Source organism: Melopsittacus undulatus, chromosome 11 (genome assembly GCF_012275295.1).
Source record: "Melopsittacus undulatus isolate bMelUnd1 chromosome 11, bMelUnd1.mat.Z, whole genome shotgun sequence".
Lineage (NCBI taxonomy): Eukaryota > Metazoa > Chordata > Aves > Psittaciformes > Psittaculidae > Melopsittacus > Melopsittacus undulatus.
Window position 1 is genome coordinate 13,541,097 of NC_047537.1, and position 141,860 is coordinate 13,682,956.

The 141,860-nt window shown below is 48.6% G+C and overlaps 5 protein-coding genes across 6 annotated transcripts; 3 read left to right on the plus strand and 2 right to left on the minus strand.

The window, feature by feature from the left end:
• The first annotated feature begins 291 nt into the window (after window positions 1-291).
• MYOCD (myocardin) lies at window positions 292-33,700 on the plus strand. The gene is made up of 11 exons (XM_034067568.1): window positions 292-433; window positions 9,486-9,551; window positions 13,748-13,803; window positions 17,809-17,884; window positions 20,089-20,250; window positions 23,702-23,868; window positions 25,205-25,461; window positions 26,128-26,281; window positions 27,438-28,382; window positions 30,721-30,778; window positions 31,405-33,700. Exons 1-11 carry the CDS (start codon window positions 379-381, stop codon window positions 31,971-31,973), a joined length of 2,565 nt encoding a protein of 854 aa, XP_033923459.1. The 5' UTR covers window positions 292-378; the 3' UTR covers window positions 31,974-33,700.
• Window positions 33,701-40,203: 6,503 nt separating this feature from the next.
• MAP2K4 (mitogen-activated protein kinase kinase 4) lies at window positions 40,204-112,830 on the minus strand. Of its 2 annotated transcripts, none has more exons than XM_034067889.1 (11): window positions 112,633-112,830; window positions 89,784-89,886; window positions 72,269-72,443; window positions 61,799-61,918; window positions 55,164-55,283; window positions 53,920-53,971; window positions 53,503-53,630; window positions 45,944-46,021; window positions 44,782-44,930; window positions 42,033-42,078; window positions 40,204-41,161 (listed from the first exon to the last, which is right to left on the minus strand). In XM_034067889.1, the coding sequence occupies exons 1-11, from the start codon at window positions 112,730-112,732 to the stop codon at window positions 41,048-41,050; spliced, it is 1,185 nt and encodes a 394-aa protein (XP_033923780.1). In that variant the 5' UTR covers window positions 112,733-112,830; the 3' UTR covers window positions 40,204-41,047. The 2 variants fall into 2 exon arrangements, with proteins under 2 accessions (XP_033923780.1, XP_030898074.1); XM_031042214.2 differs by lacking the exon at window positions 112,633-112,830 and adding an exon at window positions 111,769-111,856.
• Window positions 112,831-119,577: 6,747 nt separating this feature from the next.
• On the plus strand, window positions 119,578-125,093 carry TMEM220 (transmembrane protein 220). Its single transcript, XM_005141410.3, has 6 exons — window positions 119,578-119,794; window positions 119,901-119,930; window positions 120,855-120,915; window positions 122,714-122,837; window positions 123,613-123,672; window positions 124,456-125,093. Exons 1-6 carry the CDS (start codon window positions 119,717-119,719, stop codon window positions 124,586-124,588), a joined length of 486 nt encoding a protein of 161 aa, XP_005141467.3. The 5' UTR covers window positions 119,578-119,716; the 3' UTR covers window positions 124,589-125,093.
• Window positions 125,094-125,136: 43 nt separating this feature from the next.
• Window positions 125,137-127,787, minus strand: ADPRM (ADP-ribose/CDP-alcohol diphosphatase, manganese dependent). Its single transcript, XM_005141431.4, has 3 exons — window positions 127,199-127,787; window positions 126,511-126,627; window positions 125,137-126,263 (listed from the first exon to the last, which is right to left on the minus strand). Exons 1-3 carry the CDS (start codon window positions 127,752-127,754, stop codon window positions 125,977-125,979), a joined length of 960 nt encoding a protein of 319 aa, XP_005141488.2. The 5' UTR covers window positions 127,755-127,787; the 3' UTR covers window positions 125,137-125,976.
• A 13-nt stretch (window positions 127,788-127,800) lies between these two features.
• SCO1 (synthesis of cytochrome C oxidase 1) lies at window positions 127,801-135,688 on the plus strand. The gene is made up of 6 exons (XM_013130754.3): window positions 127,801-127,968; window positions 128,070-128,160; window positions 129,296-129,493; window positions 130,309-130,401; window positions 130,515-130,630; window positions 134,750-135,688. The coding sequence occupies exons 1-6, from the start codon at window positions 127,813-127,815 to the stop codon at window positions 134,876-134,878; spliced, it is 783 nt and encodes a 260-aa protein (XP_012986208.3). The 5' UTR covers window positions 127,801-127,812; the 3' UTR covers window positions 134,879-135,688.
• Window positions 135,689-141,860: the final 6,172 nt, after the last annotated feature.

Sequence of the window (141,860 nt, forward strand, 5' to 3'; positions counted from 1 at the left end):
TTAGGATCAGATATCCAACTCCTGTCTTTGCTGAGACCCTTCCCGATAGTCGCTGCTCCCGCTAGACGATGACATCAGCCAGGACACCCGGCTGCTGGTAGTAAACTCCGGGTGGGAGGAGGTTGCCGCCAGCTCCACGTTCATTAGTTCAACACAGCACAGGGGGAGCAGTTGGTGTCTGTGGAGGGTCAGTGCTTGGATGGGACCAAATCTTGCAAAGCCACTTGCTGCTTCTTGCCATCCTGCTGTAAAAGCACCCCGAGAGGTCAGGAGAGCTGGATGAATCCTGAGCACCAGCCGTGGTCTGGTCGGCTTTTCCCTGTTGGAGGAAGTTAATGGTTTAAGTGAGGGGCATCTGGAGCTGGTCCCTGAATCACCATGACACTTCTGGGGTCTGAGCACTCCTTGCTGATTCGGAGCAAGTTCAGATCAGGTAGGGGAAACCTTGAGATTTCTCTTAAAACTTCTCTCTCCTCAAGCCCTGCCCACAAGCTGGTTTGTGTTGAATGTTTTGGAAGCAGCATGTGAGTAAAGTACTGAAGGGTTTGTAGAGCTGTCATGGCTTTGCTCTTACAGAGACGATTCCACAAGTGGAGAAATGCATCTTCCTTCCTCTCTGTTGTCTTTTCATTGCTTTCTTTTTTCTTGTTTTCCTCCTGTTTTTTTTCATTTACTTCGGTTTTTGTTTGTGGTTTATTCTGATAAAACTGCGTCTCCTGGGTCTGCTGCCCTGGCCCTGCTGCGAAAGGATTAGGGCAGGAAGCCAAAAGGGCATCTGGGACAAACAAGGCACCTAACGCCGTCTGTATACTCCAGGTGCTGATGTGGGTCTGTCTGTGAGAGCCGCAGTGGGGACGGGCCCGGCAGCCCCTCTGCCATGCAGGCAGCTGCCTTCGGGCCATTAAGTTGTGACTAATTGGAGAAAAATGAATTTGAAGAAATGCGTCATTTTTAGAAGTAAAAATAACAAATGGAACATGAAAAGTATTTAAAGTGACATCATCAGAGAAATAAAACCAGAGCCACTCAATTGATTGCCACTCTCAGAGGCTTTGCAAGCAAAACATGCCTCCGTCTCCTAAGTTAGGGGAAGCACCAGTACGGGGCTTCTCAGAGGACGCTCCGCGTGAGTGAAGGTGAGTGAAGGTGAACTATGGGACGGTCACTCCTAAACCAGACCCTCTGCTGGATATTCATGCCTTTATTCACTGGCTTTATTTATAGTAAGTATGCTGGGTTTGTGAGTGGGTATCTTGGAATTGTAATGACCATAACATCCTGTAATATTAATGATCATGTCAAAGATATGTTCTCGAGGGGCTTTCTCTGAACTTCCCAGAGGTGAATATAACCTGTGAGGATGTTCAGACAACCCAGCTGCGTGTGCTGTACAGGATGCTGTAAAACTGGACAGGGCAGTCACGCTGGCATGTCACCCACACTGTGTATGTGTTTTTGCCTCCTTGTGCAGTTGTAGATAATGCAATGAGAGATTTATGATACTGATGGTAGACATGAGTGGTGTTATCGGGATCTCTTAGATAGCTGGGTGGTCAACTTAAACTTTGTTTTCTCAGCAAATACAAAGTTGGCAGTTGGTTGAAAACCCAAGAGTGTGTGTGCAAACACAAGTGTCCTAGTCTGGCTGAATTATACAGAACTTGGGTCCAGGGCTTTGGTGTGGTTTCCATATCGCTCTGATCTTACATTTCATTAGATTAAGTCATTCCTTAGATTTTGTTGGTATATTATGGTACATTGCTGTTCATTTGAAAAAGAATCTCAGTCTGTTAACTATTCCTCCAGCAATTCCAAAGCAACACTGCCACCTTTCTGACGAGAGGAGCGTGGGCTCTGTTACATGTCCCCGCATTCTTTTCCAATGAACCAGAATTGGTTTTAGGACTCGTTTCTGGTTTATTTGTAAACTAGCTTTATGTTGGAACCAACAATGGGATCTCTAAACATGTTTTTCGAATGATTCTCCAGTGAAAGTAAACTTTGTGGGTCTTTACGTCCATAAATTCTCGTGCCTTTCAGCATTTCTAGGGCAGTCAATTTGCAGGGCATTCTTTAGTTCATGACTTACTCCCACAACTGCCATCCCTCACTATTGCCTGGTGGCTTCCCATTCTGCAAGATTCCTCTGCCTATTTGTTTTGTTTGAGTGGGATTTGCCAAAATCCCAAGTGTGGATTTGGGATTCCCCATGTTGCCTCACTGCTGCTGGGACTGATGCAGGTAGCATGGGATGTGGCTACAACACAACCCTGGTCACTTCAGACTGTGAGACATGGAGGGACAGCAGGATACAGAGGAGTACAAATAGATCAATAATGCTGCTTTCATAATGCTGCTGGGGTTTTAGTAACATGAAGAATAGAGGAGAAAAGCTAATGTCTAATGGGAAGTGGTCGAATTTCTTACATGTAGGGTCTCTATGGGACAGGGTTTACTCTGGTGTCCCTGCTCCTTGTGCAGACTTCAGTAGCTGTAAAGCCCTGAAATTATGGCAAGAGGTGCAGTGCTCTGATTTACTGCCCTCCATTCCCTTGGAGGAGAGATGAACCCCTCAAACAACCCATCGCTCTGCACCACAACCCCTGCACGGCTCAGGGGCTGTGATACACTACAGGACAGCAGCACAGGGAGCTGTGTAGCTTGCATACCGCATGCAAAGGAGAAGCCAGGAGGGATCAGACCCAGCAATGCCAAGCCCCAAGGATGCCTCATGATGTGCTGCTGTTTTAGAAAGGGTCTTGTGCCGGCAGGTGTGAGGCTTCGCTTGCTCCCAGGTTTGGGAAGGATTAGCTGTGCTCCATGACTCATGATGAGCCTGGATCCCTTTTGAAGGATTCCAGGCAAAGTTAATGAGGGATGAAGTAAATCTTAGTAACTAAACTTTTTCTGTCTCTCCATGGCCTGCATACACTGAGCAGCTGAAAGACCTATGTGTGTATTAGAGGCTTCTAGAGATCTATGACTTGCTTGTTGTTTCTCCATCCCAGAATCTCTTTAATCTCTGTGGTACACACAGGCAGAAAGGGGAGCAAGGATGTGGCAACTAGAAGATGGTGGCACATAGATGCCCCTCCAAGAGTGGCATAAGTGTCAGCTTTCCTGTCTCTTGCTTCCATCTGGAAGAATCTACAAGAAAGAGCTTGTCCAAGAATGGCTCATCTGGTGGAGGCAGCAGCTCTTTCACACAGTGCCCAGCAATGCTGCCTGGAATCCCACAGCGTTTTCTCGTGCTCTTCCCTCTCCAGTGGTCCACAGTGAAGGACCAGCATAGCCATGCAGTGTGGACACACAGTAGCTACCCCAATGCAGGGCATCAGGAACCACTCCAGAGGAGATAGATCAAATCACCACCACGCTGCAGGCCTTCGGGTTACCCCTCCCCTTACTTGAGGATTTGTGTACACATTTGTTTTATCTCTTTTTCCAAAGACAAATGCACTGATCTGAGGTCATCCTGACAAATTTTGCAGGAATGAAGATCCTTCAAGCCTGCCATGCTGCCCCATGTGCTCCAGTTGTCAATGGGATTGCACTAAATCAACTAGGACATCTACGGGCTGTTCCAGAAACATATTTAACTCTTCCCAAAGACAATAATTTATGTGCTCTCCTGCTTTGAATACAAACCAATTGTACTCCAGCAGCAAAGTGTTGTCATCGGGCAGAGCAAACAAAGCTGGCAAATGCAGACTTAACCTTAACTCTGACCTTTTCTGTCCAGAGATATGGAATGAGAGTTTACAAGGCCAACATCTGCATAACATCAGTGGTAGTTCAGATAATTGGTAAGAAGTGAAATTTTAACACCCTAAATATGGCTCTGCATGGCTTGGCATGGGGTAATACCCAGGCCTAATTGTGGACACATGGTGTGAATTGCAGAGAAGACTTGCCTGGCTCTAAGGAGGAGAGGGCTCATGCTTGCACACAAGGCTTGAATGAAGCTGAGTGAGGTGGGAGAGGATTTTATTCTGTCTGCCTTTGGTGGAGAGGATGATTTGGACCAAAATCAGCAGGTTAATAAAGGCAGAAGAAAGTAGGGCTTGGTGGGGTGTTAGGGCAGGCAGTTTGACAGAAGCTTTATTCTCATTCTCCTGATGTTCAAAGATGAAGAGTGTGCGTGTGTTTCCTCTCAGACCATGAACTTCTGCAGCTCACAACCACCTCTCTGTGACCAGTGACACTGTTTCATGGTTTCATGAAGTTGTAGAACACGGACTTGATGTAGATCAGTTTGTGCTTGGGTTTGGTTTTCTGGCAACTTGTACCTTGGTGGCTTCATCTTATACCTTGGAGGTTCAGCTGACAGCCATACACTTCTCTCTTGGTCAGGCACATGTTATAGCACAGACTGACATGTACCTCACTGTGCCTGAGCAGAAAGCTGTATGGGCTGCTCACAGGGATGCTGAAGGCATGACCCCAAGGAGGGCTGACGACAGCCTGTTCTCAGGACCATTGTGAGGTTGGGGTTGCACATTATGATGAACACAGAGGTGATTTCTCTTTAGTGGTGACATGTGCTCATTTGCTAGTCAGGTGTGGACCTCTATGTCTCTTTCTATGACAGACCAATTGCATCCACCTCAGTGACAACACATTCATCCAAGTAAAGCCTCTATGTTAGGAGCTTGATGTCAGCCTATTGCTTAGGACTGAGCACTCCTGCTCCAGGCTGCCCTGCCCATGTGGACATCCTGCTTTGAATACAAGGTCCTGCTCCTGATGCAGTTGCAAGAAACAGCCACAGCCTGAAAAAGGCCACAAGCAACATGCCTGCACCAAGCCAGCCCTGCTCCTGTCCTGCTGGGGTCTTGGGACAGTCAAGGGGTCCCACTTGCATCTCCCTCTGGGCAGCCTCTCTCCTCCTGACATGCTCAAACAAGAAAGCTTCAGGCATCATCTATAAAGACATCCTCAAAGCCAGCAGCAGCCCTGCCTTCCAAGGTAGGATGGGTGCAAAACAGGCCATTTCCTGCAGCCACTTAATGAACAGGGGAGAGCCACCAGGTTCCTCTGGCTCACACCATGGCCATGGACAAACACGTGTTTCACATTTGCTCAGCTGCTGTTTGACGGGCAACAAAGCTGCTGCTGTTCAAAACAGGAGTCTGTCCTTCCCATCACCCCATTCCCAATTTGCTGCCAGCTGCTCTTTGGCCCCATCTTGTGCAGCACTGAGCTGCTCATCAAAGTCCAGCAGGAAAGAGCTGCTGAAGTGCCTGCAGAGAGGACAGTGATTTGCTGCTCTTTGTCAAACTGCTGATTGCCATCAAGTTCTTAGGTCATCCTGGTGCAATGTGGTGCTTCTGCTCATCCCCTCCACTACACAGCTCAGGAGCAGCAGAAGATGCAGGGATGAGCATGCAACTGCCTGACCATCATTTCTGGGAGCAGCAGTGACTTGTTTGCACAGCAGTGGCACTGGAGTGAATGTGGTTCCAAGTCAGAGCAAAAGTGCTGGAAGGGAGGAAACCAGCAGTTAATGGGATTTCACCTGAAACCACCTAGGAGATCTGGGAAGAGCTGAAGCAGTGGGGACTCTGCCTCAGTCACTGGCAGAGGGTCTGTACTAGATGGGGACAGATGCTGGGTTGGAAGTAAAGCAGCAGTACTATGGCTGCAGCTCCTCCTGGGTGGCTTGCCTCATGGAGCTGAGTGCTGAGAAAGCCCCTTGCAGCCTCAGTGTTCCAGAAAAGATGCTCTGCTTGCTACACAAGCATTGGTGGGAAGGCACAACTCTGAGAATCTCCTTCTCAGACACAAACCATCACCAGCACAGGGTCATGTCAGCCATGGCTTTGCCCTAGTCCTTAACCCTATGAGGAGAGCAGCTCCCACTAGAGCTGATTCCCCAAAGAGAGGATGGTGCTATGAGTGCTCTGGCAATGCCCCAGCATGGGGGGGCAATCTGATGGTGCAGGTGAGAACAGTCCCATCCTGACAGTGTGCTGAGCATGGGACTAAAAGTGCCCTGCAGATTGAAATAGAAGGCCAGGTCTACCCATTCCTGGGGTGGAGGGAGGATTGGAACATGTCTTTTCTAGTGTATCATCAGGCTAGGCAAGGCGCAAGCTGTCTCTTAGAATCACAGAATCAGCTAGGTTGGAAAAGACCTTTAAGGTCATCAGGATGACCTTCCTAAAGCTCTGGAGTGAACTCCTGGGGAGGAGGATTCAAGTCATGGGCAGTGCTCAGAGCTTGGGCCACTAGAGTGACTGACGACAGGATGTCTTCTCTGCACTGATAACAGCCCCACTGAACAGGCTGTTTCTGAAAGCCTGATCACTAAAAACGGTGCAACACAGAAAGGAGGGGTATTTCTGACAGAAAAATCACTGCGATAGCTGTGACATGCCTCACATCGCCTAGGGAGGGATTTCTCACCATGGGGTACTAGAGGAAGAAGGAGGTTGCTGAAAGCAAGGCTGTCTCTGAGCTGACGGTGCCAGTGTGACCAGTGTGCATGACTGGTCCCCTGCGGGTACTTCTCCCCATCCAAGCTGGTGCAGGCAAGCAACAAGGATGCTGGGGGTGTGGGTCCAACATTGTCTCATCAGTGTTCCAGCCATCACTCTTTGGAACATAAATGTTCCTCTGAAGTGTCAGCAAAGCAGTTTCCTTTAAAAATAAGAATAGTCAAAAAAACTTTTGACACCATCCTCAGAGTGAGTCCCAGCAGCACTCAGAGCTCCGACACGTAGCAAAGGAAGGGGACAGGAGCACAGCTGGGGTCAGACACAGCTTCAACAGATTTCAAGTCCTGTTTGAAAACAAGCTACATGGTGGTTGTTTGGATGGTACCAGGGGCTCCTCCAGCCCTGTTCTGAAGCATTGTTGGCTGTAAGGGAAAGGTGCAAGCCTTGAGCTGGCATCCACCAAAGGCAAGCTGCAGCATGGACTCAGAGGCTGCAAAGAGTAGTGGCTACTTTACCTCTTCCTACAGGGATGCTCGGTGTTAGTCTGGCACTGTGCACAGCTATGTTTCTTCAGATGGTTTGGAAGTTCATAGAGATGGTATGAGGGACTCAAGGCATGCATCCCACCACATAAGAAGGACCAGATATGGATGAGTATGCAATGGTTGCAATAACTGTTTCAACCAGCAAGCTTGGGCTGCTCCTGTCCTAACATTCTCTGTCAGCACGGCCTGTCCATAGCCACTCACCCATGGAAGAGCTTAGCTCTCACAGCCAGAACAGCTTGTGTCATTGCTGGATCACAGCCTTTCTGCCTGTCAGCATGAAGCACAATTCTGAAACCTTTTCTCTCTGCAAAAAAAAAAGATTATTAAACAACATCAGATCCCCTCTGTGAGGGTCTCTCTACAGTGCTCAGTGCAGGAGCCAAAGCCTGTTAGCCAGGTTCTCCTGGATTGTGCACTGGTTGCTGGAAGGCAGTAGCATTGGAAAACCTGGACTCCTGAGAGGTGCTCCTGGATCCAAGCAAAGGAAGAGCCATGGCACTGAAACCTACACATGCTTTCAGCACTTCTTGTATCAAGGCAGATGCTGACTCTTACAGCCACCACAACTGGACATCATCATTCTGACCTATGCTTCAAGGGAATGTATAACCTCCTTTCTCTCTGAAAGAGGCCTGGCTGACAGCTCACTGCATGCACACAGACTTTACCAGGTACTGAAGGTGTTTCCCTCACAGCAAGAATCTATCCTTGGTGTCCTAAGAAGTGCTGGAATTTGGCAGATCATGGTCCCATGTGAGGCCTTTACCAAACATTTGATCTGAATGTCAGCCATGGTTTGTGCAAAGGACATGGAAAGTCACAGGAAATGGCATCTAGTTGGACCTTGTGCTTTGGGAACTCATCTGGAAGGGATTATTCTTCAGTTCCATTCACATCCTGAGGAAGCTGCACTGTAGACACGGGCTGTGGCAGAGCTCAGCAGTTTGCTCTTGAGGACTAAAAAGGCCACTCTTTCTCTCTTCCACTTCCAATAGCATCTCTCTACAGTCAGCTAAGGGGATGCAGCCTGGGGCTGTGCTGGGGGGCAGGGAATATTTAGGCACTTATATTGTGACCACTGACCAAGACATGTCCTTGTGGCAAGCTGTACTGAGCTTCCAGCAGGAAAATACAGAAGTGAGCTCTGTGTTTCACCTTGTGATACAAGTGCCTGTCTTCCTGAAGACAAATGTGCAAAAACAAAGGTCCAGAATATGATCTTAAGTCAAAGTACAGGGTTACCTGAGTGATGGGATGCGCTGACTTGTCCTGGACCAAGCAGAAGTGGGTAGCCTTGCATCAGGCAGGCTGCAGGTGTATGATGGGCTATCATTGCATGCTGTGCATGTTGTGAGGTGCTTCTTTATCAGATGCCTCATCAGTGCTCTGTACCTGACGCCATGCTGCTAAGCCACACAGTGATCCTGAGCAGTGGTTCATTCCCATCTGTCAGTGCACTGTTTCCAAAACCAAGATATACTGGAGACTGCAAGTCTTTGGGGCAGTGGGTTCATACACAGATGGTACTAAACTCTTCTCACCACATCATCTACATCCCCCCTCAGAACAGTAAGGCTGTCTGCATCCAGTGCTGAGCCTTGCAGGGCTGGAATAACACTGCCAGGCCCTCAGGAGAGTGATAGAGATGGACAACTCCACTCAACCCACAGTGCTGGCAGGAGGGGGAACCTCCCAGCCTCAGAGCTCAGAACTGAGCAGCTATCTGAGCTGAAGCCATGGCCACCTGAGGCTGCCATCACCCGTCACTGGTGCCAGGCAGGGATCAGCCTGCCCCAGGCACTAGGGAATTGCCTGGACCAGAAGCAGCCCTGCACAGCTCATCTGTCTGCAGCAGTGAGGACAAGGGTGGATCAGCCTACACAGCTCCTCCTTGGCTTGGAGCACTCTGCTGCACCAAGGCTGGTCCAGCAGCAGCAGAGCTCAGTGCCAGACCTCTGTGCCACACACAGACCCATGGCACATTGTCATAGAATCACAGAACCCCAGACTGGTTTGGGTTGGAAGGGACCTTAAAGCTCCTCCAGCTCCAACCCCTGCCACGGGCAGGGACCCCTTCCACTGGAGCAGCTTGCTCCAAGCCCCTGTGTCCAACCTGGCCTTGAACACTGCCAGCACCTCAGGGGAGGGACTATTCATTAGGGACTGTAGTGATAGGACAAGGGGTAACGGGTTGAAACTTAAACAGCAGAGGTTTAGACTGGATATAAGGAAGAAATTCTTTACTATTAGGTTGGTGAGGTACTGGAATGGGTTGCCCAGGGAGGTAGTGAATGCTCCATCCCTGGCAGTGTTCAAGACCGGGTTGGATGAAGCCTTGGGTGATATGGTTTAGTGTGAGGTGCCCCTGCCCATGGCAGGAGGGTTGGAACTAGATGATCTTGAGGTCCTTTCCAATCCTAACTATTCTATGATTCTATGATCCTCACAGGGAAGAGCTGAAATCCTGCCTCTTTTCCTGACACCATCTCTCTTACAGTTTTGCAGCTACGGCTTCAGCAGAGAAGGACCCGTGAGCAGCTGGCAGACCAAGGCATCATGCCACGTGAGTACCTGTTTGTGCCTTGTCACCCACTCCTGTGTTCATCCTGGGCACTGCTGGAGCATGCTATGAAACCAGCTGCCTGCTCAGACCCACTCCGCTCTGAGCAGGTTATTACCAGGGGAACTTTGCTTCCTGCCCCATAGAAATATCAGAGTTTCTGTTGCTGTACAACAGTGCCCAGCATTTGCCACGTAGATTATAATGCCACTGCTCAAACTGAAGTCAGGAGAGATGCTTAGCTTACAGCACCCAAAGATTCAGGTGCATAGCTCCCTGTCCCTGAGGTGACCATAGCAGACACTAGCATGCCCAGCTCCAAGCCGAAGACTCACAAAGCTCTTCATGTAGGCAAAAGCAGAGAATCTCACGTCCTCCTGTAAATGCCAAGACCCTCTGTGGCTGGACCAGACCCACAGAACAAGGAAGAGGTAGAGAGAGCCCATTCCAAGAGGCTGTGGAAGAAGGAAGTGGTGGGTAACTGCCTTGGCCCCAGTGCACTTCTATGAGTGAGACATATCTAGACCTGCACCTGTGCCCAGCCAGGACCCCACAGGACAGAATTGTCAGTGTATACTTGTGGCCAGTGAAACCACACCTGGCCTGCTTGCTGCAGACAAATGATGTCCATGCTTTCCCCTCTCTGACCACATTCATCCTTTCTAAGCCGACATTCAAGCCTGAAGAGCAAGCTCCAGCATTATCATGTGCTCATTCAGCATCAGAAAGCTAGTTGCTAGGTCCCAAAAAGTAAGTGATGAACATGATCCCCTTCTGCACCTGCAGGTACATTAGGAAACCTGTAGCACTACCAGAGAAATGCTGTTGGCAGCTCAGATGGGTGGATAACATCATCCTGACATAGCTCAGGCTCCATGTGCATGAATCTGTGATACCTAGGACCCAGGCAGAGACTTACTCTGTCTCACCAAAGGCCCCTTGTGCTCACTGCTAAGAGCACAACTTTCCAAAGCCTGTGTCACTTCTGTGTCTTCCGGCTGATCTTGAAGATTGTGATGCAGCTCTTGTCTAAACAGAACAACTCACTAGGAGCATAGCTCTAGCACTGCTTGCTGCACTCTGCGCAGCCCTCAGCCCTTCCCATGCAGCTGCCTTCCTAAAGGATTGTGTCAAGGTAGCCAGCAACAGACACGTCAGTACAGTGTTGCCAGCAAACATTAAGAAAACTTGAGCAGGATGACAAAAGTCACAACTGTCAAAATGATCATTGCAGTTTTCAGATGGATAAATGTGTGTTCTTCCTATTTACCTTCTGTTTATTCCTTTAGGCATTCAGATTTTCTGCTGCCTGCCACCAAAAGGCAAGCATTAGGGTTATGGTTAGGCAAGCATTTTAACTACAGGACTCCAGGAGTGACATTTGTTATAGCATTGCAAGCACTGGAAATAGAGTCAGTGGCCAAACTACATCTAACATCTCCTGAACTGAGAAGCCCACTCTAAAAATGGGAATACTCAGATAAGGTGCAGGACACCCCTGTGCATACGTATGGAGCAGTGGTGCCAACTGAGAGGTCTGAATACCTGACACTGCTCTGCACACTGAGTGCATGGGGCTGACACCTAACTCTGAAAACTTTACACACTGCAGACCACACATTAAACCAGATTTATCTGATGGCAACTGAAGGGTATTTTCCTGTTACTTATGACTTCTTTGCACTCCCAGCTTCTACTCTGACATTTTGCAGTCTGGGTTCTGTCCAAGAAGGCCATTTTGGGAAGCTTGAGCACAGTTTACTCCCTGAAAGTAATAGAAGAAAAGACACTTTTGCCATTAGAAAAACAAACACGTAAAATTTAACTGCTGCATTTGACCTCCGGAGGGAGCATCAGGCGTCAGCATTTAATACATGGGAGACCCAGCCAGACTCCCCATGGCTTGGGCACGTGCAGTAATTCCTTATGGAAAACAAGTCTTTAAGGATGTGGACCTGCTTGAGTGAGTCCAGAGGAGGCCACAGAGATGCTGCGAGGGCTGGAGCAGCTCTGCTCTGGAGCCAGGCTGAGAGAGCTGGGCTGGGGCAGCCTGGACAAGACAAGGCTCCTGAAGGGGAGACCTGAGAGCAGCTCCAGTGCCTAAAGGGGCTGCAGGAAAGCTGGAGAGGGGCTTGGGACAAGGGCCTGTAGGGACAGGCCAAGGGGAATGGCTTGAACCTGCCAGAACAGGGGAGACTGAGATGAGCTCTTAGGCAGAAGCTCTTCCCTGTGAGGGTGCTGAGGCGCTGGCACAGGGTGCCCAGAGAAGCTGTGGCTGCCCCATCCCTGGCAGTGTTCAAGGCCAGCTTGGACACAGGGGCTTGGAGCAAGCTGCTCCAGTGGAAGGTGTCCCTGCCCGTGGCTGGGGTTGGAGCTGGAGGAGCTTCAGGCTCACTCAGTAGGATGTTTCCAGTTCATGCATCAACACATGGTTTTATTGTCTTGGTGAAGCTGGTACAGGCCCAGCTAAAGCGTTTTAAACCAAGAACATGTCAGGACATTTGCAGAAACACAGGTTGTGGGGCTCAGCATGGGTGACCCCTCTCTAGACCTGCACAGAGACCTGCACAGACACCTGCCCAGGCCCCAGCCAGACCCTGGTCACCTACCCTGAAGAAGGGGAGGCAGCTTGCAGCATCAAGGATAGGCTCCCAGTAGAGTGTTACCTCCAGACCCTCAGCCATTTCAAGCTGACATGTCATCCCATGACAAGTTGTCTGAATAACAAATGCTAGCAATGTCTCTGTTTGTTTTGCAGACTAATACAAGCTGCAGCATCCACATAATTCCTCCAAAAATCTTGGTAAATTACTAAATTCTGCAACATGTTCCTCTTGAAGAGCATGGCGTTTGGTTGATGGCCATAGCACACTCCCTATGTCAGTACTTCACAGTGAGCGGGGCTGGAAAAGTCATCTCTCTTGCTAACTTCATGTTCTTGTGTGCATCATTTTAGTTTGCTTCTGATTAAACCTCACAAGTCCTCATGGCTGCTCACTGGAGCATGGCACAGTAACGCTTGTCTGTATGTCTGCTTTCCCATGTTAGGAGCAGGAATGGGCTCACACAGTGGTTTACTGTGATTTACTGGGGTTTATAGGGGCTATGGTGGGGATTGCCTAACAAAAGCCAACAGAGAGGGGCTCTAAACATTTCCCATCTGCCCCAAGTCTTCTCTTCATCCTCCTCTAGACTGATGGAGGATAAAATGTCCTATGTGGAAATAGTTTCTCTCCTTACCCGATCTCATTCAGAAGATCAAAAGGAAATTCCTATTGACAGAGTTGTAGCAGGCTGGTTTTGTGGGTCAGGACACCTTCCCCTTCCCTTTCCTAATGGGAACAGTTAATTTTCCCTCTTATACAGCCAGAATAGAATTTTTGCAGGATCTCAGAAATATTAACCCCTTCACCATGCAGATTCTACTCTTATTTCTAGTGACCCAGAGTAAACAAGGAAACATTCAAGGTTCTCCATGACTCCAATATAGACTCCTCCATGGGGCTGGTGTTCACTGGTCCTAGAGCCAGGGATCGCTGGCTGTTTTTTGGGACCCCATGTGGGTTAATCACCCTTGGTGTCAGAAGATGCTGAGGGCATGGTCTGTAGCCTGGTAGCTGACTGGGCAGCTGCCTGCTTAGGGAGGCCCCAAGTCACGCAGATGCTTCTGGGCAGAGGACAGGACCAACATCCCGTGAGAGATGGAGAGGAGGTCAGTGATGAAGGAGGGATAGGGGACCTTACACTGAAATCCCCTCACTGGAGCATGGTAGAGGCCAGGCAGGCTTCAAGTCTCCATCACCTGCAGGTTTTTCTTGCAGATGAGGTCCCCTCTCAGGTTGTAGCTCTTCCCACATCTGTCTTCTGGGGCTCTGGTGCCTTCCAAGACCTGCAGAAAGCACTCCAAGGAAAAGCCACATCTGCTTTCTGATGTGTCCCACAGAGCACTATGTTCCAAAGCCTGCACCCCTTCCCTGCCCATCTGCCTCCAGTGCTCCCCATGCTCTCCATCCATGGACTGGCTGAGAGCAAGGGATTTCCCAGAGCTTTCCTGAGTTATTTTTAGTCGGTGCAATAAAGGGAACGGCTAGTTTGTGTTGCTATTTATATAGCACTCATTAAAATGCTGTTGCTGAATACCCTGGTAGCTGCTTGCTTCCACTCCTGTGCTGACTGCTCCTCTCTCTTTCCTGTTGCAGCACTGAAAAGCCCATCCTCATTCCATGAACAGCGAAAAAGTCTGGAGCGAGCCAAGGTAACTCCTGCAGCCACCCCAGTGAGGGGACACGTGGGCTTGCTTTGCATGACTTGTGGGATTTGACAGCTCTTTCCACCATTGCCCCCTGCTCTGGCATCCTTTATTCAAACCCTGTGGCCACAGGTGAGGGTCACAGCATCTGCCCTGCTTCCAGACGTGGTGGGGCCAGGCCAGGATTCACAAATGCTCTGGAGCATCTGTGCCCTGAGCTATGGGGTTTTACAACATCACTTGGGGTTCACAAGAGACTGTGGCCAGGGAACAGTTCACATGGTATCAGCAGTCCTTCCAGTGAACATCCAAGCAGCTGAAGTCTCCGGACCAGGTCCACAGCCCACTCCTCACTGCACTGACTGGTGTCCACTCCTCGGCAGGGTTAGAGCAGGGCCAGCAGCAAAAAGGGCTGAAGGAGCCTAAGTATTTAGCAAGCGTGCAGGAGGACTGCAGATGCCCTTTGTCACCTGGAGTAAGTCCCCAGGGAACTCACATTTGTCATCAGGCAGGAGCCTGTCTCTCAGCTCTACAGTGTAGCGTGGCTATTACAACACACAACATCCAAGGGCTAAGTGGGCTAGGCTCCCTCTGGCCCTGTTATCTAGCTGCACTCAGGCTTCCCTAAATATTGCTGAAGGCAGATAAGTAGGCATTTCCAGAACACATTGGAACCCTGCAATGAGACCACTGTGTGGGAAATCAGGCCAGTTTTCCAAGCACCCACCATCCAGCCTTGACCGAGCTGGAGTGATGTCCATGGAAAAGGGAACACTCAGTCATGCAGGTTTTGCTTGAACACAAAGAATTTGTTCCATTAATCTGTGTATAAGAAAGGACTTTTGCAAGGAAGAATGATTGTGAAACATGGAGGAGTGATCATCTGAACTTAAACACACTCCAAATCGCTTGCCCTGAGTCTCCTGTGGTAATAAACGGCCAGCATAAGAAACACAGCATGACTCTGAAAAATTGGTGTGCTTACAGAATTTCAAGCAATCCAAAGTATCCCTGAAGTGTCACATATTTTACAGCTCAAGTATACATCTGTGTCTCTTTGTCTTTCTCTCCAAAAGCTTTCACTGGCTACTTGCCTAGGGAAAGGGAAGGATGCTCTAGTCTATCCCAAACTGTGTTTTTAGACCATGCTAATGAAAACATTAATGAGCACAGCCCATAACAAACATACTCCTTTGCAAGGATGCCCTGCTTTGAGCTGTGACAGGGAAGAAGTAGCAGCTGTTTCCAGATAGTTACTCAATGGCATTTGTTGTTTAGCTGACACTCCTCCAAACTGATGTTCTGCAAACAGAAAGCAGATAACAAGAACTGCTTTCATGTGTTTTGAAAGCTCTTCTGTTTCAACTGACACTAAAATAGACCCCAAACACATCTGAAGTCTTTCTCCACCATTTGCACCCCAGTGACACAAACGCAGCTTATAAAGAGCAAAGGTCAAGAGGAACTGAAACCTGAGCAGAAAGTCAGGGTAACGCAGTGTGAATGCTGGGTTTGACAAGGACAATGCCACAGCTGTAGGGCAGCAATTCAAGCTTAGTCCAAGACAGGACCTGACCTGAGGATTAGCTAGAATGCATTGGGTGAATTTAACTGCACTCAGGTGCAGACACCATCTTGCTCTGTCCTTCATAGGAACCAGCAAACACACATGGTCCAAGCAAGGGACTGCATTGGTGAAAATAAGCCAGGGAAAACCTGGAGGGGGAAGGGTAAGGAATGGTAAAGACTTCAGTAAATAAAATGTCTATTATTTGTTTAAACATGTCACTGGCAATGTTAGAGGCTGGCATCAGGCCAGTGCACAGCCTTTGAAGTCAATGTCTCATAAGAGCTTGCTGGGTTGGAGGACAAGGAGCAGGCTGACTTCCCTGAGGCTCAGCAGGGCTTGAGTGCTTCCTTCCAGCACCTAACAAGCATGGCAGGGAGGAAAAGCTTTCGTTCCTCTGCCCCAGAACAGTCAGCCCCGGCTGGGCCATCCCTGACCACCAACAGCCAGCCCACCCATAGCAGCTGCCCCTTGCTCTCTAACCTGTGCTCTTAGGAAGTGACCCCAGTTCCCTGCCCATGTGCTGTTGAAACTGAAGCCCATGTCTCACTCTTCTCTATGCATGCACATGCACAGCTGCTTAGCTTGTAGCACTTTTAAAAAGTATTTTGCACCCAATTTCTCTGTAGCCATCTCACCTCTGGGCTGACCAACCTCCCCTCCCTTCAGCCTCTCCCCACTGACCCCATTTCTGGCTCTAGAATGATTCCTATAGCTGTTATCCAGACCTTTCACATGGACCGTTTCAAATGCAGCGCACAGAACAGGAGGTTGTTATTCCTAGGGCGCATCTGAAAGCCTCTGTTGTGTCTCCTGGAAAGCTGCCTGTTGGTCAACATGGTTCTGCTGCTGATCACAAGATTCTCCAGAGCCATTTATATTTTGTCTCTATTTCTGGAATAACTCATTTCTGCTCAAAGCCACTGTCCAGTGCCCACTACAAAAGCATCTCTGGTGGATAAAGTCTTCATCCATCCCAGTGCAGAATCAGCTGTGACCTGAATGCAATCCTTTTCCACATGTCCTTGCAATTGTATCAGAACTACTTCAGATCATTTCTTCAATTACTCCAAATCATGTTGCTTTGTAATCTGCTAGCTTTGAATGATTCAGAGCTAAAGAGTATATCTTCTATCCTCCAACATAGTAATGAATGTATTGGCTAGTAGAAAAAATTGCTGTGTAATGTGATTTGATCTGTTCTTCTGTTTAGACTGTGAGCCACTCTTAATTCCTCTGGTGACCCACAGCTACACTCCTTTCTTATGTTAGTCTTATCCAGACCAAATTTCTCTAGCTTGCCTGTGAGAAAGCCATGTGAGATAATGTCAAAACTTGCTTCAAGTCAAGCTACATGACATTCATTTTTTATTCCTGTAACAGAAATCTGTCAGCTCTCCATAGAATGAGATAAGGTTGGTATGATGTGGCTTGTTCTTGATGAATCCATCCTGGCTCTTACCCACCTCTTATCTGTCTTCAAAATCTGCTTATAGAGGCTGTTTGTTGCTTGGTCCAATATCTTGCTGACTGGTTTATAATTTCATTGTTTCTTCTCTCCATTTCATTTAAAGCAAGAAATTATGCTCTCCCTTGCCCAGTTTCCTGGAGACCCACAGATATTACTCTTGCGTGTCTCAAACTGGGAATATTTAACTCATCTGAGTATTCTCCAACCTGTTCTCCAACTTGATAACTGGGCTTTCTTCTCTTTTGTTGCTGAAGGTTCTTGGCTTAGTCATCTGATCGATAAATAGCCATTTATCTTCTTAGGGAGGATGGTTTAAAAATGCATTAAAGCCTGTAGTCATCCCAGCAGCATGCATAAGTATTTCTCCTGTTTATGGAACACAGGCAGCACTTTCCATTGCCTTGTCATGCCTGCAGAAGTCCTTATGAAATCTTTTTCTCATGATCCTGTACATTTTGTACTGCGGGTTTTCCAGTCTTGCTCCAGCTGCTTGTACTATTCTTTCATACTGATCCTGAAGATTTTAACCTCTTTGAACTACAGATATTTTTCAGTCCTCTTTCATCCTGTACCTTAATTAGCTGCAGGAAGACCAAGCCTCGTGGCTGACCTGGGTAAAGAACCTGGGAATCTTCATGGCCTGCTCAGCCCCAGAGTGCCAGGCTTGCCACAGAAACCATTGGTAACCATATACCCTGGAGCTGCCTTGGTGCAGCTCTCAAAGGCCACATGGCATGCTAAGCTAGGAGAAGATCCACCACTCCCTGTTGAATAGATCTCTTCCTTCCCATAGGCTCTTGTAATACTTCCAGGCATGAGAAACCCAAGGGAAATTGGAAAAGAGACATCTTAGGAGTGGGTATAGTGAACATTGTAATAAATCCAAAAGAACCATGGGGTGGCACAGGGGCACATGCTCTCTGTACCTTGCTGCTGCTCTACCCAGGTAACTCTCTGCATTTGTGTCCTGCAGACTGAAGATTATCTCAAGCACAAGATCAGAAGCAGGCCTGAGAGATCAGACCTGGTCAATATGCACATTTTACAAGGTAAGACTGCCTGAGCTTCTTGTAAGTACTCCTTGTGTCTCCCTCCTTGTGACTCATGCCTTTCCTGCCCCACTTGGCTTCCCTTCAGGACTCTCATTGGGAATAACATTATCCCAGCTGCTCATGAGGGCCAGACTCAAATGGGACACATGTTGTATGGAATTCAGTCCTGGTCTTCAGGAGGCAGGACACATATTTATTTCCTGATGATATTAACCCAAAGGTTATCTAGCCATTCTCCCATCTCCAGCAGGGACCAGTGTAAGATACTGTAGAGAAGAGCTGTAAGAGAGGACTCAGACAGAGGTGCCAATGTGTGATCCTCATGAAAAGCATACCCAAGGCACTAGTTGTCCAAGGCACTGAAATCCCTGTGGCTGGTGGCCGCAGTACCTCCCAAAGCTGGACGTCTTTTGTTTTTCCATAATTCTGGATTTTTTACATGCCAGCTCATGCCAAGCACAGCTGTATGAAAAGGGTGAGCCCTGCTATCAGTCCATGAGCCACAGCACCTCCCCCTTCTCCCATTCTGGTGTCCCTTCCCAGCCAGAGAGCTGGCACGGCTCTGCTGCATCTCATCACAGACAGCGGAACACTGTAGTGTCCCCTGTTATCTCCAGAGATACCGAGCTCCTTAGAGCCAGGGAGGATGTGCAGCCTCTCTCCTGTAGTCCCGTCAGATGCCTGGAAGAAGCAGATCACTCTCTGGCAACTGTAATTGCTGGCCTCTGCTCTCAGCATGGATGAAGTCCATATTTCTTTTTCCTCTGCCACACAAGAGGGCCGAGGCAGGGACCTATTCCAGATCACTGCCACTGCCTTGCTTTTCCCTTGGATGTCCATCCCTAGAATGAGCTAGTGCCATTGCTTGTTTATCAATCAGGTGGAAAGTGTCTTTCCCTTAGGTTAAACCATAGAAGCACTACAGGAGTTAGGGGACTGTAAACCAGATGTGGGGGCAGCTGCAGTCACCAGGCATGGGCAAGGCCAGGCAGACACAGCCAGAGGAGAGCTGGAGCAGATACTACCTGGCTTTGTATTGTGCAAGCTGGCTGTCCTGCCCCCCACACACCTCTGCATACAGGACATGTACCCTGGCATATCATGGACTCACGTGTCTACTTGGTTCGTAACAGGACCTAGACATGATTGAAAGTGGCCAACTGAGACTTCACATCATCTAAATGCTTTACAGGAACACCTTCTGTTTTTGTTCACCCCAAGTGTGTTGTTTACTGCCCTGTATAGTCTGAGGCCAGAAGTTACCTTGGATCAGCTCTCCTGGCCGCCTGCAGAGAACTGTTCCATGTTCTCAAGCCCTGTAACTTCTGTTGCCTACAGTCTCTCTTCTAGAAGAGTCTCCGGTCTTTGAAGATAGTACAACCTAGATACAGCCCTTCTTACTTTAGACCCCCCCAAGGGTATAGACATGGTCTATTTTAGAATCCCACTCCCTCACTCCTTATGCCTGTGCCACCAGAGGAGCCAGCTGACCTCTGTTCAGGAAATGTTCGTTTAACTGGCTACTTTTATGTCACCACTCAATAACTGTAGACTTCTCTCAGCTTGGTTTGGTAGGGCTGTAGCTTCCAGATCTAGCTGCCTTTGTTATGCTCATCTGCAGCTTGTTTTTTCTCTGAAGTCCTGGAGCATTGTTGTTACATTGCCTCCAAAAGTCTACTCCCAAAACCTCAGCCTTTTTTCTTCCAGCCCAAGACATTTACTCCATCTGTCAAACACTGTCAATGGTTCATTTCTGCAGCTGTTCCCCAGAAGCAGGGATCCATCTGCATTAGCCAACAAGGGCAAATGGGCTCCTAGCAGGCAGGAGCTGGAGTCAGCTTTGGCCCCTACATTAGTGGGAGTTTGTTAATGAAGTTTCTATTGCAGATCATTCCTGATCCTTGGGGAGGATGCCCCAGCTGCAGGATGGGTTTGCAAGCTTAGGCTAGTAGACAAAGGCTTTTGCCTGGGAGTGAGAAGTTGGACCTCAGGCCCAGAGGAGGACCTATGTCTCAAATCCCATCAGTCCCATGCAATCTAGCATCCTGCCTCCCAGCCTCACAGCAGCTCCTTCTGTGCACTGAGCCACCTGGCTGCAGCCCACATTTGGGCTGTGCTGAAGGGAAAGCAACATTCTCACTATGCAGTGTGCTTAGAGATGCCCCAGGTCCCAAACTGATGCCTTCCATTTGGCCTTTTAGACTCAGCTGCAGAGGGGTCCATTCAGTCTACTCAAATGAAGCTGAAAAGAGCCCGACTGGCAGATGATCTCAATGAAAAGATTGCTCTCAGGCCGGGTCCTTTGGAGCTGGTGGAGAAGAATATTATTCCTGTCGACTCCGCTGTGAAAGAGGCCATAAAAGGTAGTGGAAGTGAACGTGCATGTTGTGTTGTGTGCATAGCACGGGGCTGGCAAGGTTATGAGGATGTACTGCAGCGGCTGCAGGAAGTGACTGACCTGGACTTAAAAGCTGCATTTATTGCTTAAATTTAACTATTTTCACAGTAAGCAGCCCAGTCTGGCACAGCCTGGGCTATTTTATCCAGATCTAGGAAAAGAGAGCTCTCACCGTAGAACAATAACTACTGCAAAATGCCCATCTCCTCAGGACCTCTCTTTTTCAGCTGTTTCTCTAGCCAAGGCTTTTGGCACATACATGATACTGCAGGAGACAAAACATTCTTGACTCCCTCTTGAGAGAGAGGACCTGGGTGCACACATGTTGTGAGGTCAGTTTGGGTTTACCCATTTGTGCCCTGTCAAGCTTTTCCATTGCAGCAGGTGGGGGTGAAGTATTCCAGTTCAGTTCTCTCTTATTTCCACTGATGTCAGTGGGATGCATGGCCCCACAGAGTAGGATGCTGCATCTCTGGGGTGAGGAAGCATCCCTGGGGTTCTAGGCTGCTGGGGCACACAAGGAGCAGCCTACACCCCACTGTAGGGTTTACTCCTACCTACCAGTGCCCAGCACTTGATTTACGCCTAAGCTGGGTTTTGTCTATCACCTACCCCCAACCAAAGCACAGAAGCAAAATTCTTCACTTTCATTGCCCCTGTGCTGCTGCAGGGAGGCTGGTGTGGGAGCTGACACAAAGCAAAAGGTGACTCAGGTTTCACCAGGGCCAGTGCCAGGACATGAAGATCCAAAGACAAAGAAAGGCTCAGGAAAGCCAGTGGGGTCCTGCAATACCAGGACAGCAGCCTGTGTCTGAGCACCTGAGAGATGCTGTGTCCCATGGTAGCCGCTTGTTCTATTGCTCCTGGTTCCTCAATTCATGGGATTATTTCCATTGGCAAAATCCCATGTTAGGTGCCAGTTCTGGGGCTCACAGCAATCTGGAGACAGTGGCAGGGCTCTGGGACAGGAGTGGGGTTTGAACAACAGGAGTGATGCCGAGAATGGGAATTGAAACAGGAAGGACTCTGACTTTCATTTCACCTCATAAACCAGCATAAGTGATGCAAGATATTTGAGGCTCCAATACTGCTCTCTCCTGCCCCACAGTTGCTCTTGCTGTTGGTTTTCCTGCTGTGAATTTTCTACTGTGGCACTTGAGCTGCTCCTTTTCCAGCATCTCACAGCTCTCACCTTTGGAGGTGAAATGTTCCAGGACTCTGCTTGAAGAGGAATTTTTAAGGAGAGTTCAGTTAAAATCTCCCCATCCACTTACTGAAGGGAAGAACAGTGGAAAAGAAAAAATCCATCCATTACCCCCCCCTTTATAAACATTTGAGACAGTTTGAGCCCGACTTTATTCACTGCAGCAGAGGCTTGGAGGCTGGGTAAGTGAGCTGGGAACAGTGTTTCTCTCCAGCTGCCTTGTCAGGAGCTTGTGGTAAAGAGAGATTTACAGGACAAAACTGATAAAAACAAAAAGTCTGGCTTGAAAAAAATGGATCCATTTGAGCTTTCTCCCTTGCACAATACCCTTCTATCACATGGCTGAGGAAAAACTGTCCCCTGTGAGTGAGTTTTATCCCATTTAGGGTGAATCATGCAGTACATTAGGGTCAACCGTTAAGTTACTTGGTAATGTTGGGTGCCATGAGAAGAAGGAGGTGCAAGTGCACCAAGAACACAATCCCAGTCCTCAGGTTTCTGCAGAACAGAGCCCCAGGCTGAAGGATCTTCAAGCTGCTTTTTGGGGTCAGAGGCACCTTGTGGTGCTCACAGTTAAGGGCAGAACACAGAGCAGGGATGAGCACTGGCACTTGTGAACGTTTTGTTTTTGCAATACCAGAAAGATGACAGGGTTTAAAATCATTTTACTTTAACCTTGGAATCTCAACTGTTTATACAGTGGAAAGTTCAGCTGACGTGTTCCTCTAATCACCTCCGGCAGGGTGAGCAGCAAGTGCCAGACCCCAACCGAAAGCCCTAACGTCCCAGTGACAGGAGGCCGCCAGTGCCCTACATAGCTGAGCAGTGATACAAGGACCTTTTTTTACCAGGTCCTTGTCATCACTTTGTCCAATTCGCTTGAGAGGACAATACCCAGTGCATTAGAAACAGCCCCGAGCAAACACCATTCTGCCTGAGATTACAGCAGAGACATGGGATCCTGAAACAATACGGGCTGGGTGAGAGCAGGACAGATAAGGGCAGCATTCCCCACCCGGCACAGGCCCGTGGTATCAAGCAGCAGGATGCAGCACATTCCTGTCATGCTCCAGGCTGCTGCTGTGTCCCAAAGGTCCCTTGGGCTTTCAGCTTTGGCACCACCACTTCCCAACGCGTGCTTATTAAATGCCAGCGCAGCAGGAGTCCTGCACATCCACAGTCCTCGCGTGTTGTCATTTTTCCCAGAGCAAGGATGCCCATGCTTGCCTGCAATTTTTCTCTCTATTTATGGAGTAACTCATTTCTGCTCAAAGCCTCTGTCCAGTGCCCACTACAAAAGCATCTCTGGTGGCTAACGCCTTCATCCACCCCAGTGCTTCATCAGCTGTGGCTGCCTGCTCCTGAGGGAAGACACAGTTTGGATGCTGGAGAGGGGGCATACAAGGAGCCCTGTGTGCTGGCGAGCAGGGAAGAGAGGCTCTCCATGGGACACGTTGATCTCCTATCCTCACCCCATACAGCGGCAGGGCAGCGGCTCGGGGCAGGGAGCCAGGGCTCCCTGCGTCCTCACCCTCTCTGGCACCAGGAGCCGGAGCAGGCAGTGATAACGCTATCTGTGTGATAGGGCAGGGGTCAGGCCCGGCGGGTGCGTGCTGCTGAGCAGGTGCAGGTGGGAGCTTGTCCCCAGGCCCTTCCCACTTCCCCCTTTGTCACCTCGCTATCTGCGGGCCGAGCTGCCTGACAAACGCCAGATGCGAGCATGAGGAGGAGATTGCGGCCGCGGCCCCGCTGCTCCTTCCTCTGCCCCCACCTGCAGCCCTCCGGTGCTCACAAGACCTGCACTTCTTCAGAGCTTCATTTATCAGCAAAAGCCGGGGGTCAAGAGCTCCTGCCCATCTGAGCAGCAGAGAGCACGGCTGTGGAGGAGAAGCCATGTCGGGGGCTCTCAGTCTGAAGCATTCGTGCGGGTGAAGCCCGCGGACAGAGCCATCTCCCCACCTCAGCCCTGTCAAACCCCTGCCCCTTGGGCCAGGCTCTGACACCTCCATCCCCCTCCCTGTGGTCCATGGCACGGCCCAGCAGCTGATGCCACCCCCTCTCACACCCACCTTGGCCACAGGGGCTCACGCAGCAGCTGCCCCTGCGCAAGGCCGCGGCCCCAGAGCACCACCGCCGTCCTGCGCTCTGACTGAGGTGGGTGCATGCCCCTCGCTCAACGCAGGGCCCTGAGATCGCCGCTTCTTCCCGGCAGGCACCCAGGTCAGCTTCCCCAAGGCCGCGGACGCCTTCGCCTTCGAGGAGGACAGCAGCAACGACGGGCTGTCCCCGGAGCAGGCGCGGAGCGAGGGCTCCCCGGGCCCCGCCGAGCCGCCGCCGGCCGCCAAGGGCCCAGAGCCCGCCGCGGGTCCCGCGCCTCAGGTGGGCAACGGGAGGGACGCGGTGCTGCAGCACCCCCTGCCGGGCAGCGCCGGTACTGCAGGGGGGGGCTGGTGGGACTGGGGAAGAGAGGGACTGGGGTGAGCTGGGGCAGACGGGAGGGACTGGGATGGACTGGGGAGGCTGGGAGGACCTGAAGTGGATGGGGGGGGCACACCTGAAGGACTGGAGCTGCTGAGAGGGGAACTGGGCTAATCTGGGTGACACTGAGGGGGTGCACTGTAGGTGGGGTGAGGATATGGGGCTGAGGTGATTAGGGTGGACTGGGATGGCCTGGGGGAGTGAGGATATTGGGCTGGGACAGGCATGTTGGGGTGGGATGGACTGGGGATAACTTGGGCTTTAGGAAATGGGGTCCCTGGCTCTGGCCGCACGCCCTGGCTCCCATCACACAGCAAACTTCTCCCTCGCAGGACCAGCCCTGCAGTGCCGATGGCCACGCACTGGACCCTGTGGCAGCGCAGGGCATCCAGTGTGACAGCCCCAAGCAGCCGGCAGGGCAGGAGAGCCCCACGCTCCCGGTGCCCTCCGCCGTGAAGGTAGGTCCTGAGCCTGCAGGCTGCTGGGGACAGGGATCAAACACAGGGAACCTGGCTGGGCTCAAGCCCATGTGCTGCACCCCACGTGTGTGGGAGCTCTGGTGGGTGGCCTAAAGGCTTGAGATAATGCTGGGGGACAAACCTGGTCCCAAACAGTAATGTTATTAATTTCATAACAGTACGAGGTGTAGCATCCTACCTTACTAGAGGTGAGTGCTCAGGTTCTGCACTGCAAATGTCCCCTGGGGCTAGGAGCAGAAGGAAATACAAGGCAACACTGAAACTCTTTCATAGAATCATGGAATCATAGAACAACTGGATTGGAAAAGCCTTTTAAGCTCATCCAGTCCAACCCTTACCCCAGCACTGTCAAGGCCACCCCTAACCCATGGCACTGAGGCCTCATCTCCACGCTGTGTGAGCACTTGCAGGGATGGTGCCTGCAGCCCTGCCCTGGGCAGCCTGTTCCAATGCCTGAGCACCCTCTGGGGCAGGAATTGTTCCTCAGCTCCATCTAAACCTGCACTGGTGCAGCTTGAGGCCGTTTCCTCTTGTCTTCCAGGCAAGGAGGGTCATTCTCCACCTCGTGTGCTCTCCCGCACAACTGAGGTGGGGCAGGGGCCTGAGGTAGTCCTCTACATGCAGGCTGAGCAGCTCTTGGAGCTGGGGGGGTCAGGGTGCTTGCAGGAGCTGCTCTTGCTCTGTCCCAGGCTTCTGAGTTCCCACAGGGGTGGCAGAGCTCTTCTCCTAGCTAATTCCTTTCTTTTTTGGACCAACAGTCCAAATCATCCAGTGACAGCAAGAACCGTCACAAAAAGCCCAAGGACACCAAGCCCAAGGTGAAGAAGCTGAAGTATCACCAGTACATCCCTCCAGACCAGAAGGCAGAGAAGTCCCCTCCACCCATGGATTCTGCATATGCCAGACTCCTCCAGCAGCAGCAGCTCTTTCTGCAGCTCCAGATCCTCAGCCAGCAGCAGCAGCAGCAGCAACAGCAGCACTTCAGCTACCCAGGGATGCACCAAGGCCAAGTAAAGTGAGTAGCAATATGCCAATAGCAGGGTTTAGTCCTACCTCTGTCCAAGTTGTTCCCTCTGTACCCATTTGTGCCAGTGCAAAGGGGATAGATGCATGCAAGTGAAACAGAATCATAGAATCCCAGACTGGTTTAGGTTGGAAGGGAGCTTAAAGCTCATCCAATTCCTGGGCAGGGACACCTTCCACCAGGTTGCTCCAAGCCCCTGTGTCCAGCCTGGCCTTTAACACTGCCAGGGATCAGGCAGTCACAGCTTCTCTGGGCACCCTGTGCCAGCACCTCAGCACCCTCACAGGGAAGAGTTTCTGCCGTAGATCTAACCTGAACTCCCCCTGTTTCAGTTTGAACCCATCACCCCTTGTCCTCTCGCTACAGTCCCTGATGAAGAGTCCCTCTCCAGCATCCTTGTAGCCCCTTCAGGTATTGCAAGCTTGGGAACATAAATGCTTGGAAACAGCACAGTCTCCTGCAAAGCCAGCATGACTTTTTGCACTGGCTTGGCCACCAGAAATCTCCTTACAGCCCAACCTGGTTCTCTTTGGGGTTGGCAGTCCGTTAGGTCTCATATGGGAGATGGCAGCCCCAAAAGAGCAAAGAGATGGTACACTGGGCACAGAGGCCCCAGGGGGATAGACAAGTTACCCCAAATCTCCTTTATTATTCCAGGCAATCAAATGAGCAAATGGTCAAAAGTTCAAATTCTTCATCAACGTCTGTCAACACCACCCCTCTTTCTCCTGTGAAAACCACCTTTTCAGGCCAGACTTGTGTCTCATCAATCAAGCCAGGCCCTCTGCCATCAAACTTGGATGATCTGAAAGTGAGTGCAAAGTTTGTCATCACAAGGAGCAGAATCTTATCCACTGTATGTGCTTTGCAATCCTCAAAGTGTGCACTGTAGTGCCCCAGGCTGATCAGCAAAGCAGAAGCACCACACTGTGGAGCAAACCCAGGAGTACATCACGTTGGGTCATGAATCTGTTACTGCGATTGCAACTGAAAACCTGGTTTACTGCTCTGCAGGGCCATGGGGGTGCCTTGCTCCAGGGAATGTATCAGCAAACCTTAGGTATAACTCAGGAGGGCTGTAGGCCAGGCCATCAGGTCAAGGACTGAAGGACAATGAAGTGCTGCTGCTCCTGCAGCTCACAGCTCCATGCCTTCAGTGGGTTTATGGTGGCCACCATGGGTGCTGCTGGCAGACCAGCCAGAAGCTAGGATGTCACCATGACCTCCTCTTAGTGACTCGGCTTCTCAGTGGTCACTGCAACCAGGCCAGCACAGCTCTCTGCACAAACAGGTATCTCCTGGAGTCTGCAGCTGTGAGCACTATGGGCACCTGAATCTCTCATGAAGGTGTAACAGGCAGGGCATGAATGAAAATCACTCATATCAACAATTCTTTTATACTTCTTTTATACTGTTATATTCAGCCATGGGCAAGGCCAAGTCCCTTTAGAACTAGAGACCTGGGGGAAATATTCATAATTAGAGGAAGAAATAAGGTGAGGTAGAAATAGCATCAGTTTGGCCATAGTGGTGCCCCAGCTCAGACGTCTGAACTGTGTGCAGATGCCTGAACATGGGGTATCTGACTCTGAGGTATGTAGTCACATTCCCTGAGCTAAAAGATCCCATCAGCTAGTTCCTTTAGTGTGAAAGTCCTCTGTTCATTTAGAAACCTGCTGCTGGGAAGAGAGTCTTGGGTTACCTCCATGGCTCAAGTACCTCTGCTGGTTCAAGGAGAGGAGCCTCAGTTTCTGAAGGAAGAAAGGTTTTCCTGTTAGGAGAGGTCAAGATCCTTCAGGCTGTGGGGTGGTCAGGGTTGTACAGGGTGATTCTAGTGACTGCAGGTGAGACAGTGAGCCCCTGGGGGTCAGAGCTGTAAAGCAGGAAGCTGGGAGCCCATGATCTGAGATTTGTTAGCAATGACTGTTAGAAATATTGGGGTTCTAAAAGGATCATCTTCCTCCCAGGTGTCAGAACTGAGGCAGCAGCTCCGAATACGAGGCCTGCCCGTGTCAGGTACCAAAACAGCGCTGATGGAACGGCTGCGGCCCTTCCAGGAGTGCGGCAGCACCACAGTGCCCAGCTTCAGCGAGATCACCACCGTCACCTTCCCAGTCACTCCAACCAGCACCCTGTCTAGTTACCAGTCGCAGTCCTCCACAAGCATGTTATCCAATGGCTTCTACCACTTTGGCAGCACCAGCTCCACACCACCCATCTCTCCAGCCTCCTCCGACCTCTCTGTGAGTGGCTCTTTGCCAGATACGTTCAACGATGGGCCCATGTCTTCTCCACAGTTTGGTCTCCAGCCATCTCCAGTTCATGGCAGTGCTGAAGAAAGCCTCATGAGCAGCATGAATGGAGGGAGCATCCAGCTGGAGCTGGAAGGGATCGACACAGAGAAAGACAAAATGCTGGTGGAGAAGCAGAAGGTCATCAATGAATTAACGTGGAAACTGCAGCAAGAGCAGAGGCAGGTGGAAGAGCTACGGATGCAGCTCCAGAAGCGAAAGAGAAATAATGACCTCGAGGAGAAGCAGCAGCCTGCTCATTTCTTTGGTGTCCCCATCAAGCAAGAAAACACAGTGTCCAGCTGTCCATTTGCATCCAAACAAACTGCCTTGAAAGGTCAAGCCAACAGCTCGGATAAGTTAAGTAACTGTGGGGTGCCACAGCTGCCTCACATTGTAAATAGCCACTGCTTGGAGCATGCAGGGCAAAGCACCATCACCTCCTCGACATTCCTGAGCCCACAGTGCTCCCCCCAGCACTCCCCACTTGGGGCTGCAAAGAGCCCCCAGCACATCAGCCTGCCGCCCTCTCCCAACAGCCATTATCTCCTCTCCGTGTCCCCCAGCTCAGAAGGACGCAGTGGGTCCCCACAGGCCAGCAGCTGCCTTCGCACAGCACCGGTAAGTGGATACATCCCATTGCAGCAGTGAACACACTGGGTTTTGTGGGCAGCCAGTCCAGCATGCCGGTTTGAGTCCTTCCTGAGGAGCCTGGGACAGCTGGCACCTGGGGTGGGCACCCACGGGGCTGTAGTGCTGCCTGGAAAGGCTGAGAGCATCCCACATTGACAACGGGGTGGAAGCTGATGGCACCACAGGGTCCTTTGCAGGGCACCTTCTGGGGAACCCTGCTGCCACCTGGGGGACCACAGCACAGCTCCCACACCCCATGGAGCCCTAGCACAGCTTCCCTCTTCCCCAGGGGACCCCAGCACAAATCACTCTGCCCCTGGGTGAGCACTGGCAAATCCTCTGCCCCGGAGCACTGGCACGGCTCCATGTGTCTTGGGGAGCTCTGGCACAGCTCCCTCTGCCCCTGGAGGAGTCCTGGCGCAGCTTCCTCTGCCCTGGGGGAGCATTGGCACAGCTGCTTCTGCCCTAAATGAGCCTAAGCCAGCTGCCTCTCCCCTCAGGAGGCCCTGGCACAGCTTGTGGTGCCCCTGGGAGAATCCTGGCACAGCTCCCCCCATCCCATGGAGCCCTGGCACAGCTCTGTCCACAGCAGGGAAGCACCAGCACAGATCCCTCAGCCCCTGGGAGAGTCCTGGCTATATTCCTACAGCCAGCTAAGCCCCCAGCATCTTCCCAAGCCATTGCAGCTCCTAGCAGGGAGCGAGGGATTTTGACCACTGAGTTGAAGGAACGCAGTTTCCCTGGTCATATGGGAAACTTCTTGGGAAGGTAAAGCAGGGTTTGCAATTGGAGTCTGCAGTGAGCTAGAGCATGTGCCTCCCCACCAGGCAACCAGCACAGCAGAGAGTTGTCCCTTCAGCAACCACCATTCCTCACTCAGCCCCAGACAGGGACCAAAGCTTAAAGTGGGCACACGCTGCCAACACATGAAAGCATCACAAGGTGTTGCTGATCCCAGCCCCAGTTCATCCCCATTTCTCTCTTCCCCTTGCACCAGGATGCTCTGCAGCATCATGCCTGTGCTCCAGCAGTGACCAGAGGTCAGGCTGGCCCCAGCTCTCAGAGCTAGTCTGATGGAGCTGTTTTATCTCCCTCCCTCCTGCCTGGAAGCCAAGCACTTTGAGCTGATTTGACCCACAAACTGTGTTTCCCTGGCACCAGAGCAGCCTCACCAGGGGTGAAGGAGAGCTGGGCCTCCCTTTGCACTGATTCCATTTCCCTGTATTTCCCCACGCAGATGCCTACGCAGGCAGGTCAAAAGTTTTCTATTCCATCCCCAACTTTTTGTAAGTCAAGCCCAGCCCTCTCAGAGGTAAAGCAGCCTCCACCCTATGAGGATGCAGTAAAGCAGGTAACTGCATGGTTTTTACTTTCTATAAGGCTAGGGCTATGAAGGGTGTTCTTTTGAGGCTGATGTAACTCATCCTCAGGAGGGATAGTCCATTATAGGGTCTCTGGGTAAAACAGGCTTGTTCCATAAGGAGCAGGCTTTTCTTGAAGACTTAGGTGCTGAATGACTGCCATAACGCAGTCAGACACCAGACTGGATGGGACAGCATCTTCTGTCCTGCTCCAGCTACCCTGGGGCCCTGACATTCCCCACAGACACCCAGGACTTCGCTGTACTTTTCTTTGGGTGCTCAGTGTGATGTGAAAAACAGACTCTTGAGCATTCCCAAATCATCAGGAAACCTCCCCTTCCCTCTTTAGCCCATTAGCAAAGTTCCTTGCTCCATGCCATCTGCCTCCCTTTGCCTCACCCTGGAGCACTGTTCCCATGGGGAGGACTGTCTCCATCACCCATGAGCCCCTTACTTCTTGTGACAACCTGTCTGCAGCCTCAGTGCTGGTTACGATGGTGCCTTCAGGACAGTGGAGCAGTGCTGTTGGCAGTGATTAACATGGGCTGGTGCTGGCAGGGAGGTGTGCACAAAGTCCTTCCAGTCTCCAGTCAGGAAGAGGAGGAGGATGATGCACTGCCCCCCAGGCTGCAGGGAGTGCAAGGAGGCACGTGCCAGTGCGAGGTGCTGGGTCCATAAAGCCCCTGTGTCCTGACAGCCCAGGGAAGAAGCAGTGCATGGTAGCTCCAAACTACCATGTAGTTCCCATGGTAGGGGGGAACCTGATGCTGTGCTCCCCAGATCTATTGTGCTTGTCCCATGTCCCTGCAGTACTCACCTGAACGCCGCTGCCAGCCCCTGTTGGTGTGGCACTTATCCTGCATGGGAGAAAGCTGCCTGTGGGATCTAGAGCCACCTTCCTGGCTTGTGGCTGGAGGGACTCTCCACCTAACGCCCTCCACTCTCCTCTTTGTTGTTTGCTGCAGCAGATGACACGAAGTCAGCAGATGGACGAGCTCCTGGATGTGCTGATTGAGAGCGGAGGTAGGCACTGCTTCCCTATTCCCCTTCAGGGCTTTCCCTCTGAGCCAGTGGCACCCCGTGGTGCTCAGTGCTTTCTGTGCACACCAGTGGAGCTGTCTGGGTTGAGTGCAGCTTTCATTTGCCCTCCCTGTGCCAGCAGCCACTGAGATTGAACACAAAAGCACATTGGCCTTCCTGGTGCCTGCTCCTGAGGACCTGGTGGGGTGGTTTAGGCTTGGTCACCATCTGTGCAGAGAGAAGGGACAGAAGGCAGCAGCCTGTGCACAGCACTGCCAGCACCCTCCCCATGCAGAGCCTCCTCCTGCCCTCCACCACTCCCAGTGCTACCAGTGCCATCTCCTGCATGGAGCACTGCCGGTGCCCTCCCCTGTGCAGAGTGGTTGCCTCTGCCCTTTGTCATACCCATGGGGACAGCTGCCAGTGCTCGTGCTCTAGGAATAGTGTCCAAAGCCAGGGGAGTTAAGGTCAGAAAGCAAGAACCTGTGAGGCTTCCCACAAGGAAGGTGGGTGAGCAGTGCCAAGGGGGCTGAGTGGGGAGCGGGTCTCCATAGGCTGAGGTGATGCCCTAGTGCCCAGCAGTGTTGGGTGTTGCCAGAGCACCTCAAACCCCTCACATCTGTTGACAGAAATGCCAGCCAATGCCAAGGAAGATCAGTCCTGCCTCCAGAAAGTACCTCAGATAACGGTGTCTACAGGGAACTCCAGCACTGCGCTCCCCAAGGCGTCTGCCCCGTTTGAGCAGGTCTCCTCAGCCCAGCTCCCCTTCGAGCACTGCCCAGGCAGCGGTGATGCTCACCTCGAGGTGCTGCTGAGCGCCCACAGCCCCCTGGGCAGGGTCAGTGAAATCGCCCTGCTGAAGATGGGGGGAGAGGAGTCCCACTTCGAAGGGATGATGGAGGGGTTCCCCGGCAAAGCCGCCGACGAACTGCTCCCCTCTCAGGAGATCTTACAGCCTCCCCTCTCGCCCATGGACACCCAGCTCTCCCCTTCCCCCGCCGATGGCACCGGTTTACAGATGAGCTTCACTGAGTCTCCATGGGAAACAATGGAGTGGCTGGACCTGACCCCCCCCAGCTCCGCCACCGGCTTTGGCTCGCTCACCCCTGTGGCTCCCAGCATCTTCAACATTGATTTCCTAGACGTTACCGATCTCAACCTAAACACCAGCATGGACCTGCACCTGCAGCAGTGGTGAGAGGGAGGGTGGTGGAGGCAGGATACAGCAGCCAGCACAGTGTTTCTATCATGCCAGAGAACGCACAGGATGCAGGTGCCACGTCCAGGGGAAACTGGAGTCATTTTCCCAGCATATAAACTGTTTGAATTTCCAGTTATGGCTAATCAACAGCACCGTTGCTCTGGTAGTTTGGTTTTCCTCCATTGACACATCCCCACAAAGGACAGCAGTGCCTTTAACAACACTTCTTTAGATTGAAAAGAACTTTGGTTCTCTTTCTTTTCTCTTTCCCCCCTCCCCAGTTTTAGCAGCCACTCTCGTGAGAACTGGAGCAGCTCATGACAAAACTGTGTGATGAGGAGACCTCACCTTGGTGGCAACAGGAAATCTTGGAGAGGATAGAGGATAGCCTGTTGCTGCCCTCTTCTCCTGCCCGCCCGGCCCTTTAGGTGATCCCGCTAATCTTGGCCATGCCCAGGCAGGGATGTGGGATCAGGGAGGCTCTGCCCAGCGAGGGTGACAAGCATACTTCTCCATACAGCCAGGCTCGCCAAGCTTCCTGCTTCCAGTGCTGTGTTACCCAGTCCCTGCACAGCACTGCTCTATGTGGATGAGAGGTGGAGACCCCCCCATATTTATGGTGGCACCTTGTCATGTCCTCATGGTGCCTGAGGGGCTGAAAGCCCAGGAACCATCCTGGCTGCAGTCTGAACTGGACCAGGCTGGAGACTGTGAGCTCTGGATGTTGGATGCAGCTGCTCAGGCTGCACATGCAGGTATCAAAGGGATGTGGTATCCCAGTGGAGCTGCTGCACCCCAGCTAGCATGGTACAGATGAAGAGATGTGTAATGTGTTTTGGTCCAAGGTAGGAGCAAGTCGTACAGAGAATATTAGCCAGGCTTTGGAGGGGCTATCCTTTGCACAGCCAGAAGTCAGGATGGATTTCCACCACCTTGCATGACCTGGGAGCAGGGAGAGCCAGAAATGGACACTCAGCAGCCAGCACATGGGGCAGGGTTGAGCACATCCTCACTGGGCTGTGCAAGCATCTGCTGTTGTTGCCTCCACTCCTCAGCCATCCATCCCCCCATTTTTCCCATCCCTCCTTGATCCCCATCAGTCATCCCCTGGTTCCCAAGTTTACTCCAGCATCACTGCTCACTCAGCCCAGAGCAAGGCCACCTGGAGAATGGCTGTGAATCACTGAGCCTGGAGGAGCTAGTTCTCCTGAAGCTGGCAGAGATGGATGCTCTCCTGCAGTGATGCCTCCCATTTGAAGTCACCAGCATTTCTCCTATGAGTCTCTGTGCAATATATTTCCTCAGGCTCTGGAGAGAAGGAGCCTTTGCTTCACTTCTTGGCTTCCACCAAAGAACTTGCTGCGGACTTGTCTGATGGACACGTCTACTTCTTTGCAATTCTGGTTTTGCCAAAGTAAATATTGTTGCTGACAAAGATTGTTAAACTATTTACAGACTGAGCATATTTAATATTTGTGTTACTGGAAAGACAGCACATCGGAGGTGCAGCAGCCGGGGGGGGAGAACCAGCCATGGTTCCCATGGGATGCTCCCCCCAGGGATGCTGGAGCTGTCGAGGAGGCTGTGCAGCCCCTGCTGTGCCTCCAGCTCGTGGCGTTGTTGCATGCTGTATAAAGCACGTGGCGGTAGCTCTCAAGTCGCTATTTAAAGCACCACTTTTCTATTGTACAAACGGTCACAGTGCACTGCTGGGGGAGAGGGTCACAGGGTGCATTTTTCTAAGGAATTCCTTTTTCTAAGTGAGAGATTTTCCCAAGCCAGTCCCTGCAGGATATCACCAGCACTTGAACCAGAGTAGTGTTAGCTGCTGCACTGCGGCACTGTACAGGCATGTCCAGGTAACTTCCTCCTCTCTGCAAACCTATTTCCTTATTTAAAGGGATGCTGTCAGCTTCAATCTTGTAAGCAAGCACATTTCCTTACCTATGTTACCAGCAACACCTTCATTATTAAAACCCTTTTGTCTTGACACTCTTGTTTGCTGTTTGATTTCACCATTTGGCATCAGCCCTGTTCCCAGGTCACCTCAGTCCTCGCAGGAGCAGATGTGTTTCTTTCACAGTACCAGTTTCTCCTGGTAGATTCCTGACCAAGCTGACTGGAGTCTCCCGTTTCTGAAGGCTTTGTCTTCTGATGGCTTTGGCTTCACTTTGTTCTGTAAACCTCAGGTCAGTGACCCCTTCAAAGGCAGCAGTGAGCACCCGGCCCAAACCCTTTGCAAGTTTCATTTACCCATTAATGTCATTTTTCATATTCTTTCTTCTGCCTAAATAAAGGGTTCCCTGGATGTTCACCCACTGTTGCTGGGGTGTCTATGGTGGGATGATCCTGAGACATTGCAGAAGTGAATCTGAGATGCAGTTGAAAAGATCTGTTAAACATGTTCATGTTTGAGTCAAACACATTCATGTGTTCATCATCTTTAAGTTTAGCAACTTTAAGATGTTCATGGGCTAGATCCTATAAACATCTTGAAGTCTCTAAACCACAGCCTGCAACCAAGTGTGCTGTGATAAATGGCATGCACTGAGCCAAGCTGTCAGCAAAACCTCCACCTTAAGAGTTCCAGAGGGCTGACTTTGGCCTGTTCAGGTTATTGGTTGGCAGAATTCCTTGGGAAACATTACTGAAGGACAAGGGGGTCCAGGAAGGCTGGATGCTCTACAAGAATGGAATACTTAAGGTGCAGGAGTGTGCAGTCCCTATGTCCAGGGAAGAGAGCAGCCTGGCTGAACTGGGAGATTGTGCTGGAACTCAGGTGAAAAGGGAATCTGTCACCTATGGAAGAAGGTACAGTCACCCCATGAGCAGTACAGGATGTTGTTAGGTGATACAGGGAGAAAGAAAGGCAAAGGCACAGCTGGAACTAAATCTGCTCACTGCCATAAAGGATAATAAAAGGGTTGGAAAGTGGCTGGATGGCCATGGCCAAAGGAGGCTGCTGATTGATGGAGCTGAACACGAGCAGCTTGTGCCCAGGCAGCCAGGAAGCCCCCAGCATCCTGGCCTGGATCAGCCCCAGTGCAGCAGCAGGGCCAGGGCAGGGAATGTGCCCCTGTGCTGGGCACTGGTGAGGCCACACCTCGAATCCTTTGTTCAGCTCTGGGCCCCTCACTACAAGCGAGACCTTGAGGGGCTGGAGCGGGGCCAGAGAAGAGCACTAGAGATGGAGCTTGTTTCAGAAATGTTGATGGACCAGAGCACTCACCTGTACCACCTGCCCATTGAACAAGCCTGCCTGTGTTGCTCCACCGGCAGAAGAGGAGATGGAAGGATGTGCTGCCACTGTCCTGCTGGAAAAGCAAAGGCAAGAATAGTCACAGCCTTCAAGTTCAGGAAAGCTGCTCATCAGGTGCTCAGGTTTGGAGCAGAGCATTTGGGGAGGCCAAGTCCTGACCAAGGACCTGCTGGGGGTAGAGAGAGGGATCTGGGGATCTCCTGAAGTCTCCTCCCAGGCCCTGAAGAGCTGGGAGGGATCCCACTCCCCTGCAGCAGTGGCCTGGGGGAGAGCCCAGGTTAGCTCCATCCCCATGGGAGCAGCCTCCTGTATGAGCACAGGCTATGGGGCAGGACAGGACGTGCTGTGCCTCCCCAGTGCCCAGGGGCACTCAGCCTTCTGTGTGGGGTGATTTTCCCACACCAGCTGTCCCAAAGGATTCAGTACTCTGGGGTTTTCCTACCCGTCGACACTGAGCTGGAGGATCCCAGTGATGTCCCACTCTCCCTGGGCCTTCCTGCCTGAATAATACAGGAAATATAAAGCCAAAAGATGTTCCAAGAGTCAAATGAACTTTTCCCATGCCTTTGGGAAGTGTTTAACGTGAGATGCCTGGCTCAGTGCACCATCCGGTGTTTGCTCCATGAGAGGCACTGAGACAGCAACAGCATCTTTCTATCATCTCCCAGCTCAATCCAGGCCGTGGTTGAGGCAGTTTCCCTCCCCAATGACACGGTGAAACATCGATTTCTCAGCCTTTCCGGGCTCAGTGGTGGAACCCTCTGCCCTGGGCTGTGTGCGTTGGCACAAAGGAGCCCGCATGTGCCCATCACTGACCCCTGGGACCTATCCAGGTCCCTCAGCTCATCCCTGCCCAGAGCCAACACAAGCCAACAGCGCGGGGCTGCCTCCAGAAGAGGGAGCTCGGGCTTCATCCTGCTCCCCGCGCACTCCATAGAACCCAAACCAAAAGAACAAGACCTTTAAGATCCAGTCCAGCCGTTCCCAGCACTGCCAAGGCCACCCCTAACCCAAGGCACTGAGGCCTCATCGCCGTTTTATCCATAATGGAAAAATTCCAGAGCTGCTTTCTCTTTTCTTACCCACCAGAGCAGCCGTTCCTTTCCCTGGACCCTGGGCATGACCCCAGCAGTGACCACGGTTGTGATTTATATCAGGAGGCAAAGGTATAACGGAGTGGTTTCCCTATGGCATTAACCCAGGCCCAAGAACTTCATTTATACTTAACCTGGCCACCAAAAAGAGACAAGAGGCTGCGATGAAGGCTGAGGGAAGCCAAGCAGAAGATGAGTGGAAATACAGAGCACAAACCCCGGATAGGAATAGGTATTGGTGCACATGTGCATTCGTACTGCTTGGTTCTAGGCAAGGATGTGTTTGAACGCATCCAAACCTCAAAGCTGGTCCTGGAAGAAGCCACAGTCGAGCCATATGGATCTGGTCATGGTGCCAGAGGAAGAGTCCCAGCCTCAGGGCAGGAGGAAGCCATCACCCATCACTGCAGCAAGGAAGATTGGAGTTGTCCAAGGCTCGAAGCAGCAGCAGTAGTGGCACCGTGCAACTGTGGGTCCTGTCTGAGAGTAGCAGCATCTGGGATGTGGGGTGCAGGGTTTCTGTACCTCCCTCAGCAGGGACACAATGGCAATGGGGTCCTTGGCCCGGGCAGTGGAGTCCGAGTGGGCATGGAAGAGCCTACAGGAGGCAAAACAGAGCATGAGCTCAACGAGGAGCAGCTAAGAGGACCTGAAGGAGCCACAAAACCGCCCCTTCTGCACGGCAGTCACAGGGGAGAAGGGACAAGAGGGATCCTCTCCCTCCTGCAGAGCATGGGAATACCCAGTGTGGGAATGGACTCACACAGCCACCAGCTTCTTTCAGCTCCTGCAGCTGTGACAGCTTCCTGGAGAACAGACCTCGGGATGCGAGGCAGGTGGCAGTGCAAGGGAACAGAATCCCAGGGCAGCTCCGGTGATGGGAGAAGGCTGCAAGGTGAGGAGCTGGATCCTCCACATCTGCCTGGCAGGGAAAGGCTCTCCCTGGTGTGTGGTCAGGTTCTGTCTTCCTCCAGGAGATCAGCAGATCCGGGATGCTGGATCCTGGCTGAGGGCTGGGCCCAAAACATCCGAAGTATTGAGCTGGTAACAAGAACCTCCCAAAAGAAGGCTTGGGGTGGTAGAGGCACTGACTGGATACACAGACAGGCTTGGACGTCTCACATGGTGCATCTCCACACAGCAAGACTTTCCTCAGCTCCATCATCTGCCTTCCACTGACAAAACTGCAAGAGACACCACAAGAGCCAACACCAGGTTACTCCAGCTGTTGGGATATAGCTGTGCTCCTGAGCTGTGGAATGAGCAATGGTCCCCCCACCGAGCTGGGCACTCCCGGTCCCATCAAGCCAGGGTGAGCACTACAGGCAGTCACGGCTGCCCCTGACACTGTCTTCTTTCCCAGTGGGGCTGTTGGGGTCCTGTTTTGCCCACTCAGCAGTCTCCAAGCCCTCTATGGCTTCCAGGCAGGAGCAACACTTACCCCAGCATCCTTGTAGCCCCCTTCAGACACTGGAAGCTGCTGAGGTCTCCATGCAGCTTCTCTTCTCCAGGCTGAACAGCCTCAATGTTCTCAGCCTGTCCAGAGTAGGCTGCAAGCTGTGAGCATTGCCCACCCCTTCCCTGCTGTGTGGGCACAGCTTCCTGTCCCCTCACTGGAACAAGGTGTCCTGAGCCACCAGAACCTCCCTGTGCACCAAACAGGGCTCACCTGAGGCACCCCAACAGCACAAAGGGCTCAGCTCTCTTACACAGAAACCAGGTCTCCCTCCACTTGAGGTTTGCTATTATCTGGCATAAGCACTTCCAAAGGCAGCTTTTCTCCTGCCTCCACCTGGAGGAAAACCCTGGAAGCTGGGAATTTCAACAGCTTTTAATGAACCTTCCCATTCGTGCCTGAAATGAACATAACAAGGTCACAGTCGCATCCCAGTTTTATTATGACCTGCAGGCAAAAGGATAGAACTATTACATAAACACTCTGATCCATGTATATATCTTAAATAGAGGAGGAAGTCAAACCAGGATCCAGGATAAAATACTCTGAAGCTCTCTGAAGCAGTTACATTCCTGAGCTCCATCTTTACAGACAATAAGGCAACATCCCCTGCACATCAGCTTTTGGATCATTTTTATACATTTTTCTATGGTACAACAGGAAAAAGAAAGAAGCAGAGTTCACAATGTACAGTTCTTGCACTATTTTCACAGCTTCTGAACACCATACACCTTCCCCCCTCTATTTTTTAATAAAGATACATTATCACAAATGATGCACCCTCAATAGTTGGTAACAACCTGCGTTGAATATGCTAAATCTGCCTGTGCTGCAGCACCTCAATCCTGGCTTCGGCACTAGCAGCTCAAAGCTTTGCATTTCCATCTCCCACCCACCAAAAGTAAACGGTCAGTGCTGCCATAAACAGCTCAGCGGCACTGGCACCAGAGGACAGACCCCAGGAGCAGAGCAAGGCAGCCCCTTGTGCTGGAGGGACACTGATCCTGGGGACGATCCGTCTCAGCTGACTGGAAGGTTTAGGGGATCTCTGCCACTGGGGAGATGTGAATCAGACCAACACTTGAGAGCAGGGGCAGCAGCACAGCTTCTGCATGCGCCTGTGTCCCCCCAGCCAGCACCCCATGGGACCCGGAGGGCCCGAGCTCCTGCCATGGGTGGCTGAAGGCTGCTGAGCTGGATCCCAGCTGTGAGGATTGGCCATGCCTGGGGAAAGCCCAGCTCTCTGAGGCTACAGGGCTGGGGCAGTGGAAATCAGCATTTTGGCTACACTCCTTGCTCTGCTGATCCTTCCAAGCAATCAACCAGAGCTGCTGGAATGATTGCTTCATTCACAAAGCTCTGCTTGTCTGTTTGGGAAGACTTTAGGTACTTGCCTCACTTGACAATCAGCTCCATAGGAACAAAATCCAGGAAGGGCTGCACCCCAAAGGATCCCATTGGCATCAAAGAAACCAGTTCCCACAGCCAAGCAGATGCTCAGTGCTGCCTTATGTGAGGACGTCACCTCTGCAGCAGGAGAAGCAGGTGTCCACACGAGCATGGCCTCAACTCTCTCCTTTCCCAGCCCAGCAGCTGGGGCAGAGACATGCTGGTCTCCAGTGCTCCTGCATCAGCCCAGTTTGCACTTGATAGCATTGGTTTTTGATGGGAATCCCTTCCTTGGCAATGCTGCCAGCACCGCTGTGCTCTCACTCCCACTGCATCTCCAGCCCTCTGCATCCTGGATCCAGCTCCGCTGCAGAGCTTTTGCATAGGTTGCTCTGAGATGGATGAAGTCCTACCTAAACTAGACAATTCAAAATGGGTATCAGAGGCCCTGCAGCCTCCATTTTATCCCTGGTAGGTGACTAAATGTCTGAAAACTACAATGATTTGGGGGAAAAAATAATGTTTCTAAGAAAAATGAATCTTTGAAAAATATGCCATGGGCTGGGAGACAGCAGCTTTGGCCTTGCTGGGTCAGCTAAAAGCCCCCAGGGTATTAGATGCTCCTTTATCCCTATCAGCACTCAAAAATGTCAGTGAGGTTCACTCTGGGATGCAGCAACAAGAGCTATGGAGGGTCACAAAGAGGTTAAATGTGTCCAGAGGCTGTGAACAGTCTCAGTAAGCTAAAGCAGAGCGTGACACTCAAGGCAGGGGGTGGGAACAGAATCCCATCCCCACCATCCTGCCTGCCACAGCAAGAAGGAAGCACTGAGGTTCGGTCTTGTGAGGGACACGGGGCTGGGAGGTGGCAGCCCAGTGAAAAGCGTAAGAAACAGCATCTAGAAATAAGAGACATTCACTTGAGGCTCCTCAGAGCAGCCGCAGCCTTTGCGATGGGCACTTGTTGCAGTCAAAGCAGAGCCAGGTGGTGGGGAGCGCTGCGCTGCCAGAAACCAGGTCACACGCAGGTTAAATTCAATCGAGTAGTTTAATAATTCTTCAGGTCAAAGGTCTTATCTTACCAGGTAACAATTTACAGGACACCTAGTTAAGAGTGAAGAGTGGCTGGCTTGGTAAAAGGAGAAAGAATACATGATGTCCCATCTCGGAATAGTTTAAAGTTAGCCTCTTTTCAATGCAACGTATTTTTGGTAAAGACATATTCACTATATTTAACATGATCTCTCTTGAACAGGAAGCTCAGCTGAGCACACTGTCCCCAGAAAGTACACTGCGACTGTAAAGCAACAGAATTTCATAGCAGTAAAATCTATTGCACTTTGTGAAGAGTAAAATCCTCCTTTGCCTTTCTAGCTCCAGAAGGCAAAAGCATCTCGTTGGTTAAGCAAGTTCTTCTCCCTCCAGGCAAAGTCTCTTTAATGTTCAGACAGACAACGCCTAACTTTTATTTGTTTGCTTTTTATTATTACTTGAAACAACAATTGGAAGAGTTTGAGAGAAAAAAATCTTTCCAGTAGCTGCTGAGAAGTCTCCAAGGTTTGAGTCTAGAAATGAATTTTAGGTGCTATCCAATCACGGTCAACAAATAAATGTACTTATCTCCACATTTCATGAATATGTCCACAAAAGAGCAAGATGAGGTCTCTCTTTGACCAACACTAACACTGTGTGATCAGGTATTACAGGGATGCACTTTATATGTGACAACAGTATACAGACAGGATGGAAATAACACCAATATTATTGCACATGGTGTCTGGGCGAGCATTAAAAACACTGCAATATGTGATGAAAACTCTTTACAGCTCGTTTTCTCTCAGCCCTTTTTCTAGAGTTTGATGTAGCAGCAATATCAATCCACGTACATTGGAGAGCTGGGAGTTGCTGGCATTTGATCCAGGATTTTACAAACATAGCATGCAACATCCACTGTGCGTTCCTCATACATCAGGATGAAGGGATGTTTCTGGAATCAGATGAAAACACAAGGTTATGTTTGCCCTTCAGACCCATCTCGCTACCCCAGGTAACAACTCAGCGTGCGGATTTGCCTGATGCAAGAGCACAGAGTTTGGTGGTGGCTGTAGGACAGCAGGACATAGCCTGGTCCACGGCTGTTAACAGGGAATCCCTATCTCTAATGGACAGGACTCCAGGAGTGTCAGAGACTGCTGAGCAGGAGGCAGGGAGGGTGCAGGATGAGCAGCACTTGGCTCCTTTGTAGCATGGATTTGTGCTGAAATACTTTCAAGAGAGGTTTCACCATCAGCCTTGTCAGCAATGGGGTGACAGGGAGACATGGCTTGTGGAGGTCAAACACGACCCAGACCTGGTTCTCCTGAACCCTGGAGCTCTGCTCTGCCCAGCAGGCTGTAATGGAGAAGTAATGCCACAGTGACTCTCTTGGTCAGGACACCACACAACCTGCTTTCATATCACACCCCCAACATCAGGGATCTGAGGCATGGTTCCACACATCCTATGGAGAACTACCAGCTCCTTGAAGGTGCAGGGTTGCCAAGTGTGACTTATCCAACCCAAAAGCACTACTGCATTCTCTCTTTTAGACCCCCCACCACAGACTGGCTCTGCTGGTGTCCCACTCCAGAGGATGCTCCTTCAGGTCTTATTTTGCCAGAGCACTCCCAGCCTGTGTGTTGGAGCCATTTACATGAAAGTGCTGCCAGCAATGAGACAGGGCTCCTCCTCCTCGCACTGTGGAGCTGAACACGCTGCCTTGGTGGGCCAGAACAACAAGGGGTGACCTTGGACATAAGACCCAGCCCCGCTGTGTGACCACCAGAGCTGAGACCTGAGCAGCCACACTTTGCACTCACCAGAAGCTCTTTATACTTTGGCCTTTTGGACTCGTCCTTTGTAAGGCTAAAGAAAACAGAAAGAGAATGAGGAGAAGGTGGGATTGGAGAAACTGTTAGAGACATCCAGTACCGATTTTCACAGGACACAATGTTGACCCCACTGCTGTCCTGGTGGGACTCACCACCCTTAGTATGCTGAAGAAACCATCCTTGTGCTGTGAGCAAGAGCCAGACACAGAGCCTGGACAGCTGCAAGCTCTGGAGCAGAAAGCTGAGTCGCTGTAAGCAGTTCCAGCACGAATGGGAGTTCAGGTAAGCATGTCATGAATTATCATTCATATTCTATATCATATCAGGAGCTTGGTACTTACAGCAATAGTCACTGTTAGTGTACCAAGGCAGTGACTATCTGGAAACTGAGCTGCTTTTGGTAAACTTTTATGTAAAAGCTAGTTACAAATGCCCACAGATTTTCATTTGCAATATCTCTAGAACATGGGGTTTTGGTGAAAGGAAGAATCTGACTGGAACTTCAAAGAGCCCTGCAAGATGATTTATGGTTGGACTTGATGAACTTGAAGGTCTTTTCCAACACAAATGATTCTATGACTGGGAGGAAAGGGAAAATGTTCCACCGAGGTGCTCGTTGCAGTATCAGGATCCAAAGCAATTGCACCAAAACCCATAGAGAAATCCCAGAAGCTTGTTAACATTCTGGAAAAACCCCTTTCCTCACAAAGCCCTCCCAGTGAGCAGGAGCAATGCTGCAGGACTCACTTCCAATGTTTTTCCTGACTCTTGAATGCACTAAAATAGATTCTTAGCTAATCTATTGGTAATGCCCAGGAGACTGATGCCATCACCTAAAGCACGGCCTTCTGGACGCTCACCTGCTTGCTTAGTGGCACCAACAGCACCGTCTACACTCAGCTAAAGATTATAAAGAGGAATATTTATTACAGTGTTGCTATCAAAACATCATAAATAATTTTCCAGGCCAAATTCAGTTGATTTACAAAAAAAAAAAAAAAGATTAAAAAAATCTGTCTCTCAGTAGCGATAAGACAAGGGGTGATGGGTTCAAACTGAAACAGGGGAAGTTCAGGGTAGATAAAAGGCAGAAATTCTCCCCTGTGAGGGTTCTGAGGCGCTGGCACGGCGCCCAGATAAGTGGTAAATGCCCCATCCCTGGCAGTGTTCCAGGACAGACTAGACAGAGCCTTTGGTGACATGGTCTAGTGTGAGGCTCCCCTGCTCATGGCAGGAGGTTGGAACTGGATGATTTTAAGGTCCTTTCCAACCCAAACCATTCTGTGATTCTGTGAAAACCCAGAATCAGACTGAAAACCACCCTGTGCTCTAAGCGCTGGGCTGCTGCAGAGCAGCAGGCCCTAGGAGGGGTAAATGGGCTGGAAACAGGAACTGACCCAGACTAATGGGCAGAAGATGCTGCTGTTTTGTAACGTCCCACAGGCTCCTCTGTTGGGTGACCCAGAGCCAAACTCACCAGGGCACACAGCTCCTGGCTTGGCAAACTCTGGAATGATCCAGTTTCCTTACCAAGATCTGTGAGGGAAATAAAGTATTGCTTGTTCTGTACCTGGGAAAGCAACTTTCTAACCAAGGGCTACACTGGTTTTGACTGAAAAAAATGGAAACTTCTTTTGAGCAGCAGACTATTTTGATGCTCTATTTTCTGCAGCCCAAAGGCAATAACTAGGCCTTCCCCTTACAGCCAGCTGGAAGGTTAATCCTGGCCTTCATAACAATTCATAACTCCGAAAGAGAGTAAAATTCAAACCCCAAAACCAACAGATTCCAACAGATGGAAAACCCTAGAACAAAACCTCCTGAAAGTTAAAATTGTCTAGAGCAGTGTCTTTCTGTCACAGAACTTTGAGATTGACACTCCTGTGCTGGGGACATCCATCACCTGGGTCTCTCCAGGACAGAAGGTCCCAGAAGACCAACACTGATGGATCTCCTGTGTGCTCTGGTATTAATTAAACTGTGTTGACCACCTTTCAAATTTGAATAGAAAAACACTTCATCAGAACATTCACAATCAGCCCTTAACCTAAATAGGACCACTGGCACATGGCAGGCAGATGGACTGCCCCAAGCCACTCCTGCCAAACACTGCCAAGTCCCCATCCAAGGCTGACCACGTTGCAGAGGCCCTGCCTACAGGAAACCATCTCTAGTGTTGATCTTGACATATGATTGACACAAGACATGAATCCAACAACCAAGCAGGACACTACAGGTCCTGACAGTCACTGTGCGGAGCAGAAATGGGAGGGAATGGCCCTGGCTTTACCAGGAAAAAGGCAGGCCAGAAAAAATCCCTTTGCCTAACCATGAAAAAAATACTGCCAAGAGTCTCCGGCTCCTGCTTGGAGAAGAAAGGGTGAACAGCAGGTCTGTCCTGAGACTGTTTCATACCAAGGAACAGGATGCACAGGCCAGGCCCTTACCTGTATGTAGGCATGAACCTTCTGCCCTGGGTCTTATTGTGCCTCTCCTGAGCACAGGCTCTTCAGAGGTTCACTCCTCATCCCTCCCCTGAAGCACAGTTTCCAAAGGCTTCCCCCATAGCCCTCACCCAGACAAGTCTCCCATCGCCTCCAAAAAAGTGAAATGTGAAAGGTCCTCACCATAATGTTGGTGCAGGAATGTGAGGCTAAGCTAAGAAGGGCTTGACTTGTGACCCTTGCCAAATACCTGCAGTGACAAAGCTCAAGTGCTTTCAGTAGGAGACACTTACCACAAGTTGACGAAATTGATGAAACTTGGGGAGAACTCCCTTTCCTCTGAGTTACTCAGCTGTGGTGGGTCTCCTTTTACTACTTGTGTCAACTGGTCAAACACACTGTTCCACTTGGGGTATGGGAATCGCCCGGTGGCCAGCTCATACTGCAGAGAGACAGCAACAGCACTAGGAGATTACACATGGTAAGTTCAATCAGGATAAGAAAATGTTTGCAAGAACTCTGAACCCCTCCAGAAGGAAGACTAAGATGAAGTTCTTCATCCCAGTCCCTGTACAAAGGTTTGCTGAGAGAATTTACTAGTTATCCAGTAGTAGTTTCTGCTGTCTACATTAGGAGCATCTCCAGATTTACCCCAGCTATGCCATGCTTTCATATTGACAATGCTTTCTCCTTCACTGACTATAGAACCACCAATGCTCTTATTAAGGTGTTCAAAAGTAGGAGAGTAAAATCCTCCAGTCCCTTTCCAAGCATCTCAACAACCACTACAGAAGATGGATAATGAGAATCACACAACCACAGAATACCTCACTTTGGAACAGATCCATAAGGATCATTGAGTCCAACCACCTGCTCCTTGTAAGACAATGAAAATGAGCATTTTAAAACAGCACTGGGGAAGACAGAAACACTTGGTTCATATGTAACTGCACCTGTTTTCTTTCTAGTTCACCATCTCGAGAAGGGAAGAGCTTTTCCATTTCTCAATGTGTGCACCCAGCAGTGCCAGAGAGGAATCAGCAGCAGAACCCAACATTAACTGAAGCCTTCTGCACAGCCGAAGTACACCAGATGCCAGGGCTGTGAGAGGCTTATTTACACAGGCTGGATGCTCTGTTCTGCACTACCACACTCACCATCCCTTCTCATCTGAGATTCTGAAAGCAAAATTCATTTATGATCCAACACCTCTTCCCTGCTTCCATCTCTTTCTCTGTAAAACACAGCTGCACCTAAGGGTATGCTCAGGGGTTCCGGAGAGCCATCTGCCTTGAAGGGATTGATATTCTGAGATAGGAGGTGCCCACTTCAATCACAGCAGCAGAGCTGGGCTTTGCTTCAAGCTTGTGTTTGACACACCACACTGCAAAGCACACCAAGGCTGCCCACCAGGAAAGCACCACATAGCAGAGGGCTCAAATCCCACTCACTTACCAAGGTAATCCCCAAGCTCCAGACATCTGAGCGGACGTCATAGCCTTGCCTGGATGCACTGGGATCTATCCTTTCAGGCTGAAATAGGAAGAAGGATCAGTCAAACACTAGGGAACAAGCAGGAAGGAATGAGAAACATCTGCATGGGCAGAGAAACATCTTAAGGACTCAAACACTGATTTTATGGAGATGCAATGTAAAAGGTGAGCTGAAAAAACAATTCATCACAGTCCAATCCTTTGTTTTTGGCTTGTTGTGCAAGCAGCTTGAATAATTATTGCAATTTATTCAGTTTTATTTAACTTTGGGGTCTCTTTAGCAAAAAGCCTTGCTTTCTGTGTTTTTACAGCAAAGTTGTCCCTAGGGAATCATCAGGACTGGAATAAACATCTTCTCATCCACCAGCCAGGGGAATTTGGGTTTAGCAGCATCTATCAGAATTCTTCTACCCAACTGTCTGCTGGCTGGTTAAGCTCAGGAGGTATTCAAAACAATGCACTGTAAGAGTGGCTCTTCTCTGAAAGGTTTTGGGCATCTCTTGAATGCAACTATGATGTTACAAGTTCTCCAGACATCCCAAGGTTTCCCATAGAAAATAACATCAAGCCAGACATGGGTGAGTTGCATCTAAGAGTGAATGATGCAGAGAGGTAAATCCACATAAACCACCTTCGTGATGTAAACCTGCACGTCATCTTTATGAGAAACATCAATTCTGCCTTCTTTGGTTGAAAATGTAATGGTTCAAATGTCAAAAGAAACAGGGTAAAGTGACAGACTGAGATGAGCTCTTAGGCAGAAGCTGTTCCCTGTGAGGGTGCTGAGGCGCTGGCACAGGGTGCCCAGAGAAGCTGTGGCTGCCCCATCCCTGGCAGTGCTCAAGGCCAGGTTGGACACAGGGGCTTGGAGCAAGCTGCTCCAGTGGAAGGTGTCCCTGCCTGTGGCAGGGGTTGGAGCTGGATAAGCTTTAAGGACCCTTCCAACACAAACCAGTCTGGAATTCTATGAAAATCATAGGATGTTGACTTTGCCAGTACTGGGACTCCCACACTGCAGATGCATAGGGATGTGCACAGGCTGCAGAAGGACTCGCTGTCCATGCAGCACAGTGAAAGGACTGCACACACAGCAGGTATTGTGGGCAAGGTGTGAAGTACCAAAGACTGTTAGTGATGAGGGAGGTGGCACTGGTGAGACAGAGCTTCTCCACTGAAGCCCCCACACAGGGCAGTGACCAAGCAATAGGCACCTTCCCCTCAACTGTGGTGGCTCAGCTAAAGGGAAAGCAGAATGAACCAAAATAAATCTCATCTAAACACAGAGCAGGAAGAATTCTAAGAATTTTCCATGTAGATGACACAGGAGCAAGTAACACCAGTGAAGGAAAAGTCACACTCCAGGGACCTGGAATGAAAGCTGCAGACAAAGCCCAACTCATGCCAGGCATCCTAATGCCAAGTGCAAAGATGAAAGGAAATAGCTGAGATGGAGACCCACCACTGGATGTGCTGACGGCACAAAGAGGCAGGGTATGAACATATGAGAGAAGGGTGGAGAATGCCATGGTGCTTCCATTTCAATGTCCACCTAAGCACCAGCACCTTGACTGTGTTGGCTAGCAGTTCAGACCCTGTATGGTTGATAGAGTCTGACTGCTCATCTCCCCAGGAGATGTTCACCACAAGCCCTATGGACATGATCAAGATCTCTGGAAGAGGCCGTCCTGCTGTGTGAGGTGACTTGTCCTTGTGAGGAATCACCATGCTGGCTCTTCACACAGCCCTCAGTGTCCAAGATGAGCCCTACAGCAAGTGCTGGAGCTCCAGATGGATGTGAGTATCTCCATCCACTCCTGGCCAGTTGTCACTAGTTCGTTCTACAGAAAGTTTCAGAGGCTCTCCCTTATGATGACAAGACAAGCTGGATGGAGCTTGGAGCAACTTGGTGTCCCTGCCCATGGCAGGGGGTTGGAACTGGATGAGGTTTAAGGGTCCTTCCAACCCAAACCAGTCTGGGACTTGATGACAGTGACCTCACGTGGTGATGCCAAACTCTTTGGCTGATGAAGAGGCGAGGCATCTACTTGCATGTGGATCTTGATTTTTATGTGCAGTGAAGCCCGATAAGCTTTCTGGATCTCCTTGTAGGCACATAGGAGCTCACAGAAGATGACCTCAGTGCTGCAAAAGCCTCTGTCTAAGAGTACAGATGTGAGTTACTCACAGAAGCAAGTGAAGCATCACAGTCACACTGTGCGGGGTAGTCTGTTCAAACGCAATTTCCAGTACTAGGTGCCAATGAAGAAGCCCATTCACACTTCATTTTCTCTGGGCCTGCACTGCAGCACAAATTGCTCCAGGGGTGGTGCAGCATCCTACCCCTGCTGCAGGAGGAGACACAGCTCCAGTGGCCAGCAGAGCAAAGGGCACACAGCATGATGGGTGGAAGAGCTGACAGGGAAGTGAAGAACACGAGTTCTTCAGTCTTTACTAACTAGGTGAACCTGCTGTTTCCCCCTCTACCACCTCTAGGAGATCAGTAGTAACATTGCCCCTGTGGGTACCGGTTTTACACCTACACAGGAGGTAAGAGTAGTATTGTCAATAAATACTTCAGCAAAACACTAATCTCTGCTTAAACTGTTGAATTCAGCCATTCCTTCCAAAATCCCCTCTGTTCTTTGCTTTCCTGTCCCTGCCCCTTGGCCAGGTCAGCCCTGAAGCCTGTGGCTGCACAGAGATTATCAGCAGAGATCATGTTTCTAGAGAATGGCCTTTCCTCCCCTCCTATTTCCTTTACGTATTTGCTTTGAGAGAATGTTTCATTTAAAAACTTCTCCAGCAGCATTTTTCCAGGTGGAGACGCTGGTTTCCATTCACTTGGGATTCCCACCCCCTCCCAGCTGGCTTTCCTACCAGCCTTTGAATTTCTCCATCTCAACAGCAGGAACATGGGTGGACAGGGGATAGTTGCTAGGCATGGAAAGATTGGCAGGAGCGTTAATGAAGGCAACAAGGTCCTGTTGGGCTTGGCACCGCATATTCCTCTTCATTAGGGTCTGTAGTGATAGAACAAGGGGGAATGAGTTCAAACTTAACAGGGAGATTTAGGTTGGATATAAGGAATAAATACTGTGAGAGTGGTGAGACTGGCATAGGCTTCCCAAGGAAGCTGTGAATGCCCCGTTCCTGGCAGTGTTCAAGGCCAGGCTGGATGGGGCTTGGAGCAACCTGGTCTAGTGGGGTGGAACTGGATGAGGTTTAAGGTACTTTTCAATCCGTTTGTTCCATGATTCTATGATTCCTGATAACCTTATTTGTCTTGCTCAAAAAGGTAATTGGGTGGCTGTAATAAGCTCGGATTAGTGAAGTGTGCTGTCTGGTCTGTAACTAAATCAAGCATCAATAATTTGTCCTAGTAAATGGATTAACTGATAAGAGTTCAGAGCTGTTTGGAGGGCTCTGTTGAGTGGGAAAGACAGGATTCATGATGGGACCTCAGAGGTGACATTCCTTGGGCTACAGCTAACAATATCCAACAAAATACAAAATTAGTTACTAAATTCTGGTAAATGGTAACAATTGGGTAACAAATAAGGCTTCCCAAAGAACTGGTGTGATGTGATTGCTTGATGAGCTGGGCTCTGCCTGGATGCTGACTCACTCAAGACAGAGAAAGCAACACTCTGGGATGACAGACAAGCTCTTGGAAAAAGACAGGAGAGCATGATATCCCAGAGGAGCATCATGTTAGGAACCACTGCTCTTATATAACTCCACAGGTGAGACGAGGACTGAAGTTTTCTCAATTTCATGCTCTATGTTTGTAGAAGGATGCTAGAAAAGTGAGCACAGCCATAAACTACAATCCAATCCTCCTTAAGGACATAAGCTGCTCAGCCCCTAATCTCCTCAGAGAAAAGCTTAAGAGGTGATGACATCAAGTCAGGAAGCACCTCCCGGGGAAAGAAACTTTGGAGTGAAGGACTCCTTGATCCTGCAAACGAAGTATAAACAAGAGCCCAGAGCCATCCATTCAAACAAGATTTACTAGTATTTAAAATATGGTATTAGGAGCATAATTAATGACCAGGACAACTCTACGGGCACTATGGTAGATTCTCTAGCACCTGAAGAGGCATCCTTAATGCAGGACTTCAGAGGTCTTCTCTATCTGGCATTGTTTTGGAAGGCCACCCCTGAGCTTGGCATGTCCCATCAATGCCACCTCCATTGATGCTTCCAAGGATTGTATGAAGAGGGCCAAGCTCTGGAGAGGCAGCAGCTCTTTAAGGTGTTGCTTGAGCCCAACTGAGTGACTGTCACAGAACCTCACCAAAGGCCTGCAGTTTTGGTGGAGATGCTCTAGAAGTCCTTCAAGTAGTTACAAAAGGCAATTGTAGGGAGCCCAGTTCTTCTTCCACAGCCTTAACACCTAAGCAAGATGCAAGCTTTCAAACCAAGACTCAATAGAGTCCAGCAGGAAGCAGTGCAAGGGGCGGACTTCTCAATCCCAAGCCAAAACACAACAACTTCAGCAGCACTGGCAGCTCCAAGGTTGATCTGATGCTTCCTGTCACAGCTCTGACAGCCCTCATTAAACCACACAGTGCTCGCTCAGCAGCTGGACATGGCTCCTGCTGCCTGGCCGACATCCTATGTTGTTGGTATCAACAGCTATTTGGGGACTCAGCTCCAGTGAACACAGCATGATCAGGTTCCTTCAGTGGGCAAATGCTCATGCTGTAAGAATTACTGCAAGTACCAAGGGCCAAGTGGGCCTTGCAGAGCAACATGGTCTCATCAGCAGGGAGCATCATGCAGCAGCCCTTCCCTGGCTGACCATACCTCATGCCCTTTGCCTATTTCACACTAAAAAAACACATTAAAAATACTGTTTTCCTTTTGAAGGGGGTATGACTGGCCTCACTCCTGCCCAGATATATTAAGGTTTAATCACAGCATCATGACAGCCATCAGCTTCTGCTGGCTTGAAGAAAGAGCTGGCAGAGGTACTCTGCATGCTGGGGACATCTCCCCATTTCCCAGGCTTCCCAGTCCTTTGAAAGGAGTCACCATGTCCAGAGTGCAGAAGGGAAGATGCCAGCCATGTCCCACACTGCCTGCCAGCTGCTGGCTTGTCCCACACACTGTGCACCACAACAAGGTTCTTCAAAACTAACTGAACCAAAGCACTATTGCTCACTACAAAATCCAACAGTCTGGAGTTGCTGATGGAGATGCACAAAGAGCAGAGTGCATGTGGATGGAGTGAGGAATCCCAAGGGGCCATCAGAAGCACTTCCCCACCCAAGCCCCAGGGGAAAAGAAGCAGTGCACATATTTACAGACATGCCAGGAACTGTCACATAGTAACTGAGCCCAACAGCCTAAGCAAATGAACCACAAAAGCTGAGGGTTCTAAGGAAAAGTGGGAATGTTAATTCCTAGAATTAGTCCACTGAACTTGGGAGAGGGAAAAGAGAGGGCAGCTTTTCAAGAGCCCTATCTACTGACTTGATACATGCTTCAAATCATAGGGAGAAGTCCACAGTCACCATGAGGGATACTATCTGAAGCATCCCTGTGGTCTGAGATGTAGATACCCAACCTCTGGTCAGAGTAGCTGAACTGCACTGGCACCCACTCCCTCCTGGCATCCCACTGCTGCCCTCAGCACCCCACATCCCATCAGCACAACAAAGTGTGCAGCTCTGACCAACCCTCTTCCTTGTGGGAGCTCTGCCCTCTCCAGCCTCACAAGGTCTATATTTAAACAAACTGCCCCATTTCACCATTTGCTGCAGGTCTAGAGCTTGCACAGACTTTGCTGTATCACAGCACCGGTCTCCAGTAACAGATTTCATCTGTCCTATCCTGTCCAGCTCATCCAGTAACTAGCTCTGCAAGAAGGACAGTGAAAAAAAAAGGTCAGATGCTCCTGAAAGGCAGACTGTGTGCTTGCATGGATCAGAAATCAGGGCAGACAGGTTTTGCCTTGGACACCCCAGTGAGATAAAAGCCCGTTACCTGGACCAGATGGGCACTGTACCTTAAAAGAGAGAAAGAGAGAGACTGTCTCTTTTTGTTTCCTTGGTGGCAAATAAGAGAATTCAGAAAACACTATTTTTCAGCATGTGGAGCTGTAAGACGAGAGTTAAATACAGCCACTGAAATTCAAATTACTTTGGCAGCAGCAGACACAGCTCCTCGCAAGAGGTCCCTTCAGCTCACATGAAACCAAGAGACGTGTTTTCAAAGCAGCCCAAAGCACAAAAGGGTTTAAAACTTTCAGAGAGCTCCAAAAATCACCCCCACAGCTTTCCCCCTGCAAAGGGAGGGAGGAAGGGAGGGAAGCAAACAGGCAGGACAGACTTGCAGGAGCCACTGCTCAGCCTGAGCCATTCCCACACAGCTGCTCTGCTGCTGCTGCTCTCCGGAATCACATTCTCCTGGAATTAAGTTCTGGCACACTTTGGTATTAAAGTGGTTTGCAAAACTCACTGTAATTCTGCTCTGCAGTAACTCCTGTGATATAATCCTACCGCAGCAAATAGATATCTTGCAGACCAAGAGCACCCCACACCCAGACAGCACTGGCCCCTCCATGTGCTGCTTGATTTTGGAGCATGAAGGCACATTGAAGCTCTGAGCTCCAGCAGCACACTGGCAGCAGTTCATTGGCAGCACCAGAAGAACCCAGCTAAGAAAAGGGCATTTGATCATTTTGCCACTGCCTGGGTGCCTTAACTGATGCTGCCAACAGCAGCGCTTAGTCCAGAGCTTCATCTGGGAACAGGGATGCTCATCCCACAGGAAACAGGCTTACACTTCAGGCAGACCACAGGCATGGCCATGCTGAGCCACGCCTGCAGAAGGAAGCTGCTGATTGCCAGGGCTGAACATGAGCAGCTTGTGCCCAGGCAGCTTAGAAGCCAACATTATCCTGGCCTGTATCAGCACCAGTGTGGCAGCAGGGCCAGGGCAGGGATTGTGCCCCTGTGCTGGGTACTGGTGAAGCCGCACCTTGAATCCTGTGTTCAGTTCTGAGCCCCTCGCTACAAGAAAGACCTTGAGGTGCTGGAGTGGGGCCAGAGAAGGGCAATGGAGCTGGTGCAGGGCCTGGAGCACAGGAGAGATGGGGAACTGCTGAGGGACTAGGGGGGATTTAGTCTGGAGAAGGCTCAGGGGGGACCTGATGGCTGCCTACAACTCCCTGACAGGAGGATGGAGCCAGGAGGGGCTGGGCTCTGCTGCCAAGGAACAAGGGATGGGACAAGAGGAATTGGCCTCAAGCTGCACCAGGGCAGGTTTAGATGGAGCTGAGGAACAATTCCTGCCCCAGAGGGTGCTCAGGCATTGGAACAGGCTGCCCAGGGCAGGGCTGCAGTCACCGGCCCTGCAAGGGTTCACACACCATGTAGATGAGGCCCTCAGTGCCATGGGTTAGTGGTGGCCTTGGCAGTGCTGAGGAACGGCTGTATTTGATAATCTTAAAGGCCTTTTCCAACCCAGCTGATTCTGTGATTCTAAGATCCTGCCCAACTCATCCTCACTCACCGCCATGTACGGCCGGCACCCTGCATCCCGCGTTTTGGCAATGGAGTCCACAAGCTGTCCACTAATGCCAAAGTCACAGAGTTTAATATTCCCATTTCTGTCCAGAAGAATATTGGAAGGTTTGATGTCTGCAAGAGAAAGCCATTTAAACCAGTAAGTCACAGCCAGAGGTTTCCATGTCACAATCAGCAGCTGCAGAGAATCGACCCCTTCAGCACTGCAGTCACCATCTCCCCTTGGTGGGATGTGCTGACCGGGAGCAAGAGGAGCTGGAACCAGTCCCAAAGATGCCACGTGGCCAGAGGTAGAGACCCAATCACCTTGACATCTCACTAATCCCACTCTGACTTGAAGCAAAGGCCACTTAAAAAGTCTTGCAATGATTCTTGTAGGCAAGAAGGAAAGACAGGAACTCACCTCTGTGAATGATTTTCAAGTTTTCTTTTAAGTGGTTTAGTGCTTTCACAGTCTAGGAGAGAAAACCAGATGAAAAATAAGCAAATGTCCTAAGATTCCTGTGATTATTCAACTTCTGGAGTCCCCAGAACAGGAGTAAAAGGCATTAAATATGTTGAGATATCAATGCTATAGTATGCCATGTAACACAAGCATTTTTCTCCCAACCTTTCCTGCAAATAAGTGATAGGAGGGAACACAACACCTATCACTTATAACCTGACAGACCACACTCTTCCAGAAGGGAGCAAGGGGTGAAGACAAGCCATTTCTGATGTAATTATCTGGAGTAATAACTTATTTCAAGCCCTGTGCTGTACTTTTTCAGTAGCTAAGAACCATTTCCATTCCACCTGCAGAGCAGCAACACTTGGGGGAGCAGCAGCAGCATTTCTGATTTAACCACCATCAGATGGAAGAGACACCCAGGGAGTCTGATTTCTCAGGACGGTTTAAAAATAAAATCCCCTGAAAGTTTATCATTTTGATTCATTTTGCTTCTGCTGAAAAGATCAAAATCTACGACCAAAGGAGTGCCTTGATGATGGCAAGAGGGTGTTTGTGTTGCGCTGCAAAGCTCTCTGAAGCTGTGCTATGCAAGTCCAACGTGGAGAAACTACACCCAAAGATTGGTCCCTTCTGTTTGCCCAAGCCCGTGGCCAAGTGTTTAGGTCATGAAAAGCTCTGGGGCAGCTGACGGGCTGTCACTTCCTACATCTTACTCCTCCAATGGGGTTTCTCCTCTAGCAGCAGAAGCTACTACAGCCCACAATAGTTTGCTGGGTTTCACTTGTCCTGGCTATAAATGCCCAATCCTTTGTTCCCTTTACAAACAAGGGAAGGAGAGACAGACCATCTATTTTAGACACCTTCCTTGAGATGAGACAACCTGCACCTAGCTCACACTGATGCCATCACCAATGCACCTGAAAGAGGGAGCTGGTGCCAATGTTCAAGAAGAGCAGGAAGCTGCTCCTGGGGTCTCTATGTACTGATTGCAGACCCCAGGATCTGCTTTTCTTGTCATGCAGTATGCTTTGGAAAAGTCAGAGTATCCTCCAGGATCACAAAGCCTGGTGCAATCCAACAGCAGCAGTCCTGCTGCACGCAGATCAACCAGCTTTCTCACATGTGAGTGAAAGAGATCTGAATCTTTCCCATCAGCTTCAACAACACACACAAAAAGGTTTAAACAAAATACTCACAGCTAAAGTGATTTTGCCTAGGATTTCTTCTGGAATAACATCATCTAATACACTATATACATATTTGTAAAACTTATCAAACGAGGTAGACATGAGCTCCATACAGATCCAACAGTCACCCTGGAAAGAGAAAAGAATCTTGTTACTGCCAAGATAAAAAGGAGAAATAAAAATCCAGAGAGCATGAATAGATCCCTTGAATGCCATAAAATACACTAACAACCACATGCATTTGATAAGAAGGATGGAATGGAAGACTCATCCCTATAAGCACCTCTCCCCTGCTCTACTCACCATCTACCTGACTACCTCAGACCTGGTAACACATTTTAGATGCCTGAACCTAGATGAATCCAAGTCTCACAAACTGTTTGGCTCTCCAGAAGGCTGCAGGCACAGTGAGAGACCAGCATGCACAGGAAGACTAAACCAAAAATATCCCTTCAGGGTATGAGTACCCTGCAGAGGACAGCAGACATCTCATGCAGCATTCAGAGATGCCATCTGAGCAAGAGAAAATGGAAAGAGACCCAAGTATGTGGTTGTGTTGATTTGCATCTTACAGTTAAACAATTTAAATGCAGAAAGTTGTAAAATGTACTAAGTATCTGTGTTAAACCAAGCTATGCTTACATAGCACAGTTCTCCCGGGATCTGTACATCAACCCACTCACAGTTTGGTGGCGATGAGAAATGGATTCCCACACTGTTAAAGAGCTTCATCTTTCATTTTAGCATGTATCTACCATATGGTGATGGACATCTTAGCCATGGACCGATCTTAGCTATTTCAGGGGGTTTTGAACATTTTAGCACCAGTTGAGGATGACAGAAGGCTTTTCATGAGTTATTTTTGCAGGCTCTCATGCACTTCAGGCAAGTCTTCACTGCTAGAAATACTAAAACACTAGATCTAGACCTACCTGGTCCCCACTAGAAACAACACACTCGCACCTATCTTCTACAGGCTGTATCACCATGAGTGGTAAAACTGCATTAGCTGTCAAAAGCTAAGAGCAGAAGAGTTGATTTGATTAGTCTGGTTGTCTCATCCTGGCTAACACCACATACAACACCCACATGAGGAGCAGCAGCTTGTGCATGTCATGGTGTGCTGGCTGCCGCATGGTTGAGAGCAGGGGATGCCTGTCTGGTTGTGACTAAGCTGCACCCTCCAGTGATATAACACCCAACAAGAAGAGAAGAAACTTCCCCAAGTAATTATCCTACAGAAGATAGATTTTCCCTGACCAGCCAAAACACAAACCAACCAAACTCTGTATTAATAGATGGAAACGAAGTTATGGGAAAAACCCTAGGGTATGGGCATGCTGGAGGTGTGGCAATGCCCTGTGCTGCCATCCTGCACACCTGAGTCACTTTCTGCTGGAAGCAGTTACCTGGCACTCATGAGAGTCAGGAGCAATTCTTAAGTTACATGTAGTTGATGGAAAACCTTGTAGAGGCACGGGTTTTAAGGCCAAAAAGGGCTTTTCTGCCACTCAGAGCGACCTCTTGTAAAACACAGGCCAAAGAACTGCACCTGTCCAGATGCCTCCGGTCCAAGTGCTTGGTTTAGTGGGGACTGAAGTGTCCAGCAAAGGTGTCAAGCTCTGCACATCCAGAGACAATGGTGCCAACCAGCTTGGTCTTGGTGTGCTCATACACATGCAAGGCTGGTTTCAGCAATACAGACAGCAAACTGCCACCAGCATCAGGGATGCTGCTGCTTCAGTGACAGCAAATCCATCCCCACCTCCTACAGGAGAGCTCTCTCTTCTGACAAGAGGGGATCTGTTCTCCTAGGAAGGGCTTGGCCACCCATGGGCTGGCTGGGGAAGACGACTGTTAGTTCAGAGCCCATTTTACATTTCTCATTTGGCACCAGGCTTTTTACATCAGCACAAGGTAGAGCAGGAGCTAATGCCCCCAGCCAAGGGAAGTGGCTGCTACAAGCCTGAGCCCAGGAAGTGCACATTCCACCCAAAACAAAGCAGAAGGGACTGACTGAAAAGGTGCAGTGCTGGACACAGCAGCAGACACCACAGTGAAGGAGGCAAGTACAGCACAGCAGGAAGAGGGCATGACCAGTGCTTCAGGGGACACAGAGAAAGGTGAGCTCAGGCTACTAGAGAACAAACAACTGGCTATGGATGAATCAATTCAGAGTGAAACTGCAGAAAAATAAATGAGGCAACATATGCAGAGAATTTCTCTTTCCAGCACTGGCAACAAAGGCAAAATACAGTTGAGGCAGTTCCATATCATCCAGAGTGACTCACAGGCAATGTAGATCCAGTGTAAGTCAAGTGTGTCTGGAACCACATCAGATCCCTACAAGCAATCTATGTCTTATACGCCATGTGTCTGCTACCAAAAACTCTACAATAAACTCTGATCCAAAGTTAATTTAAGCATAAAAACCTCTATATGATCAAAAGCAATGAAGGAAACACTTGGTTTACTTGGTCTCCTGAAGTATGTTCTATAGAAACCCTGGATTGGGGCATTTATTGACCTGGTAATACAAAAATCTACCTGATCAACATGAATTCATGTAATTGAAAAAAGATAAGAGACCTTTCCAATTCTGCAGCTTCAAGATTCAAACTTCTGCAAGTACTTAAACTCTTTCTGGGTTTGAAAGGACTTACCCATTGGCAAAGTGGATGAATATCACTGAGAACTGGACAGGGACAACAGTCACCCAGCCGCTTCCTGATCAAATACAAGAACATGCTCGTGTAAAAGAGGAAGTTCTGCTTCCATGGGAGTTGAGGACAAAACCATCCTAATGAAAGTCTCTCTTTAGGTCTGTTTGATCAGGTTGATTTCCAGTTATAAAATTACAAAAAAGCATCTTAATTTTCTCTTCCCATTAGAGCTATTCTTCCAAATAACGTATTTTAATCCTTATTGAGCTCCCAGGTGCTAATGCACCTGTAGGCATTCCAAAAACTGTCCAGGAACACCCTGCACATCTCATTCAAAACATCACTGCCCATCTCTAGGGTGTACTGAAAATGTGATTCACCAGCAACTTCTCAATGCAGAGTCCCAAGTTCCCATGTCACAGAGATGCCACCCAGCTGGAATGCAGCTTGGCCTGGGAGTCATGGTGGCGCCAACTTGAACATGACCCAGCAATGTGCTCTTGCTGTGAAGAAGGTGAACAGCATCCTGAGCTGCATTACGCAAAGCACTACCTGCAGGTTGATGGAGATGACCCTCGCCCTCTGCTCAGCACTGGTGAGGTCACACCTCCAGTGCTGGGCTTCCAATACGGGAGAGACATGGACATACTGAAGAGACTCTAGTAAAGGGCCACTAATATGACTGAGGGACTGGAGCATCTCTTCCATAAGGAAAGGCTGAGAGAGCTGGGACTGTCCAGCCAGGAAAAGGCTTAGGGGGATCTCATCAATGTGTATACATACCTGAGGGGAGGGTGCCAAGAACAAAGACAAGCTATTTTCAAGAGTCCCCAGTGACAGGACCAGAGGCAATGGGTACACACCAACATGCAGGAAATTTCCTCCAAACATCAAACAACACTTTTTCCCTGTGATGGTGACCAAGCACTGGAACTGTTTGCCATGGGAGTCTGTGGAGTCTCCATCCCTGGAGATATTCAAAACCTATTTGGACATCACGCTGGGCAAGCGGTCCACATGGCCGCAACTGAGTATGGGAGTTGGTCAAGGCAACCTCCACAGGTCCCTTCCAAAATCCACCATCAGTGATTCTGTAGTACCATCAACAGACCCAGAGAATCCCAGACTGGTTTGGGTTAGAAGAGACCTTAAAGCTCCTCTAGTTCCAGCCCCCTGCCACAGGCAGGGACACCTTCCACTAGAGCAGCTTGCTCCAAGCCCGTGTCCAACCTGGCCTTGAAATACCCACCCCAACTTTCAGGGATGGGGCAGACACAGCTTCTCTGGGCAATACTGAAGGTTTATCACATTAGCACACTGCAAGGAGTGGCCGACCTTTTTATGCAAGTTGCATCTACACTAGTGAGAGGGAATGAAGAGTGTCATCACCCTCACCCAGAATCATAGAATAGTTAGAGTTGTAAAGAACCTTAAGATCATCTAGTTCCAACCCCCTTACCATTCTTATGTAGCTCAGACGACACTTTTCCTCTGGACTGGGGAGTGATCACAGGGGCAGACACCTTGAGTAGTGCCAACACAGCCAAAGGTTTCCATAGAAATAGGCTGTTGTGCATCAATAGCAGAGAGCAACTACCTTGTATCAAATGACCACGGGTAAGTCCACAATGACACCACGGTGAGCACTGTGCTACTGACATATCCATACCAGCCCTTCTCTCCTACCAGCAGGAGCTTCCCACAGGCCACTTCTCCTGCCTTCCCAGCCACGTTTTGCAACTTGCAATGAATTTCTCATGGAATAATTTTATCAGCTATTGAGCTTGTTGGTTTAGCTTGGCTTGCTGCACTCACACTATGTAGGAGTTCCGGCTGCTATCCCAAGGCGGACAAGTCTTGTTTTCCTCCTCCTCTCTAGAAGAAAGAGTCCCAATCATTGCAGATACCCTACCAATCATCCTTTGCTCTCCCTCTCCTGTCAAATATTGCTTTGAAAGGTAACAAACAGACATGAGTAACGAGATCCTCTTCAACACAGTATCTCTGATAACTGACATGGAAAGCTCCATGTGCATCTGCAGGAGACAGGACTCTCACTGACACAGCATGGAGAAACCAACTGGCTCCATGGGGCCAGTGTGAACCTCATGAAGCTCAACCAAGGCCAAGTGCAAGGCCCTGCACCTGGACTGGGCACTCACCACTGTAAGGACTGGGGCATGAATGGATTGAGATTAGCCCTGAAAGAAAGACTTGGGGATGCTGGTGGATGAAACATTGGACGTGAGGTGGTAACATGCACTTACAGCCCAGAAATCCAGCCATGTCCTGGCCTCCATTAAGAGCAGCATGGCCAACAGGTTAAGGGAGGTAAATCTCCCCCTTTACTCTGCTCAGGTGAGACTCCTCCCTGCACTCCTGCATCCAGCTCTGGGGGCAACAAAAGTTGGATATGGACCTGTTGGAGTGGGTCCAGAGGAGGGACATAAAAATGATCCAAGGCTGGAGCACCTCTGCTATAAAGACAGGCTGAGAGATGTGGAGTCATTCAGCCTAGAGAAAAGAAGGCTCCAGGGAGACATTATTGCATTATAACTTAATTATAGCATTATAACTTAAAGGGGGCCTTAAAAGGGAGGGGGAGGGGGCCTATAAAAAAGGGGGGGAGAGACTTTTTACCAGAACCTGCAATGACAGGACAAGGAACAATAGCTTTAAACTGAAAGAGAGGAGATGTAGCTTGGACATAAAATAGGACATCTTTTAGAATGAGGGTGCTGAGGCACTGGCACAGGGCACCCACAGAAGCTCTGGCTGCCCCATCCCTGGCAGTGTTCAAGTCCAGGCTGAAGAAAGCCTGGAGCAACATGGTCTAGCGTGAAGCATTCCTGCCCACGGCAGGCGGTTATAACTAGATGATCTTAAGGTCCTTTCCAATGCAAACCATCCTGTAATTCTGTGATTGAAGAAGCAAATGTGTTAAGATGCTGCCTGCTGAGGGACAAGCAGGACCACAAGACCATCACTATCAGAAAATGCTTGCTGAACATGTAAGAATACAACTAAGGAGAAGTATCTGCGTAGTAGTTTTTGCCTATCCAAAGCCTTCTTCATACTCACAGAGGCTGCCACAATAACATGCCTGTTTGCAGTTACTTTCCTCACTGCAAGCTGAGATACTTGGCTGGCTTCAGAAGAAGACCTTGAACAGGTTTTTCCCAAGTGGTTTAGTATTCCCACTCTGCAAACTGCCAGCATTCTAGAGCTTAGCTCTGCGGCTCTGTAGCAACAGCTCACTCACTAGAATGGCTGCCTGCCTTTCAGAGCAGCCCATGGCAAGGAAATGCATTGAGAGTTCCTGAGCACAGACAGCACACCTTGTTCAGGAGACACTCAGCTGCATAAACTGAAGGCTATGGCAATGTATCACATGCACATCTGCAAGCAGATTCTGCAGGACGCTGCCAGAGACAGAAGACCCTGCTAGGAGTTTTGGGTCTGACCCAGCATGATTGTCCTTGTTTTCTCATGTATTTGCCTGTACAAACCACTTCAAGGCAGATGCATGTCTGGGAGTCTCTGATACAGCCTGGATCTGTACATATATCAGATAACCTTGTGGGGAGATGTGACTACTACCACAGCAACCACGTTCATTACAGGGACAGAGGTACTCCACGTGTTCCCATCTCACAACCAATGCCATGAAGCACATCAGTCTGCATGGGAGAACCACAGATGCCAGAGCTCATCACAAGAGAAGAAAAGCAAAAAAGAAAGAGACTCAAATGCACAGAGACATAACAACAACCAGGAGTAGCATGGATGTGCTAAGCAGCACCCAGACATCTTGGTCTCTTGGTTCAATATCCTTGATTAAAAGCCGAGTTCTAAGAAACCTGACACAAATTAACTTTTTCCTCCTTATTGCAAGTTGGAAATTGCAAAGGGAAAAAAAAAAAACAATCTCAAAGTAAAACCCAAACTCTGCCATGAATGAAGCAAGTTTGGAGTGCCCACCTCTCTGAAGAGCGCGCCATAAAACTGAACAATATACGGGCAGTCACTGCTTCGCATTACTACATCAAGGTCCATCAGAAGCTGCTTCTGTTCCTTTTCATCCACTGTCGACCGAATTCTCTGAAAGAGGAAGAGTGGCAGAGACTTTATCACTTACATGCCATACTTATCCTCAGACCCACTGCTGGAGAAACATGCCAGGGACCCCAAACCCAGGGCTGAGTAGGCAATCCCCAAAGCATGCTCACACATGCTCTATAGAGAATTAAGCTGTGTTCAACTAAGAAATGCAACTGAAAGCCCCTAAAGCCATTTAATTCAGTCTATAAAATCCCCAGTCCTTTCGTGAGCATCAGCACTTTCAGATGAAATGTCAGAATGAAATTCAAGAGCAAAGATTTCATGGAAAGCTACAGCAAACCAACAGATTCAGCCTTTCATTTCCAAACAAATTCCCAGACAGTTCTTGGCCACGCTGGATGGGGCTCAAAGGCTGGTTTAACATTTAACCAAAGAACACTATGTTTAAAATTTCTAAGACAAACACAGAAGGTAAAAAGGTCTTAGAACCTACTGCCCATGGTGGGCAGGGGAAAAGGGGCCATCACATAATGAAGGGAACACACTGCTCTGGTGATGCTAATGGTGGGCAACAGTCCTGTGAACTCCTCTCATAAAACTAACAACACTTTACCTAGTACTGGTCTAAGGAATATTAACACTATATAGAAGATATATATATATATATAAAAAATATATATATGTATGTATACAGGCACATACTATGTGTATATATATGTATATGCATACTATACTTATATATACACTATATTTAAAGTTTCAATTGGGCTTGAAAGAACAATGCAAGTTTGAAACTAGAAAAACTACGTATTTAAACATGAAGCTTCTTAAATGAAGGATGGAAAAGACCATGCACAGTCTTCCATGTGATTTTACAGACATAGGTAACATCTTGCACTAATAAATGCATTCCCTGGATCACAAGGTGAGGAAATAAATGATCTTGAAGGTGTGACTCATGTTAAAAAAAAAGCCCATTTTAATAAAAACATTAAAATTTGGCAGAAAGTCCAAAGCAACAGAGGTACCTTGGACTCTCCTTGAGGAGAAAAACTATTTAGCTATCCAAGAAAGAAAAGTTATTTAAGCTTGTGGGGAAAACCTGCAGGATACCAGCACCCGCTCCCACAAACTGCTGGTGGCATCCAGACCACACACTTCAGCAAGCACAAGGCTAAGAACATGAAGGTACTTTTAAGGCTGACCATTCACAGAGCATTATCTGAGAAACATGATTATGCACCTGAAGACTATTTTGTGATGACCCACATAAAATAAAGACAGTTTGGACACTGTAGTTTTCCTTACCTTTGGTGTATCCTGATATTTTGGTATTTCACCACACGTTCTTAATGTTCTAGTAGCTCTAGTATGGCCTAGAGCAGCAATTGTCATGTTCACGCCCTTTTCCCTCCCAGTGAAATCTAGGGAATACTCAAGAAAAGTGGCAAAAGACTTGGCCAGCACACCCCCAATTGCAGCATCCTCACCCTGCTATGCCATGGAGCAGGTGGGATTTTGTAGTCACAAACAGAGCAAGAAGATGGCTCAATGGATGAGTAATGCAACTGAAATGCTTCACCTCTAGGTCACTGGTTCAAGTCTATTTCACAGAAGCTCAGGCATGTCACTGAAGAAAGCCTGGTGAATTTGATTATTTCTTTGTCCTGTCTATACCGTATAAAGCTCTACAAATGCTAAGGCTGAGCAGATTGAAGGCCTCTTTCTAGGTGGCTCATCATCAGCCTTGGGTGAAATGAGCATGTCATTGCTTTGACAATGGATATCAAAACCACCATGGAGAGACCTATAAGGAATAGTTTATAGTCTCTCACTGAGCACTCCTCTGAAAAGCTCACCTTTTGTGAGGAGCAATACCAGGAGGAACTTTTCTCCACATTGTATCTCACATCTCCCGTCTGTGCCAACACCATGTCTGTCTCCAAAGAGCCTCTTTCCTGACCATCCAGCAAAGACTTCTCTGTGTTCCCCTTGTATCTGCACAATCCTGTCATAGCCATCCCTATAACATGCTCTTCAAACTTCTCAACTTCCCCTGAAAGCATCTCCACCTCTGATGTTTCCTCCTCTGCTATTACTCCTCCAACTCTGGAAAGCATGTGAAATATATGTTGTAGGGAGGAGATGATTATAACAGCACCCCAGACCAATACTGAACCCAAAGATTCCTCATTTTCCCAAACACAATCACCCCAGGGAGCAAAAGAAACTGCAGGTAGAGAACCCTGAGGATGCACAGTGGGTTTGCTATAGGGTGAAGCATCCAGGCAGACAAGGGAGCCAGAAAACACCTTGAGACACCAGCATGGATTCCCCAACAAACACGGCTTCAGGGGTATGCTCATAATGATAAGAGGCAAGACTGGGAGGTCTCATACAACAGTGCTGGGGACTGTTGAGTGGCAGATTCAAGAGGAGGGGAAACTCTCAGGAGCAGCATGCAGCACCACGCTGAGCTGAGGCCAGGCTGGAAGGGATGGCTTTGTAACCATGGAGCCTAGTTACAATTCCCCAGGTAAGGAATGAGCAAAACAAGGAAGAAAGAGCAAAAGGTGACTGAATGCAACAGCAGCCACTACCCGAAGAGCACACAAGCCATAATGCCAATTTGCTATCTAACTCCAAGGCATACTGCAAGACACTGCAGCAGCTACCACAGATGCACTCTCCCAAGAACACGTGAGAAGGCAGGGAAGAAAGGTACAAGGTGAGGCAACAGCCTAAAGGCACCATGAAAGAGAGGGATGGACAGATCTGACTTAGCTTCAGGTCTTACCCGAAGAGCTTCGTCACTCTACTGCATGTAGTCACTGACATGGCCAAACAAGCCACATCTGGAAAAAGTGGAGTCTGTAGTAGAAGCTTATGGAAAGTCTCTTTTAACAGCTCCTTGTTGGCCTCACACTTAAACTGCATCAAATCCTCCAGAGGAAAATTCTCCAGCCCTTTTAATACAAACACAACTTAGGACAAAGCCTTCTGATTAACAGGAATAAGAGCTCTAAAAGCTATGCTCTGGGCAGCATCAACAGCAAAAGGATAACCTATGCTGTGGACTGGATCACTCTCAAACCAAAAACCAGACAGATCGCAGAAACCACACCCAAAACAGAAGCCACATCACCCAGCCCCGGTACACACATGGAAAGATTCAGGTGCAGTGGGTAGGGACAAGTAAAAAACAAAAGGAAAAGAAAGAAAAGGAAAATGGTATAAACACCAAACTAAAAACCAGCTCCTTGAGTTGCAAGACTCAAGTGGTTCTGGGCAACCTCATCTAGTTGAAGATGTCTCTGCTCCTGGCAGCGGGGTTGGACCAGATGAGCTTTGGAGGTCCCTTCCAAACCAAACCATTCTGTAATTCTGTGACTCCAAGATGAGGCAGCACTGTCCTGTGCACAGGGCTAACACGTGTCCTCAGCAGGAAGTACAGCCCAGCCCTGAACAGCACTCCCAGGGGATGGCCGGGACTGTGGACACCAAACCAGCAGGAAAAAGGGGGTTTATCCACTTGCTGCTGAGGGTGAGACTATTTATCTACTGCTCCAAAACACATTTCCTACTGACAGAAGTATGTCAGGTCTCCACCTCCTCACCTCTTCTAGTAAGATTCTTGCTCTCTCCCCATCTCTTTTTAGCTCTTACTCATTCACTGCCTCCCCAGTGGGCTACCAGCAGGGCTTGGAGCACTGGTTCCCCAGCTCTCAGCCAGCTATCCAGCCAGATGAGTGAAACAAAGTTCTGCTCAGTAAACCAGAAGGAGTGAACTTGAGAAAGTGTGAAGAATGGAAATGATTATTTGCAATCAAGCCAGCTTGCAAAAAGCCCCAGGACTTCAGAAATCAGGTGAGAAATCAGAAGGACAATGGAATTTACCCCTTGACTGAGCTAAATACACTAAGGTGTCATTTTGGTGGGCTTTTACGGGCCACCAAGCACCCAGGTAAGGATGGAGAGATGATGGAGGTATAAACAGATGTTAAAATGTCTGTTCTCAGGGGTATCTGATACTTAGCAACCTATCCCAGCTGTGAGACTGCCACCAGAGAAAACCTATGAAAGCAAAAGACATAACATCTGGTTTAAAGCTATGGATGAAAGAGAGAGGAAGCACTGACTACAAGGCAAAATTACGTGAAAGAGGCACTGTGCTCTGAACAAGGAACAGCTCCACAGCTTACTGCCTTCTCCAGGAAGAACAGGGATCTTTTGTGGGCACCTCAGAGCCTTCAATTTTATGAATATTTAAGCAGTGCCTTGGCCAACTTCCCTGATCACTCTCAGATGATCCTGAAACTGCTGCTGGTTTTCTTAGGACAAGTTCAGAGCAGAACTGGAAGCCCACCTATAGTCTGGTCAAAAATACTGCTAGTCAAAGCAGAAGACAAGAAATCAGCAATGGTATCTAAGGACACTGGCTGGAAATGGAGATTAGACTGCAATACTGCAGAGCAGTACTAAATCAGCTACGCTGATTTATACAATTCATGGAATCATAGAATAGTTTGGGTTGGAAGGGACCTTAAAGATCATGTAGTTCCAACCTGTCATGGGCAGGGACACCTAGGAACACATATTGGAAGATACAGGGACACACCAGAAGATACAGAAAATTCTGGTATACAGCAGAAAATCATCACAACTTTTGGGTTTGGGCAAAACCAAACACAAGGATTGTGGACAAAAACATCCTCTCCCCAGCTGGCTTAATGTCCTGTTCCTGACCGAAAATGAATGGAAAGGAGGTACAAGATGTTCCCATGAGGCCAGGACAAGAAGCCTTAAGGTCAACCAACACACAAAGCATTCTATTTGTCTCTTGATAGTGTACCTTCCAGACAGTTGAACTGGCTAAAAAGAAACTGGCAGAAGCTGCCAATGCTGAAGCCCAAATGTCAGAGACATCCCTGCTGCAGGGCAGGAAGGGGCTGCCTAGCCCTGCAGGCTGACAGGGAGGAGAGCAGGAGATGGTCAGGACATCACTGCCATACTCAAGCTCCTGCCCTGCTTTAAATACTTATTTAGCTTGTGGACTCTTCAAACAAGAAGCTTTCCTGGCCTTCAAGAGACCTTTTTAAGTACCCTGGCTAATAAACCCCTCACTTGCTACTACATGCAGTATTCAAGTAAAAGTCCTGCTCACTCCCCAGCTTTCGTTCCAGTTTGGGTGTTTTATTCATTTTTGCCTTTATTGGAAAACCAAGTATGTAAAAGATTTTTCAAAGTTATTTTTTTTTTGTGTGTGTGAACTATCCTCAGTGCCAGAGGGAAAGCTCAGCACAGAAAGAAACCCCCCAGCTGCTGGGTGAGCTTCTCAAGAAAACCATTACACCCCAATAAAATGAGGCTTCTCATTCACCTGATATGCCCAAGACATATCAGAACAATGAGGTCTTTTCCTCAAATTGGTGGTACCCTCATGAAACAAGAGGCACAAATCCCTGGAGCAGCTAGGACAAGAAGAGGTGCTGATGCTGGAGGGCAAATGCAAAAGGGGGCTGGAGAACTGCAATGAGCCTTTGGAATAAACCCAGGAGTGACAGCATAGGAGCAGATCCTGAGAAGGGACCAGGTCTCCTCACAGAGTGAAGCAGCTCAGGACATCATTCACAAGTCACTTACAGACTCTCTCAGACTGGGCAAAAGCAGACTAAAGAGGAAAAGAAGAAACCAGAAGCCAAGTGAAAGGACACTGGGTAGAACTAGAAGCTGGACCAGGCAATTTCTGTAATTAAAAAGCTGGTACTTGTGTTGCAGGCAAATGTCAGCCAGGGCAGGGACTTCAAGGAGGTGCCCAGAAGAGAAATGTGCCAAGGCAGTGAGGAGCTGATGTACAAACTAGCCATGCAGTTGTGGGATTGAAGATACAGAGCTCATGTTGGACAATGTTGGGCTGTTCCCTTCCCCACCTGGAAGAGTCTTGACCTCACACCAATAAATCCTCAAGAGAATCAAGAGGAGTTTTGCAGTGAGAGGAAGACAACAATGCAAGCTGACTGAGAGCAAGCAGGGGGTTTGTATGTCTAGGAAGATCTGAGAGAGGAAGGGACCTAATGAATGTGGGGATTTTTAGGAGTAATTGCAAAACTCAATATAAAAGTTCAGGGGCAAAAATGAGAAAGGTGTGAGTACAAATCCTGAGTTGGCTTCCTCTTTCCTTTAGCCTTTCCCCTGCTTCCAGATAGCTCCAGGAAGAGGCTCCCTATGGCAAAAAGAGTGTGGAATACAAAAGCATCACTCTGGAGACTAACTGTGCCCCTGACACCAACCTGCTGCAGCCAGCAGCCTCACAAGCTGCCCCTGCATCCACCTGGCCTATTCCTACAGAGGCACATAATGTATTTTTGTTATTTAAATAGACATTCAAAAAGTTACAGCATGACAAAGGCTGAAAGAGAGGGAGAAGCAGGACAAAAGAGGGAGAAGCAGGACAAGATCTCATCAGCCGAACCTCTCCTCAAAAACGCTCCACCAGATGAAGCTTTGCTGTAGTGGTTTCATGTCAGTGACACAACAAAACTCATCCTCCTCCTTTGCCCATTCTCCTCCTTTCCTGCTGGGATGGAGAACAACTGAAAGGCTTGACTCACCCAGCAGCCCTGCCCCTGTGAGCAGTCAGACACCCTCTGAAGGGTCCATCCACTGGCTGGTAAGCCAAAACACAAAGAAAAAAGTGAAACTGGTGCCTCTACCTGCATGTCGGGTTATTTATGTTACAGATATTATCCTGAATGACATTTAGCACTTGGAAGTTTTTCTCCTGCAGTGGTAAGAACTACTGACTGGAAGCACACAGCAAAAGGGCTCTATTCAGGTAGCAGGAGCTGGTGCTCGGCAGCACTGGTGCACACAGCAGAGGGAAAGCAGAAAGCTGAGCTAAACCATGCTTGAGGGAACCAAAGGTTGTTCCCTGTGCAAAGGCAGGTCAAAGGAGGGGATCCTGCCCCTCTGCTGTGCTCTGGGGAAGTCCCCCTGCAGTCCTGGTCCAGCTGTAGGGCAACAGCACAAGAGGGACCTAGAGATATTGGAGCAAGGCCAGAGCAGACCACAGAGATGCTGCAAGGGCTGGAGCAGCTCTGCTCTGGAGCCAGGCTGAGAGAGCTGGGCTGGGGTAGCCTGGACAAGAGAAGGCTCCTGAAGGGGAGACCTGAGAGCAGCTCCAGTGCCTAAAGGGGCTGCAGGAAAGCTGGAGAGGGGCTTGGGACAAGGGCCTGGGGGGACAGGCCAAGGGGAATGGCTTGAACCTGCCCGAGGGGAGACTGAGATGAGCTCTTCGGCAGAAGTTCTTCCCTGTGAGGGTGCTGAGGCGCTGGCACAGGGTGCCCAGAGAAGCTGTGGCTGCCCCATCCCTGGCAGTGTTCAAGGCCAGCTTGGACACAGGGGCTTGGAGCAAGCTGCTCCAGTGGAAGGGGTTGGAGCTGGAGGAGCTTCAAGGTCCTTTAAACCCAAACCATTCCATGACTCCACAGATTTCACGCTGCACACTCATAAAACAAGGAAGATTTGAATCTGTTCACAACAAAAGGGTCTGACAAGCCACAAGGGATGCAGCCTGTTCCTGGGCATGGTAGCTCCAAACAGGACTTGGTGCTTCCAAGAAGCTGGGTGGAGAAGATGGAGCAGGAGCTGAGGGCAGACCACTGTATCCATTATTTCTGCAGCTGATCAGCACCTCCTGGTGCCATCTCTGTTTCACTCATCAGTGTAGAACAGCAAACAACTCTTGGCTTGTGGCCTCCATGAAGCTATTCTGTACTGCTGGATGTCCTTCCACGGATGATTTGCCTGCTGCAGTGATGCTGCTCCTGGGGGAGCACAGAAGAGAGACAGCAGCATCACCAAATAACCGGCTCCCCAGTCCAGTTAACTGCAGGGCAGCATTCCACAACCACAACATGGTGCTACACCATGGAACTGCATCAGGTGTTATTGAGATCATACTAAAGACCTCAAGTCACCAGACTGACATGTTTTCTTCTCAAAGCACCACTCCACTTCTGAACCTTTCCAACAGAAGCACATTATGCTGAATGAGAAGAAAACAAGTTGAGCTCCTCCCTGTAGAGCAAGGAGAGACCATGGAGAGTAGCTGGCTCCCCAGAAGCCAGGCTAGGAGCTGGGGCTTCAGACAGCAACAGCTCTGCAAATTGTCAGGACATCACAGGCTTGGGGGACACAGAGTGAGCCGGAGGTGACAGCCCCAAACACAGATGGCCCATACAGCAGATTTAGACAGAGCAGGAGCAGAGAGATTAATGCACAACCGCAGCTGCCCCCAAAGCACCAGCAACATGAGAAAGAAAAGACTTTGCAGTTCGGAATGAACTATTTGCTAGTCCAAGCTCAGCCCTGGCCTGAAACCTCACCTCAAGCAACTGAAGCATCCATGCTGTGGAATACCTGCTGTTGCACTGGGTCTCACTTGCTGTTCCACTCACAGGTCTCTCTTTGATGAGCTTCATGTTTTATCTCCACTGGGACAAACAGAACAGTCCTTTGCCACTAACATTCTGGAAATGATGCAGTTGCTGGGACCCACTAAACTTCTCTCTCCTGCAGGACTCACCATGCCTGCCCAAGGTTCAGAGAGTGGCACCAGCCCAGCCCACAGCTTTGGCATTTCAAAACTCAGACACTGTAAACCTCTTGGACTTTATCTGTTCACAAGTGGGCCCCCAGTTTCACCACCCCTATGAGGCTCAGGCCACCTCTCTTCCCTTGGGAAACCCAGCTCAACATGCTGTGCAATGTCACCTTCAACTGTGTGCTCAAGAACACAGCATTGGTGCCTTCTGCCTCCCAGATGAGAGCTCTACCCACATCACAGACCCTCCATGCTGACCAGATTATCCCATGATGCTGATCAACCCTTCTGCAGAGTTCAAGACAACATAGTGTCTGTGCTAGCAGATGTATCTCCTCCTTGATGATGTTAGCTAAGCCAGCACAGCACTCTTCTCATCACAGTGGTACATGCTGCAGAGCTTTGAACCAAGCCATCCAGCTGTATACACATCTTTTTCCTACCCATGGCTATCACGATTATTAGAGCAAAACTACAGTCAACCAGGTCCCACACCCTGGGCTTGAGAAGCTGGGAGTACCCAGGCATCTTTTCATCAGCAGTTTTCAACCTGTGATCTGCAAACTCCCAAGTTCCACCAAAGGCAACTAAGAAAAACAAGCCTTTAGCTGCAGACAGCCGCTAGCTCCACTGGAGACTTTTAGGGATTCAAAACCAGGTTGAAACACCACTGCATGGTGACCCAAAACACTGAGAGATCAGGGCAGTGAGCCCACTGCTGTGAGGAAGTCAGTATGTACTGGAGAAAGTCAAAGGGTGATGGTTACTCCAGTAACGTGACACACTAGAAACAAGTACAAATCATATTCACAGCAGCTGGAGCTTAGACAAGTCTACCTGGCACGTGAGACCAGCAGGAGAGAACATTTCCAGGTCAGAACAAGGAAGACTCCAAAGAAGGCAGAGAGCTGGAAAACAGAGCAACATGAACTCCTACATAGCTTACTTCTACTCTTTCATGGAAGCACTTACAGTTGGTATCATCCACAGAGTTAAGATTGATGTTACTAGCTACCAGCCAGCAGCAAGCAAAGAAAAGGACAAGAGAGAGGGAGAATGGCTGCTGCCCATCTCACCAAGCTTGATGGACAAGCAGCTCCTCCAAGATGCCCAGTGAGCACCACTATGCGGCATGCCAAGGATTCCACCTGGGAAATGAGGTTACAACATTGCTTCTGGTTTCAAGGGGAGATTTTGGGGAGCACAAAGTAGAAAATGGGCAGTCCAGAAAATTGCTACACTTGCCATCTCCAGAGAAGGTCCAGCACGGAAAGCGCAAAGCAAAGACACTCCATCATATATCAGCAAGAGCAGAACACTCCCTAGAAGATGCCCACTCCATTGCAGCTTCTCCAGGTGAGGCTATGCCATGGCACATGCTTACATAAAAAGAAAATTTTAAGTCTCTACCTTATATCCCAAAGGCCACCATGGAGCTATTAGATGTCAACCTGTACCTAGCATCAACCTAGGCTGTATCTGAACCAGTGACCCAGAGGTGAAAGGCCCATGCCCCATTATCAGTCTCCAGAGACATGTGATTCCCCTCAAAACAGCAGGTTCCTGATAGACATTTTCAAAAGGGCACAAGCAATTATGAGAGCTTCACAAATCACTTGACAATATGCCCATTACACAACGTATTTTCAGCAAATAGCAGCCTTTATACTGGAAATAAATAGAAAAAGAGCAGTAGATGGGTGCTAGATGGAAGAACATTAATTCTCCATCACATTTCATCCCTAATGGACTGAAGTACAAATGTAAGTATGGGCATCACCTACTTTAACTGCCATAATTTGCCCACTTGGTTTGTGGACCATTTTGTTGACAGAACCATAAGCTCCTCGTCCAATTTCTCCAAGGTCTTTCAAGTCCTCTGCTGTAAAATCCCAATGTTGTTCAGGGGAAATCTTCAATTTTCCTGATGATTCAATGCTGTGTGTTCTCAGTCTCTCTCTGTCAAAAATATTGGGAAGCAATTTTTCCACATTTTAAATAGTCTGTAAATGTCTCTTTTCAGCACTTGATTAAACATTAGGAGAGGGGTTCACAAAAGCTACAGCAACAATCGGACTCCACGAAGGATTTGGTTGGGGTGGGGAGGTGCAGGGGTGAGGGGAAAATGTTCAATCAAAAATGACATACACTTGCCCACAGCTTCAATTTGCATCTACATTTCTCCAGCTGCAGTGTAAAATTCAATGTGTCTCATATAGCAGAGTCATTCTAATCACTCATTTACACAGTTCTTTCTACTTGGCACAGAATACATTGGGCTTCGAGCAGGATCTGGTAACATGCAGAACCAAGAGACTGAAGAGCCCCATCTCCCCATAGCTTCTGCTGCTCTGCAGTGCCATGCTCTCAGCAACTGCCTCCCTTCCCATTGGGTTTCTACAACACAGGCACATTCTGTGTGAATCCAGGGGGCTTTAGAAAGGATTTGCTCTTGATGGAAAACTGCACTTTAAAAACAAAACCCCAAAACATTTTAAGCAATAATTTAATTTATTTAAAACCAAATAAATAGCCAATCATTTCCATGGATAAACCCCAAGTTGTTGGCAGTGTATGAAAACAAACCCTGCCTGTTCAAGCATCTCTTTATCAAACACCTGAATTAACATTCTCAGGCAAACATTGCTCCTACTGAAGCCACAAATCCTGGACAACTAGGAAGGAGCAAACCAATGACCCAAACGTGTAGGACAGAAGAGTTCAGTGGTTGTTTTTGAGCTGTCCCAATTACTTGTTCAAATGCAGCAGTGCTATTGCTGAATTAGTAGGAAATGCACAAGTATTTTCAACACTTTTCATCTCAAAAATGCCATGCAATTTGTCAGGTTTTCATTAATTCAGTAGCTGATTTGCACTTCTTGGGTTGTAAAGTAAGTCAAAAGCCTGACTTTTCCCACTTCCAAGTAGCATTAACAGCGTTAAAGACAGCTCCCAGTGCAGTGCACACCAACATGACAGCACACAGGTCCTTCTGACCACCCTGTGTACAAGGCAGATTCTGTCAAAACTCATCCCACGGACTCTGATCACTTCTCTTGGGCATTTGATCAAGTCACCACTCGCTTATCCAGGGGCTGGCCCAACAGCCAGGCCACAGGTGAAGTATTTGACCAAACACACACAGCTTACAGAGCTTTAAATAAACACATTATGGATGATTCTGTACTGATAAAGGCAGCCGTGTGCCAACCAGCAGCTGAGGGTGCTGCTGGCTTGAAGGCTGCACCCAACTAAGACCTCTGCCGGGCTTTATTTGGAACCTGGATTTTGTGAGGGCAACGAGGTCAGGTCCAAAGGTCAAGTGACTGAAGCAGCCCCGGTTCAAATGGCTTCATCTGCTGCACTTCAGCCTCTCTGCGCCCCTTTGGTTTAGCACTTTGGGGCTCTGAGCAGCTGCATGCCCTGAACCCTTGACCTGCTCCATGGAAGCCTTGCTCAGCAGCTCATCTCACCACTGCTCTGCCTGCTCTGGTCTTTCCTGCTCTACAACCTGCCTAGCTTGAGATTTCCCATTTGCCACTCCCTATGGTGTCCCCTCCACATCCCTTAGGAATAGTTCAGGAAACCTAGTGATAGCACTACAACGCAGCACGGATGTGACAGACACAGCAGCCCGGGGAGCAGAGGTGACAGCCCTTCACTAGCACTGTTCACACACCTGAGGGTGTCTGTGCCTAATAAATCACTGCACTGAGTGGCGGGATCTCCATGGAATTTGCTTACTAAAAGGCAACAAATTAAAATAAGGCAGTAAAATGAGGGAAAAAGAAAGAAAGAGAAGGAAAAGAAAGAAAGAAAAGGAAAGAAAGGGAAGAGAAAGAAAGAGAAAGGGAAAGAGGAAAAGAGAGAGAAAAGAGAGAGAAAAAGAAAAGCAACATGACCTCCAGACTCTGTAGGCTGATTATGCCGGAAACTGCATGAATCAGTCACTATCTGCTTGCTCAACCATCCTATTTTATCAGCACCATAAAATAGTTCTTTTGCTGGAAGAAGGTAGGTGAGAAGCATCAGACAAGGAGGCACCGGCAAAGGGGCATTTCCTGCTGACCACATGCCAGCTGGGCCAGAAGAAGCATGACCATTGTTCCAAAAGGCAAGGAAAAAAGGCAGAGAGGCCTTACCCAGAGAGTGAAATGTGAGGGTGGATTTTTCTGAGCAAACCCTTTCCATTTCTTGCTTCAAAGCAAAATTTCATGTTGAGGTTCTCAGAGAGTTAAAGGATTCAAATGCTGATGTGGTTTATTAAAATGAAGCCATTAAACTCATCCACACTCTTCCCTCTGTCTGTTTTTCTGCCCAGAAAACTTTGCTTTTCTTACCCTACATCAGAAGAGAAAGCAAATCTGAATTCATTATTTCCTTGTTACACAAGAAGCCTGTTTCTCCCCAGCTGTAGCGTGAAAGCGGATCTGTGCCATTGTTCCTGCAGCTGCAGGATGGGTGCTTGGAGCTCGGGAAGGCTGGAGCTAGGAAATGCCCCTCTGCAGGTTTGCCCTCTACAGCTGTGCTGTGGGGCCGCAGAGCTCCAGGGATTGGGATCGAGATGGACCGTCCCCATCACCCACAGAACCTCATGTGCTGGAGGTCAGCTTCATTTCTGTGATGCACTGATGATTCCACCTGCCTTGTACTGCAGTCACAGCTCCTGCTTACCTTTTCTCAAATACCCAGGGAAATGGTCAAATAACCCAATGATAAGTCTGACAGACACTTTCACACAGATTTTACCCATTTAAATGATTTATCACATGTAAATGATGCAGTTTTCCTTTAAGCAGCATGACCTAGCTTTAAGAGGAACTGAACACAATTTTTCACTATAAATCAGACTCCTAAGGGATTTCCATGCCAAGAAAGCAGCTCAAAAAAAATACAGATATAGAACATGGACTCTCTGTATTGATATAAAACGTGAAATCTCCGATGTAGAACAGAGTGTGGCAATAAAAACAAGTAAATCATCAGTGCCGCACATCTACTACTAGATTTGCACTGCTGTAGATCCATGAGGACATAAATCCACAGGTGGACAGGCCCCCAAAATACAAAAAAGCCTGGCTAAAGCCTGCACTACATCCCAGTGCACTTGATACGGCAACAGCTTGCTTCAGAAAATAGAAGGGGAACCACAGAACAGTGTCTAGTGAAGGTGAAAAGTAACTAATGCCCAGCCCCAGCTTCTGCCTCCGATCTGATTTCAGTCCTTGTGTTCGGTGCTCAGTTTGCACAGACGTGAGCTGACAAACACCTCCTTCTTTACCATTTGGCTTTTAAGCTGTGCAAGCCCCATCTCTCTAGAGGCCTGGGAATGTTGGGCAAAATGACGTATAGATTCTCTGAGGGGTCAGGATGGGCAAGATGGACTCATGAGGCTTAATGTCTGCTTTAAAATATAAATAAACAGCTAAAGAGCACTAAATACTCCTCAGAGAGTTAAAAGCAGCATTTTCAAATGCACCTCAGGGACTCCTCGTGACTTGGCCAGAACTTGTGCCTCCAACTCCCTGTCTTGCTTTTGAAAAGTTGTAAAGGGAATAAAAACCTGAAGAGAGGATGGGCTCAGGAGGGCACTGAGATCACTGCACTCACAAGGCCCTAACGGATCGGCCTTCCTGCAGATGGTTACTATGCTTGTCACAGCAGTTATTCCAGGGATTAGAAGCACCGAGCAAGACAACAACTCCTGGGAACAGTTGCCCTTTGTCAGAAATGAAAACGCTCGTGGGTCCAGCTTGGCAGGAGGCAGGCGGCCGGCTGGCGCCAGGCACCGCGGCCGGGCCAAGGACGGGGTCACACGCATTCGGGATAGATGTTGCTCCCTGCTCCAGGCCAGCTCCATTCCCCTTGCAGGAAGGTCTGCCATGAGGAGACGCACACAGAACCTCCTGGGAAAAACAAGGAGGAAGCTCTGGGGCAGGCTGTGTTAGTTCCCCAAGCCCTGATGTTAGCACCAAAGGGCAGGGATGCTTGGACTTCCTAAAACAAGCATTTCCTTGGCATGAAAAAGAAGGACCGTGGGGAAAAGCAGAGAAAAGGTGGATTTTTTAGAGCAAAACTGAAAGTTACTGGACAGGAAACAAGGCCAGAAAGATGCTGTGGGTAGTAGCTACCTATCTCCTCTTTGGTTTACTTGGTTGAGAGTTCTGTGGGGCTCAAAGAAGCCCAAAGTTGAAGTATTCAACATTACAGTGGACATGAATAAAACACATCTGTAGCGTCAGAAAGATCCAAGCAAACTGTCCTTCATGCTCCTGTCTGGTGCTGGATTCTTCTAGGACATCTCTTATTACAGCTCCTATTTACACTGTGGTTGATGAGAACACATTCTACTTCTCCACAAGTTTGGCAAAACCACTGCTTGACACAGTAGGATTTCAGAAACTGAATTTGTGGTGAATCAGCCAAAGGTAGAACCTAAATCCTAAGAACAATAAAAAAAGCTTCCATGCAAACAGCAGGGTTCTAATGACACTGTGTACTGTTCGTAACTTCAGAGTGAAAACGTAACTTAGGGCTTTGGCTAACATATTTCAGCCACGTCTTTTAAACAGCCTCAAGAGGTTCAAGTGCTTCTGTCTCAATGTCTGTGTGTTACTTATATAGATAGAGACCCTGCAGGCTGATGCTAATAAAATAACAACTCCAGTTTCAATTTCACTAGAGAAAGACTCCCAAAGAAAGGTCAGATTTTTTTCTATGGGGCTCAAAATGTTGGTGCTCCCGCAAATCCATCACAAGAAGAAATCCCTGCTTCCAATAAACCGATGTGCAACAGCATACTTGCAAGAGGATGTAAGTAAGGTGTCCTGAGGCTTATATTTAGTAACAGATTCCTAGTCATGATGAAGAGATACAGAAAACGTGGCAAAGGAAGGAAATGATTTAGTTTTGCATCTCCTACCTCAGACTAAAAGCAAAAGCACATATGCTCCCTTTCATCACGACCACGTGGCAGAGAGTTTCCTAAACATTGCTCTGGCCTTCTATGCTCCTCCAAAGCTTTAAAATAAAGATATTAACCAAGAGTGGAAGATTGCACAGCCCTTTCACAGCCCTCAGGACCAGGCCCAGCACATTAGCAAGGCTGAAGTCAGGAATGCTCTTTGCAATGGAGTTTGTCAGAAGCTTTCAAAATGTTAGTATTTTCTACTAAGCTCCTTTGGTAAATGACTGAGTTCCAATTGATTTTGATTAACCCTGCCCTTGACCTTTCCATTCCTCATGGTGAACCCTGTCCTGAGTTTAACTGAGTACATTAATAACAAACTCACTCTGATTTGGAAATGAACCAGGCTGCAGCACATCCCCTGAACCCACCATGGCTGGGCATGCAAAGCTTACACTGGATTCAAGTATTGCAGAGCAACACCAGCAAAACCTGAGCTCATCAATTTAAATGACCCTTGTGACCATGCTGACTCCCCTTCTGAAACACTGCACTTCCTGAGCCATGGTCAGCTACCCAAGAACAGGAAACAGAGACAGGAACATATCCATAGGACTTAACAAAAGAACCCCAAATACATACCTGGGATAGTTTGTAAAATGATTACTGTCATGTAGTATCATTATACAAAAATCCCTCAATGGAATGACACTATTTCTGAGACAAATTCTATTACTTTAATCAATGCTATTTTTGTGGGGATGGAAAATACTCGATAATGGCTCACAGAGAGTTACGCTTACTGTAGCCTACTGGAAAATTTCTGGATGAGGTCCACTTCTCTCCTTTGGAAGCTGAATGGGACAATGTGATTACTACCAAGGCTTGCTTATGTATCACTTCAGCCAGGAAAAGTTGTGGAAATGACAGGAAAACATGGTGCTGTTATCATATGCCACAATAACATATAACAAAATACTCAGCTAGTCACACTGCTCATCAAGTGCCTGGCGCAAGAAAACAGGGATCTCAATATTTTTCATGTAAGCAACTTCCCCTCACTGGAAGGACAGTGCAGCCCTGGTGATCTGAACTGCCTTTTAGCATACTAAATCATAAGCATTTTGTTTTCTTACAGCAATAGCAGTTATTATCTCCAATTGTATTATTAGTGTGATTAGAAACAGGAATAAATACAATCAAATTCCTAACCAAACACCTATATATTGGTGACAGGCTGTTTCCTCAAGACACATTGGTCATTACTGCTCTGTTTTCTTGTGGTTTATAAAGCAAAACTTACTAAATATATCTATCTATCTATATATATATATATGTTATTTAAAATAGCTTCCATCCTGAATCCACCAATCTGGTCTCTTCCAGGTGGGCTTACCAATTTATCATCCAAACTTATCTTGTCATAAGGTTGCATGATTTGAACAACTACATCCTTTCTTATTACCTCCAGAGCCACACAACTGACAGCTCAAACAAGGTTAACTCCCACTCTGTATACCAAGAACAAAAATCAGATTCTGGATCTCCAAACCCCTAAAGCTGTCCAGCTCTGGCAACCTCCCTTCCTGACATGAGGACCTGTTATCTCACAACAGTTGGAGTGGCTCAGTCAAGGTTGGCTCCTGCTAAGCCCCTTATGCAGGGAACACATTAAAAAACCACTCAAGTACTTGTGCAGACGACCAATGCAGCCACCCACAAACATTCAGGAATGCAAACTCATGGTTTTGCTCAGCTCCTGGTTGGAAACACTTGGAGAGGCGGATAATAAGCACTGTTATTTCAACTATATGAAATGGGTTTGTTTCAACTGCTTCAACAAGAGATTTTTCCTGTTTAAACTAATCCAAGCCTAGTCTGGGCAAGCTAAAAGCTCTCCTTCATCTCCTTCAGGATCAACCAAACAAAACCCAACCAAAACCCAAGAACTAAATTTTGGGCTGCATCATAGCCTGAAATAACTCGGAATTCAGTGCCAGGAACGTACCTAGCAGTGCTTTTCTTCCGGTGGCACACACAAACAGATGGGAGCCATCACCTAACTGCAAGAGAGATGGCTTTTCTAGAGAGACACAGTGACCAGAAATGTGGTGACTAACAGAGAGCTCATGACAAGACTGAAGGAGACCAAATGTGACTTGCAATTTTGGAGTGCTCTTTCTCTAAGACATAAGGCCAGTGAAAGCAACTGACTGTTGAAGGTCCCCATCTCCATGCTCTAGTAGTATGGGTGAAGTTTTAAATGTTGGTCTCCTCCAAGATGGCTGCATGGAGCAGTTTTCTCCACTGACTCTCAGGAGCCAGGAGGTGATTTTCTGCAAGCCCTGTAAGGATGTTCACAGAAAATTAAGGATGCTGTAGGGAGCTAGGCCAATAGTCCCAGAGAATTACCTAGTCACTGGTTTAAAATAGCACCTACAACATCAGAGTGACAAAACAAACCCAGCTGGATGATAGGAAGCCTCAGAGAGGAAAACCACCTTCATACTACTGTAGCAAGAGATATTTGAAACGATCACTTCAACTGATCCACACTTGTCTCTGCAAAAGCATCAGTTACATTGGGCACAAAGGACCAGCTGCTCATCCAAGCATATTTTACAAAGGAGGGAATTAAAACAGGCTCAAAGAGAAGACCTTATAGTGTCAGCATAATCCAGTGTAGACTGGTAGTGTCAGCATAATCCAGTGTAGACTGGCTTAGACACTTGCTCTCGCATATTTGAGGTTTCCCAAAATGGAAGGACCTTCACAATGGGAAGTAAGAACATATACCTGAACCTCAAAGACAACGTCTCTGGTTTTCACCAACATACCATAAACCCAGTTAATCTAAGTCCTTTTCAGAAGTCAGTTCCTCATACAAGCAGAATGACAAAACCAATTTAGCCCTGCAGGACAATCCCCACCTCCACCACATCCATCCAATCCATCACAATGTCTTTTCCATGAGTTCTTTGAACAGCAGCTGTTTCTCCTGGGTGCATCCTATTCATTCAGTCCAAATGTCCTCCATGGCACATGCCGAAAGTCACTCATTTATGCAAAGGATGAAGACAGGTTGTTGACGACAACTTGTGGGCTTGAAGCAGTCTCCCAGTCTGCAGAATCTTCTCTTTATTCTCCATTCCTTGATGTGTACAGAAGACAAGAGATGACTGATTCCTTCAGCTTGAACCCACAAAGCAGAAGAGTTGGCTCACTTCTCAGCCAGAGTAAAATGCAAGATACTTTACTGCCAGGGGGTGCTGAACGTCTGAAGAGCTGAAGTACGTACTCCTGCTCTGATGAAACACAGCGTGATCCTCAGCATGAAGAATAGCAATGAACACAGTTCATTCCTACAGCTAGTAACGCAGTTGTTTACTGGGGTTTCCCGAAGGAATGTTAGTTCGCAAGGTCCATGTGTGGAAATGTAGGATTTGAGCCCAACTTAACTCACAGCTATGAAGAGTGCTGCTCCATACACAAAACCATTGCTAACATTTCTCTGTAGCACACAACCAGAAAAAGAAGTCTGTGCCTGACCATCTCAGATTAAATAGAGTCCAACAGTGACAGCCAGTTACCATATACACAGCAGAGACCACTCCTCTCCAGAGGCATCAAGCTCAGCCCCACGGGTAAGCCATGTCCTGCTTTGTTACTTATAAATAATTATTGAACAACATATTTATCAGGAAAAGGGTACAGACCAAACCTGTGTGTGCACACATAGATATATTTAGAGATGTTGCATATAAGAATCTGTTTCATCCCATTTTCCTCTCCAGACACCAGCAGGGTTTGCATATTAAGCTAGCAGTTCCTGTATTTGCCCAAGAAGGAGGGAACTTGGGGATACAGGCTCTCTTCAGCCTCAGAACTTCATCCATGTTCCTGGACATTGGTCTCTAGGACATGAAGGATGGGGCACCTATTGCCCCTGGTGATCCTGGATCAATCCCCAGTCAGGAAGATGGATTCATGGGTCTAGAAGGAAAGAAGCTGAAAGGCCAAGAGGGCAGTTCATGCTCTCAGATGTTACATGAAGATGAGCAACAGCTTCTCCTACGCCCTGAATAAATTTTAACTGCAGTGAGTAGTGACTGGTGTGTTTTTAGAGCACGCTTTAGGAACTGGTGATTTCAGGTGTGGGGATTCTCAATGCCTCCTCTTGGGCAGGACAGCAGCAATGTACAGTGCCCAGTGGATGTCTGGGGCACCCTAGGATGCAGAAACCACACATGCCACAGGCTCTTTTTGATCAAAAAGCTCAAGTCCCAAAGACTGCTCAGCACTGGAGGAAGGAAGGAACAAGTTTGGCAACTCCCAGCTCCCAAATGTAATCCTGGATCTCACCTGTAATTCTTAATCCTAAGAAATTACTTTAGATGTAGATAATGAGACCACTTAAAGGCTCAGAGATGGCAATGTATCATACCTTCTCTACAATGTATGAAACTGGAGGTTTAGAATGGCTTACAGAATTTACCTGATGAAATGGCAAAGCACAGACACACAGGTCTTGAAATACTCTGAAAACCACACTGACAGGCTCAGATACTATTGAAAAGTCTAAAGTGAATAAACCTGTGGTCTCCCATTTTCTCTCTAACCCTCCTAAGAAGATTAGAGCATTTTGGTGTCCTGCATGCTTCTAAAACCTCCACACACCAAGATTTACAACCAGCTCGTATACAAACATGTACACTGCTGCCCTTGCTAGGGGATGCTGCACCTACAATTAAAGGAAAGGAAAAAAGGAGAGGAAACTGTAACCACAAGAGCATGAAAGACTGGAAGAGCTGCTGCAGACCCAAACTCCTTGACCTGCTTTCACTTCTCTTAAATAAGCACTGCAGCAGTTACATCTTGGTGTGCATTACACAGGTATGCCAGGACCACATGTATCCCTCCTGCTGTGTGAAGAGGGCTGTAACTCAAGGATCCCTGGGGTCTACTGAGCACTAATGCAACAGCTCTGATCCTGCCAGAGCCTGAGCTCCCTCTGACCCACTGGGGCACGGGCAGCAGAATTAAACTGACTTTCTTAAACCCCACCAAGTCAGAACACAGGAGTTTTCTGCAACCATTTAGGTTTGCAAAATTAATCACTCAAAACATTTGAAGCACTCGGAACCTGTGGGAGCCTGATTAGTATATAACAGGGGGTTAGATTTAATATAGCCACCCCAAGGTAGGTGATTAGGTTTCCATTAGTTGTGAGAAGACCAGGTCCCAGCAGTGTGGCAGGAACCTGGGTGCTCAGCACTGCTGAAACAATCAATGTGAATTAGTTTAATGCACATATACAAACTCCAAATCTTGGTTCCAGACATGGAAGACCTAAATTCAGAAGCAGAGTGCTGAGATATCATCGAGAACAGTCCTACCAGGGCACTGATGCTCAAAGTGGAAGCAGCTAGAGCTGCAGATGCCAAAAAGCTCCTCTGCAGAGCAGGATTAGCACCTTAAGAGAAACACAGAAACTTAGAAGGCAAGACAAAACCAGACCTTAATGCAGCATGTTCAGTCAAAACCTCACACTGATTTTGGCAGCACCTCCAGGATAAGGCAACCAACTCCCAGTCAGAGATACTGAGTATGGGTGTTTTACAACCCATATCATCTCTTTTGTCATCTATGCTAAAGAGACCACTGACCAAAGGAACTTGCAAACTTCTGGAGGAAGGAGGAAGGTTAAACACAAAGCAAAGCTCATGGATTTGTCAAGAAAGCTCCAGAAAAAAAATGTAAGAAACATTGCTCTAGCACTTCAGCAATAGTGATGTTTGTGTTAGAAGTGAGAGCATGTTTACTAGACTCAAACATGTAAATATATTTGCTGAGTCCTTGGAAGTATCATTTTACTTGTGCTTACTGAAAATACAAGTAAGTTTCCTCATGATCACATTCAGATCCTGCAACTTTCGAGTAATGCTCCATCCCTGGCAGTGTTCAAGGTCAGGTTGGACACAGCCTTGAGTGACATGGTCTAGTGTGACATCCCTGCCCATGGCAGGGGGTTGGAACTGGATTATCTTAAGGTCCTTTCCAACCCAAACCATTCTGTGATTCTATGTTGCAGAACAGTCACAGAAAGAAAAATCGTCTGGTACCTTCTACACTGAAGCCTCCCTCTGAGGCTTGCAGGCATCACTCCTGCAAAGTGGAGGTAACATGAAAAGCATCAGACACTAGTAACAATAAAGATGAGAAATGACTGAGAGAAATAGCAAACAGATAGAGAAATATTCACAGGAAAATTCACACCAGGAATTGGGAACATGCCAATTTAGGATCCTTCACTTGGGGTTTTAATGGTTTTCAGACAAAGGGTAGTAACTCTCACAGGTTACACCTTAATGAACTCAGCGAGCTGCAGGCTCTGCAGCTAAAGAGCCTAAAACCACATGCCAGAAAGGTTTGAAAACGCCTGAGATTAAAAGAGAAGCAAACACTTGAGACAGACTTGGGACAGGGAGAAAAATTCTGTTCAGGAATAATGACAGTCCCTGAACTATGCAGAAAAATGGGAAGTAGCAGAGTCTGGCATGCAACTGGGCCTCCGCTTGCTTTTAAGAGATCCAACCCCCAAAGGGCTATTAAACAAACATCTGCCAACACACTCTTGGGGCGTCTCTCTGGAAAGGGAGTTTTTCTCCCAAGTCTCACAAGGAGAAGAAGGTGCAAAGGGGCACCTCTTGGAACTTAAGTCACAAAGAACCCATGAAGACACCCACATGCTTACAGGGAGGCTGCAGAGTCCAACAGGCCACCAGGGAGTTCAGAAGCTGCGTTTGTGAGCACTGAAAGAGGTCATTTCATTTTGTGACCTTTCCAGAGGAGACTTCTATAACCTTCTACAGAGGTGACACCTTCAACAGCTGAGAGAGCCAGCAGACAGAGCTGCACCAGGCTGGAAAACAGATGCCAAACAAAAGCCATTGTGCATGCCCATTTCTTGGCAGGTGGATCTGAACTCTGCACTCTGAAGTCCAGATCAAGGCAGTGCTGTACCAGAAGAGTACAAAGGTTCCTAGAAAATCAAACCACTCATCTTGAACAACTTAGTTCAAGGGATGCCACCGATGGCCAGGACAAGACAGGCCTAGGCAAACCTGCCATGCACAGCCATGCAGTCACATCTCACCACATCATTCCTCTGCTGTTATCTGAACCAGCTTTCAGCAAAGGCCACCAGCTGCAGGTAGCTCTGTAGAGCCTGCACACAGATAATTGAGTAAGCTTATTTTGTTTGTGACCTAAATCCTACTTGGATGCAGAAGAGATGAGGTAAAAGGTGGGATGCTCTTCAGGTGTGTCCTGGGTTCAGGAAATACCAAGTGAAAAAACACTGGGCCAGAAGTTTAAGAGCTCACCCTAACCATGGCTGGAGTCCTCCAGCCACCTCTGCTGCAGGGAAAACCAAGTCAGCATCTGATAACGTGGCCTAAGTCAGAACCAATGAGAACTGGGGTCTCCATCATGTGGAGTGTGACCCAGCCTGCAGAGCACAGCACTCACACATTGCCCAGGCTGACCTAGACTAGGCACAAGCAGTAGCACTTCAATGGACTGGGGCTCCACCTGCCAGTAAAGTATCTTCTCTAGACAGCACCCTTTCCAGTAAGAATCTTACTCCCCAGTTACTCCCTGTAATTCAGGCTCTATTCTGCTTTTACCCTGTATAGGTCTGTGTATCACTGGGGCTGTACCCCCTGGGTAGACTGGGACTGTGCCTACCTACACACAATCTATTTACACTTATAAAATGGATCTAAAGGAAGTAGTCACGGCTGAATACACATTCTCTGTAGCTCCATCAGTCACAAGCAGTCCCAGAACCAGAACAGACATTCCTTCCAACCCCCTGCCTCGACATGGCATCCCAGGGCTCTGTCCACCTGCCCCACAGGATCTGCACAGGAAAATCATTCAGAACCTTTTCAATTCCAACAAGGGATGTCTCAGCTCACAGCATCTCAGGGGTGATTTCAGGGAGCCACAGCCCAAATTCTAGCAGCTGGAAAGATATTTCCAATTTCTAATCTCATTCAAAGTCACCCTTGAGTCAGTCTCCTATTTAAAGGTCATTTCAAAGCCCCTCAATTTAAACACATGTTCTAATTCTAAGGGGGTTTTGCCACTGCCTTCTGTCTGAGCAGTTGCAGCCTCTGCTCTGCTTGTCTCCTTGCTTGGTTTCCTGGCCATGTGTGATGCAGGCAACCTCCTTCAGGCCATCCCAACACAACTAGTAGCTGATGTACTGGAAAAGGTCAAGAAAGGAGGTGTCCTGGCCAGGGCCTGAGAGTGCCATGGGCTGGGCAAGGACAGGACAGGAGCGGCAGGGCCATGCCACCCAGTGCCATTTAGTCACTGCCATCCTCACCAGCTCTCAGCTCCAAGGCCATCAATGCAGATGGCACAGCAAAGCTCACAGATACCAGCCACTCACCGGCTGCTCCTCTGTGTGGTCTTGTGGTCCTACATGTTGCTCTGCATCCTGCTCTGGCACCCACTTCCTGCACTCCCATGGCAGCACATTCATACATCCAGGAGGATGTCAACTGTATCCTGGGCTGCATCAACAGGAGCGTGACTAGCAGGTCAAAGGAAGTGATCCTGCCCCTCTACTCTGCTCTTGTGAGACCCCAGTTGCAGCACTGTGCGCAATTCTGGTGTCCTCAACATAAGAAGGACATGGAGATACTGGAGCAAGTCCAGAGGAGGGCACAAGGATGATCAGGAGCCGGAGCACCTCCTATATGGAGACAGGCTGAGCACATTGGGACTGTTCAGCCTGGAGAAGAGAAGCTGCATGGAGACCTCAGAGCAGCTTCCAGTATCCAGGAGGCTACAAGGATGCAAAGAGGGACTCTTCATCAGGGACTGTAGTGATAGGACAAGGGGTGATGGGTCAAACTGGAACAGGGGAAGTTCAGGTTAAATCTAAGGCAGAAGCTCTTCCCTGCGAGGGTGCTGAGGTGCTGGCACAGGGTGCCCAGAGAAGCTGTGGCTGCCCCATCCCTGGCAGTGTTCAAGGCCAGGCTGGACACAGCCTTGGGAGACATGGTTTAGTGTGAGGCATCCCTGCCATGGCAGAGGGGTTGGAACTGGATGATTCAGAGGTCCTTTCCAACCCTAGCTATTCTATGATTCTATGATGTAACCCAGCTTGAGATCTAAAGAGTAAGACACGACTCCAAACCACCAGAGATGGAAAAGGAGTGGCAGGAAAAAGATTTGTGAACCCATGTCCCAGCTTTCTGTATTCAGCAGTGTTTAATCTATGTGCACTCCCCCTGGACATGGTTTTCCAGGGTAGAGCTTATGTATTAACAAAATGCCTCTGCCTATGGCAGCAGTGAAGCTCTGGGAATAGCCTCCAGGCAGAAGCACCAAATGCGTGATGCTCACCGGGCTACAGGAACTATTCCTGTGCCACAGGATGGAAGGCAACTGGGAAGCACTGGTCAGGGCCTTAATAATGCCAGGTTTTACAATTGAGATTCTTCAGCCTTTGAGACTGTCCCTCTGGACACGCCATTAAACCCGAGGAACTAGCAGGAATGAACAGAGTCAGAAATCACACAAAGATCACCTGGAAACTTCACTGAGTTCCCTCCAGCCTATGTGTGCTCACTGGAGCTAAACTCCTCCCCTGGCTTAGGGCGATATCCAACATGGTTTCTTCCAAAGTCCCCAACTTCTTTTCCAATACTCCTGAGATCTCTCAGACTGAGAAACAAACCCCAAGGAAAAAGCTGAACTCACACTGGACAGGGAATGTGGGGTCCATACCTCTGTACTGGGGTACAAAGCCTCGGCACTAAGGAGGAGAACAGCTACACCCAATATTCTGATATTCCCAAGGCCACAGCATGCCTTGCCTCCTCAACAGCAGTGTCTTTGCTCAAGTGATGCATTTTACAGAGAGGCTGCTCCCTCCTAACACACAGAGAGGCATGAAAAGCCCCATTTGCTCCTTTGCTTTCTGTCTACATAGTAAGAAACCACACTCTTACCTGAGCATCCACCAATCCAGCCTGATCAGTTCCCCGATCAAAACCTGTTAATCAAGCAAAATACAGCTAATAGGCAATTGACATCTCGTGGCTGCTGCGGGTCACTGCTGCTGCCTCCTCGTGTGCCCCAGCACAGGCCACACATGTGACAAGTGAAGCCTCTGCCCTCCTGGAGGCAGGAGCAACGGGAACCTCTGGATCAATAGATCCAAGTCACAGAACCCCAAATTCCATGTGAGAAATTGACCTCTCTGTATCTTCAGATCCACCCATTTGGACCAACAGGGTTTGCACAGGGAAAGCCCCAGCAGTGTTTGGGAGGCAGCTGAGGCCACTGCTCCATCAGGCTGGGGAAGGGAAGCGACTCCATGGACAGAGACACACCTTGCATCAAGAATGCATTTGGGCCAGGAGGTCTGGAACATCCAATTCAAAAAGTCTAGAAAGGTTTCTAGACAATAGAGGAAAAAACATTCCAAGCTCTCTGGGAAGAGGTGGGAGATGCAGATACACCACCATGATGCACCAGCTGCGAGACAAACACTTGAGAGAAGCGTGCAACCAGATGTGAACGTTGCTTTGAGGAACAGCATCCACTATGGACAACACAAAGGACATGAGGGTGAATTAGCTATATCTGAGCTTAATCAGCCTCAACACAAAGAAAGCAATCCAGGCAACAGCATCCAACTCTTTCAAACACAAATGGCTGCTACCACTTGTGGCCTCCCAAGTAAGCTTTAGCACAGACACATCACATCATTTTTGACACTTGAATGGCTATCATATCCAACCCAAAATACTTCCAAGCCATCAGAACCAGTTACCCAGTTGACCAGCCCAGCATCATACCCCTGCCAACAACAGAAACTCCCATGGAGACAGGGCAGCACCTTCTCAACAGACAACACTGACAGTCACTTGCACAAACATGAAGCTTAAGATGCCACTGACTAACAACACAAGGTCTTGCGTGCTAGGCAGGAGCCACTGTGACTTCCAGTGAATCTGAGACAAAAATCCATGTAGATAAACACAGGAAAGTCAAATACCTATAGGTGGCTGATGGTGGGAAACTCGCTAGCTGAGTCTAAGTCCTCCTGTATTTAATGGACTAGGGAGATTTGAGAGAGCCAAGAACCCCAGATGGAGTTCTAGAGAAAACTGTTACAAGGGTTTGATGATGTGATGAGACACAAAAGGCAAATATATAAATGCTAGCTCCACAACCAGTAAGAATACTCTATTTCAGAGAGGAAGAGAAGAGAGAGGAGGACTTGCTGGAAAGGTCAGGTGGAATGGTAAGAAGAATAATCTGAAGTACTCCATCACATTTCTAGATATTGTAATCATCATTACAGAATCATTACTCATCAGAAACATGTTTCTAGCTTGATAAAGGTTTGTTTGGAAACCCCCAGCATAAAGAAGCTATCTGAAATAAGAACAGACCCCAGAGGGCATGTTCTGGGGAAGCAGAAGGCACTGAGCTCAAGGAGAGAGGCAGCGCCATGCAGAGCCAAGCAGAAGCAGCCCATGGCTAGGGATGCCCTGGAGAGTCCAGGCAGTGAGGGAAGCTGCAGGCACAGTTTGAGACTTGCCACTGACAAAATTCTTGAGACCTGCTGGGGAACTTCGAGAGGAAAAATTTGGGCTGTCTTTGCATGCTGCCACACATACAGGCTGTGGGTGCATCACCCATGCATCTACATTGGTGGATCTGAGGATACAAAGCTACTGTTTCCTGTGGTGATGTACTAGTGTTATCTGCTAGTGTCAGGAACAGCTCTATGCCACACCTGCATTCAAACTGGGGACAGGGACACCCTGTAGCTACCTAGCTAGAAAACCCAGTGAAAACTAACCACTGCAGAACTCCCTGCCATTGCTGTGGTGGCAGAGGGATAATCCTCAAACCTTTTATTTTAGTGCTGAAAAATAAATAAGTAAAAAAAAAAAAATCTGTCACAGTTACGTCTTCCACAAGTAACACAGAAATCAGAACCTCCCTCTAACGAAAAGTAATAAGCACTGAATAAAGAGACAGGAAAATTACAGTAAATAGGTCTGGAAATTAATTCTAGACATATCTTGCATTATCAGCTACAATTTAAGTCAATTTAATCCATGCTGGAAGGCAGTAGCTCCAGGTCAAAACAGGAAGATCCCAAATTTCACCTTTGTTTAATTCTGAGGGTTGGGGGGGGGGGGGGGGAAATCATCTCTACAGTGACTCAAACTGACAGTTCTGAACAAACTACAAATAACCGAAGTCATCAAAGTACATTTAAAATAACACTACATCTTGGCTAAGTAATTTCTTAGTTGTCCCACTAGTTGCACCTTTGGCTTTATACTCACATGTGTGGATTTTGGAAGGGAACTCCAGAAGTGTTTAGAGTAAATCTTGCTGTGGACTTGAAAGGTGGATTTGCAAAATTTAACTTCAGCGCTTTGCGTTTACCTGGGAGACAAGAGACAAAGTGAACTTCTGGTCAGCAACAAAGTACTGAGAGTATCTGGAAATCAACAGGGAAAAAACAATGTATTGTAAAAAAAGAAAAACATTTCACAGTAACATTAGCAAATGCTAGCTTGGATTAGGGACACAAGGATGGAGAACTGGAGTCAGCTCCCACCATCCCATTCCAAGCCAGGTCCTCTTGCGACAGCAAGTGGTTGCCAGGTCTACCAAGGCACCTCCACACCAGGGCTCTACGTCCTCCTCACACCATTACTCCCCTAAACAGATCCATAGTTTAGGGTCAACTTCAGCCACAGTGGGAAAGGGGCTACTGACCTTCTCAGCACAGCCTGGGCATGCCACCAGGCCTGGGGTGGACAGTGCTGAGGAGGGGAAGGGGCACCTTGGGGTGTCTGTAGGAGGGCCCACTGTCCTCAGCCTGACAGTAAACTGATGTTGCCAGGCTGAGCAGGGATGGATGAGCCCTGTCTGCCAAGTGGTCTCCGAGCAGAAAGCACAATTCAGGCCATCAGAGGGGTGAAAGCTTTGCTCTGCAGCCAACTGAGAAAGCACAGAGGAAAGGAAAGCAAATTAACAGTAGGCTGGGAGGAGTCCTGGCCACTGCTCCAGCCAGTGGCTGTGTTATTTCTCACTGAAATTGAGACGATCGGCTGAGGAGCAGCAGCAGGATAAGGGACTATGAAGAGAGATGACTGTTCCCAGCCCTGTCACTGGGCTGCAGCAGACCCTGTCTTGTCCCCATTTGGCTGCTGGAAAGCTGCACTCCTCTCCACCAAAACATGCCAAGACGGGGCCTCTCCCACCCCACATTCCAGAAGCCTGCAACTGAACCCCCTTGGAGCTTCCCATTGCCTGAGTGATGTCTAAACAACTCTGCTGCTCACTTCAAGAGGCTCTGGCAGTTCAAAGCTGGCACCATATCTGGGTTCCTACAACCACCTCCCTCTCTGCCTGCACCCTAACATGGGTTTCATATCCCCAGCTATCCCACAATCCTCCTGAGAAAAGTCAGAAGGCACCATCCTGCTCTGAAGCACTCCTCTACCTTGCACAGAGGTTAAAGAAGTGTTTTGGGTAACTCCAAGACCAAAAAGAAAACAAAAAAAACCCATTACAGGTCAAAGCACTTTACAGCAATTTCAGGGCATGAAATATTACAAGCATCTTATAATCTTTAAGGTTGGAAAAGACCTTTAAAAGCATCAAGCACAACCATTCCCCCAGCACTGCCAAGTCCACCACAAAACCATGTCACCAAATGCCAAATCTATGTGTCTGTTAAATCCCTCTGTGGATGGTGACTTCACCACTGCCCTTGGCAGCCTGGTCCAAAGCTTGCAACCCTTTTGGTGAAGAAATTGCTCCTAATCTCCAACCTAAACCTCACGGGGCGCAAGTTGAGACCATTTCCTCCTACCCTACCACTTGTGAGTTGGGAGAAAAGACTGACTCCCACCCTGAAAATAGTACCACAGAATCATTTAGGTTGGAAAGAACCTTAAAGATCATTGTGACACCATACATCCAAACCCAGCTTGATAAAAACAAACCTCAGAATTAAGGATGCACTCAAAAGAAACACACACACCTGCAGTATGGAAGGCACAGGAAAGCTTGCAGCCAGCAAACACCGATCTCCCCCCTCAAAACCCGCCATCCCCTATGGGCTAAGCTGGATGCCGAGTGTCAGGTTCAGGTATACATGGGTGAACTTGTGTCCTGAGAACATAGATGCTCCTGCAGGATACGGTGCTGCTGCTGGAGTCACCCGATGTACAGCACGTGCAGCTCCACAGCACAACTCCAATCATCCCCTGGTTGCTATTTCCACATAGAGATGACCACCTACTTCCTCTGTCACACCTTGCACTTCTAAATTCCCAGTACATACTCTCAGTTCTGATCCTAGTGCAATACACTGGCCTGGAAGTATCTGCAGGCACACTACATTTTCTGAAAAAATCACCTCATTTGTTACACATAAACCCCACACAAGAAACTTGTACAAGAGCCAGCAGCCTGAAACCCATTACCCAAAGCTTTGCACCCACCATTTGTTGGTGACAATTCAGCAGATTTCCATGCGCTGCGTGGCAGTTCAATGGGAATACAGCCCTACACTCGCCTGGGCTGCTCTCTGTCCCGCACTCTCAGAGTGGGTCCAGGGATTTACGACATTCACCATTCTTCTAGTTATGTTTTATTGACACCCCTCTTCTAAGGGCAATAATAAACAGTCCTGAGATTTTCCCTAACAGCAACAGCTATACAACTGAGAAGAGCATCTGTGTTTAAAGCGGTCCAGCAGTGAACTACAAACTCTTAACAAAAATTCTCTTCTCAAAGCCTGCTCCTTTTTTATTACTATTTGCAACTGTTACACACCAAGTTTCCTCCTGTTTTCACACTGATGGAACACATTTTAACACAATCTATTGATTTCTATCTCTGTAGGTTCCTAAGAATAGTTTCAGTGATGTCAATCCACAACCTAGAGCTGGATTTTCTACAAATCAAACAAACACAGAAATACAACCTGTCCCTGGCAAGCAAGCAGGATGGTTTGCTTTTGCTCAGGTGATGAACAAGGAACATGACCAGGGAGAAACAGACATCCATGGTAAATGCTCCAACCCCGGCAGTGTTCAAGGCCAGGTTGGACAGAGCCTTGGGCAACACAGTCTTGGGTGAGGTGTCCCTGCCCACAACAGAGGGTTTGGAACTATATGATATGAAGATCCTTTCCAACCCAAACCATTCTATGATCCTGAGAAATGCCAGGAATTTCCATTCAGAACAAGTCACATGGAAACATGGACTTTAAATGAAACAACACACTAAAACGAACTGGAAGTCCAACAAGAGTCAATGCAAGCTGTCTTCTCCACTAGCCCTTGAAAAAAATCAAGTACTTCATCTATGTACTCTCTAAATCTTCAGTTTCATCCCCAAAAGGGCTTTTGACTGCTCCACACCCATATATGAGCTGTGGAACCCTTTTACCTCACCCTTGTAAAATTAAAATGGGGAGAAAGGGATGTTAGGGGGACCAACGGGTTGGATGATTTGCTTCCTTTTGGAAAGGGAATTGAATGTTTGGAGTTACCTTCTCAAGAGTAAACTATCAGGTCTTATCTCTTCCAGGGCATCTGAAAGCAAAGCTAGTGCCAACTCTCACCTGAGACACGAAACAAACAGCAACACACATCTCCCTGTTCTTGCAACAGCTTTTATTATCCAAACTGTTAGATCTTGTCTGCTAACAAAATGCTTGCTTTGATGTAGAGACAGCAGAGGAACGTTCAGAGCTGCTGACATCCTGAGCAGGATTCACAGCTCCCTGTCTCCACTGCTGCTAGCACAGTGCTGCCTTCCCACAGGCCCTTCCAACCTACAGGATTTCAGTTGTATTTCCTTCCTTTCCAATCTTGCTCATGGACAGACTCCAACAGCAGCACAGCTAATTTGAGAGGAAAGCAGTTTCCAGTCATGCCCTCAAGACAAACTATTTTCAAGAAAAAAAACTAGTCAAATTTTGGAACAAAACACAAAGAAGTTCAGCATATGGTGCAGTTGTGTTTGAGGAGTCTGAATGAAAGAAGCCTGGGAGGAATTAGTAGTTTTAAGGACAGTAACTATAGAAACTCACTTTCAAGAGTCCAAGTCTGTTACTGACATTTACTGCCATTCAATAAAAACTGCAATTTAGTATATTCCAAGAGGCAACATCCAAATCCAAGACACCATTTCTGCATGGCAGGAATGTACAAAGTATGCTTATTTTTACACATAACCTCATTAATATGAGGATTTATACTTAACTCACCTACAGCCCCAAGGGTGCTTCCACTTCGGGAGCACAATGCTACACAAGCCCAAGTCAACCAGGGCTCTGTATGGTTACTGCCTGGTCCCTTCCTGAAACCCCTATGTAGGGAAACATTTGTCCTAAACAGACTGTCAGGAGAACATCTCACTGATGTAAGGCTGGGAGAGGGCTCAGAGCTGCACAGCCGCTTCCTACACCAGCAGACATGCACCTCCGTGACCTGCAATACATCATGTATGCTACCTCCAACAGCACTTGCACCAGCTTCTATAAATACCTCCACTACGAAGCCTGGCTCCAGTAGGATAGGCTTCAAGTGCAAGAAACTGCAATCAGATTAAGATTAGCTCCCTCAGGCTGGAAACTCCCAGCAGAGAAGCTGTGGCTGCCCCATCCCTGGCAGTGTTCAAGGCCAGGTTGGACACAGGGGCTTGAAGCAAGCTGCTCCAGTGGAAGGTGTCCCTGCCTGTGGCAGGGGTTGGAACTGGAGGAGCTTTAAGGTCCCTTCAACCCAAGCCATTCTGTGATTTTATGACTGAAGTTCCATGACATAATCAAGTGGAGACCATGCCCAAGCATTTGTTAGAAAAAAATGGTGATGCTGCCCTGGGACATGCATTGAGGCACCTGGAACCATTCCTGATGTAAAACAAGCATAAATTAAGCAAAAGGCTGGGCCAGGTACTTTTTTCATTATGAAACAGCAGAGCAAGAGTTATAAAATACACTGTAGGGAGGAGAGCTGGGGAGGGGTTTGGTTGGGGGGGGGGGTCCTGTTTGGTTGGGGTTTTTTTCATTTTAGGAGTCTGTCCTCAGACCAAAAGCAAGCAAAAAAAAAAAATCTGCCCTTGATGCCTTTGCTTAAGGTCAATGGAAAGGATTCAGTTTCTTTGGATAAACCAACAAGTATGTTTCCATCATCCCTCTAGCTACCTATGCCAGAAAAGTGGCAACGTCAATCACAGCCCGCATCCCACCAGCTCTGATAAACACCTCGGGCCCAGTCGCCAAGAGCCCTGCAGCCATGGATCAGGAAGAAGAGCAGGAACCAGAGGACTTGGGGGCTTTTTCTATTTTAAGGAATAATTATTTTGGGAGAGCAACCCATTCTGTCCACCTTAGTGTACTGGGTTTTTTAACTGTGAAGACCAAAAGAGACCACAAGGAGATCCTGCTGAAAGCAGTAAAACAGCACTGGGGGTTATGAATCACTGTCCTCATGTCCATCGGGAAGGATGATGAAAGTCTTCAGCCACTAGCCAGGAGCATCTCCTGACACAGCAGTTCTGTATTTCTAAGTCTAACTGCTGAGGACTCTCCAAAAGAGGGGTTCACAGGGCAGTGCCTGACCGATGTCTCAGGAGGGATGAGCAGAGCAAATCTGATCTCATTTAAGCAAGTTCTTCCCCAAGACACCAACAGAAAAGAGGGAAGTGTCCGACTCCTCCTGCCCAGGTCTCCCTCTCTTGCCCCTCACTTTTCTTCCAAGGGCTGCCTCATGGGAGGTTTCCAGCCTTTTGCTCATCAGGTCATTTGCCACCCTTCAGGAAGGAGCACGCTGCGAAAGGAGCTTCCATGTCCCCATTGCTGCTTTCCTCTTCCCCAGCTCCCTCCCTGGCCCCGTGCTGCTCTTCCCCACACACACAGCATTTTGCTCCAGATCCCCACAGCACAGGAGGCCTCATTTCTGCCTGTCCCCATTAACCCTGTGAAACCAAGTGGGAATCTTTTGTGCCTTGTATCACTTCCATGGAGGACACTGCCTGGCAAAGTGCTGCTTTTCCATCAGTGGCTTTGGCACAGGGTCAGTCAGGCAAAACCAACCCGACAGATAACTTGCTCCTGATGCAACATCCACTCGTTTTAATTCAAGAGGTAAGGACCTGCCACCTACACCCAGCGCCTTGTCACCATCCATCCCCTCCCCTTAGTGCACAGGTTCTTCCCTGGTGCTTCCATTTGGGACACATTTTGCTGAATTTCTATAGCAGCAGCATGGACCTCACCAGAGCCACACAGCAGGTCTGGTTGTACCATCAGGTGCACACATGCTCCTGCCCTGTATCACAGGGCAGCAGATCCTCAATGCCACAGTTGACATATGTGACCACCACCACGGTCTGCCCAGCACAGCTTCACCTTGGCTATGAGGACTATGCTGCTACCACAGCATAGCTTGTCTCTGAGCACAAGTACTTTGATTTTCAATGAACTGGAGAAGGAAGAATAATGGAAAATTCACACCATAGGCATAAAAAGGGCAAAATCCCTAAAATAACTTTAAATTTCAGTTCAAACCCTTCTTTGTGCTGAAATCCAGCAGAAACAGCCAAAGACATCAATTTCTCAGCACCAACATTAACACACTTCTAAGGAGCACTCCAAGGCCTCACTAAACATACCACAGCTGCACTGCTCACATTCACAGCTTTGGGGTTCATATTCTGCTTACAAGGAAAAATGAATTAACATCTTGCGTGCTCAACAAAAGATTTCGGCAGCCTTCAATATGAATCTGTAACATGCTGTAGCAAGAAGAGCAGCATAGGAAGGAACCCCATTTCACACTGCTGAGACATGCCAGACAATGATCTGTTGGAAAAACAGATTTGCAGCTTTAATAGCCTGGCAGCATCAAAATTGCTCCAGAAAGACCCATGGTGATGGCACTCTTGCCCACCTAAACACCTGAAACACCAGGCGTGAACCTTGCTGCTGTGCTGAAAAGACAGAAGGCAGCAGGGATCAAATCTCTTCCATGCTTCACTGAAGACTGAATGCAAGAACTGGTCATGGTGCTGCCACCTCCCAGAGTCCAGCAACTGCTGGAAGTACATCCAAGGGGCCATAAGGTGACTGCTCCCCATTTCTGTGGGTATTTTCCTATCACAGGATCATAGAACCCCAGACTGGTTTGTGTTGGAAGGGACATTAAAGCTCCTCCAGTTCCAACCCCTGCCATGGGCAGGGACACATTCACCTGGAGCAGCTTGCTCCAAGCCCCTGTGTCCAACCTGGCCTTGAACACTGCCAGGGATGGGGCAGCCACAGCTCCTCTGGGCACCCTGTGCCAGCGCCTCAGCACCCTCACAGGGAAGAGTTTCTTCCTTATATGTAACCTGAACTTCCCCTGTTTCAGTTTGAACCCATCACCCCTTGTCCTATGGCCAGCAAAGGGCTTGCTAGGCACAGTATTTAGAAGAAATGTGTATGAACACTGGTCACAAGATACACTGGGATAAAACCCCAAAGACCAAAATAGTTTAAAAACAAGTAACAATTCTGTCTCTAGATCCTGGAATCGCTGTAACAAATACATTTAATAAATGAAAGCTAAAAACATCAAATACCAATGGAATGAAATGCAGAGGAAACACAAATTCCCAGTAGCAAGCCTGATAACAAAAGCAGGATAATTCATAATAAAATGCATAGCTCGGAATCACAGAATGGTTTGGAAGGGACCTTAGTGACCGTCCAGCTCCAACCCCTGCATGGGCAGGGAAACCTTCCAGTAGCTTTCTTAGTGCCTTTCGACAGAAGTTTAAGTAAAAACCTAAAGCAAAAGAGACCCATCGCCATTCATTCACTGGCAGTCAAAGCAGCACGTCACTGTTAATACTGAAACATAAAAGGTCATTCTTAACTGTAAAATCATAAAGAAAATTAATTATTTAAATTAAACTTTAGACTGCACTGCTTTGAATACAGAACAATCCTGTCACCATCATCGGGATCTAATCAGGACTGTAAAACCAACTTCAAGAGACAACACAGCTCAACAGATAAGCAAGGAAATCTGCACTTGTACCTGGCAGGCAAGAAGATCAGGGTACCTACTGGAAAGAGTATGAGCTTCCTCCACCTGTTAATACAATTACAACAGGCACTACTTAAGCATTCTTGCCAATTATCATAAAAAAATCTACTGGAACAGAACAGCTCTGTTGTGAAAGGGGTAACAAGTAACACTCCCTAAGACCAAAGAGATTGTTTTGTACACAGGAAGTTGGAGGTTTGCATTAAATCTGCTCATAGAATCATACAAGTTTGCCCAGGGTCACACCAGGAGTAACCCCACTTCAGACCTGGGTACAGATCTGTTGCTTGATGTAAATGGCAGATCACAGATCACTCCTTAAGCAGTGAAGACAACCCACCAAAACTCCTAAGAGGCACATATGATCTAGCGGGCCATGGTGATGCAGGTAGAGCCAAGACCATCCCCATCCCTCTTCTCCAATGCTGACCAAGCCAATGGAGATAGGCATTACCTCTGGCTTTATCCAGGACATTTACACCTGAACCACTGCTGTCACCCCCAAACAAGCCACAAAGTCTAATAATGCCAGTTTTAAGGCTCTGAAATCATATTGAGAATACTGATTAAAGAAAATATGCAATGCTAACCACCTGACTGGGAGAAAACATGAACTAAAAGAAAGGGGGAAAATTCTGATGTCATTCTGCAAGGAAATCTCCTCTTACCCCTACAAAACCAACTCAGCTTTTTTATGAGCTTACAAGTTCACTGTCTTGCCTTAAAATTCCTTCCCATTCCTTTGGCCCAGCTCTGCAGGTGTCACCTCAGGTCTCTCCTCCAGGTTGAGGGCCACTCGTTCACACTGCTGCAATGCTCAGCTGCACCATGCTTCTTCAAACAGGCTTTGAAGTCAAAACATACTCTGAACACATTTAGGCTTTCAGAGGTGATGAATCCTGTTTGTATCTGCTCCCAGCTTTCTTTCTGATCAGCTCCTCATCATGTTATCATAAACTGCCCCACCAGGCATGATTCTTTTGGGGGTTATATAAGTTTTTCCCCATTCTTTCAAAATCCCAGCACTAGGGGCGAGTTTCTCTGCTAAAGAAACAAGCACCAGAGTCTTGCAACAAAAATTCCCCCAATCTGCTGGATTTTGAAAGTCCTCAGAGGGAAGAAAAAAAGAGCTCCACTGCTGTGCAGAGGGCAGGCGGGTCTTCAGCACGTCAGGAGCCTGAGAGTCTGCCCAGCTAATCCCCACGGCCTCATGCTGGGTAACAGAAGACTGCTGCAAAAATACCAGCCAGTAGCCCCAACACAGATCCAGCTACCTTCTTCCCCTGCCCTCGTCCCCATTAACTCCTTCTCCCTTGGAACTCCCAGTACAAAGGAATATACGCACCACTTCTGCATACAAAAATCTGACTGCCCCCACAACACCACTAAAGAGTCCTCCTGGCTCTTAACAAGGTGCCACAGAGCACCACAAACTTAAGTTTTCCACCCTCACATCCATCTGGAAGCAGCTTTTGGCCAGAGCCAGTGCTGCTCAGTGTGTGCCTGAAGTCTCACCCCAGACAAAACCAACCTGTGATGCCTTGGTTTGAGATGCCACAATCCCTCCACTACAGCAGAACTCCACCTGGGAAGGTGGGAGCTGCGTGACACTGCCCTTGTCTCAGGGATGCCCTATTCATCCCTGTTAGGGGCTGATCAAATACTGCATCAGAACATCTTGGTGGTGCTGTTGCTGCCCTGAGAGGTCTCCCCAGAGGAAGAGGGAACCTGGAAGTACCAGCCTGGTCCTGCTGCCCCATGCAAAGCCATCAGCAAATTCCAGAGACAAAGTGAACTCCAAAGGCACCACAAAGAACCTCCCATCAGTGGGAACAGAGCATCTGTTTCCCGGAAAGAGTAGCAGAGGTTGGTTTCTTGTCTACCCCAAGGCACGCCAGGGCAGGAATACCATCACACCCTGAAACACCTCCAAGAAACAGGCATTCCAGAGAGTAGCAGCACTTGTGTTGAAGATGACACATCAACAGCTACACAACTGCCATGAAACCACCATGGTTTGGCAACTAAAGGAATATCTCCAGCTAATGACTGAAATTGTCTTCTGGAAAGCAAAGAGCCCAAACAGCTTAAAAAGAGGCGCTTCATATGCTGAAGGATGAGACAGAAAGGAGGAACTACTGGAGACAAAATATGAAGCTTTTATGATTTGGATTATGGCTGGATGTGGTTTTGGCAACCTGATCTAATTGAAGATGTCCCTGCTCATTGCAGGGGGTTTGGACCAAATGACCTTAGAAGGTCCCTTCCAACCCAAACTGTTCTATGATTTCTTGGGCATCCAGCTTATTAGTATCTGAGCAGGAAGCAAGGGATTATCCTCTAAACTGCGCTCCAGCTGATCCCGGCAGCATGAGTGTGTGTGCACAGAATTCCCTCATTCCGTATCCATTCTGGGATTATTTTTAGCTCATTTTTAAAGAGACTGACAAGGCTGTCTTCTTCAAGTGCTGACATGGACCAGAGCATACGAAACTCAGAATCATCCAACCAACCACCATCCATGAGACTGAGGGAACTTCTAGCACATACTGGTTACCTTGCTCCTCTGAAGCACTGGTCAAAATTACTTCCCAGGATCACTTCTAAATTCTGTTCACAGTCGTTTCACTATCCAAAGTACCAGGAACAGCCTCCTCCTCCAGCACATCACAGTGGCAGCATTTGGACATTAACTATCAGGAGAAACTATTGCTGTGAGCCTGCTGTGAACACAGACCCTGCTATCACCCATGGTGAATGGGGATGCTCGACTGTCATCCCATGGACCCCTCTGGATCCAACACTGACCAAGTGGGTGCTTGTTCTGGCATGGGAGTCAATGTTCCTGCTGGGCTGTAAAGCAGCTGCAGCTTCTGCCAGCGTGGACAAAGACAACCCAACCTCACCAGAAACCAACACTGGCTGCTAAACCCACATGATGCCCAAAGGGACAGCAAGATTTTGACCCCACTGGTATTACACCTGCAGTTTGGTGTACTGTCCTATAGTGTGGGCAATCAACCTATTGAGGAACATCACCACAGAGCATTCATTGTGTTAGGTTTGGGTCTCAAAGACTCAGGACATGCCAGCACAGGATTACTGTGAGGACATAAATGCTGGGCAGCCAGAGCTTTCCTGCCAAAGTCAGAGCATTAATCACATTTGAGAGGGAAACCCAACACAAACCTTCCCAGAAAGCTTCTATTTACTAGGAAATAGCATCGTGGACAAGCAGCTCCTGGCCTCAGTCCCAGGTGCTGTGAGAGCAGCAGTGCCCTGGCACAACACAGGGTGCAGCTCAGACCTTTGGCAGCTCAGAAATGAAACAGGTTCCCTGGTGCCAGCCCAGTCATGGGCTCTCGTTCAAGTCAGTCTTAGCTAAGACCCTTCTATATTAAAGCAAATGACCAGCCCCAAAAACACCCCATGTCTTTGCTGAAATAAACCCCGCATTCACACAGTCCTCATCTACAGCTTGGTTTTGAGGGCAGGAAAAGAAAAAAAAAAAGAAATAAAGACAAGCATACTAACAAATCAGACTTGGAATTTCCAGTTCAAGTCACAGAAGATCCCAAATCACATTCCTGATGGTGAAGCCACCTGAGCATATGCACAAAGCATACAGCCAGACACCATCCCTGACTCAATCTTTGCCACTTCACACTTGCTGAGAAAGATCCTTCTCCCGTTTCCTCAGCTGCAGCCCTCATCAGCAGGGATGAAACCACAGTAACAGGCCCAAGAGAAAGTTCTTGTTTTCAGCCCTGAGGCTGCCCAGCGCTGATGCACAATGGTAGAGTTTAACCTGTAGGAAGCGCATGTGGCCACGTGTAACCATCTGGGAGACGAGCTCCAGGATGTTACTTCAACTCTTCTCAAAATGAAATGCATTTAACATACTTGAAAGTAGGCTTTGCATCTCCAGGAGAAGGCTGGTTATTCAACAATGCGTGAATGTCCCCAGTGCAGAAAGAACTCCACCAGCAAGCTGCTGCCTAAACCAGCACGTCTCCAAACCTTTACACCAACTCCTTCCAAAAGGCATCCACACTCATTCACAGCCCCTCTGCAGAAACCTGCACACATACTTACACCATGCAGTCACACTTTCGAGTTACAACACTTGGGCTACATCAGATCAGAAAGGGGAGAACTGACCTCTGCTTTTCCCAAGTCAGTAAGGAAACCAGCTTTGAAAGCAGACATCCCAGACATCCCTGTTTCCACATGCTGGCTGCTCCCCCTACCTCAAGGCAAAAAAGTAACTTGAAGGGTAGAAGGATCCCATGTCTATCCTCAGCTCTGGGCTGCCAGTCTTGACCACCCCTACACAAAGTGGTTCTGAATAACCTCCTCCTTCCTACACTCCCACCCATCCATGTTTCTGAGTGGCACAGGAGGAAAGAAAAGGACATCAAAGGTAGGGTGAGGTTTCCAGTGACTGGCATGATACCAGGGTCCTGAACTGACACTGCTCAGGAGGGGAACTGGTCTTTACAGGAAAACTCGGACATGGTCCCATCACTCCCCAGAAAGGATTTCCAAACGCAATGCTTTTATCTTAGTCCATAACCCCTCCCAGGTTAAAGCAACACAGCCATGTGTTTTGAAAGGAAACTGTTTTATCTTTGTCCACAAACCTCTTCAAAGAACAAACCCTTTGCTCTCTGCTCCAAAAGCAAGGTGATGGCTAATTCAGCACAGAGAACCACTTCCAGAGAACTGGCTCCAAAGCAAGCCATAAACCCCTTTCGGTCCACAGAAACAAAAATAAGCCTAGAGAAAACCTGATGAAAGGAACCTCCCTTCCAGCTCAGCTCAGGTCCCCACCAGCTGCCCTCCTCATGCCACAGGGCATCTCCTGAAACACCTCAGAAAGATCAGATACATTACTCAAAACATAGCTTAATTCCTGGCACTTGGACTCTTCCTGCAGGCCTGGCCCAGCCTCCAGTGAAGGGCAAACACAACAGCTTCGATTTGCAGAAGAGGAAATCAATTTAGCAGCTAATAAATACACAATTTGTGCAATATACATACCCTCCATCTCCCTTGATGCTCACACTGACGTTAATGGGTTGTACCCAGCTAAGCACAGCTATAACACATGTTCACCTGAACTGGCTGAGAGCAGAACCAAGAGGGAGATGGGAGCAGATGCCTCGCAATGCCACATTGTATTTATTCACAAATGGCAGTAGCAGAGATCCCTCCTCAGAGGGCTACCCAGGAGTCAAGGGCACACATTTTGGAAGGTGCCCTGCAGCAAGCACCACATGATGGTGCTGATGCAAATCCAGGCCATGGCCACCTCACCCACCAGCACAAAGCTTCACAAGGACCTCTGCTCACCCCTGGGATGGGTTGGTCTCCTCAAAACTTCACACTCTTGTCACATGAACTGATATAAACCCAGGATACCTTGCAAAAGTCATGCTTACACTTCATACCCAGCTGTGGGGAAGCACAAACACAGCAGCTGCTTGAACTGCAGCATGTGTCCTGAAGCAACAGCCACTTAAGTAGACCAAGAAATGTACATCGTGGGTATCTTCAAGATCTAAAGCCTCCCATTAAAAGGAATCCCAATAAAACTGTAGATGCACAGAAGAGATGGCTTAGCCTAACTTAACTTTTCACTCTGCTTTCTTTTTAACACACAGCCAACCCAGAACACCATCCTGAGCCCTGCTGCTCAGGCTGACACGAAGCTTTGTTGCTGTGGCCAAGACAAAAACACCTCAAACACTGAGGCAGTGAAAGTTGTCAGTTCTCTCTTCCTTCCCTTATTGTCATTTCCAAATGTATTTGGCTGACAAAGTCTATCAGCCTTCTTGTATATCCTCTGGTTTAAAAGCTCTCCTGTCCTCTGGGTGCTCGGAGTTTACCATATTAAATAACAATCATTAGTTCAAGTCTGTCCCACTACACTCTTCCCTTCAACATCAAGGAGTGTCTCAGGAAAAAGACTAATCCAGTCAGAAACAGTTACTGTGAAGGCAAAACCCTGGGATTAAAGGCAGGCAGCAAGTTCATTAGCTGCAATATGGTGCTGCTTGAACTCGTAAGGTTACTGCACGCCAGAGCACAGATTTCTTACACTTTGGGGGTGTCAGTGCAGCATAACTGGGGAAATCTGCTTAATTCCTGAAAAGTAAAAACATACACACCCCAAAAAAAAATCCCCCAAACCACAGGAAAACAGCAGCCAAATGACCAAACCAAGCCCATTGTCCACACCACCCATGAATGAAGCCAACCCAAACTTCACCAGCTCAGCTGCCACAGAGCAATCAATACTGGCTGCTAAATGCACATGATGCCCAATGGGACAGCAAGATTTTGACCCCACTGGTATTACACCTGAAGTCTGATGCACTGCTCCACAGTGCGGGCAATCAACCAGCTGAGGAACATCATCACAGAATGTTTGCTGTGTTGGGTTTGGGTCTCAAAGATTCAGGACATGCTGGCACAGGATTACTGTGAGGACACAAATGAACAGCCAGAGCTTTGCTGCCGAAGTCAGAGCATTAATCACATTTGAGAGGGAAACACTGCACCCAGGAAGGACGGTGCTGGGGACGCCACAGAACAGTTCTGGCAGCAGCACCTCCTCAGTGAGTCGGGCATCAGGCTGTAGGCTGGACATTACACACACTTGTGCCCTGCCAGCAGCACCGGGATAATAGAATCAGCCAGGTCAGAAAAGACCTTGAAGATCACCAAGTCCTTCTTTTTATCCCTGTATCGCCAAGTCAGCCATAACCATGTCAGCTATGAGCACCGCCTGGCTTTCAAAGCTGTATCAGCACCGATGGGACCTGCTTCCCAATGACAGCAACCAATTCTCACAGCTTTGTGGGCATGGGATTTGGGATCAGCATACACCCAGTGTCACACCAAGCCTGTACAGCACAAGTGAGGGATGGAGCCAAGCCACCATGTTCTCTGCTTGCCTCTGGGAAGGTGGGATTCCTCCCTCCTCCCACCCCCTGCAGCATCATCCTGCCTCTCAGGGGAGCTCTCAAAATGGGACCAGTCACCAGGCAAAGGGACCAGCATGGCCTCAACAAGGGAGATGCCCACCGGGTGACCTGGCTGAGGAGCTCTAAGGGTTAAAGATGCACATAAGCAAAAGGTACATCCACACCAGCACCTGCAGTCAATACAAAGCTTATAACACAGGAATACCCCCTCAAGGGGCTGCCGTACACAGTGCCTCCTGCAGCGGCAATTCTCCAAGCTGCTTACATATATATATTACATTATTATATATTATATTCTACACAGGTCTACCTAGCAAACCTTGGCAAAAATCTGTAACAGAGAGAGCTTGTCCAGCAATTTAGCAATGGTACAAGGAGGTGGGGATAAAAGTGGGGGCAGACGCACTGCAAAAAATTACTGTCTTGTTCAGACAACCAGAAGAACCCCCAGCTAAAAATCAAAGAGGGCTTCAAGGCTGCACAAATCCCTCCTGCAACCCCATCCCAGGAAAACCAGATGAAACACTCCCTCCCGGCAGTTACATGCTTTATGGACAATGTCTTAACCCTAAGGTACCTCCAAAATAATGTAGGGCACTTTGCTCCTGATAATCAACTATTCTGATCTTTTAACATCCACCTTAAACATCCAAGTCCACTGCCTACTGAGAAGGGTAAGCCTCACAGCTTGTTTCAGATACCCCCAAACAGAAGTGCCATCATCACCTACAAGTGGCATGTGCATATGCAGGGATGCATTAGCTATTCCACTGCCAAAGCCTAACGGAGACACAATATTCAAGTCATCTCCTAGTTGAACTGAAGAAACAGGGGTGAAGTGTCTCTCTGTAGGGATTTACCATGAGTTAACTACTGCACACTAATTAATCCAGCTATAAGAACAGACCTTTTTAAAAGGAAGAAATCTTTCAGTTCTGGACAGGCACTGCACCATCATTCATTCACCCACTGTTCACACCTTTCTTCTGCAATCAGACAAGCCTGAAACATATAAAGGGATCTGAGGATCTAGAAGACAAACCAAAGCTCTCTGCAGGGAATGCCTGCAGACTTCAGCAACACAAAATCATAGAACAGTCTGGGTTGGAAGCTCCTCCAGTTCCAACCCCTGCCATGAGCAGGGACACATTCCACTGGAGCAGCTTGCTCCAAGCCCCTGTGTCCAACCTGGCCTTGAACACTGCCAGGGATGGGGCAACCACAGCTTCTCTGGGCACCCTGTGCCAGCACCTCAGCACCCTCACAGGGAACAGCTTCTGCCTTATTTCCAATCTACATCTCCCCTGTTTCAGTTTGAACCCATCACCCCTTGTCCTATTGCTACAGTTCCTGATGAAGAATCCCCCTCTGCATTCTTATATACCCCTTCAGACACTGGAAGCTGCTCTGAAGTCCCCACTCAGCTTCTCTTCTCCAGGCTGAACAGCCCCAATGTTCTCAGTCTGTCTTCATATGGAAGATGCTCCAGTACTTGATCATCCTCATGATATGGTGCAGGATTTGCTTTACTGAAGAACTTGGCCAAGTAAGTAGTACAGTGACTGCACAGGGACTGCAACTGGTAACAGACACCAACCTAACTGATACATATAAAACAAACCAAATCAGCTTATTAATGCAGGAACTACTGGATCTATTGACTTAAAGACACAGCTTCTCCTGAACTGACGCCTTTATAGGGACTGGCTTTCTCATTGTAAAAGATGTTACAGATCTACCATAGATGATAAGGATCAACACAGGAATCCCCAAAACATTTGTTCAAACAACACAGTCCATTGCAAACAAGGTTCTTAAGATCTGGGAACAAAAGCAGCACCTTTGGAAAGCTGGTCCAGATCAGTGTGGTCCAGCCTTTGAAGAGATGCCAGAAGCACCATATGCATTCAGGGATTTTTGTACCTTCTTTATAAACATCACTTCAGTGAAACTTGGTTGGACATCTGCAGGGCAGAGCAGTGCACAAACACTACACACAGCTTCTTGCTTTCATGCAGTTTTATTTTCCAGACCCCTCCCATTGGGAAGTGGATCTCCAGTTTTACTTTCAACACACAAACTCTTACCAAACCTACATCCAATAGATGTGACTGCAAAGGCAGCAACCACATCCCAGCCATATCATGCTAACAAGGTGTTTACATTCATTTGATACATGCAGAGCTTGCTGTGGTTACACAAGACTCCTGTAAGAAATGCTTCACTGAATACACACCTATGAATAGACAGGACTAAGGGTGATGGGTTTAAACTGAAAGAGGAGATTCAGAATGGACACAAGGAATAAACTCTTTACAATGAGGGTGGTAAAATACTGGCACCAGTTGCCCAAAGAGATGCTGGATGCACCACCTTCCGAGACATTCAAGGCCAAGCTGGATGTGGTTCTGGGCAACCTGATCTTGTTGAAGATGCTGCAGGGAAGCTGGACTAGATGAGGTTTAAAGGTCCCTTCCAACCCAAACTATTCAGTAATTCTATATTAAGAATGTCAATTGCTTAAAACTAAACCAAAATGGAAAGCTGAAGTGCAAAACCATATACCTACAGTCCTACATGCTCAAGTGGACTCAAACACAGAGGTCACTCATATCCCTGCACAGCCACCGTATAGGAATAAACCAATCAGCATGAACAAACTGAAATACACTGCTTTGCTCATCACACAACTATCTTTACTTTCCATTATAAATGCAAACACGTCCAAGTAGCCATGCAGCCATCAATGTGACAGACCTGGCAGTGTCAGTTTGCACCAGCGCACAGCGACACGGCCACTGTTGTGAAGTCACTTTCTCACTGTACCCAACCAGCTCCCACATATTGGAGAGACAATTCACTTTGCCTGCATTCGAGTAAGAGCAGGTCATTAATACAGTGGCAAACAGTTCTTATTTTACCAGCTACTGAGGAGAAAGATTAATTAATTCTCCCCTCTTGTCCCTTATTTTATTTTCTCATTATTTTATGTCTTAACTGTTTTCTTATCTACATCATATGTCTCATTTTACTTGGCCATTCATACACTGGTTCATACCCAATCTGTTGCTTGCTTACTGCTCCCTATGGTTCACAACCTTTCCACCTCTCCGCTACCTCATTTCCAAATCCTCTTTGAGGTTCCCTGAGCAAACTGCCACATTTACTGGGGCTCTTCTTACTTTCTCCACCCATTCTGCCCCTCTGTCAACAGATGTAAGTCCACACACCAGCCTTTTGATAGTGCCCACACCATGATCCAGCACATCCAACATCTCAGCATCAAGGCATCAATATCTCACTCCTCTCCTCCTGCTGGGCCTGGATCAAGGAACGCCTTCAGCAGTGGGGAGAAGAGCTGCTCCAGCTGAGGAGGAGGATACAGGAGTCACAGTATCTCTTACTGAACCCCTGTACTAGCCACAGTGATGCTCACAAATGGTTTCAAGTAATATTCTGCTTTTTACAGTGATGGCTGAAGTAACTATGATTACCCCCAAAGAAACACGTATTACACCCTGACACCAAATTCATCTGACTGCAATGACTGACAAAGTCCACCACAGTGTTTGCCAATTCTGTCCTCTGCCCAACACGAACAATTCTTGACCTCTAAAAGAGCCTCCCAGAAGCTCTTTTCCACCAGGCAGAGAAGTAACAGAGCAGAAGTTGCTCATATGCAGGCAGAAACGCACCTCCCAGGTCCCATAAGTCACCAATACCCAAATGGCATCCAATGGCGAGAGCATCTTTTGATGCACTCAGAGACCCTTTGAGCAACTCTCCCCTCAGGCTCCTTGTCATATCCACTAAGGACTCTCTAACCAGATATGGACCTTCTCTGATTTTTGCTGGAAACAGAAAGGTATATGGCTGGAGAGGGGTAGAGAGGGCAAAGACCTCAATGCAGGGAGCAGACAAGACCACACATGTGAACAGAACCAGGAATCCCAAATTCCAGCTGAACAGCATGGTAATTCCCACTTCAATACATCTGAACCATCATGTACACTCTGAAAGACATCCACAGTAATATGCTTTGCTTCAGATACTAGAGTACAGAAAGCAGCAACTACCTCACCAAGTGATCTTACCCCTCTACTCTGCTCTCATGAGACCCCACTTGGAGTACTGTGTACAGTTCTGGTGTGCTCAACATAAGGAGGACATGGAGCTGTTGGAGCAAGTCCAGAGGAGGCCATAAGGATGATCAGGGGCTGGAGCACCTCCTGTATAGAGACAGGCTGAGAAAGTTGGGGCTGTTCAGCCTGGAAAAGAGAAGCTGCATGGAGACTTCTGAGCAGCTTCCAGTGTCTGAAGAGGCTTACAAGGATGCTGGAGAGGGACCTTCATCACAGACTGTAGCGATAGGACAAAAGGTGATGGTTTCAAACTTAAACACAGGAAGTTCAAGTTAGATACAAGGCAGAGGTTCTTCCCTGTGAGGGTGCTGAGGTGCTGGCACAGGGTGCCCAAAGAAGTGGTAAATTCTCTATCCCTGGCAGAATTCGAGTCCAAGTTGGACAGAGTCTTGGGTGACATGGTCAAGTGTGAGGTGTCCCTGCTCATGGCAGGGGAATTGGAACTGGATGATCTTAAGGTCCTTTCCAACCCTAACTATTCTACGATTCTATGAAGTCCCAGCCGCCTCCAGTCTTCCTGAATGCTGAATGCAGGAGCTGAATCTGTAAAGGCCAGTTAACAGCAGTTACAGCTCCTGCTTGGTACTAGAGGTAGGATGACTGACTCCACAGGTTGCAATTACAATTGAAATTCTTCCTATGTCATGGAATTCATTACATGTCTGGATTCCACACCACCATCCTTCAAACAATGGCAGCAGTAAAGACAATCACAAATTTTGGCTATGAGAGAAATGCAAACCTGCTCCAATTAGTTTGGGTGTTGGCTTCTTTTAAATCACTGTCCAAGTGGGATATCCTGCTTCCTACAGAACCTCCTTTTTCTCCACAAAACACACAACAGGCTACACATGCAGGACTGCTCCAGCACTGCACATAACTAAAGACAACAGTTCTTCACAGCAGCAGGCCCTGGCACTTAGAAAACAAACAGGAATTTCAAAGATCATAAACTAGAACCTATTTCCAACACTGACAAATACAGCTCTGTGTTGTCTCTAGGCTGGTGACTCTGCCTTGAACATGGCACCATCACCCAGGCCAGGAGACGTCTGAGAAGAAAGTAACATCGCAGGTTCATGGGCATGAATGGCTGGTACAGTTAGCCACGAGAAGACACGATCGTGAAGCTGGGGCATGCAGAACACTAAGGGTATGAAGCCTAAAGCAACCCCTTGCTGGACTATGAGGCTTGAGGACCACAACTACACAGGAAGCCCAGTGTGAGGACAGCGAGGTGGCCCTTCATCTCAGCACTGTCACCTGGAGGAGCATCAAAAACACTGCAGAATATCAAATTTAAAACAAAATAGGGTGGCCTGTCGAGACCTCCTTGATGTGCTGCCCTAGCTCCAGACATCAGCATGGTGGGCCTCAATTTTCATGAAGACTGCTCCCCTGTACCACCCCCTCTAGCCTCCTCTCTCCCCTTAGCCCCTGCCAAACTCTCCAACAGCAGAAACCCCATATGAAACCACTGGCCCTTGTACTGAAACAGAAACCCCAGCGAGAGGCTCTCACCTCAGCCTGCCCAAGAACATGGCCAATGGGCATTCTCCAGAAGCAATCGATGGTTGTCCAGAGGAGTACTGCCTCAGCCCCTTGTGGTGGGCACAGGCCGAAGCTGTAGGAGACAGCCCACCCTCTCCCTGTCCCACCACCTCCCTTGCAGCCACAGTTGCACAAGCCAGGTCACAGACTGCTTCTGACTGAAAATTAACAGAGCAAAACTTCGGGTGTTTGGTTTTTTTTCCTGATTACTTGTTTCCAGCTTAATGACTTCCCTGCTCCACCTCTGCAGTGTTTAAGCCAATTCAACCCAGACTGACACAGCCCTACCTACTTTCCTCCCCACCCAGCAATGCATTCCCGCACCTCCCTCGCCCCAGCTCCTACCCAACCCCACCATGAGCAAGCATTGGGCATCCGAGCTGTGGAACGTTCACCACTCTGTCGTGGGTTTGCTCTGCAGCAGCTCAGCTTGACTTGGCCTCAGCAGGGAGCCAGCAGGACACACGCTGGGAGCAAGACCAGGGCACCTCTGGGAGCAGTTTTGCACAGGGGTTATGTGGCAGCAGAGGGATCCTGGCAGAGGACTTTCCTCCTGGGATGGAGCTTCTTGCTGCTCCAGAACTTGCTTCACCAACCTGCTGCACCCAAGGCCACGTAGATACTACACTCAGCTTCTCCCATGGCATCTGAACAAAAACCATACCAACACCAGCTTTCACCACAAACACCTGGATTTCACCAACCTGGCCCTGCTGTCGTGAATTCATATTTAAATAGGCACTTTAAACCAACAACTGCCCTTCCTCCACCCAACCAGGGACGCAGATGCTGCACCATCACAAGCTTACTGGGGCATCACCAGCCCTAGAGTTAGGGTGCAAACCCAACTCTCAGCCCTGCGGACACGCAGGAGTCAGGGGAGCATCTCACAGGCAGGAAAAACAGGGATCAGGTGGAAATACAAGGAACAACACAGAGGCTTGTAAGTGCACTGCAGCAAGGTGATGGCTTGTTTTACCACAACAACTCTAATATATCGTGGTCAAGTGTTTACTCCATGCACTTAATTTACAAGGTTTGGGATTCAGGTTTTCCAAAGCTGTGAACACAGATACCACCACCTTCCCCAGGCACAGCAGTTACCTGCTCCTCCATCCAGCAAGCACAATAGCTTCACACAAGGGATGCTGCAACCAGCAAAACCGCACCTTTTTATTCCAAGTACACCAAACTCTTCAGTTTTTACCATCACTTCTCTGCCCAAACAGGTGCCATCAGTCTCAGTGCCTTCTGTCCTAGCAGAACTATAGCAAACAACTGTGACCAATGTTGTCTGCTGTGAGTACAACCTTTCCTTCTATTAAAAAAGAAAGTTCCCCAAACAGGGCAAACATCTCAAGTACTACCATCCCTGCACTAACTTAATGAAATATAAATAAAGCCCAGGCACTTATCACCTCAGCCTAACAAAGCCTAAAATGCTGCTCAAGCAGATGGGATTTTCCAATAGTCCAAAGCAAAACTCCAAGATGTTTGCTTATACCCTTTCTGAAAATAAATACCCACCGTTTTTGCAAGACGGCTCCAGCATCAACAAGTGCAGGCAGGAACCTGGCAACACGACCCTGCTCTAACACTGTAAATTTCCATCACAAGGAAACCAAACTGAAGCAGAAGTTCACTGCTGAACTGCTCTTACCACACACCTGCCTCAGGAAGCACAGGTAAGCACAAGCACCAGGGACACAGCGCCGGGGCTGAGCCATCCTGCCGCAGCCCGAGTGGCCACAAACCCTGGCCCGGGCCCGGCCACAGCACCGCGGGGCTCCCGGTGAGGGGACGGGGCCTGCGCGGGTCACCCCGGGGAGGCCGCAAAACCGTCCCCGGCTGGAGGAAGCCAGAGGCGCGTCCCGCCGGCCTTTGTCCAGCCCTGCTGCCCCCTGCTGCCGCCCGGGCCACGGGCAGTGGTTCGCGGTCCCTCCACCGGCTACCAGCCCCAGACGCGGAGCCGGGGCCGCCCTTCCTCCCGGGGAGCCGCCGAGCGAGGCCGGGCGCGGGGGAAGGCGGCAGCCGCAGGGAGCGGCGGGGCAGGCCGGGAGCGGAGCCTGCCGGGGCCGGACCGATCCTTACACACACCCCGGGCACCTCAGCTCCGCGCCGAGGGGCAGCGCCGCTCCGGACGTTGGCACGGCCGCGCCCGAAGGGGTCCCCAGAGCCGCGGCCGGCCCAGGCCGGGGCCCAGCGGCCCACTCTCCATCCCCGCCCGGGGCAGCGCCCGCTCGGCAGCTCCGCACTCGGCCCGGGCAGAGCGAGACCTCCGGGGGGCACGGCGCTACACGGGCCCAGCCCGACCCGCCGAGGCCTAGAACGGGGCGCGCCGCCCGGCCCGGAAGCGGCGGCCTGGCCGCGGCCTAGCGCGGGGCTGCTTACCCTGCATGCTGCTGGCGGCGGCGTGCGCCTGCGGCCCGCCCGGGCCCGGCCCGCTCCCGCCGCCGGCGCCGGAGCCGCTGCTGGGGCTGGGAGTCGCCATTGTGTGCGCGGAGAGGGAGCAGCGCGGCGGCTGCAATGCAGCAGGGACCCTCCCAGGCAGGACACCTAGAGCCCCGCCGCCGTATAGCAGCCGCCGCCGCCGCAGCCGCCCCGTCCGCCCCCGGGCTGGGGCCGCTGCTTAACCCCTCCCAGGCGGGGCGACCGCAGCCCCGGCGCCTTGCGGCAGCCGCTGCGGCGGGGCGGGAGCGGCGCTGCCTCCCTCCGGCCCCGGGAGCTGCGTGTCCCGGGTGGCTCCAGCCCCGCTCGCTCCCACTCCCCCCGGCCGGAGCGGCATCGCCCGCCCGCTTCGCTCTCAGCCCCCCCCCGGGAGCGCTGCGCCGTGCGGGCCCCACCGCCACGCGTGTCCCACCCGTTCGGCCCTGGCAGCCCCTCGAGGGAGTTTTACCGGATTTCTCATCTTCCCCTATGGCTTTTCCTCTGGCACAAGCAGCTACTTCTGTGCAAACTTCTCTTGTCTTCCCGGAGACCTCTTCCCTGGCCACTACAGGGCATAACTGCACCCTGTGTTTGCCAACATATCCGGGGCATCATCCCCTTTCTGCCACCGTCTCTGCATTTTCTTTCCTCCCTTAGCTGCTGTTCTTCATTCTAGAACATTGTTTCTGATCCTACCCCTAATTCCAGACAGCTGACAAACTTACAGCCTTTAGTGCTAGGGACAGCTCATGCCAGGAATCAGAGCAGTGAAATGGGTCCCACAGAGACCTGGTCTCTCTCAGCAACCGCTGCATTAACTTGGGAAAGTCCCTTCACCTACAGGAGCCCTCATTTCCTCACCCATGTAACAGAAATAACACTGACCTCCTTTACAATTGAGACCCACTGAGGGAAGAGCTGGACACCCAAGGGCTAGGCAGACTTTCCTGTTCCTCTGCTGTCCAGGCTTTTCTGTGCTTCTCATGAAGGTGATGATGGAGCAGAGTCCTCAACATGCACTGGATGTGCCTCCAGAAGCTGCCAACCGTTACCCTTTGTGCAAGTGCAAATGCAATGGGGAAAAGAGATCAGGCCAGGAGCTGCCTCCCCTTCTGGGCTTCCTATTTATTTCTTTATCCCCCATCTCTGCTCCCATTTAGACCTTAGCCTCATGCTAAGGCCTCTTTCATTTTGTGCTTTGAGCTTGGGAATGCATCTTCTCCCATCCTAGAGTTTTCTGGTTTCCCTGCTCAGCTGCCCATGGGGTCAAGAGAAGGTACTGACACCAAGAGGAGCCCAGCCTTCTGCCTGAGCCCTGCTCTCCTGTGAATATCACACTCTGCAGAGCCCTCCTTTGTTAGGAGGTGGGAGAAGGAGGCAGACATGGTCCTGACCATCTCCTTCTTTCTGCTCTATCTTCCCAACTCCTGCTAGTCCAGCAAAGCCTTCTTCCTCCCTGCCAGGGATGCAGCTTTCCTTTGCCTCGGGTAACACCGTCACTTCCTCACGTGGTCAGGCCAAAATCCCAGTAACCTATTTACTATGCTTGAACTTAGGCTGCTGCCCTAAGCCAGACTCCCACCTTGGCCTGTGCTCTCTCTGGGGATGTTGCTGACTCTTTCCAAGCTCCATACAGTCTGTCCCCTCCATTGCTTTGGTGGGAGAGGAACAGAAGCACTTGCACCCAGAGCTTCCCAAAAGAGCAGTCTTTCCTTAATGTGGTTTGTGTGCACCACTATCAGAGTAACTACCAGTGCCAGTGCCTGGAACCAACCTCAGACCCCACAACACACAGCAGCACATGCACAAAAATCGAGGTTAAGGTATGCCCTCATCCTCTCCTCCCATATTCCCATTGGGACACATCATCACCTAGCTCAAAGCCAGATTCACATCTTTACCTACCTAATGCCAGGGAGCACCATGAGTAGATGCTCTGCAAGGAGGGAATCACAGGAGTGGAGCATAGTGCAGTGGCCTCAGCAGCAAGGCAAGCAGGGCAGGTCCCATAGCTGTAACCAGGCATGTTTACTGCAATGAGGTAGATCTGAGGTTAAGTCAGGTGCCCAGCTCAGGGTCTGGTTCATGCCCCAGGACACAGCCATGCACAGCAGCAGAGCTGTAATGTAGCTTAAGTAGGAGACAAAGGAAAAACTTTGTTTGAAAACAACTCCCAAAAGACAGAGGGAAGAGTTGTTCTTATCCACACCCCTCACTCTTCTCCCAGCTGTTTTCCAAAGTGTCCCAAAGCCACCTGGCTCTTCCCAGCAAATTGGCCTTAAATGCTGAGTCGAACTCCTGGGGAGGGGAGTGCAGGCCAGGGCCTGACATTAAAGCATATTCCCTCCCCCCCCCCACCACATTCCACAGTTTTCCTTTCTCTTCTGCCATATACAAGAGTGCAGGTCCAAAGCTGGCACCTTGAGGCTGTGGCACAGAAACCCAGTGTCTGCTGGCAAACAGTGGCAGCAGCTGGCTTCCCCCTCTGCTTTGTGCCACCTGCATGTGGTTTGCTTACAGTTAGGTAAAATCATACTGTTAAGCCTTACCCTCCCCCAAACAAAACCACCCAGAGCTTGGTATCAGCAATACCTGTCCTGACAGAGGTTTGTGAAACCAGTTCTGAAATACCTCCAGTACTGGAGATTGCGCCATCCCCAGCAATCTGTTCTGGCACACTTGTAGCCTAATGTTACCTGAAAGCCTAACTTAGGTTTGCCTGAGCTGAAATCTTTCATGGCCTATTTGCTATGGCTATGGCCTTCTTTGAAACGACTTCTTACACACTTTATAACTGTAATGCTTCCTTTCCCCTCCTCACTCTGGCTTCCCCCTCTACTCAGTTGTTGTCAGTTCAATTCATTCAGCCTTTGTTCCTGTGCCTCCGAGCATCCTCACTGACCTCCTTTGACTTTGTTTTCTGTTCAGCTGCATTTTGATGTGCACATTACTTAGCTAGGTACATTACTCCAGCTTGTCTTGGAGGCTACTCCTGGCTCATACACTCCAGGGTGGTGTTTGCCTTTTCCATTGCTGGTGTTCAGTTTGCTCTCCATTATACCTTGGAGTCCTTTTGAAAAGCTGCAACCACCCAGTTCCCTTACTTGTGTCACTGTTCATAAAGGTAATGCTTGAAGCTGTACCTGTTGAATTTTACCCTGTAAGTTTCAGGTCACTTCTCACATTTGTCAGCTAATGCTGCATTCTGCTCTTTGCTGTCCTTTACAGCCTGCAGTAACATGCAGGTTTAATAAGGCACTCAGAGATGCTAATTATCCAGGCTGGTAACTGAAGGAATTTAAAAGATCTGGCATCAGAATGGACACCTGCAAAAATCCTTTCTATATGTCCTTCCAATCTTGATAGCCACTGATAATTAGAACCTGAGGTACCATTACCTCAGGTTTGCACTTCCCATTCTTATCTTCTCAAGAAGGGGTCAGGACACCCAATGTTAAAGCCCTGCCTCAAGCCAACATACATGACATCTGCCACTTCTCACTTGATGCCTAAGAATTTGTGCCATGCCAGGACACCAGACTGGTTTGTTCCTGGTGGGTTCACGGTGTGTGTTGTCCATCCCCTTGTTCTACTCTAGGTGCATACAAATGCCTTGTTAATGAATGTTTCTGGGAACTGAGATGGACTTCAAATTAGGATTAAAGAAGAATCTGACAAAGCATAAACAAGATAATTTGGGTGAGCTCTACAAAACCAGTAAGGTAGGAGGAAAGTTGCTGCCATATGATTATGATAAGGACAAGAAGGAGGTCAATCTACTGAACACTAGACTCCAATCACCTGAAGTCAGTAAACGAGTGAATGTGGAGCTACTCCCCTTCTCAGTAATGTGGGCTCCTTTGTGCTCTGCTCATGGCACATAGCCCATCAATTAAGGCAACTAAACCCAAAGCCCTTTTGGCAGTACCAACTGTGCATACATAGACACATGCATATCAACATGCACTTATCTCCAGCTGCTTCTCTGTGAACTGTAGTTCAGGGTCCTGGAGCCAAGAACACACCAAAGCCCCTGAGCCCTTCACCTATCCACCTGAAGCCTCTTATCCAGTTTGGATCCCATCAAAACACATCTATGGCCATTCATGGCAGCATCACTGGTGTCCATAGGGATGGAGCTGGCCACTGGCATGGGTGACTATGTCAATGCCTCAGTAACGTCTCTGGTACAGGCTCTTGGGAAACAGTGTGGCTGTTGGATCCATAGAATGGTTTGGGTTGGAAAGGACCTTGAAGCTCCTCCAGCTCCAACCCCTGCCACAGGCAGGGACACCTTCCACTGGAGCAGCTTGCTCCAAGCCCCTGTGTCCAACCTGGCCTTGAACACTGCCAGGGATGGGGCAGCCACAGCTTCTCTGGGCACCCTGTGCCAGTGCCTCAGCACCCTCACAGGGAACAGCTTCTTCCTTATATCTAGCCGGAACTCCCCTGTTTCAGTTTGAATCCATTTCCCCTTGTCCTATACCTACAGTCCCTGATGAAGGTCCCTCTCCAGAAGCACTCTCCCTCTGCAGCACTCTCATGGGAAACCTCTGTCCTTTACAGCTGAGCTGCTGAGCTGAAGCTAAGTTCGGCCTCTAAAGAGGCGTAAGGAATGTTTTATCTGATGGTGAGGAACTGATTTTACAGCAGCTCAAATCTACTCAGGGATACTGAATGTTCTCGGCCTCCCTCTTATGGGCGAAAGCAGCATTGCTGGAGGCTCTCTTCAGTCTCCCGGGTCCACAGAAGGGGCTGGTTATAGGAATTGCTCATGGAAGCTAGTAAAGCTTTAAAGTGAATAACGTCGACCTTTCATTTCATTCTAAACACTAAAATTCCTTTATATTTCTAAAAGACACTACAGCCCGATTGCTTTTGAATTAGAGCAGCAAAGAACAAGACATATCCAGACACCATGGACAACCTTGTCCTTCCTGCCCTGCCCTCACAGGACATAGGCAGGCCTCGCTCGTAGGGTTGCAAAACCCTCCACATCCCTCCCAAGTGCCCAGGAGAAACTGCTTTCTGCCTGCTCAGCGGCCTCTTCCCCTCAGCATGAGACCTGTCCCACTGCATGGAGGCTCAGGATATGTTTCCACCAGTTTCTCCCAGCTGACTCCCCTTCACCCATGGCATGGCCAACAACAGCGCAGCCCAGAAACAAGGGGGGCTGTGATGCTATGACTCTATAGAAACAGCAGTAATAGGCACTCCCTGCCCTGCAATGACACTGCCACAGTCTGATGTGCAGCTGTACTGCTGGCCATGGCTCTTCCCAACCTCTACACGGACCTCCCTGAGCTCAGACATGCCCCAGCACCCAGCAGCTCACTGGGTGACTGATGGTGCAGCTCCACAGCCATCTCAACCTCAGCCAGGCTACAGCAGGGAGAACACCGCAGCAAACAGTGCATGGGCAATGCCTGTCCCACTGCCCTGGTGTGGGGCAGGCAGGGCAGACCCAGGGACTGCAGCCAGATCCAATCGAGAGCCCAGATCACCAGCCAGATCCATAGAGACAAGGCAAGCCTGGGGTAAAGCTGGAAAATTAACCTATGCGTTAGGATCAGGCCTGGTGAGGGTGAGCACCATCAACCATAGCTCAGAGGTGGCTGATGAGATCCATGGTGATGTGGCAGCTCTGAGGTCAAGCTGGGAAGTCAGCCCATGGGTCAAGGAGATCAACAGGCTCCATGGGCTGTGCTAAGTGCTCCTATCACAGCTCAGGAGGGGCTTTAGGGCCCCTCTCAAGGGGTTTAACTTCTGCATTAACCACTGGCCAGTTTTACTGTACAAGTTTGTTGGTGTGCATTCACTGGGGCAAAGATCTAATCCTCTTTCAAGCACATGAGTTATGGCAGAACCATGGCAGTGTTGCTCTGAAGGCATAGAATCATAGAATCGTTACGATTGGAAAGAACCTTAAGATCATCCAGTTCCAACTCCCTGCCATGGGCAGGGACACCTCACACTAAAACATGGCACCCAAGGCTTCATCCAACCTGGCCTTGAACACTGCCAGGGATGGAGCATTCACAACCTCCTTGGGCAACCCATTCCAGTGCCTCAGCACCCTAATAGTAAAGAATTTCTTCCTTATATCCAATCTAAACCTCTGCTGTTTAAGTTTCAACCTGTTACCCCTTGTCCTATTGTGGAGACAGTGTTCTCACAGGAGAATGGATATTTAGTACATGAGCTCTGAATAACTCCGAGGGATACAGCAAGGCCATGGGAGGCCCGAGGAAGCCTAAGCAAGCAAGATAAGAAGAAGCTGTAATTCACTGACTTATGAGAACTGTGGACTGTTGGCAAGCGTTCGAGGTCAAGTTCTCACACCTGTGCTTAACCAATTATATGTTAGTCACTAAGGGTCTTCAAGACAAGTATCCAATCATGATATGCCAAATTGCTGTAGGTGTGTGTAAGCAATAGTATATAAGGAGTTAATGCTTTGCAATAAATGGCTTTTTGTCGATCATATTGGTCTCTGACTGAGTCCTTTCTGCGGCATCCTATCACTACAGTCCATGACTGAAGGTCTTCAGTGCAGCAAGCCAACTGAAACAAGACTGCCACCACATCAGATCAGGTGAGCCATGGCTTTGTCTAGATAGTTTCCCTGGAAATCTCCAAGGATGGGGATCACACAGCTCGACTGGGTCAGCTACTGCGGGCTGCACCACCCTTCCGTTGAGTTGCCTAGTGAAAACCCTTCAAGCCACCACCTGCGGCCAGTGCCCCTTGATACATCATCGGATGCCAGCAAGGCAAACACGCCTCTGTGCTCTCCGCAGCCACTCCAGGGGCAGTTCCACGTTACTGCTGCGGTTTGCTTCCTCTTTGCTCACTACTGCTCAAAGTTCCCTGCGCTCCAGACTGGCCGGGGCCGAGCCGCAGGACCCGCTCCAGGTCTTCCGCATCCTTCCGCGCGGGGCACGCTGGACAGGACGGAAAGTGCCTTCTGAGAGACCGGTAACTGCGACCGAGCCACCCCGACCCCGTCACCGGCTCCGCCCCGTCGCCGCGGCCCTCCCCAGCGGCCATGGCCATGGCGGTGCTGCTGTGGCGGGTCTGCAACCTCCTCATGGCCGCTTTCTTCGGGCTGGCGGCCGCAGTGCAGGTGAGAGCGGGGCCGCCCGGGCGGGGGGCGGCAGGACACTCACCCCGCACCGCTCCCCTCCGCACCGCGGCCCCGGCCGGGTCTCAGTGAGCGCTTTCCGATGCAGGTGAACGACCCCGACGCCGGGCTGTGGACTGTGAGTATGGGCCGCGGGCAGTGAGTACGGGACCGCCCATCCCCTGCTCCCTGCTTTTACCGGGAGAGCAAGCGGGCACCGGGAAACCGGTCCCTGCTGCAACAACGGCTGGAGTCATGGAATCATTGAATGATTTAGGTTGAAGGGACCGTAAAGTTCCTCCAGCTCCAACCCCTGCCACGGGCAGGGACCCCTTCCACTGGAGCAGCTTGCTCCAAGCCCCTGTGTCCAACCTGGCCTTGAACACTGCCAGGGATGGGGCAGCCACAGCTTCTCTGGGCACCCTGTGCCAGCGCCTCAACACCCTCACAGGGAAGAGCTTCTGCCTAAGAGCTCATCTCAGTCTCCCCTCTGGCAGGTTAAAGCCATTCCCCTTGGCCTGTCTCTGTCAGCTTGACAGAGCTGCCTCGGTGTCAAGGGGAAATCAGAGAGAAACCTTCCAGTTCCCAGTCTACTTTGCCAGCCCTTCCTTGGGCACAGGAGCAGCCTGGCAGCCCTGGCACCGTGTGCCTGGCTTGCAGCTGAGCAGCACAGGGGCTGTGTGACAGGAGCTGCTGGGAGGCAGGGGCTGTCCCTTGTGCTGGGGACATCCCTTGTGTGGGAAAGCGCAGCCAGGCTCCTGCTCTCGGCAGAGCTGCCCAATGTAGGTGGAGGGTTGGGGGCTGGAAAGCTCCACAGGGGTTTTCCTTGGAATCAAGATGTGTTGCAGGGGCTGGTTGGTAGCCAAGGGGCTGAGGAGCAGACGCTGGCACTCAGCCGATGGTCCAGGATAGTGTGTGGCAGTGGTGATGGGCACTGGCAGTGCCAGGGCATGCCAGGGGTGGAAACTGGCAGCTGTTCCCACATCTGGCAACTGCCGTGGATGGACACTGCTGTGTGTCTCACTCTGCTCTGCTACAGAGTAGATTTGTATTTCATTAACAGGTTGTCTACTTAGTGCCAGCTGCCCTGACTCTGCTTGTCAGCATCAGCCCTTCAATAACAGGTATGACATCAGTGTGCAGAACAGTCTCTGCTCAAAACCCAATTTTATCTATTGAATTATAGGTTAAAATCAGTTAAGAAACATGTTCTAATATATCTTGAGGGAAAAATCTGTGTAACCTACTTCTACAAAAGCTGGTCATCAGTTGGATGAACTGCAGGTGAGTGGAGGAGCCCTGGATAAAGGGGAGCTGCAGGGGTGATCTTACCTTTGCACCCTGGTTCCAGTGCTCAAAGCCTGAGCAGAGCACAAGCCTAGCTCTGGTGTTGACGTTAGCACATTAATATGCTTTGTTTCCTTGATGTAAATTGTGGTTTGCTTATCTACCTCATAGAAGAGCAGCTGACCTCTTCACAGAGCTAAAGGTCTTGTTCAGTATCAAGTACTACAGCTGCTCCTCAAAGCACATGGACAGAGATGCAACCTGTTAGAAGCTTCAGTGCTGTGGCTGAGTTTCCAAGGGCATACACTAAGTGATCTAATGCCACACCACATGTTGAGAGAATCGAATCAGATTTGGTACAGAACTCTGGAAAATAGGGGTTTTTTTTGTATTTTCATCCAGTAGAAATAACTTTAAACCTGACATTTTGTATGCCTGAAGTGACTGGATCTTTTCTGGATGAATCCTTACTCTGACTAAACTACATGTATGCCAAAAAAAGAAAATCTTCAGGAGTGTATGCTGTTGTCACAGATCACACCATTGCCTCTCAGCATTCTGGCTACATAAAGCATATGAAACATTCATCAAGCCAAAACCCATGAGGGTTGTTTGCCAGTGGTTTATCAGTGCTGCAGGGGAGGTTTATTTGTGTAATAGGTGTAACTTCAACATAATGGCATTTGGTGAAGAGAATTTGCATGTTAAACTCACAAGTAGTTTTTTTGTGCCAAGATCTGTGGAAAATAAAGATTAAAATAGCACATCTATTGTATGACTGCACATTTATGTACATTCACCAGGGGACATTTTGCCATTCCAGTCTGTGGAAGACCTAAATTCTGCCTCTGCTGAGCTGCAGTAACTTCAGCCAGATGGGAAATCAATTACAATGCTGGGTCATGCTGAGCTCTTGAATCTTGGCAGCTCATCTTTAATGTTTGCCTGAAGGGGTCAAGCACCGAGGTTTTGCCCATCTCCCCCCACTAGCGTCTGGGAATAGACATGGAAAACCACAGTAATCTTTGGGCTCATCCAGATATCTCACGTCATCTATAGTTCTCTTTTTAAACATCAGCTCCCCAGGCAGAGGTGTCAGCAGTGATGCTCATCATCAGAGGCAAACCTCAGGCAGAGGCTTACTGAGGAGTGTGAAGGAAGATGCTCCTTGCAGGGTGGTGGTTGCTGTGTGCCCCTGAGGCTGGCAGGGAGCTGGAGCTGCTTCCCTGGCCTCTGGTGTCCTCTGGGTCATGATGAGCATCTGGTTCTGGCTGGAGCTCCAGAAAGGCTGTTCCTCCTGCTTAAGAGAACTCTCCTTTGTGCTCCACTCCATTATTTTTTTCCCATGTATGTCAAATGCTGGAGCCTCTTGTGTTTGCTGGAGAGAATAGGAAGCTCTTCATTGAGGTGCTGCTGCCAAGGAAGCAAGCTCCAAGCCCACTAGTGTTTGTTTTCTTCAGCACTTTTAAACAGATTTCCCTGGTCATAGAGATGCTTGTATTAATTCAGTCTTCCTGCCTAAGGTGTGTGTGTGTGTTTGCTGGAGGCATCTTTTTTTAGTGACTCAATTGCTTTTCGATTTATAGGTTTCCTTCATGTGACATTGCAGTTGCTGCCAGTCTGTTTTTTCCCCAGGTAATGGTGTTTGGAGGAGCCTCTGTGACCTTCATTCTGCTGGTTGTATTGTTGGGACCGTTGCCTTGGCTTGCTCTTTGTTTGCTTATGCTCAAGGAAACATTTTACATGAGGAAGAAGGCCGGTAAGTGGTGAATAAATCCCCCCTGCATGAACTTGGCACTCCAGGCCATCTCCTTTGGTGGTTACCTTCTAAACTTCATCTGCAGTGAGTTCTCTTGGTCCAGGGGAATCAAACCAAGCAGAAGTGACCATAGTGCTCCAGACATGGGTTTCTTGGACAAAGGGAGGGTGAGCAGTCCTGATTGCTTACCTGCCTGTGGCAGATAGATTCTAGTGGGGGAACTTCTGGCTTTCAAAGAGGAGGGCACTGGCACGGTGAAACAGCTTTGGGTGCTCTTGCTGGAGCTGCAGGAATGGGAATTGGTGTTTTCAACACGTGCTTGTTTATGTAGCACAGGCTGCTGAGTGCTCTGACTGCCAGGGATGAGGGAGGGAGGATTTCTCACCTGGACATTCAGTTGTGGCTTGTGGCCTCAAGTACGTGCTTGCAGTTGAGGTGAAGCACTGTGGCTGTTTATGGTCTGGAATACTGGGATGCTGCTTTGCTCTGTGTTAAGGAGGGAAATGTGCTGGGGAATAGAAGTTTAGCAACAGAACAAAACGTGGAAGCAGGAATTTCTGCAGATGTATAGCTGGGTCACGTGTTTGTAGGTTTGTGGTGGGAAGCAAAATTACTTTGTGTAAATACGTTTACGGTTAAAATCACAGTAAAATACATTGAACATCTCACAGGAGCAAGTGCTGGTTTGGAGGCAAAACTTATATTTATTTATATATATTTTTGATAAACATCTGCTTGTATTATTTTCTGACCTGGTTTTTGTTTGGCTTTCTAGAGAGTTGTTTGGTCTGGTGATAATTGCAGTATGGATGAGGCTTTGTCGCAGTTCAGCCAAGTAAGTTCTGTTTCCTTTCATTTCTTCGAAATCCATTCATATGTTCACATCTTATGCTTAGAGCTTCTCAGTTCATTTTGGCTGCTTAGTTTTCTGCTGCCTATCACTGCCTGAACTCTCTCAGATACCTAAACAATAGTAGCTGGTGCTACAGCCTGGAGGATCTTGTACAGGTACAAGTCTGTAGGGGGGAGTAAAGGAATATGAAAGAGTTTCTGCTCCTCGTCCATAATGGCAGGGAACAGCCTCCCTTTGCACAAGGACAAAGTGCCCCTTCAGTGGAACAGCTTAGGGAGTGCTGGTCACAACTGCTAATGAACTGCAAAGCCATTTCTGCATTGCTGCCAAGTTAATGAACTTCCCAGTGAGGGTCTCTGTGCTGCTGTCCCCTGTGTACACCTGAGCTGCACAGTGCTCTGGGTGGCTGCAGTGGCTCCACATTTTCCCCCTCCAGCCTCTTCAGAGTACTGTGCTACAGCAGTCTTGCTAAATTCCTGTTAGCTGGGAGCAGGAAAATTCCCAATCTGCCAAACAGTACCTTTGTGCTGGCAAACACACACATGCCTCTGGGCAACTAGGGTGCTTTTATCTATTTATTTACATGGTTTATAAGGTGGCAGAAACTTCTGCTGCCACGTGGTGCCTCTGTGGTGAAGGATTGTGCTAATGCGCCTGCAGGAGCTACATCAGAGTGGCCAAAGGCTCTTTGTCTTTCCAACAGCAGCCAGGTGCGAAGGTTTCCTAGCAGACTGATTCGAAACAGCTCTGTTTGCTTCTTTCTAGGAACCCACTGGCTGGAGTTCGCTTGACTGCTGCAGTGGTGGTTGCGCTCTTCCCCTTTGTGTCATGGCTATACATTTATGTGAACAAGGAGATGCGAGAATCTTGGCCAATACACTGTAAAACAGTGATTTAGTGGGTGGGAGATAGTATAGAATAAATATTCTGACCTTATTTGCCTTTGCTTTTGGTTCTTAATTGAGGGTTCACATCAGTTGGAGAGGACCCAAGAATGTCTGGCTGCTTCCAGCAGCACAGGTTGAGATTTGTTATAGAAATTGAGGAACACTGTCAAATCTGAGTGGAGGATTTTCCTGTGGGACGTGGTGTTCACCTGGCTTTCTCCTACATTTTCAAAGCACTGTTGAGTTCATGTGTGTTCTAATGTTATAGCCAAGATACCCTGGCATCCCCAGATCACTTTCTAACCAGCAGGGAAACCTGCTGCTCTGTGTCATGAGAGGAAAGTAAAGCAAACACTTTGTTTCAATAAATGACTGCTTACAGCCATAAATCTTCCAGATACCTGCCTGAATAGTCCACTGAGACTAAAATATTTGAGTGGCCTTTTTCTGCCCTAAATATGTAGAATGTATCTAAAGAAATATTTTTGCTGTTATCTTTCACTGAAAATTCTTAGTTTTACAGAGTAATAAATACTAATTTTCTAAAGAAAATGCAATGAAAGCTTCTGTATCTTTTATTTTCTGTGGGATGTGCACTCTTTGACTGTCCCCAGCAGACGTGGTCACTAACACAGCTCTGATTCTCACAGCAGTTCAGTTCCTGGAAGGCAGCCCAGTGGCAGCCACCATGTTCCACTGCTACTGATCCTGGATGAGGACACTCAGGTGAATATACTGGGCTGGGAGAGCCACACAGGTCCAGATGCAGTGCAGCAACATCCTTCCATGTCAGGGCTTCTTCACCCAGTGCTGCTGCCTAGTTCCCAGCAGGTGTATCTGCAGCATTAAAGGATGTAGCATAAATTGTCTGTTTTCCTTGGGCTTAGCTGGTTTTGAAGATTGTTTTAGTCTTTTAAAGCAATGCTAAGAAGGCTGCATTAGACTACAAGGCAGAGTAATTCTGATAGACATGAGACATTGCCGATCATGATGTTCAAAAAACCACCTAACATGGAAATGGCTGGGCAGGTACAATTCTGCATACTTTAATTCTGACTGATACAAAAAAGTGGCTTTTTTTTGACAATATTCATAATGTGAGGTTCATTTTTTTTCCACAGGACATACCAATCTAGTCAGGAACAGGTGTTTTAGGTCAATATTCTGCATTCAGGTATATTTCACATATGAATACTGGTCTCTGTCATTCATGAATAAATTAGGTCTGTTTTCTTACAGAAACATAATTCCTAAAATTGAGTATCCAAGAGAAAAATGTTTGAATTAAACCTATAAGGATCAGTCATACACATCTTTCTACAAGCACATAATAAGCTGAATCCTCTATTTTTATTCAAGTGCTTCCTGAAGAACAGCAATTTGTATTTGCTTACTGTTTTCAGAAGTGCATAACTCTGTCTGAAACTCTGCCCCTTCCCTTTAGTATCATTTTATCTTTATAGACATAAATAGTCCCAAAGGCATTGCTTTCTGGTGGAGTTTCAATAATTCCCTCCAAAGTCAGATGGTGAACTCCATGTGAGTCTAAACAATAGCCACCATCATGCAGGTGCCCTGCAAGAAAGCAGACCACACACTGATGGGCGTGTATGACCGAAAGGGCATCTTTGTAATTCCAGGCAAAGCAAACCCAGTCTGAGGCATCTGGATGAATGGGCAGGTGACCTGCAGTTGAGAAGAAACAGGACAGTTACTTTAAGTGTAACCTAACTCTGCCTTCATTGCTGGGAAGTTCAGACATCTGTGCACAGAAAGCTCACATCAGTGTGAGACATGGGTCCTATTCTACTTCACGGGTTACCTGTGTACCTCAGTAGAGCTATAAGGCTGTTACATGTTTTCTTCAGCTAACATCCATTGCCTAAGTAAGTCTTTTTATATATATCCCCATGTATCTCCTATAACCACCTACCCGTAACTATGACTTTTTCTTGGTTTTCATCAGAGAACTTGAGGACTTCATTGAACCAGTCCAGCTGGGCTTGGCTAAATCCTCCGTTGAACTCTACAAACTGAGGTTCTTCAAGTCCTGCAATGAAGAAGAAGGTTAGGCATAGGTGCATGCACTTCTGTGGCTCCTGAATTTGCTTGCCTTACGTAAGTCTGCTTATGACAGATGGTTTACTCTTAAAACTGTTTTGTTGGATCTGAACTCCAGCCTCCTTGGACAAGCAAGAGAAAATTATTTGTTAGTGTTTTGGGAGGGTTTAGTCATGCTGCACACACAGGATTTCAACTAGTGGGTCCCCCAAGGCATGGGCTAGGATGAGCAGCACTCTGTACTAGCAGTTACATAGGCTGTTGTTCTGATACTGCTGGTGATACTGCAGGGCACACAGCACAACATTAAACCCATCCCAAAAGCACCATGATGGATACAGGGGAGCATCTCCTACACATGCCTAAAGACCCAGTGACTGTCTCTCTGCTGACATCAAGGAGGCGAGCAGTATAAGGGCATGTGCCTCAACCTACTGGCAACCAGATGCTAGCTCAGGGAGCTGCCTTGGGAAGCAGAGGTTCTGCCACCCATGCTTCCATGGGAGAAGTTCAGCGCTTCACGCTTCCATGCTCTAAAGATCAGTGGAGCAGGGAGGTACCTGTGGGGTCGTTGAGGTTGTCATTAGGGTTCTTCTTCCGCAGCAGCTGCAGGGACTCCTGGTAGCGGGGGTTGCCGGGCTCCCTGCCCAGCGTGCTCAGGTCATAGCCATCGAGCACGACGACACGGAACTGCGCGGCCGGGCTGAAGTGATAGGCCTGGCAGTCGCTGGCGGGGGGACCGGCCGCGGCCCCGCAGGAGCGGCTGTTGAGGCCGGTGTGCACCAGGCGAGCCCGGCTGAAGTTATACAACTCGTGGTTGCCCCACGCGTGATGCACCGGCACCGGCAGCCGCCCCAGCGCTGCCAGCACCTGCTCCAGGGCACGCTCGGACTGGCCGCTGCGGGCGTTGAGGCCATCGATGCTATCCCCCAGCTGCAGCACGAAGGCGAGCGGCGGCTTCTCAGTTGCCCACGCTTCCACCGCGGCCCGCAGCAGGTTAAGGCTGTGCCGGTAGTACCGTCGCCGGCGCCCCAAGAAGTCGTACCCATCCTCCGCATCCGCGTACTGGATGTCCGCGATGACACCGAAGCAGAAGAGCGGCGGCACCGCCTCCATAGCGGCCGCGCCCGGCTGCCGTAGGCGGAAGGGGCGGGCAGGGAAGAGCGGCCATAAGATGGCGGCAGCAGGGTGGTGCTGTGGCCGTGTGGTGTTGTGCTGGCGGTTGTCGGGTGCTGTTGTGAGGAACCGGGTGATGCTACCAGCGTTTTGCAGCCGCTCCGTGTCCCGCCTGCCGCCGGGCAGCGGCCCGCGGAGGGGAGAGCAACGGAGGGTGAGTTCGGGAACGGCGGAGCCGCGTCCTTCCTCAGCCGGCGGGACGGGCCGCGCTGTCACCCCGGCTTTTTCAGCCGCTAAACAGTTTCTTTTCTGCAGCTGGTGTCGTGGCGGTCGCTGGCCGCCACCTTCGTGCTGTGTGGAGGATTCCTGGCCGCCATGAAGAAGGTGAAGCAGTGGAAGGAAGAGGGTGAGTGCGGGGAGAGGGGCCGGACCCTGCCCGGCTCAGGGGGGAGCGCGGCGGGCGGGGCTGCAGGGGAAGCCGATGAGGCCCTCAGTGCCATGGATGGCCTCGCAGTGCTGAGGAACAGTTGGACTGGGTGAACTTCAAGGCCTTTTACAGGCCAGCTGTGGCTTTGTACACTTTGCTGTCTTGCTGAATCATGTCATGCCTTGTCCCCGTTGTGTATGCAAAGTGCCTCAGAAAACATAAAAAAGGAAAGCAAACAAAATCCTCAAAACACTCCTTCAAGGTTCAGCATTTTAAAGTTCCTGAGCGTGACTTTGCCGCTGGGATAGCTACGTCTGCTCACACTGCCTGTCGGTGCAGTGCAGGCACAGAGGTGAGGCTGTCTGTGTATGTGGGGTTTCCTCCATGTGTTTATGTGGGGTTACCTGCCCTCTGGTGACTGCTCACGTGTTTCATTCTCATGCTTTGAATGTGGGAAATTGGAGATCTTGCAGCTTTTAGTAACCGTTCAGCTTGTAAAGGATGCTGATTCTTCTGCTTCACCCTACACTGGGTACCTGACTTTTTTTTCTTTATGTAAAAATACATTTTTTTGCTGTATTGCAGATGGTAATATGGCGTGTAGTGATAGGACAAGGGGAAAAGTCTTTAAGCTGGCCATTTAAAATGTCCAGAGGGGAGACTGAGATGAGCTCTTAGGCAGAAGCTCTTCCCCGTGAGGGTGCTGAGGCACTGGCACAGGGTGCCCAGAGAAGCTGTGGCTGCCCCATCCCTGGCAGTGTTCAAGGCCAGGTTGGACACAGGGGCTCGGAGCAAGCTGCTCCAGTGGAAGGGGTCCCTGCCCATGGCAGGGGTTGGAGCTGGAGGAGCTTTAAGGTCTCTTCCAGCCCAAGCCATTCCATGGTTCTGTGATTATGTTTCAAAGGAGTTTAGAATCATATTTGCCCGAAATGGAGTGCTTTTTGAAAGTCTTGTCCGCACTGGTCTTCTGTATGATGGGCTTTGGTAGAGCATGTTTCAGTGCCCTGGGCTGTAACTCCGTAAGGCTGCCAGACTTTCCAGCTTCTGAGGCTTGCCTGGGAAGCAGTGTGGATTGTGGTATGGATGTGTCTGATCCCTTCTTGTTTTTTCGTAGCTCTGGAGAAGGAAAGAAACAGAGGCATTGGGAAACCACTGCTTGGAGGGCCCTTCTCACTCGTCAGTCATGAGGGACAGCCCAAGACCAACAAGGACTACATCGGGCAGTGGGTGCTGATCTACTTTGGCTTCACACACTGCCCTGACATCTGTCCAGATGAACTGCAGAAAATGATTGAAGTGGTGGATAACATTGGTATGAGGAATTTGGTTTGCATTGTGGTCCTCTTCATGGGACGTCTGGGTTTATTGTGGTAAAATATTGCAAATGGTAATAACTGATAATTGCTTAAAAAATGCCCTTGACTATTCAATAGCTGAACTAACTGCTAAGTGATACATAAATCCAACTGCCTATGACTAGAATCTGCTATTTAGAGCATGACAGCACTGATCTTCCTGCAGCAGGGGACTTCTTGGTCATAAAACATGATGGTGGCAGGTTAAAGGCCTCTGCATTGTACTGTGGCCAAGAGGTAGTTGTGGGGTTTATTAGAGGGGTTTTTTTCCCCTGTATTTTATTCATTCTTAGAATAAATCTCCCAGAGTCTCTTCTGAGAATGACTGTGCTGTGGAATGGAGGTTGGGGAGTGCTGGGAATAAAGATGGTTTTCTTGGCCTGCAGGGCCTGATGAGTTATGCAGCCAGGATAATAGCAACCAGGCAAGTGGGAGGGTGCACTGAAGTGAGGAAAGTACAGTGAAAGGTATGGCTGTAACATCACAGGCTCTCTTTGTGCTGATCATTGTGCTTTGATGCATGCATCATGCCATGGCACTTTTTGTGTGAGGGCTAGTTTGTTTTCTCCCCTAAGCAGCTCGGGCTCCAGCTGAGAGCCCACACCCAGTATGAGCACAGAGCCTTGGGTTTCATTCACAAGTTGCATACATTGAGCTGCAAAAAATGGCCTTTTTTGTCACTTAGGGTGGGCTCAGATGTAGCTTGTCTGTGAGCTTGTTTGCATGGAGATTAGAAATTATTTTTCTAAGAGAAATATTGTTAATGTCACAGATAGAATTCCATCTTTGCCTAATCTAACCCCACTCTTCATCACCATTGATCCTGAGAGAGACAGTGAAGAAGCCATCGCCAGATATGTTAAAGGTATTACTGTTTTCTTCCTCTATGTCTTGCAGCATGTAATATAGAGCTCTGAAAAGGAGGCTCTTATTGGGATTCTTCTCACTAAAATGTCTAAATGCCTTCTTTCTATCTAGAATTTTCTCCAAAGCTGATTGGGTTGACTGGTACCAGGGCACAGATTGACCAAGTGGCCAAAGCTTACCGTGTGTACTACAGCGAAGGTCCCAAAGATGAAGATAATGATTACATAGTAAGTAACTGTAGGGCCTTTGCCTAATGTTTGGATAAGATCAACATACAGATTTTAAAATCAGAAGGCAGCTGTTGCAATCTACATGGAAGTCCCACATGACAGAGCCCTGTTGTAGTGATATGTTAAGCTATTGGTTTTAGAGGTTTCAGTCAGAATCCAAGTGCCTTCTTACCTCAGGCTAAGAACCTCACTGAAACATGTTCTAAAATGTATGGTCCTAGGCCTGCATATGGAATAGCAGATGAAATATCAAGCCTGCCATGTAGTGTTTTAGTCTGGCCATTTTCCTGTGTGCTCCAACATGAAAATGGAACTAGGAAATTAAGGCAATAGGAAGAGGGAGAAGTGAGAGGGAAAAGTGAGGAACAATTCATACCCTGCCAAACAGACACCAGGGAGCAGGGTCTTCCTGGTAAGAGACTTGAATGATATAAAGTCTGCCTGCAGATACTGTAAGGATCTTCCTCCTGTGTCAAATGACCTCAAAGAGAGAGCATATTAATGGGAGTAAAGAGTAATAGTGTGAAAGGGAAAATGAGGTTTAAGTGAGGCTACACTGGTTAGTCAAGATCTGAGTGTGAATAGAACTGGCTATAGGGTTCACAGCTACTGCCAGGTCCTTCCTGACTCGCCACATCTGGGGAAGACTGGAATAGTAAAGTAGGTACAAGTGTGTATGCTTAAACCATGACAAAGCGATATGATAAAGGAGGATGCATATTATATGACCTTTCTTACTTTCTTCATTGCAAGAACTAAGCACATCAGATCTAAAACCAGGTTCAACCACATTGTGGTTCTTGTTGCATTGGACATATGAGAAGTGGAATCCCTCACTACAGAGTGGAATGGTAGAAGCTTGCAGGAGTTCACAGGGAGACTTCTTGTTAGTTTGTGGAAAACCCAATCTGTTGAGGATTATAAAAGGCACAGGAATGTTGCCTAGTTCAGGAAGACTGTGAGCTAAAACATGTTGGAAACTGGGAGGGAATGGAGGAAACATTTTTGTTGCTGGTTTTATACTCCTTAAAGCCACCATGGCTGGCCACTGTTTGAGGTAGGATGCTGTGGCAGATTAGGTTGGGTCTAATCCAGTACTATCTATTCTTAATCCGTTCTTAAAAACCACCTGACTGCAGAAAACAGATTATCCAAAGGATCAAAGGTTGTTGGAACAAACAGAGAAAACCAGCAAGAGTAGCACATGATACCGGTAAAGGGAGGTGGAATCACACTGGAAATGGGTGCACTGATGATGTGTTACTAAAAAGGGCATGAAGTGGGAGATGAAGAACTGCTTTCTCTTAGTAGCAACTCAATAGCTACAGAAGTCTGTGTGTAAGGTACTGTATTTGAATGGAGGAAAGATGCTTGCTGGGGAAGTTCAACACCAGTTCCAGTCAACCTGACAAGCATAAATCTGAAATCCATCTAAACATACTGCCTAAAGCTGGATTTATAGAAGAGGGCTGGTGGAAATGCAAGAATAGATTATAGGAGCAGGATTGGCAAAGGATGCCTGCCTAGGAAAGGGAAGATGATCAGTAGAATCTGACATTGAGTGAATTGAAGTAGAGGAGCGATGATGGAAAGAGGCCAGGAAAGCTGAATGACTGCTGCTACTTAGGAAGCAAACCACACTTGGATTCTGACATGGCTGTGGAGGAAAAGTGTAGGGATTCAGCCAAGGAAAACAACTCTGCAGATGACAGCAGCTTCAGGGGAGTCTGGAGAGTGAAACTGAACTGAAGAATGTGACCACACAGGTGATGAAGTGGAAGAGATTTAGGATCCAGGGAGAAGATGGCTGGTCTGTGCTACAATTGGGAGCTTGAGGGAAGGGAAGGGCAGTGAGGAGGAAAGGCCAGAGAACCGGGAGCAGGAGAGCAGCCTGGGAGCTCCAGCTGTGCTACCAAGGAGGAAGAGTGTTACGGGCATGTCCTCGAGAGTTATCAGGCTGTGGCTGCTGAGAGCCTGTGTACTCAGGGCAGGCAGGCCAGAGGACACAGGGATGTGAAACAAAATGGAACAAGAGCAGACCTGGGAGGGGGAGCTTGAGACTGCTTTTGTGCCTACCTGAGACTTACTCAGGTAATTACTACACTGTCATTTTTTTCATAAGGTGTTACCTTTTCCTCATTGACCCTGTCCTGCTAGTCAGTGACTAACACTGCCAGTTGTGCACGAGCAGGTTCTATTTTTTCTACAGGCTGTTGAGAAGTGGGGAAGATGAGTAGGTCCCCTGCAGCCAGTTCAACTGTGCTGCTTGTTTTGACTTGAAAAGAGCCTTGAGATGAGCACTTCAACTGTATTTTCAAAACATGTTTGCATTTTTTCAAGTATTACTTGAGTGCTGCTAGTTCCTATTTAATGATCTCAATTTTCTAATTCTCAATACCAGCATATCCAATGTACTTGTTTTATTCTGTGTTTTACAAGACTGCATTGAAACTCAAATGACTATCTTCATGTGCATGGAGTGGGAGCAGTGCAGGCTTCAGGCACAGCTTGAAAAGCAGTGCACACAAACTGCACTGCAGCCTGTTTACATGTAACCTTCCACAGGCCAGGGAGTAAAGATGCTCTGAGCAGTCTACCTTCTTTTTTGCCAACTTCCAGTTGAAGGATCTGAATCATGTTTCAGATTTGTTTCCTACATCTGGATTTTGTGATCTGATACTGAAAATTTGAAACTAGAGTAAAATTTATTGCAGTAATTTTGAGAAATATTTTTTCACTGACAAATGCCATAAAGTTTAATGCAGATGGTACTGGAAATGTTCATGTGATTTGATTTCAAACACAGTTATACTATTAGTGCATAGTAACATTTCACAGATTTTACTCCAGTGTCAGGGAGATGATGTAGTCACTTGAGCAATCACAGATTCATAGCCTCCAGTTTCATTATTTTGTGTGTTTCACAGAATTCCGGACTGGTTTGTGTTGGATGGGACCTTAAGGTTCATCCAGTTCCAATCCCTGCCACGGGCAGGGACACCTTGCACCCCATCCAACCTGGCCTTGAACACTGCCAGGGATGGGGAGCCAGTGTGTCTGGGCATCCTGTGCCAGTGCCTCAGCACCCTCACAGGGAAGAACTTCTGCCTCAGAGCTCATCTTAGTCTACTCTTATCTCATGAAAATACCAGACAGTACATGCAGTGGCATTTAAAATAATTTTACAATACAGGTGGTTGGACTAGATGAGCTTTGGAGGTCCCTTCCAACCCAAATTATTCCATGATTCATGGAATTGTGACTTTGAACATGTTCTAAGGTTATTTCAGTGCGGACAGTAGAGGGAGCCCGTGCTCAGCACGCGTGTTTTCCTCTATCTTCAGCTCCTGTATCCCATGGATGCCCTAGCTCCCATTGCTTATACTCCCAGTGAGCTTAGTTTAATGAAATACCTGTTTCTATTGTGTTTCCATCATATTAGCAGCAGGAGCTTGGAATGCCTTGTGGGCTTCATGGAGCATCATGAGAAGTAGAAGGAAACTGGGAAAAGGGGGAAAGACCTTTAGCCCACGTTGCCCTTGCCTTGTCTGTGCTGCAGGAAGGGTGCCAACAGCTGAGGGAAGCTATTTCTTATTTCTTAAAGTATTCCTTCATACATTTTGAGTATGCAACTAGTTTTCTCTATCTTATTGAGTAAAACAAGTCACCAAGGTGACACTTTAGCTTCTTTGTGAGAAGCCTTGTCAGATTGCTGAAGCAAAGGCTGAATGGGTTGCTGTTGCTGCCAAGAGATGTGCAGGAAGTAGTATTGAATGGGCGTCTCCAAAGAAGATGGAGACTCCCGTTTTCTCAGGAGTCACATGGAGAAGAGGAGGGGTTGTGGGTACAGGTTACTCCTGGGAGATTCTCACTGGACCCAGCAGGAAAGATTTTCATCATGAAAACAATCAGCCACTGGAATAATCTCCCCAGGGAAGTGGTGGATTCCCCAGCCCTGGACACTCTCGAGATTTGTCTGGGCAGGGTGCTGGGACATCTTGTCTAGATCATGGTCTGTCAAGAAAGCTTGGACCAGATGATCCTTGAGGTTCCTTCCAGACTAGGATTTATGATTCTGTGATCTTTTTTGCCAAGCCATGCTGTGCTCTGTTGCAGGTGGATCACACAATCATCATGTACCTCGTTGGGCCAGATGGTGACTTCGTGGACTATTACGGCCAGAATAAGAAGAGTACTGAGATTTCTGCTTCTATTGCTGCACACATGAGAAAATACAGTTTATAAAACACAAGGTTTTCAATGACTGATGTGAACATCACCTCTAGGTTTGGCTGGAATTGGGCATTGGAGTTAAAGCGGAAGCATGCAAGTGTGACCTCCTGGCAGCACATGCCTCCTTTCTTCCAGGTAAGAAAGGCAATACTTCTGCAAAATACCATCGTCAAAACTCTCAATAGAGCCTTCCTTGTGCATATGATTTGAAGCAAGATTGGGACTTCCATGAAGCATTGTTGGGAGCAGTAAATGGAAAGCACTTCTCGTGTGGGAAGAATATCACTGGTAAAATTAACTGGTATCTCTTGGCAAGACTTCCGCAAAGGACAGTCACTGCAAAAGGACAGTTACTTGAAGAAAAGCCACATGTGCCAGAGAACCCTCTTTTCTGCACTGTTTTGCCTTCTGGGGAGGCACTTGCAGTATTATAAGCAGAAGAGCCTTAAGAGTACTTAACCTTAAGAAGGTGAAGAGCACTGAAAGTATCATAAGCTTCCATGCATGGGACCAGCCCTGTGGTGTGCCGGTTGAATGCTGAATGAAATGGATCTTCTTCATTTGAATGCTGAAATGAAATGTTTTTTCTTGATTTTTTTTTTCCCAGGTGAGCACTGTGAACATAAGGAAATGAATAGTTTGAAAATCCAATTTTTCTTCTGGCCTAAATCATCTGATGTATAATCAGCCTTATTGTGCTATGCTGAGTAGTGAGTGTAGTGCGGAAGGGTGAAGCGGGTCTGTGTCCATGCATAGGGCTGTCAATCAGATCAACTTGATGCAGTATGGCATTTGAAAATAAAGATTGTTTTGTATAAGCAATATATTTTTTTTCTTAATTAGGTTTGACTAGAACATCATCAGTACTTTATATGCTGGAGAAGTTTCATATTCTTGCTGGTTTAGCTCTTACTAGAAATCTCTGGTAGTGCAAACCATAAGCTGAATGTGCCTTTGTAAGGTACCTGAACCCCAGATAATGGCTCACAGGAGTCAAACCAGACATGTTCTTGGTGGCAGAGCGCTTCACACTGGACACAAGTGTTCCAGAACAGTTATAAAGCAAGATAAAGTAGTGTAGCTTCACATCACCTGCCCTGTGCTATGGTGACCTCCTGAAGATATTTGGAAGGGTACTCTGATAGAGTATGTCTAAGACTGCACCCTTCTGATAAAGCTCTATCAGGGAAGGAAGATTCCTGAAGTTCCAAGACAGATCCCATCCTTCTGCCCTTCCCCAAAGAGTGAATAGTTTTAAGAAGCTTTTTTTTTGTTTTTCTCTGCTCTAAAGGATCACAGGAATTTTTCTCTATCAGTTTACAGTGGGAGTTTTTAAGTCTTGCTAGAATTCAACTCAACAGCTGAGAGCAAAGTCATGCTTTGTCTCCTGGCACTTGGAGCAGCTCATGTCCCGCTTCTTTTTGCCTCTTAAATTGACTCTGCCCATCTCTTTTTCCTCTGTCTTTCCACTTTCTTTGGAAATGGTGTGTGTGTGTGGGGGGGAGCATGTTTAAAAATAATTTCCCCCCCGTTTAGGTAACTGTCAGACTTCTACTGCCAGGTGCCAGCAGGGAGCACTGCTCTGTTCCCTGCATCCTGAGGAGCACCAAGGATGAGCATCCTGAATGCTCACCGGGAGGAGGCAGAGCTGTTCAAGAGGAAGACATATAGGGGGTGAAAGGGAATATGGTGGGGGGGGGGGGTGGCGGCTCGAGGACTGTCGGTGATTGGCAGTGTTTGTTCAGTGTCAAAGCATACTCTCCTGTCCCACCACAGTAGTTAAAAGCCTGTGTGCAGCCCGCAAAGATGGGAGCTGAGGGGAAGGTTTATGACAGAATTCCTTGCTCGTGGCTGTGCTCCTCAAGTGTCCCTGTGGAAACTTCATGGCACTAGTTTTCACTAGGGAAGGGAATTCGAGTCTGGTGCTGTGAAGGTGAGCCTCAGTTCTTGGTCAAAAGGGGACTGCTAGGTCTCCCCCCACCCCAGACAGGTGGCTGATGGAGCACTGCTGTGTGCCTGCACCCTGCTTGTTACTGGTGGAAAACTGCATCTCTTCAAACTGGCTGTGTCTGTACCAGTGCAGAGCTGATGCCACCCCAGGCTGGGGACTAGTGACAAGACGTCTGAGGAATGAGGGATGGTTCCTTTTGTGTAGCCAAGGAAGGCAGCACATTCCTTGTGTGCTGCGCATGTAGCCCATGGAGGAGCTGAACTAATGAGTGATACTTGAGCAGCACGGGTGAAGTTGGCTGGTTTAGGAATGCTCTCACTGCCAACATGGGCAGAGCCAGTGATTGAGAAGTACAGAGACTGTGGCTTTAAATGGCTGTAGAACCTGATGTTGCACTTGCAGTCCAGATCATGGCATAACTTGGATGGGAAGGACCCTCAGGAGGTCTGTAATCCAACCTCCTGCTCAAAGCAGGAGCGGGAGATTCAGAGCAGGTTGTTAAAGGTTTTAAGCAGCAAGGACTTGGAAACCTCCAAGGATGGAGCCTGCACAACCTCTCTAGCTGGGTAAAGTATATTTCTCACTAGAGTACATCTTCAGCACCATTCAAATTTCATCTGCCATTTTAACTCTTGTTCTTTCACCATGCACTAGGGTGAGGAGCCTGACTCCCATCTTCTCGATAGCCTCTTCACAGGCATTGGAAGTCTGCTGTTACATCCCCCTGCAGCCTTCTTCCTGGGCTAAACAAGTCCTGGTCCATCAGCTTCTCCTCATGCTGTCCATGATGGTGAGCTTCAAGCCTCTGACCATCTTGACCATTCTTCTCCCTAGACTGCCTCTGGCCAGTCAGTTCCCAGCATGGGTTTTTGCAGAGACGTTTTCCTTACTGGATGCAGAACTTGTTGAACTTCAGAAAGTTCCTGTCAGCCCATCCTTCCAGCCTGCCTAGGTCCTCTGGTTAGCAGCTGTGACCTAGAAGTCAGTTGCCCAGCTATCCAGGTCATAAACTAGCTTTGACACAAGACCATTGTGGCAGGTAATTATTGGGAGCTAAGATTGGACAGCATCCACTGCTCCTCCACATCCTCCAAGCTGGTCACTTTATCATGAAAGGCAACTAGGATGCTCACATGTGATTTATCTCTTTGTAAATCCACACTGACTGTTCCCAATCGCCTTTTCTTTTATGTGCTCATACACATTGAAGTGGTTGGGGTTTTTTTTCTCTACTTCATTGAACCTTTTTCTTCTGCACTTAAAAAAGAAACCTCGCAGGAAAAATTTGCCCCTTATCTGAACTGGTGCCTTTTGAGGGGGTGTGGGAGCCAGACTGGGCATCAGTCCACAGTCATTGGGGCAAAATCCAAATCGGGCTTTATTTTTCCATGCTCTGTCACATGTGTACTGCTAGTGTGAAAATACTCTGTGGGATTGCTATGATAGTCAAAGAGCTCAGTCCAAATCCAGTTTGAATCTTGAGCGGAATTACCCTGGCTCAAATGCCCTGTGACACAGGAATTAATCAGCTCCCCAGAGCTTGCTTGTGCCCAGAGAAGGTGAAGATGTGGCTCCCAGGCCTGATCTGCTCAGTGCCTGCTCCTCAGTGTTCATTTCAAAGCAGCTTGCTTTGACAAGGAGGCGCTGAGTAGCTCTGCTCTCCACTTGTATTGAGCTTGGGCTATGGCCCAGCATAGAATCGTAGAACCATACAATAGTTAGGGTTGGAAAGAACCTTAAGATCACTCAGTTCCAACCCCCTGTCTTGGGCAGTGACGCCTCACCCTAGACAATGTTGCCCAAGGCTCTGTCCAGCGTGGCCTTGAACACTGCCAGGAGTGGAGTGTTTGGGCAACCTGTTCCAATGCCTAAGCACCCTCATAATAAAGAATATTTTCCGTATGTTTAACCTGAACTTCTCCTTTTTCAGTTTGAACCTATCACCCCTTGTCCTGTCACCATAGTCCCTGATGAAGGTCCCTCTCCAGCATCTTTGTAGCCCCCTTCGGACACTGGAAGCTGCTCTGAGGTCTCCATGCAGCTTCTCTTCTCCAGGCTGAACAGCCCCAATGTCCTCAGCCTGTCCTCATACAGGAGGTACTCCAGACCCTGGTCATCCTCGTGGACACCTCTGGACTTGTGTGGGACCATGTGCTTTTGGAGCCAGTCTTGTTTCAGCCTGTACCTTGCACTTGGGTAGTGAGGACTACCTGGGTCATACGTGTTCACACAGTGCTTTGGATGCAGTTCTGTTGCATATTTGAGTGATGGAAGTGTCTTTAATCACTCATGACTGTCCCCAACCAGAGTAGCCTGCTGTGCCCTGGAGGGACTGAGCAGGACAATTCCAGGGCAGGTATTGCCTGTAGTGCCAGGTTTGCCTACTGTTTCCAAACAAACTCCATATCTGGCAGACAAACTTCCAGGAGGGAGGAAAAATACACATTTCTGCTGTCTCTAAACAAGGTGCAGTGTCCTGGGATGCTCCAGATCCACAGTCATCAATCATCTTTCTTGACAACTTGTATGGAGCAAACACTTGCTGATGGTGCTAGCAGGGCTGCTGTGCTTCCAGGGGTTGGTGAGTGTCCTGACATGGAGCTTGCTGGCCTGGGCCCCGCAGGCTGCTCCAGGGGCATGCTAGCACCTTCTTTGGGACAAAAGCAACCTCAGGACCACTCCTGAGTCACTCCTGTCAGGCTACCACATGCCCAGCATCCCTCCAGGCTCTTCCCAGCCCTACTGCTCTTCCCTGATCCCCTTCCCTGGGGTGTGCTGCTCACATGGGTTCAGCTGATGGAGCCTCAGCCTTCTGAAGCACACAGGGCTCAGGCTCTCGAGTGCTGATAGAAATGCCACAGTCAGCCCTGCTTGGTGGCATTTTGGCAGTGATAGGTTGAGCAGCACTATTGGCCCCAGATAACTGCAGGCTGTGGTACAATGAGGCTGTTGTGGCAGCCTTTCAACTGCAGCTGGTGGCACTGATCTGCAGGGGCAAAGGTGCCTGGCCACTGAAGAAAGCTGGTTGAACCTTGGTGTCCTGCAGCCATCCAGAACCATTTAATCCTTGGCAAGTCTTTCTCATCCCTATCTTGGTTCAGGGCTATGTGTGGTTCGAAATACTGTAGGTCTTTCTCCAGTAACTTTACAAGTGTCTACATTTTCTAGAGCTTTTTCTCACTTCTTCAGACTGGCATGGTCCAAGCACTGACCCTGTATCATGAAGGTGTGCTCCCATTCACCTGTAGCCAGGTCTGTGGGATGAATGAGGGATCTCACATGCTCTTTGCTGATGATGGAGCTAACGGTTGAGCATTTGTTGGGGCCTTTACCACCTCGCTGCAAGTCAGGATGTATCTTTACTCAGGTAAAACAAGCAATGTGTGGACTACTGGGAGTGAAGCAGAGCTATGAGCAGCCTCATGGTGCCGTGAAGTTGCTGCTTGCAGCCAAAGCTTTCCAGTCCCTGTTGCTGGTGTAGTGCGCTCACCTGGAAAACTCAGGAGCTGTGGCTCCAGGAGGCTGCTCAGGAGTTCCCCACTGAAGCAGATATTCTGGGCTGTGCTGCAGGGGAATGACTGCAGTCCATGCTATTAGATGTGAACTGATAAGCAGGTCAGTTTTACTGAATCACTTTATGTTTGGTGGCCTAAAAATAAAAGTCAAAACTGAAGTGTTTCCCTCCACAAGAGAATTTAACAGGTTTGGTTTGGTTCAAACAGAAACTCATGTTTTTAAAGCAATCTGTGCTGCTTGCAGAGTATCCAGCCCCTGGCTTACAGCAGCTCTGCATCAGTTGTACATGTTCCTGGGAGCATGAGGAGCTGTGCTGAGGAGACCTGGGCAGGAATGATTGCATCTGTCTCTGTGCTAGAGCCAGCTCATTCCGTGTTTTAAGCTGTGTATTACTAGTTTAATAAAGCAGGTTCTTTCAGCATGCCAGGGAACTTACTCAGCTCCAAGCTTACAAAACCTCCTTGTTCTCCCGAAGTTCTTTGTTCAAAAATAGATAGACACCAACCAGTAAATCCACCTTTAATTTGTGGGGGTATGATGAGCCACGAGTGCCCTTCTCTGAATGAAGGGCAGTAATAAAAGTTCCCTGGCAACACCAGGACTAGAGAGCCTTGCAAGGCAATGCAGCTTGCTGTGGTAGCTTGTGACCTTCACCTCAGGACAGCTTTGGGTCTCTTTGGGTCTGCCAAATGATGTTGGCAGCATGGAGCAACATACAGAAATGCAGCTGCTGCTCCCAAGGGCTGTTAACAAGAAGATGGGCACCCACATGTGTGCTCTAGGGCCTCACTGCAATGCCCTAGTGAGATTCTGGTGATAAAGAAGGTGATTCACTGTCCTCTGCCTGTGAGAAGCTGAAGCAGGGTATTTTTGGCCCAGGACTGACCCTGGATCTCATCTCTACATGGAACATCAGGGCAACATGGCCTTGGGCACCAGTAGCACTGTGCCCAGAGGAGCAAGGAGTGAAGAGCTCTGAGCTGAAAAGGGAGATCCAAGCACTCTACAGGTAAATGAAAAGGATGTTTTTTCCTATCTAGCTCTTACAAGGCCAAGAAATAAGCATCCTTTGCTTCTGTAAGAAAATACTGGGAATGAGTGTTGCCCAGAATGTATAACACGCTTGGCTCCCATGTCCTCTGAAGTGGCCTGGTTGTGTTTAGATGTTTCTTTGTCATGGTGAGGGTTATGTGGGAGCCCTCAGGTTGTAACCTATGCAGGTTACAGTGTCATTTGCTGCTGTTTCACCTTCTTTTCTCTTACTCCCTAGGTGGGCACTGTTGTAGGTCCTGAGCAAACTGTGGTCCCCATAGCCCTCGCTGGGTCTTCCCACCCGTTGCTAGGACAGATGTAGCAGGTGCCCCACCATCAGTGTGCCTCTAGGTTCAGCCTCAGCCAGCTGATGACCCTCTTTCCTGGCCCAGTCCTGCTAGCTGCTAGACCTGGCACTGGTTCCTTGCCAACCCCATTCATGAGGAGCTTTTCTGGGCTGTCTGCTTGACTCAGGGGTATGAGACCTACCTCCTG

Coding starts and splice junctions, on each gene's coding strand:
- MAP2K4 (XM_034067889.1), bottom strand. CDS start 112,732: ATGGCGACTCCCAGCCCCAGCAGCGGCTCCGGCGCCGGCGGCGGGAGC. Junction 72,444..89,783: donor CCCTTCCAAAATCCACACAT/GTGAGTATAAAG, acceptor TATTTTTGACAG/AGAGAGACTGAGAACACACA. Junction 46,022..53,502: donor GGTGCCGGCCGTACATGGCG/GTGAGTGAGGAT, acceptor TTCCTATTTCAG/CCTGAAAGGATAGATCCCAG.
- SCO1 (XM_013130754.3), top strand. CDS start 127,813: ATGGCGGCAGCAGGGTGGTGCTGTGGCCGTGTGGTGTTGTGCTGGCGG. Junction 129,494..130,308: donor TGAAGTGGTGGATAACATTG/GTATGAGGAATT, acceptor TTAATGTCACAG/ATAGAATTCCATCTTTGCCT. Junction 130,631..134,749: donor ATGAAGATAATGATTACATA/GTAAGTAACTGT, acceptor GCTCTGTTGCAG/GTGGATCACACAATCATCAT.
- TMEM220 (XM_005141410.3), top strand. CDS start 119,717: ATGGCCATGGCGGTGCTGCTGTGGCGGGTCTGCAACCTCCTCATGGCC. Junction 119,931..120,854: donor CCGACGCCGGGCTGTGGACT/GTGAGTATGGGC, acceptor TTTCATTAACAG/GTTGTCTACTTAGTGCCAGC. Junction 120,916..122,713: donor CATCAGCCCTTCAATAACAG/GTATGACATCAG, acceptor TTTTTTCCCCAG/GTAATGGTGTTTGGAGGAGC.
- MYOCD (XM_034067568.1), top strand. CDS start 379: ATGACACTTCTGGGGTCTGAGCACTCCTTGCTGATTCGGAGCAAGTTC. Junction 20,251..23,701: donor TGTGAAAGAGGCCATAAAAG/GTAGTGGAAGTG, acceptor TCTTCCCGGCAG/GCACCCAGGTCAGCTTCCCC. Junction 26,282..27,437: donor CAAACTTGGATGATCTGAAA/GTGAGTGCAAAG, acceptor TCTTCCTCCCAG/GTGTCAGAACTGAGGCAGCA.
- ADPRM (XM_005141431.4), bottom strand. CDS start 127,754: ATGGAGGCGGTGCCGCCGCTCTTCTGCTTCGGTGTCATCGCGGACATC. Junction 126,628..127,198: donor CAACCTCAACGACCCCACAG/GTACCTCCCTGC, acceptor TCTTCATTGCAG/GACTTGAAGAACCTCAGTTT. Junction 126,264..126,510: donor AGAAAAAGTCATAGTTACGG/GTAGGTGGTTAT, acceptor TCTCAACTGCAG/GTCACCTGCCCATTCATCCA.